General features: G+C 49.1%; 1 pseudogene; it reads left to right on the forward strand.

Moving 5' to 3' along the window:
- The first annotated feature begins 31290 nt into the window (after positions 1-31290).
- On the forward strand, positions 31291-89570 carry LOC147958958 (uncharacterized; annotated as a pseudogene).
- Positions 89571-144179: the final 54609 nt, after the last annotated feature.

Here is a 144179-nt window from a genome sequence, read left to right on the forward strand (position 1 = left end):
GTCAATAGGTATTGCACTAGCACTAGCACCCATATCACATAAGCCATGATAACAATGATCTCCTATTTTAACAGAAATAACAGGCATGCCTACCACAGGTCTAGGTTTATCTGTATCATGGGGTTTAGCAATTCTAGCAGTTTCATTACAGAAGTAAATAACATGCCCATCTATATTATCAGACAAGAGATCTTTAACAATAGCAATATTAGGTTCAACTTTAACTTGCTCAGGAGGTGTATATGTTTTAATATTGCTTTTACAAACCACAATTGAAGCTTTAGTAGGTGCAGCTGCTTTTACTTCTATGGGAGGATGATATTTAAACCACTTCTCCTTAGGGAGATCAACATAAGTAGCAAAATATTCACAGAAAGAGGCTACTATCTCAGAATCAAGTCCATATTTAGTGCTAAATTTACGGAAAATATCGGTATCCATAAAAGATTTAACACAATCAAACTTAGGTGTCATACCCGACTCCTTACCATTGTCGAGGTCCCAATCTTTAGAGTTGCGTTTAATTCTTTCCAATAAATCCCATTTGAATTCAATAGTCTTCATCATAAAAGAGCCAACACAAGAAGTATCAAGCATGGTGCGATTGTTACCAGAAAGCCGAGCATAAAATTTTTGAATAATCATTTCTCTTGAGAGCTCATGATTGGGGCATGAATATAACATTGACTTAAGCCTCCCCAAGCTTGAGTGATGCTTTCTCCTTCACGAGGCCAAAAATTATATATATAATTGCGATCACGATGAACAAGATGCATAGGATAAAACTTCTGATGAAATTCCAATTTCAATCGTTTGTAATTCCAAGACCTCATATCATCACATAGCCTATACCATGTCAATGCATCTCCCCTCAAAGATAAGGGGAAGACCTTCTTCTTAACAACATCTCCGGATACACCTGCAAGCTTAAATAATCCACAAACTTCATCCACATATATTAGATGTTCATCAGGATGTTTTGTTCCATCTCCTAAAAAAGGATTAGCTAGCAGTCTTTCTATTATACCCGAAGGAACTTCAAAGCAAGTATTTTCATCTTCATTTTCATTTTAAGTAGGTTCAGTAGGTTGAGGAGCAACTCTTTGCTCTACTGGTCGGGGTGAAGATACCCCGAACAAGCCCCTCAGAGGATTACTTTCCATAGTAACAAGTGACAGTAAATTTCAGCACACTATATAAATTTTTTCCTTACCAAATTCCACCTACCAAAGGCGCTTCACTCCCCGGCAACGGCGCCAGAAAAGATTCTTGATGACCCACAAGTATAGGGGATCTATCGTAGTCCTTTTGATAAGTAAGAGTGTTGACCCAACGAGGAGCAGAAGGAAATGATAAGCGGTTTTCAGCAAGGTATTCTCTACAAGTACTGAAATAAGTGGTAACAGATAGTTTTGTGATAAGATAATTTGTAACGAGCAACAAGTAACAAAAGTAAATAAAGTGCAGCAAGGTTGCCCAATCCTTTTTGTAGCAAAGGACAAGCCTGGACAAACTCTTATATAAGGAAAAGCGCTCCCGAGGACACATGGGAATATCGTCAAACTAGTTTTCATCACGTTCATATGATTCACGTTCGGTACTTTGATAATTTGATATGTGGGTGGACCGGTGCTTGGGTGCTGTTCTTACTTGAAAAAACATCCCACTTATGATTAACCTCTATTGCAAGCATCCGCAACTACAACAAAAGTATTAAGGTAAACCTAACCATAGCATGAAACATATGGATCCAAATCAGCCCCTTACGAAGCAACGCATAAACTAGGGTTTAAGCTTCTGTCACTCTAGCAACCCATCATCTACTTATTACTTCCCAATGCCTTCCTCTAGGCCCAAATAATGGTGAAGTGTTATGTAGTCGACGTTCACATAACACCATTAGAGGAGAGACAACATACATCTCATCAAAATATCGAATGAATACCAAATTCACATGACTACTAATAGCAAGACTTCTCCCTTGCCCTCAAGAACAAACGTAACGACTCACAAAGCATAAACATGTTCATAATCAGAGGGGTATTAATATGCATATAGGATCTGAACATATGATCTTCCACCAAATAAACCAACTAGCATCAACTACAAGGAGTAATCAACACTACTAGCAACCTACTAGCACCAATCCCGAACTTGGAGACAAGAATTGGATACAAGAGATGAACTAGGGTTTGGAGATGAGATGGTGCTGGTGAAGATGTTGATGGAGATTGCCCTCTCCCGATGAGAGGAGCGTTGGTGATGACGATGGCGACGATTTCCCCCTCCGGGAGGGAAGTTTCCCCGGCAAAACAGCTCTGCCGAAGCTCTAGCACTACAAAAAAAATACACTTCCGTGATGATACGTGTTTGTCACAGTAGGTCGCTTTTTTTGTCATGCACGTACATTCATGAAAAATTTATGACAGAATCAATATAGTCATACCTGTGCTGTCGTAGAAGTGTTCCATGACATTACCAAAATTATCATCACGGAAGTGTCCACTTCCATGACGATAAATCGCGCGTTACAGAAGTGCTTTTGTCAAGGGTGACTGACACGTGGCATCCACCGTAACAGAACGCCGTTAAGCTATCGGGTCAGGTTTTGGATCCAATAACCCGTTAACAGCCCCGACCAATGGGAAATTTCCACGTGCAAAATTCTTATTGGCCGGACGAAACACGTGTCAGCTTGTCAGTGGGTCAGATAGGCGCCTATGATACGTCGACACGTGGCACGACCCAACAGAGGCCCATTCCTGTGTAAAGGCCGGCCCGTTTGACTTGGTCAAAAGCTGGCGGGCTGGCCCATGGAAAGGCTGTTAACGGCCTGTTCGAATATAGCCCATTTACAGCCCGTTAACCCAAGGCCCGTTACACCCTATCTGAATTAGGCCCAGTAGCGTCATCTAGGCCATCCAATATGATTCCAGCCCGTTTTCACTTCTGGCCCATGTATGGCCCATGACGTCTTTCGGCCCATATGAGGCCCTATGTAACTCTTGGCCTATTAACGGCCCGTGGTGAAACTGTCCCGTAATGAACAGTGTATCACTTTACACCCGTTAACGGCCCGTGGTGAAACTGGCCCGTGATGAACAGTGTATCACTTTATACCCATTAACGTCCCGTTATACCGTTGTGCCGTTTCCAGCCCATGTTATCTTCCGGCCTTCTTCAGAGCCCATTTATTCTTGGGCTCATTTCCAGCATTCGTTTACTTACGGCCCGTTACTGTCATTTTCTGCTTGTGGGCCAAATTCAGCCCGTGGTTATAGTCGGCCCGTTTGTGGTCCGTTAATACGTTGGGCCATTTTCATAGCGTCATCAAATACGGCCTATTAACGATGGCCCGTTATGGTCGGCCCATGAACGAACGATTCCAACTCTAGCCCATTTACGGCCAGAATGCGGTCTGTTCGGCCCATGTTTGGCCAATCGATCATACGACCCGTATAAGGCCCATTGATGATACGGCCCGTAGAAAGCCCATTGATGATACGGCCCATAGAAGGCCCATTGTTTCTACGGCCCGTAGGAGGCCCAGTGTCACTACAGTAAATATTAGCCCATGGTTATTGTGGCCTAGTTTTATAAAATAGGTTATTGCAGCCACTAGCAAACCGCAGAAAAAGAACTGCACTGACTACAAGCAAACAAATAAACAATACAACAAGGAAATAAATAAGCAAGCAACTTACACTAGGCTATCACGGCTATTACACATATTACATCCACTGGCATCAAAGTTCGCCACCAGTGCAAATATAGGGAACACGGCAGCATATAAACGCCGCAGCAAAACAAGTCCAGAACTGAAACCACTTCAGAAGAGCTGAAGAAACAATATCCTGGGTACTCATAATGCTGGCAAGATGCTTAGCAAGATTATTAACTTTCTCTTGTTTGGCGCTTAAGTCCTCCAGCGCTTGCTGTTGCACCACAAAGTATGCATCTGAATTCTGCAGGGTCTTCCTCAGTCCTTCGGCTTCCTGTCGCATAACATCTGATCGATGTCTTTCAACTTGAAGTTGAGACTCAAGAAGCCGAACTGATTCAGGCAACGAGTTCGAAGAGCTGGTGCCAGCAGTGGTAGCCAGTAACTCGAACACTACATCAAGACATGACTTTGGGGTTGTCTCAGTGTCTTCAATATAGTTTTTATCAGCTTTCTTGGAGACCAACAGGGATGTCTCACTATCTTGAACCTTATCTGCATTACTTCCTTTACCATTGCATAACAGCGTACTCTTCTCCAATATTTTATCCGCGTTCTAAAAGAGAAACAAACAAACACATCTCAGGTTTACCAGTTCAGTAGTAAGGTGGACAGGATAACAACATGAAACAAACATATATCTATGTAGTATGGTCATTGTATGGTCTATATCATTCTAGTTTATGTTGCCAAATCAAGATAGATACAGTTCGAATCATATCTATTTAAGACAAAGCAGCATAGACAGAATATAAGTGTGGGAAACTAGACAGCAATAACAACACTTGTAATGTGCATGGCATGAGAACATAACTGTTTATTCAATTGAAACTAAAATCAACATAGAGCAAGTTACAACAGCAAACAGCCAAACACGTTGTAACGCCCTCGATGCGGCTATATCTCACACGTGTCGAAGCACGACTTAGAGGCATAACCGCATTGGAAGCAATGTCGCAAGTGAGGTAATCTTCACACAACCCATGTAATACATAAGGGAAAGAGATACATAGTTGGCTTACAATCGCCACTTCACACAATTACATGAATAAATCATTACATCATCCAGATACAATCAAGGTCCGACTACGGAACCAAAATAAAAGAAGACTACCCCAAATGCTACACAGATCCCCGATCGACCCGACTGGGCTCCACTACTGATCAACTAGAATGAAACAACACAAAGGACAAAATCTTCATCGAGCTCCTCCTTGAGCTTGGTTGCGTCACCTGCTCGGTAACATCGGCACCTGCAAACTGGTTTTGGAAGTATCTGTGAGTCACGGGGACTCAGCAATCTCACACCCTCGCGATCAAGACTATTTAAGCTTATGGGTAAGGTAATGTATGATGTGGAGCTGCAGCAAGCGACTAGCATATATGGTGACCAACATATTCGCAAAAGGAGAGCGAGAAGAGAAGGCAAAAGCACGGTCGATGAACTATGATCAAGAAGTGATCCTAAAACAACCTACGTCAAGCATAACTCCAACACCGTGTTCACTTCCCGGACTCCGCCGGAAAGAGACCATCATGGTTACACACGCGGTTGATGCATTTTAATTAAGATCAACTTCAGGTTTTCTACAACCGGACATTAACAAATTCCCATCTGCCCATAACCATGGGCACGGCTTTCGAAAGTTCAATCCCTGCAGGGGTGTCCCAACTTAGCCCATCACAAGCTCTCACGGTCAACGAAGGATATTCCTTCTAGCGGGAAGACCCGATCAGACTCGAAATCCCGGTTACAAGACATCCTCGACAATGGTAAAACAAGTCCAGCAAGACCGCCCGATGCGCCGACATCCTGAAAGGAGCTGCACATATCTCGTTCTCAGGGCAACACCGAATGAGACATCCTACGAGTAAAACCAGCCCTCAAGTTTCCCCGAGGTGGCCCCGCAGTCTACTCAGTTCGGACCAACACTTCGACAAGAACTAGCCCGAGGGGGGGGGGGTTAAAATAAAGATGACCCTTGGGCTGGCCTAACCCAAGGGAAAAAGAGGCTAGGTGGCGAATGGTAAAACCAAGGTTGGGCCTTGCTGGAGGAGTTTTATTCAAAGCGAACTATCAAGGGGTTCCCATTATAACCTAACCGCATAAGGAACGCAAAATCCGGGAACATAACACCGATATGACGGAAACTAGGGCGGCAAGAGTGGAACAAAACACCAGGCATAAGGCCGAGCCTTCCACCCTTTACCAAGTATATAGATGCATTATTTAAATAATAGATATTGTGATATCCCAACAAGTAAACATGTTCCAACAAGGAACAACATCTTCATGTCCCAACAAGGAACAAACTTCAATCTTCACCTGCAACTAACAACGCTATAAGAGGGGCTGAGCAAAGCGGTAACATGGCCAAACAACGGTTTGCTAGGACAAGGTGGGTTAGAGGCTTGGTTCAACAATATGGGAGGCGTGGTAAGCAAGTGGTAGGTATCGCAGCATAGGCATAGCAAAAGAGCGAGCAACTAGCAAGCAAAGATAGAAGTGATTTCGAGGGTATGGTCATATTGCCTGAAATCCCGCAAGGAAGAAGAACGAGTCCATGAAGAAGACAAACGGACGAAGTTGAACGAATCCTCACAACACGACGTTACCGGATTACCGAGACGAAGTACACCGGAAATAAAGCAAACAACATAGTAAACAACCAACACACGAACATGGTATGATATGCGGGATGCGGTATGTGATGCATATGCATGACTTGGACATGAATGATTGAACCTGGCCTCAACTTGGAAATCCAAGAGTGCCACTGGAAAATTGAGGTGATTTTGGTTGAAATCGATATAAAGATCACCGGAATCGGATGCACGGTTTGGAAATGGCAAGCAAAACAAATATGGCTCCGGTCTACGATAATCAGCAAGTGACCATCTAAATGCATCAAAATAAATATGCTACAGCACTCAAACATGACAACAAAATACATGGCAGGGATCCACTCAAGATTCTTGACAAAAGATGAACACTAAGCTACGGCTAATTCATCCATTAACAGGTTCAAACAAGCATGGGAAAAGTGCAAATGATAACAGGTTTCAGACTTAGTGAAATTAACACAAGTCTGGGATTTATTATCAGGAAGCATACTTTAGAGCAAGAAAACTACATGCTACGGGAACTTAACATGTCAAGGCAAGGCATGGCATGAAGCTACTCAAAGCACTTAACAAAAGTCCCTTAGTGACCTTGAGCCAAAAGGGATCAGAAAATACAATTACAAGCATGTGAACATGGCAAAAACATAAACAGATCTCAGACTTAGTGAAAAACTGGAGCATGCAAAACAGTTAACGAGTAGGCATGTTTGCGATCTCGATGCACTCACTACAGAGCATGACATGACAAACTACGCATACACCCATCAAGAATACATGGCATAGGAGCTAGACATGGCAAGAACAACAACATAGCATCGCTAACAAGTCAACAATCTGCCAGGATTTACGAAATAGCAAAAGTAGAGCTCGATTGACTCAAGCTAGGGTGCTCCATAAATGCAAACAAAGACATGGATGGATAGAGCACCACAATGTTAACAAAACATCCTTACTGATCATCCTCAAAAGAGGCACGGATCACTAGAAAACAACATGAACATATGGCATAACGACAAAATCAGGACAAGGACTTAGAGAAATTCTAAGTCCCTGAAATCAGCATTACCGATTACGCTACTTTGCAAGCTTGTGCTAGTCACCACACATATCACAAAAATACATGGTAAGCACCACTGTAAAGATGGCATGACATATAACAAAACACATGTAGAGCTCAGGATCATAGCATGCACACATTAATCATGGCAAAAATGACAAAATGCCATTTGCTGAAACAGATCTGACAAAATACTCACACAGCCCTCTTCCAACAGCATTTCGGGCATCAAGATGAGCTCAAAAGAAAATGATGCAATGATATGAAATGATGTACTCGTCGGGGTGAACATTTTTATATGCTACACGCATGAATCGGAGCTACGGATGCAGAGTTATGATGCGTTGAATATGGACATATGAATCTGGAAACTTCGGGGACTTAGTGGAATTTTACCTCCGCGAAAAGTCAACGCAGGATGAGGATATCCGGGACGTGGGGAAGGAGCCGTTTGGTTGGAGGGATGGGTGGATCTGATCCACCATCACCAGATCTGGCCGGAGTTGACTCCAGTGAGGGCGAGGATGAACTCCGGCGAGGAATGCGGAACCCGAGGCGGCGGTGCACGGCACCCGAGGCAGCGGCGCGCGGCGAGCGAGGCGGCGGGGCACGGCGAGCGAGGTGGCGAACAAGACGACGGGCGGCGACGAGCGCGGCGCACGGCGCGCGGCGGCGCAGCTCGCCAGGCGGCGGCGCGGGAGACATGGCGGCGGCCGGCGGCGGTGATGCGCGGGTGGCGCGGCGAGCGAGAAGGGCGGCGGTGGTCGCGGGAGCACGGGAGGCGAGGAGCGGAGGCGCGGCTTGGGCCCGGAGGGCCGGATCCGGGTCCGCGGGCCTGGCGCGGTGGGAGGGGAGCCGACGGGCCAGGTATCGCGCCGTGAGTGGCTCAGGGCGGCGGCGCAGGTGACGTGGCGAGCGTTGATTGGTTGGAGCGACGTGGCGACGTCGGCGGACACGTCCAGCGGCGGGACGGACATGTCCGGTGGCGCGAGGAGGAAGACGCTAGGGTTAGACTGCGCGGAAATTTTGGAGGAGACCACATATATATAGGTAGAGGGAGCTGGGAGAGTCCAAATGAGGTGCGGTTTTCGGCCACGCGATCGTGATCGAACCACCGAGATGAAGGAGGGGGTTTAGGTCGGTTTTTGGGCCACTTTGGAAGGGTGTTGGGCTGCAACACTCACGAGGCCTTTTCGGTCCCTCGGTTAACCGTTGGAGTATCAAACGAAGTCCAAATGGCACGAAGCTTGACAGGCGGTCTACCGGTAGTAAACCAAGGCCGCATGACAAGTCTCGGTCCAATCCGAAAACTTTTAACACCCGCACACGAAAAGAGGTAAAAGGGAACACCGGGTGACATAGGAGCGCAAGATTGCAAAACGGACAACGGGGAAAATGCTCGGATGCATGAGACGAACATGTATGCAAATGAAATGCACATGATGACATGATATGCAAATGCATGACACACAAACAATGACAAGGCAACAACAGCGAATAACTGGAGGACACCTGGCACATCGGTCTCGGGGCGTCACACATGTTGAAGAAACAGGTTTAAAACATACCTGTTGCACCATTGGAGTTTCAATTGCATCCTTCAAATTTGAAATTAGTTTGTATCAATAAATACAGTGATGCAAGAGCAAAGTAGTATGAACCATAGCTACAGAACCAGACCTGAGAACAATTCTTCTTCTACTTTAAGCGTTGACTTCGGGTTGGAGTGGTGGTCCTCGTGATTTGGGCACTGCAGTTGCCTTACTAACTGCTCGTGTTTGGGTGCTCTGTGGTGGAGATGGTGTTGTGTCAACGGGAACTGGGTGTCTATCTGCTGGGGTTGGGGTTAGAAGGGGTGTAGCTGGTTCTCTGTCCAACTGGGTAGGGGTACAATCTGCATGAGTGTGGGTTATGTGTGGTGGGGCTGGTTCTTGGGCAAGTACAACCGTGGTTCTACCTGCATCGACAGGTAGCATGATCTTTTCTGTAGACCGTGTTTTTACTCCCACAGATACTGCCATCACTCCCTCCAATTAAAATGGCTGATAAATAAGAAAAGTAATTGAATGTACAGACATTGTAAGATAGACAGGTGCAATGGATAGTAGGGAAGAAAACATGGCATGAAATAATTCACATTTATGTTGTCTAAGCAAACAGAATAGCAGGACATAATTTCACATATATGATGGCTAATTAAACAGGATAGCATGACACAATTTCACATGTATGATGGCTAACTAAACATGATAGAATGACATACTTCAAAATATGATGACTATGTAAACAAGATGACATGATATAACTATACGATGTGTCTATTAAAGTGGTTGGCATGCCATAAATCACAAACATGCCGTCGATGGAAACATGATGCATGATATAATTCACGGATAGAATGACATAATTTAAATATGATGACTATGTAAACAGGATGAGATGATATAACTATATTATGTCTTTAGAAAATGGGTTGGCATGCCATAATTCAGATACATGCTGTCTATGTAAACATCATAGCATGACATAATTCAAATATATGATTTATATACTAAGGAAGTGAGCAGAGGGCAATCGCATATATGATGTGTCAACTAAGGAGATGGCATTCAGTATTGTGTATATGATGTAAAAAGCATTGCAATACAACATATGCATTATATGAGTAATATAACCCTGCCAAGTTTGAGCATACACCTCAGGGGGATAATAGGACTGGTCATCTGCCTCTGAATCCTCCTCTGAAGAGCTATCTGTAACCAGCAAGATATCTGCTTCAGCAGGTAGCATTGTCTGCTCTGAAGACCTTGTTTTCACTCCAGATTTCTCCATCACCAATTCAAATGGCTCATGCACAGGAAGAGCAGTTGAATATACAAACATTGTCGACGAAAGAAATGAGAAATACAAAAAAAGGATGGCATGATATAATTCACATATATGACGCTTGCCTAAACAGCATGGCATTGCATAATTCACATACATAATGCCTTGCAACAAGATAACATTGCATAATTCACATATATAATGTCTTGCAACAAGATGGCATTGCATAATTCACATATATGGTAATTAGACACTAAACATGTGGCATTCACACAAAGCATGTCTAAACTAAGCAAATGACATAGCAATGCAAGATACCATACACACAATATGAGCAACATAACCCTGCCAAGTTAGGGCATGCACCTCGGGGGGGGGGGGATATGACTGGTCATCTGTCTCTGAATCCTCCTCTGAGGAGCTATCGGTAACCAGCAAGACATGCGCTTCGTCAGATAGCATTGTCTGCTCTGAAGACCTTGTTTCCACTCCAGATTTTTCCATGACCGTGCCAAATGGCTGATGCACAGGAAGAGTAATTGAGTGTACTAAAATTATTGAAAAATTTAACACGTAATAATAAATGATGGCATGATATAATTCACATATAAGATGACTGGCTAACCAGGGTGGCATTGCAAAATTCACATATATGATGCCTGGCTAGACAAGATGGCATTGCATGATTCACATATACGATAAAGAAACTAAACAGATGGCATTGACACAAAGCATGTCTAAACTAAGCAGATGACATCTTTAATGTATACAGTAAGCAATGCAAGGCACCATATGCATGATATTACCAACATCAGCATGCCAAGTTAGAGCGAAGACCTCATGGGGTAAATAGGAGTGGTCTTCTCCTTCTGAATCCCCCTCATAACAGTTATCTTCCTCTTGATTACGATCCGAAATGGGTGGAGGGGGGGGGGCTGCCTTTGCGCCCACCATGGAACGACGTCTGCATGAAATTTTATTGCCACGCAAGGCTCGTCTCTTTTGCTCTACATGATCAGTTCCATTGTGTACAATAACTGGCATGCATAGGAATAAAACATAGTGAGATTATGTAAGGAGTGCATGCAAAAATCCAGAGTGATGGTAGCAAACTGTGGATAGACCCAAAACCAATGATAGCAGGCAGATAATAGCTTTAGTTAAAAAATACAGATAATGGCTCCTTTAATGTTTGTTTGCACCCAACATGAAACTCATAGTAGACACCAGAGATTAACCAGATAGTAGACAGATAGTACTGATTGATGCCCCAATATGTACCCCACAACCATTTAAAAACTCAAGTTTCAGCATTAGTTTGGAACTAACTCAGAGTCTAATAGGTGAACACGACGATAATGTAGCATGTCATCATATTAAGCGACGCATAACGTAAGCAGACACGGAAGAGTGCGACCTCTCTTGCAGACCCGTGTAGTCCTCAAGGTCATCTGCTCAGTTGATGATGGTAATGCAGTTGCCATGGCTGCCGACGGCGGGGAAGAAGATCTGAGGCGGCGAAAGACAGTCTGGAGAGCGGATCCCTGCTGTGGTGAACCCTTCTGTCATTGGAGTAGCTGAGCTGGGGTGGAACACAGCGCCGCAGGAGCAGGACAAACCACATAAGGTTTTCTTTGACACATATCTGTAACAGAAGTAATTGAGTAAGGGCTTGTTTGAATTTGAGGATTCTAACAATGCAGGGATAGGAAATAGACAGGAATAGGATAGGAATGCACGTGCAAAACAGAGAATTTAAAAACACAGGATTTCTGCCAATCTGGGTGTTTGATTCACAACAATTGGAAGATCACAGGATGCAAAAAAGCATGGTGAGATTAAGTCAAACCACAAGAAAATGTACGGTTATAATGCTATTATGCTACTATCTCTTAGTCTTGTGCTTGATGAATAGGAATATGAAAAGGAGGAGAAGTGGAAATTAGAATTCCTATGGTTTTTCTTTCAAGGAGACACTAAAGGAACAAATCCTACAGTTTTCCTTTGCTCCATTCCTTTGCACCAAATTCATGAAAAGTAGTACCATAGGAAACTTTCCAATTCTGATATTTTTCATTCACTTTTACTTTCAAGCACTGGCGATTCTAGTAGGCAGGCTTGAGCAAGGAAAATCCTACACTAAAAAAATGTTTTTGTGCTACTTCTATTACTTTGGACCCAGGCCACTGCCATACTAGCTCAACTCCCAGGCCCATCGACAAATGCATAGCTGAAACACGCAGAGATAAATAATGATGGCGTTCAAGAGAGTCCATCACTGATAGCTAACTTGCCTGGTACCTCACTGCTTGTCATATAGTAGGATAAAATAATCGTATTTCCCGTTACTACGAGTGCTCAATGGACAATATATATAATATGTAGAGTAAAAAAGAGATGCAACAAGTGTAGAACCTCTTTGGCGAAGCCATGTCGATCTCAGCGTGATTGGGTTAGCCGGTGAGGATGCTCCGGCTGACTTGGCTGTCAGAGGAGGGGAAGAAGATCTTAGGCGTCTGGAGATGGAGCCCGAGGTACTGCTCCGCTGTGATGGAGGGTTTCATCGTTGGAGCAGCTCCGGTGAGTTGTACGGCGCCGAGGCTGAAGCAGGACAAGAGAGACAACAAACAACGTTAACCTGAGTGGAATTCTAATAGCATCTCCAATACATGACGTAAAATACATAACCACAAAGTGCTAGATGTAAAATACATCAGCCGCTCATCTCTGAACTTAACTGTCGAAACTGAACTTAACTATCGAAACTGAATTTTGCTGTCGAAACTGAATTTTGCTGTCGAAACTGAACGCACTAGCAAGGTGAGGCTACACGCCGGTCGACTGACTTTTTCATCTCTGGTCAGTCGATTTTGTAGCCGTTGGATACAAAATCAAGGGCCTGCGGTTCATCTTCAACCTCCCCCCGAGCTGGCCAAACAGCAGCCCCCCGCCGCCCGCGGCCGGCGGTGCGCCGCCCCGCCCGCCCCGAAAACACTCCCCACCGCCGGTCCACCGCCGCCCCGGCCATCCCTCTAGGCCACCCCGTGCCGAGCTTTTTCGCTGGCGATCCCCACGCCACCGCCCCGCCAACACCCCGCCACCGCCGGCGACCACTGCCCCCATCCTGAACCCTAAGATAGATAGTGGGATATCTCTCCGACGAGCCCCCCTCCCCGCCGCGGCTGGTTCTTCCTTCACCCCGGCGAGCCCCCCCACCACCCGAAAATCGACTGACCCAAAAGTCGATTTAGTCGACTGAAGTGTAGCTAAATTGGAGCAGCATCGCAAGCAAGAGCAAGAGCGAGAGCAGCAGCGCGAGCAAGAGCAATAGCAAGAGCAGACCAGGCAGGGGACCGAGAGCAAGAGCAGAGTATCAGTGCGAGCGAGAGCTAAAGCAGCAGCAGGTCCTACTGATGTGGACGTCACCGCCGAGGGAGCGACACCATGGAGGAAGTGGCCGGCGACGCTGCCATGGATGGAGCCGCGCCGTGTCGGCTCGGGACCGAGCGCCGGCAGCACCGTGAGATCGAATCAAGAAGAAAATGCGGCGATTAGTGTACAACCTCTTTGGTGGCGCCAATTAGGCCGCAGCTTCATCCAAGGAAACGGTGATGATGATGCTCTTCCAGTGGTGCAGGTGAAGACGGCGGTGTGGGAATGGAGGTGGCGTGAAAGACGAGGGGAACGTCGGGGCAGCTCCTTGGAGGTGGAGGACGGGGTGGCTGAACCGGCGGGACGATGAGATCGACGACGGATCCTCATCCGGTACGGTGGATGAGGGACGTCGAGGTGTTGCTGTGGACGACGTCGTCGGGGAAGAGGCTCTGGTTGGGTGGCGGACGGAGCAGGGTGTTGGTTTTCGCGGCCTCGGTGTACGAATGGGTGGGCGGATGGGATGGCAGTGGGGAACCATGGCTTAGAGACGCGCTTGTCCGAAATGTGGGGTAAGTTACGAAAGTACCCCCACCGATTTGAGGCGGTTCTTTCGGTTCAGGGGTACCACGGGCATTTCGCGTGTCTGGATTTCACAGGAGTGGGAGTTTTTGCGCGCGTTGTAATTTCGGAATAGCAAGGCACGGGTTGACATGGAGGGAGTTGTCGGAGCACAACGAGACAAAGATATATCTTAATTATTTCGGGCTAACAAGGCATGGGTTGAAGAGGCGGGAGTTTCGCAGCACGATAGACAAAGACGCTAGCTTGAATTTTCGGCATAACAAGGTGCCGCTTGAAATTTCGGAAGAACAAGCTTAACGTGTACCCAAAAAAAGACAATTTGCACCTCAACACGCACAACACACACACAAACACCATTTAGACTAGAGTAAGGTACACGTGCATTGCACTCATGAGATTTGGCAACCAAATTATGAATAAATACCACATTATAGCATGCAAGCTTTGAGTCATATATGCATGATGTAGATGTTTGTTTAATTCTTATAGTTCATTTCATTCAAAATCATCTAGTTTTTATAAGAAAGCTAATCTATTTTAAGATTCATGGAATTGTGCGTCGTAAGACATAAAGTAAAAACAAACAATGGCAAATCATGTAGAAAAACATTTGGGCAATTCTGATACGGAAGATTCTAGAACAAATAAGAAGTGCTTGTGTTTTGATGTTTGTGCATTATGCTTAAGTTCAACCGTGGAGTCTTCTAGATTATGTGGCGAAATCTGGTGGAATCTAGATGATATCCAACGACCAGTAGTGCTCAAATTTGCCATCTTTGGACCATCCGATTCGCCTCATCCAACGACCATCTTTCAAAGTTAAAGTTACCCGCACACAATATAAAAAAATATAATATATATAGGGGTATAGATATAGATATGTGATGCAAAAGCCGCCCATCATCTCCAATTAGAATAGTGTGTCCATGCACGGATGCGACGTGGCCAAATGATGTGTGCCATCGGTATCTCAAATTCAAATCAGTCTGACCTTGTTCAATGTGTATACATTACAACATGCTCGTTTCCAAACCACACCGCGCAGATCTCCGTTATATTCATGCATGCATGGGTTTCAAACATCAGGATCTCTTATTCAAATATTTGAATTCAACTTTACGTTGATTGTGACCTCACCTATTTAGCTATTCTTTTACACCCACACAATAGTCTTCTCTTTATAATTGTACCACTAACTTTCTCTCGTGCATGCATGCACACACACTACCAGTCGGTATTATCCATCGCACGCATGCAATCTTTTTCTTCAGGTCGGTCTCCCATGAAGGCACACACCAACACACATCCCCCTCTCCATCATATCGGGCATTCTTTATCTCTCACGCGTGCATGCGCAATGATCGATGTTCCTCTATGTACGTGTGTATATAGCTAGGTCTTTCATAGTTTTCCACACAAATCGATCAATCGATATATCCAGTGAGGTCTCACCCTCTTTCCCACGTCCACATCGATCAATCTATATCTCTCTATATAGGATCAACATATATAGCTAATACAGCCACATTAATTATGTATCCAACATCCCCCTCTCATCATCCATGCCTTCCGCTTCATCTCTCAGACGCGTGCACAATGGCGAAGACAGGGGGCAGTAAGGGCCCTGCCCCCTCCCCCCTAACATCACTATATATCAAGGCTAATATGAATGTGATCATTAGACAATTGCTGCTAAAAATGGTTTAAGTTCATGAATTGACCCTCCTCGTAAAGGATTAGCAATTGTTGGACCCCTAGCTCATTTATTTTTCATGGCTCCGCCACTGCGCGCATCAGCGCACGTGTTCACCCCCTCTCTCTAAATATCGATCTCCACTTGTGCATTCCTTCATAGTATCCCTCCACTCGGCCCCTCGCACCATCTTCTAGCCCACCCATCGGATTTTTCCACATGTACAATCTAGCAGAATCCATGGTTGAACTTAAGCATAATGCACAAACCTCAAAACAACAGTGGTTCTCTTTTGTTCTAGATTCTTCCGTATCATAACTGCCCAAACTTTTTTTCTAATTGAATTGCCATTATTTGTTTTTACTTTATGCTTTACAACACACAATTCCATGAATCATAAAATATATTAAGGGCTTCTTTGATTCAAAGGATTCTCAAAGGAATTTTGGAGGATTCTAATCATTAGGAATTTTTCCTATCTTGGTTGTTTGATTCGTAGGATTGTAAACCATAGGAATTTTTCCATATGATTCATTTGCACTAGATTTCATAGGAAACATCCCATCCACTCAAACCTCTTTGAAAGAATTCTGTGTTTTTTCTATGCACAATCAAACACTCGTACAATCCTGTAGGATTCAAGACGACATTCCACTATAATCCCATGTTTTTCCTATTCCCGCGTTCTTATCTTTTTTATAAAAACTAACTTATTTTGAATGAGATGAACTATAAGAATTAAACGAAGGGCTACATCAGGAATATATGACTCAGAGCTTACATGCTATAGTGTGGTATTTATTCATAATTTGGTTGCAAAATCTGATGCGTGCAATGCACGTGTACCTTACTAGTATTTTGAGTTTGTGCAAAACACGTAAACTAGAATACCAATGGCACGCTACACAGTGTCTCTCTTACAGTTCATGAAGCCACGTGGCACATGTGTAGGCGTTGTCACGACCTCCTTGCGTGGATTGATCACAGTGACGTGCTGCTGGTTCCAGAAGAATGTACTCGTCCTCCCTGAGCCATACTGGCGGTACATGCACGAAGCGAAGATGTGCACGCACGCCATGCACACACTCATTCCTCGCACGCACACGCGGGTACACGGGCGGACGCAATTTTGTACCAAGATCCACCCCATGTGATAATTTGACGCGTGTAAAGTCGTTCACTTCATTGATGGTCGATTAATACAGCGCATGAAAATTGAGTGGACGTGAGGGCGGAAGAAAGACATTATTACTCCACTGCGCGCATGCGAGTAGTTAAATCGTGGGTTTCTAGTAGTACTTCCATTGGTCTCCTTCGTATTTTGTGCCAATTTTTGACAGTAACATACTACTCAATATTTACGCATTTGAGCAGTGTAGTACTTGAAATTTATGTTCCGCTAAACTCATCGGGAGCCATTTCAGGCCTCGAAACCAAAACCATCAATTAATATTTACCTTGTTCCCATCACATTCGAAAGCCTGCTCACACCTACTAGTAGTACGTACCAAACCTGAACGTGTTCCCACTATGCAGGTATTAGTACTAGTGCTAGTACTTAGGTTATAAAAAGGGGAACTACCTAACCGAAAATCACTCTACCTTTCCTCCTCATAAGTTCTTCTTATTCGTCCGTCATTGCCATGGCCGGTGAGCGGAGCTCTAGGTCGAGAACTACTCGTAACAAGGGAGCGGCAACCAAGGCTGCGGAAAAAAAGAGAGGGCTCGCCGCCACGCAGAGACCTCGAAAGATCTCTCACGGGCAGGCGATGGCTCCCAGGAGCGCCCTAGCCGCGGAGGCAAACATGCCGAGCCGGCAGAGCTGGAGTCGTTATCCCTCGATGGCATGCCCGATCAGCTCAATAAGCAGAAGGAGTTCATCCATGAAAGTGCGTTATATCGACTAGAGGGGGGTGAATAGGCGATTTTTATGAAATTCTTCACTGAGGAATTTGCCGGTGAGGAAATTCCTTAGCGAAGAACTACTAGCAGCGGAACAAGTAATCAAAAGTAAACACAACAGAATACAAGCATAGTCATCATGATGAAATGAAGACAGGCACAGAGTACAGGAAGCGTAATCATAGGATAACACAGGATGAAGACAAACAGACTGAAGAAATTGAACTGAGGAAATTGAGAAAGTCTTCAGTCAAAGTCTTCAAACACAGATATGAACAAACATACAGCACAATTATGAGGAAATGAAAGAGTTGAGGAAATAGAACCAGTAAGCTCGGTGAAGACAATGATTTGGTAGACCAGTTCCAACTGCTGTCTCAGTTGTACGTCTGGTTGGAGCGGCTGAGTATTTAAACTCGAGGACACACAGTCCCGGACACCCAGTCAAGGACACTTAGTCCAAGACACCCAGTCCTCACCGTATTCTCCTTGAACTAAGGTCACAAAGACCTCGTCCAATCACTCGTGGTAAGTCTTCAGGCGACTTCCAAACCTTCACAAACTTGGTCACTCGGCAATCCACAATTCCTCTTGGATGCTCTAGACCATGACGCCTAACCGTCTGGAAGAAGCACAGTCTTCAAAGGTAACAAGCGTCGGATCCACTCAGGATCAAACTCTTCAGTGATGCTCAATCACTTGGGGTTTGTAGGTGTTTGGGTTTTGGGTTTTTGGTTTTTCCTCACTTGATGATTTTTGCTCAAAGTCCTCGGAGGATGGGTTGCTCTCAAATGACAAGTGTTAGTTTCTCTCGGAGCAGCCAACCAGCTAGTGGTTGTAGGGGGCGGCTATTTATAGCCTGGGAGCAACCCGACATGATAAGACATAAGTGCCCTTCAATGACATGACCGTTAGGTGGATAGATATTTTGGGACAGCTAACGCATAGCACAGCAACGGTCGGAATTTTGAGTAGCAAAATCCTCAGGGCTATCATGTTCCTCACTGTGTAGGCAATCCGCACTGGCGAATTCCTAACTCCCCAGTCAGGACAAATTCCTCAGAGACCAGAAGAACTTCGTCTCTATCACTGAAGAAATTGACTGAACTGTATGAGATTTCCAATGGCTTCACTCGAAGGGATTGGTAGGTGTAGGATTTTGAGTTGAGCATCACATGGAAATTTTTCCTTAGTATTTCCTCGACCCCCTTTAACAGTACGGTGTTTCCTATGACTCAAGAAAGAGAAAATGAAACTACGAAAACAAAAGTCTTCACGCTTCATGTTCCTCGAATGAATACCAAGTCTTCACGGCCACACCAATTTCTTCACTTTCAAAGTCTTCATGAAAGTCTTCAGAAATACCGAAATCTTCAGTCGAAGATATTCATTTTTAGGGGTCGACTTTTCCTGTAATTATCAAACTCCTCATAGACTTATAGACCTGTGTACACTCACACATGCATTAGTCCCTTAACCTATAAGTCTTCAATACACCAAAATCACTAAGGGGCACTAGATGCACTTACAATCTCCCCCTTTTTGGTGATTGATGACAATATAGGTTAAGTTTTCAATGGGGATAAACATATGAAGTGTAAATACTGATATTGAGGAATTTGATTGCAAGATATAGAAGAACTCCCCCTGAAGATGTGCACATTGAGGAATTTGCTTTTGAAGCAATGCACACTTGAAGAGTTGAATCATGGAGATCTCCCCCTATATCTTGTAATTCATACACGCATTTAACATATAATATGAAGAATTTGAAATGCATGATGAAATATGGTGCCTGATGAAATTCAGCATGCGTGCAATAATATTAACGAGGAATAAGCATGCAGAATAGTGCATCAAGAGTATCAGAGCACAGTGCATCAAAGTACCAGAGCACCATCGGGTTTAAGATTACAACTCGATCCAATAAAGTTTCAGAAGAACGAGAGTTGTAACTTAGGAAAAAAAACGCCCATATAGTAGACCCGCTTGAAGACTAACTCATATTTCTCCCCCTTTGTCATCGAATGACCAAAAGGATCAAAAATGAGGACTAACGCCCCTGAAGATAATCATGTTGATGAAGGAGCGCCAGCGTTGTTGGGGTCGTTGGTTGATGTAGGGCCTGCCGCAGTGTCGTCCAAATCTTCATGTTCATCAGTGTCACGCGATGAAGAATATGAGCTGGCCACGAGAGAAGGAACCTTGACATTCTTGAATTTCTTCGGTGGAGGTGCAGACCAGTCAAAATCTTCATTAAGACCCATGTTCTTCAGATCTTCTTCACCATACAGATGTGACAGGATTGCCCAGGTGCGACCGAAGACTTGATGGAGGTAGTAGTGGTTTTTCTTCACTGCATTGTGTGTGGCAGTCATGTTGTGAAGAGGTGAACCAAACTGACGCTTAACCCATTTGTGATTTCGATCCACCTTCTGGTGAAGACTAAGCAGAAGTTCACGGTCTGTCATCACGCGCGGAGCAGTGGCTTGAGGAGTGGACTTGGGTGCATTGGCAGAGTCATGTGTGGTAGAGTCATCATTGATGGAATAAGATGCAGCTTTGCAAAACTGACCATCCAATGGACGAATGCCTTCATCAATTACAGCTGGTGCCTTGCCCTTTCCATCAACTGAGGAATATGTCTGCTTGAGGACTTCAATTGGGGGCAAGTAGCTGAGATGATTCTGGAAATCAGCTTTGTAGTTGAGTGAAGATCTTGTCCTGAGGAATCTCATGATCCAAGGTGCGTAAGGCTTCAGCTCAAACGGAGACAATGCAACATTGGCCATAGTCCTCATGAAGAAATCGTGATAATTGACAGGAATGCCATGAACGATGTTGAATACCAAATTCTTCATGATGCCAACAATTTCCTCATCAGATGAGTCGTGGCCTTTGATGGGACTGATTGTCCTCGTAAGGATACGATAGACAGTTCTGGGCACGTACAGCAATTCCTTCATGAGGAATTTGGTTCGTGGTGCCTGACCTGGTTTCAAAGGCTTCATCAGCACCTGCATGTAATGATGTGTGAGCTCAGGTTCACTGTAGATGCAGCGAGCTTCTTCAAGGGGAGGACTGAGTGGTAGAGCACGAAGCAATTCAGAGGCTGGTGCAGTGTAGTGAGTGTTTTCAGACATCTAGTCCAACACCCATGAATTCACATCTTCAGCATCGCCAGTGATGTGCAGCGTTGCATAAAATTGAAGAATCAGTTCTTCATTCCAATCGCAGATGTCAGAGCAAAAGTTTAGCAGTCCAGCGTCGTGAAGAACACTGAGGACTGGTGCGAAGCACGATAGAGATTCCATATCCACGTGAGGAATATGCTCATGGTAGAAAATCTTCTCCTTGTTGAACATCACTGAGGAATAGAAATTGGCTTGACTAGCAGTCCAGAAATGCCTCTTCCTAATGCGAGCAGAGTCATATGGGTTGTAATCTTCGAAGAATACGTGCTCGCCGAAGAAATCATCAGCCTTGAACTTTTGCTTGGGTGAGAATGGATCCTTTGGCTTCGGCAGAGGAGTGTCAGTGAGTTGCATCACGACCTCAGGAATCTCAATCGCAGGTTCTTCAGGCTGAGGAATTTCTGGTTCCTCCTCAGTGGCAGTCTGCGTAGTTGGTTGTTCAGCAACAGTAGTTTCATCAGCGCTAGTGGCTGGAATTTCCTCATGGACAGATGCAGTGGGATGAGTTTCTTCAGAGCCCATGTGAACAGTTTGTGTGGGGGACTGAGGAATTTGCTGTAGAGGGGTGAACATTGGAGAGTTTGGATGCTGACTTTCCCAGAATTCATCACTGATTACGGGTGTGGAGCAGCCAATGTCCACATCATCATCTTCCATTTCTTCAACGCCAGCCTCTTCAGTTGTGAACTAAGGCACATGCGAGGAGATGATAGGTGTTGAAGGGATCGCATCCACTTCAATTTCTTCATCCAATGGTTCAGACGAAGCAGCAGAATGAGTTTCTTCATCAGATCCGCTGGGGATCACATATTCTTCATCAAAAGGAACAAGGTCCTTTGATGGCCTGGTTGAGATGGGAACAGCATCAATCGGATGTGCAAATGAACTTGTCATAGGCTTCATTTTCTTCGGAGCTGAAGAATCTGAAGCAGCTGATGCTTTCCTTTTCTTCACTGCAGCACGCTCTACAGCCTTGGTCTTCTTCACATCTGATGCAGATGGAAGGATCGGATTTGAAGTTGGTGCAGGAGCAGCTAAGGAATCTGGTTGATTTTCTTCAAGCACAACTGATGTAGTTGCCCTGAGTTCTTCAGTTTCTTCAGGTGGACCACTAGTGGGTGCCCTGGCATTTTCTTCAGTGGCTGGAATGCAGTCATCAGCCCTGGAACTCACATTTTCTTCAGGAGCCTGATTTTCATCAGTGGTGCTGGCATGTTCTTCAGTCGGTTGAGCAGATGCTTCAGCCTGAGGAATTTCCTGTTGTGTTGGGGCAGCAACATTTGAAGTGAACTGTTCAGTTATCTTTACAAATCTAACTTAGGATCCTTGCCAATCAGCATATTATGCTTTGAAGTCATCACTGAGGGTTTTGATTTCAGATTGGATTTTTACAAGTTCATCAGTTGTCATAGTGACAACGTTGTTCTTCAGAAATTTCTCCTTCTTGTACTGCGCTTTCTTGATCTGCCTGGACTTCTCAAATTTCCACTTTTCTTCTTGAATGAAGTGGCTCAGCATGTGAATTTGGCCAGGAGTCAGCTTGAAGTCAGGCAAGGGAGTGTTGGGGTCCTTGTGCCAATCATCAATGTAGTCGAGGATCAGCTTGGGATCCAAAAGCAGTGGCACCTCTGATCCTTTGGCTCTAGCGGCCCTGACTTGCCTGTCTCTGATGAGTTCTGCAAGTTCATCATCATCAGCTTCGTCTTCATCAGACGGCACTTGGAAAGCGACTTGCTTCTTTTGAGGACTTGTGCGTGGACCTCGTCTAGGAGTGGCCTTTGTCTTCAGCAGTGAGGGCCCAGCTAAGGAACTTGGTGCAGCTGAGGAACTAGCTGAGACACCTGAGGCAATGGAGATGCCGGCAGTCCTTTGGCATGAAGTGAGATGCACATGTGCTGAGGATTTGGTCGGAACAGCTGAAGGCTTTGGCGGAGGAGCTGAGGACTTTGGAGGAACAGGAGCAGCATGAGGAATTGGCCGTGAGGGCTTTGATGATTCTGGCCGTGAGGGCATTGCTGATTCTGGCCGTGAGGGTATTGCTGAGGAAGCACTTGGCTTGCGCGTAGGCTTCTTTGACATAGCCTTCTTTGGCTTGACAACAAGGACCTCAGCAGAGGCAGCAGCAGCAGCAGAGTCTTCATTGAATTTCCTCACTACTTCTTTGGCTTGCTTAGCCAACTTGCCTTGGCGCTTGGCCCATTCACCAGGATAGTCCTCACCACGCTTGAGGCTGGTGGGATCAGCAATTTGGCCAGGTGCCAGTGGTGCTCTTGGGCATGGAGGATTGAGTGCGAATTTCTTCATATACTTAGGAGTGACATATATGTACTCCCTCCATTCTCTTGCCCATCTCCCCTCTATCTTCTGAATGCGCACTTTGCACTCATTCTTGGTTTCCTCAGTAGGTGTGCAGTACCCAACACATATGTCATCAAGGATTTCAAACATTGTATTTACCTCAGGCCTCTTTCCTCCCTTCTGTGGCCTTTTACCATCAGCCATTTTCTTCAGTTGAGGAATTTGAACAATTGAATTCTCTGAAGAAGTATGCAACTTTTCTTCGAGGAACGCTGCAAATGAGTTAAGTTGATGAGAACCTAGTGATTCAGCAGCTGACATGTGTACCTGTGAACAGAGTATAGTTGCGAGGAATTTGGAGAGGTCATATGCACTCTCAGAAGGTTTTTCAAAAAGAACAAGTTTGAGGAATTTGACCAGATGAGTCTTGAAGATTTTCACTAAGCGTTCTTTGTCTTAGGTTCCAGAGTTGTATAGATCGAAGATCCACACAATTGAGGAATCTTGAAGAAAAATGATGCTTAGAGAAACGAATCAAGAACATATGACTTTGTGAGGTGTCCAGTGTGTGAAGATATGAAGAAAAACACTTTTGAAGATTTTGTAGATAATCATTCGAATCAACAAGGGCAGTAAAAGTAACTTTTATTTACCCTGGACGAAGAACACGACGAACTGGAGTGAGGAGATGTGAAGTTCGTCTGTGCAGATCTTCCACGCCCTAACTTGGCGGAGGAAGACGGCTACGGCGGCGGCGGAGTGAAGATGTCCGCGGTCGGCGCGAGTATGTCGGCAATGAGGTCGAGGCAGTGAAGCTCTTCCTCACCGGCGGCAATGAAGTAGCAGCGGCGCTAGGGTTTGAGAAGCTCGAGCTGGAGAGAGAGGTCGAGCGGAGTAAAAGAAGTGAGGAAGGGAAGGAGGGGTATTTATATCCACGGTGAAAAACTGCTCGCCTGAAGAAATTGGACGAACGTGCCCCTGACCCTTCTCATTTGCATGACATGTGTCACCCACGTAGTGAGAGGTGGAGATCGTGTTAGATCGTGGGTGAGTGGATAAGTGTATCGTGGGATGTGGAGCGGTTTGAGCGGCAAGACCGAAAATTTCGATAAGATAGATTTTAAAGTTCTGTTCGCAATTTCTTCAGCTGACAAGGACACAGTGAAGATTTTGAACGAGTTTCAAATAGAACGCACAAGAAGAATTTGTGAACATATTGGGTTGAGTATAGCATAGAGGGGGAAGGGTCCGATCACATTCACTTAGAAGAAAACCAACTTGAAGAAATAGCAATAAGTGAATGCTGTAGAGGACATAAACTCATATATATATAGCCAATGAAGAAAAACGACGGAACCAGTGAAGACAATGCAAAGTTGAAGAACATGAATAATTTGAGGAATTTCAACTTTTGGTGGTGGCGTGACCCACCGTATAAGAATGATGATTTCAGACACCGCGTACAATTATCGTAGGGTTCTGATAATCAAATTCTTCGTTAATTTCTTCACACTAAGAGTGTTATTCTTCATTGATTGAACTAAAACGTTTCTTCATGTGTTGCACATCTAAGTCATCAATTTTGCATAAGTGTTAGGATGAGTGTCCTTTTCACAGAACATTCGAAGATTCTAGGATATTTAGCTCACACCGCAACTTGCTAAATCTCTTCTCATCCAAGGGCTTTGTGAAGATATCGGCTAGCTATTCTTCAGTCTTCACATGCTCAATAGAAATGTCGCCCTTCAACACATGATCATGAAGAAAATGATGACAAATCTGAATGTGCTTTGTCTTCGAGTGCTGAACTGGGTTGTGAGCAATCTTGATGGCACTCTCATTGTCACAGAAGAGAGGTACATTCTTCATGTTGACGCCGTAGTCCTTGAGAGTTTGCTTCATCCATAGCAATTGGGCACAGCAAGAACCAGCGGCAATGTACTCAGCTTCAACAGTAGATAGTGATACGCAGTTCTGTTTCTTCGAGGACCAACAGACCAAAGATCGTCCGAGGAAATGACATGTACCAGATGTTGACTTGCGATCCACACGATCACCAGCATAGTTAGAGTCAGAATATCCAACAAGATCAAAAGCCGAGCCCTTGGGGTACCATAATCCAAGTGTTGGTGTGTGAGCTAGATATCGAAGAATATGCTTCACAGCCTTATGGTGTGATTCCTTCGGTGCAGCTTGAAATCGGGCACACATGCAAACACTAAGCATTATATCTGGCCTAGATGCACATAAGTATAATAAGGAACCTATCATGGAGAGGTATACCTTATGATCGAAGTCAATACCATTTTCATCAGTGCACAGATGGCCATTTGTGGGCATAGGAATTTTGACGCCTTTGCAATCTTGCATGCTGAATTTCCTTAGTACATCCTTGAGGTATTTCTCCTGAGATATGAATATGCCATTGTGTTGTTGACGAATTTGAAGACCTAAGAAGAATTTCAACTTTCCCATACTAGACATTTGATATTCTTCACTCATCATATAGGCAAATTCATCACTATAACGTTGGTCAGTACAGCCAAAGATAATATCATCAACATATACTTAGCACACAAACAATTCACCATCATAAGATTTAGTGAAAAGATTAGGGTCGAGTGAACCGGGTTTGAAGCCTTTCTTCATGAAGAGTTCCTTCAAAGTATCATACCAAGCCCGTGGGGCCTGCTTGAGGCCATAGAGGGCCTTGTTGAGTTTGAAGACTTTGTCAGGATTCTTTGGATCTTCAAAACCTGGGGGTTGAGCAACATATACTTCTTCCTCAAGATTACCGTTGAGGAATGCACTTTTCACATCCATTTGATATAGAGTGATATCATGATGGTTAGCATAAGCAAGTAATATGCGAATAGCCTCAAGTCTAGCAACAGGTGCAAAAGTTTCATCGAAATCAATTCCTTCAACCTGTGTGTAGCCTTGAGCTACAAGCCGTGCCTTATTCCTCACAACAAGGCCATTTTCATCTTGCTTGTTGCGGTAGATCCACTTTGTGCCGATGATATTGTGCTTGCGGGGATCTGGACGTTTGACCAGTTCCCAGACATTGTTGAGCTCGAACTGATGTAATTCTTCTTGCATGGCCTGAATCCACTTAGGCTCCAGAAATGCTTCATCTACCTTAGTGGGCTCTGTAACAGAGACAAAAGCATACAACCCACAAAAGTTAGACAAATGTGAAGCTTTTGAGCGTGTGAGAGGACCTGGTTCTTTGATTTCATTGATGATCTTTTCAATTTGCACTTCTTTTGCAATGCGAGGATGAGCTGGTTGTCGTTGAAGAATTTGATCAGCGTTTTCTTCAGCACCATTTTCTTCAGCATTTTCTTCAGGTGCATTAGCTCGACGTTCTTCATGTTCTGGAATGAATTCTTCAGCAGATTCTTCAGTAGGAATGACATCCTCAGTAGCCTTGAACTTGATAGTTTCCTCAGGTGCTGGTTCATCTATCACAGTATGTAGGTGCTCTCTTTGCGAGCCATTAGTTTCATCGAACCGCACATCTACAGTTTCAACAACTTTGTGAAGAACGTTGTTGAAGACTCTGTAGGTGTGCGAGTCCTTTCCGTAACCAAGCATAAAACCTTCATGTGCTTTCGGTGCAAATTTTGAGTTGAGATGAGGATCTCTAATCCAACATTTAGCACCGAAGACTTTGAAATAACTTACATTGGGTTTCTTATCAGTGAGGAGTTCATAGGCTGTCTTTTTGAAGAATTTGTGAAGATATACTGTGTTGATGATGTGGCATGCAGTATCAATTGCCTCAGTCTAGAAACGACGAGGCATTTTGTATTCATCAAGCATAGTGTGAGCCATCTCAGCAAGAGTCCTGTTCTTGCGCTCCACGACGCCATTCTGCTGAGGAGTGTAAGGAGCAGATAACTCATGAGTAATACCAAGTTCATCAAGATAGTCATCGAGACCAGAATTCTTGAACTCAGTGCCATTGTCACTTCTGATGTGCTTGATCTTCACACCAAAGTTGGTTGAAGCCCTCAAGGAAAATCATTTGAAGACTTCCTACACTTCATGTTTGTAAGTAACAAGGTGTACCCATGTGTAACGAGAATAATCATCAACAATAACGAAGCCATATTGAGATGCTTCATTTGAGATAGCAGAATAATGAGTAGGACCAAAGAGATCCATGTGAAGCAATTCAAATGGGCGAGTGGTGGTCATGATAGTCTTCGCTGGATGCTTGGCCTTGGTCATCTTCCCAGCATCACAGGCTCCGCATAGGTGATCCTTGAGGAATTTGACATTCTCGATGCCAATGACATGCTTTTTCTTTGCAAGCCGGTGCAAATTCCTCATGCCTGCATGACCAAGTCGTCGATGCCAGAGCCAGCCTTCTGAAGCTTTTGCAAGTATGCACATGGCTGGTTGTGGTCCTGTAGAGAAATCAACAATATACAGGCCTCCTCTCCTAAAGCCTTTGAAGACTTTGGAATTGTCAGCTTCCATAACCACAACACAACGGTACTTGCCAAAGACAACAACCATATCAAGATCACAAAGCATTGAGACAGACATAAGGTTGTAGCCTAAGGACTCAACAAGCGTGACTTTGTCCATGTGTCGATCCTTTGTAATCGCAACCTTACCTAGACCCAATACCTGACTTTTTGTCGGGGGCTGGGTGCGACATATGCCAAAGGATGGCTTATCATGGTGGGGGCGAGTAGAACATCGCCGGTGCCTGGAAACGGAATAAGGCGAAGACATGCACGCCGACAAACCTTACCCAGCTTCAGGGCTCTCCGAGGAGATAATACCCCTACTGCTGCTCTACGGGGTCTCCGCATGATCACTATGGTAAAGTGTTTACATAGTTGCTCCTTGAGCTATTTCCTGGAGGTAGGAGAAGGCAAGGCTAGCTCTCTCCTTCCTATATGATCTGGTCTAGTGCTAATGGATTCCAACCCTTTGCATGGATGCCCTGGGGGTTTATATGGGCCTACCCCCCAGGGGTACAATGGTAATCCGGCTGGGCGCGGGCCCAACCGTCAGTCCCTCTGGCCGCCATCTTATCCGCCGACTCCTGGGGCCCGCCGACTGGTGGGCCCCGCCGACTGGCTTGGTGTGGGGCCGACGGGCCACGTCCGCCGCGGGCGGGTCTTTGTCGGCTGCAGATTATTGTAGCCGTGCCTCTAATGACGCAGGCTCGGTCATGAGGTCGTGGTGACAGCCCAGCCGTCTGGCGGGCGATCACTGTGGCCACTACTTGTCGTGTCTGATTAATGGCGCGTGGGGCCCGTGGGAGGGGCCGGCCGACTTCTAGTGGCCGACTCCCATCCGGGCCGACTGGTGGTGCTTTCGCCGTCTTTCGTATGCTCATCGACTGGTGGGACCCATCATCCCTGGGTCGTACCAGCAGGCCGTCGTGGGCACAGGGCTCCGCCCCCTAGGGCTGATGTCAGGGCCGGCACGACAATAGTGTCGCGCCGCGCGGAGATCTTTGCGGGTACGGCGTACTGTAGCCACGCCTGCCCTTGGAAAAAGGGGCGGGAGTGGTCCTCACTGTGGCCACTCCCCGTCCCGTCCCTCTTTATGAGGGCATGGGGGTTGTTGGCGTCGCGGGCCGACTCCCCAAGGCTGGCTTCTCTGGAAGTCGCCGTTCAGGAGTCGGCTTATCCTGAAGTCGTCCCTGGGACTCGGTCGCCAGTGAGCAGCCGGCCGCCTCGCCGCCGACTCTCAGAAGGCGGCTCTTCATCCTGGGGCCTCGAGGGGCGCAGTCTGCCCCGATGTCTTGAAAGTTTCTGGGCCTGGGTTGGCCTACCCGTGGCCCATTACTCCGACAGTAGTCCCCGAAGCTGGTGAGGCTCTGAGGGCGACATGTCAGGGAGCCTCATCAGTTTCTTCTTTTCGGCGGTCGGATCTGGGCTTTGCTAGCCGTCTTCTGTCAAGCCGACTAGTCGGAGTCATACGTGCTCAAGGTCGACTTGCCCCCAAAAAAGTTTGAACACTGCGGCGGAGTTCAGGTGGCGTGCCTGATAAGCTTTTTGGCCGCCACCTGTGGTTGACCTGTCGCGAGGCGCCATGTGGTGGAGCTAGTCTGATCGCCCACGCGCGTGACAGGACATGCCTATAGGCGGGGCCCGCCACTATCGTGCCTCGGCATGCGAACGGATTCGTTGCGGCCGCGCGGACGGTTGGGGTTCCCGCGCGGTTATTGCGCGTGGTAACTTCGTGTGGTAAATCATGGGGGTTGTGGGGTCCCGGGCGCAGTTAATCCCACGTCCGCCCCTCGAGTTCTCAACCCACGAGCCTACAAGTAGGCGGGGGGAGGGGGGCGGCGAAGCGCGCGCGCCCATTCTCCCCACTTCCTTTCGCTCCTTCTTGCTTCTTCTTCTTCTTGCCGTTGCTGCTCCGAACCATGCCGTGCCCGCAGCGATGAGCTCCTCCTCCGCCGCCTCGCCTCCTGCTGTTCGCTCCAGAGTGTGGGACGGCTCCGAGGTTGACGACGATGACATCGAGATCCTCCGCCAGACACGGCGGCTGCCTGGCAGGGACTTAGTGCGGGTCCGCCTCGCGCCGGAGGGAGAGATATCGCCGGCGCCGGAGGAGGGCGAGCGGGTCATATTCCGCTCGCACCTCATGCGCGGCCTGGGACTGCCGGCGAGCGGATTCTTCCGCTCCTTCTTGGAGTTCCACGGGCTTCAGCCGCACCACCTTACTCCGAACACGGTGGTGCTGCTGGCTGCCTTCGCCACCCTGTGCGAAGGCTTCCTCGGTGTTCTCCCCAGCATCGAGCTCTGGGGGGAGTTCTTCCAATCCAAGCTTGGCACACACGTTGCCGGCGTGCCGGCCTAGTGCGGTGCATTCATTGCGATGCGGAGATCAGTGGCCGACAATCCATTTCCCACCATCGTACTGATTAAGTCGGTGAAGATGTGGCAGCGGTCATATTTTTATATGAAGAACGTCGCCCCAGAAGGCGACTGGGTCAGCTTGCCGGCTTACGAAGCCAGAGCGCCGGCTGGAAGGCTCCCCAGCTGGTCACACCGAGCCAGGACGCTGTCTCCCGCTGGTGCCACTGCCGTCACGCGACTCCGAGTGCTGACGCAGTCGGAGGGCCTGACCGGAGCCGACTTGCTGGCCGCCTTCGTGGCGCGCCGAGTCCTCCCACTCCAAGGACGACCTCACCTGATCTGCCAGATGAGCGGTCATCGGGACCCGAGTCGGATGTGCTCCAAGGACATTCCTCACGCGGAGGTGGTGAACACGGTGAACTACATTGCGAACTGCGGTCTCTCCGTGGACTGGCGGTTCGGCAAGGAGCCGTATTCGCGCGCCAACCCCCCGCCTCTTGTAAGTCGTCTTCTTCTTCTATTTCTTTTGCTGCCGAGTTCGACTTGTCAAGTCTGACCGTTTTGTTTTGAATCAGAATCCTCTCGTCCCTCCCTCGGCCGGCACCGCGGGGCCGGCTCGTCAGTTTGTCCCCGATCGGGCGGAGAGCAACGTCGATGATCCCGACTTGGGGGCGGCAGCCATGGAAGCCGACGCCGAGGGAGGAGGAGAGGCAGGCGGCTCCAGGCCTTCGGCCACTTTCGTCGACTGGCCTGACGACGAGGCCGAGGGAGAAGTCGCCCCGCGTTGCCAGCCAAAGGCCGGCCAACCAAGCGCGAGTTCCTCCGCCGGCTTGGACGCTCAAGGCGGTGCGAAGAAGCGCCGGGCCGGGCCGAGTACGCTTGGTGGCCGGTCAAAGAAGTTCAAGGGAGCGGCTGCCGCGACCAAGCGGGAAGAGGCGGCCGCGAAAGCCAACCGCTTCCGCAAGGAGGTGAAGAAGCCGCCGCTGGTCTCTGCGGAAGCGCCTTCGTCCCTTATCTTTATTTTCTCTTTGTTAATCTTGTCTAAGTTTTTCATATGCTTTTCTCGCCTCAGGGCTCCCCTCATTCTTGAGAGAGTTGCCGCCGCCTCCGTCATGGGGTCGGTGGAGACGTCTGCCACCACTCGGCGGATTGACCCCGCCGCCGACCTTCGGGAGGCGATGGAGCGGAATGCGCGGGAGAAGCGCGAGGAGGACGAGGCCGCCCGCCGGGAGAAAGCGGAGGCTGAGAAGGCGGAGGCCTCTGCCCTGAAGAAGCTGGAGGCGGCCGAGGCCGCCGTTGCGGCAAAGCAGCCGGCTAAGGAAGTCGCGCCCCGGCGGTCGGTGGTGTTTGTCACCCCTTTGAACTCCGCGCCGCCGCCCCCGGAGTTCACGGGGCAGTCGGGGGAAGCCGGCGGCGAGTTCCCGATCATGGAGAGAGGCGGCGGCGACGCCCCCGTGCCGGACGTGGTCGCGCCGCCACAGCCGCCCCTGCCGCAGTCTAGAAGCGCGCCAGGCAAACAGCTGGCGGATCCTCCCTTGCCGCCGACTGAAGACGAGGTCGTGGCGAGGCTACTCCTTCATGTCGGCTCGCCAACGCACCGCCGTCTTGGGAAGGCGACTTCGGCGCCACGCCCCTTGGAGACCGGCACCGCCAGCTCGACGATTCCAGATGCCGAGGCGACAAGTGCGGCACCCATTGGGTGGGTGTGAGGAGGCGGCACGGGCTCGCTGAACCAGGCACTTCTGGATGTCCAGACGAAGCTGCGAGCCGAGAGCGACGCCATCCAGAACTGCACCAAGGAGCACCTGGCGTCGCGGGCAGCCATCCGGGTATGCTTTCTCCTTTGTCCCTGTGTTCTTGTTTCTCTCTGTGGGGGCGCACCAGCGCACCCACTGGGTGTAGTCCCCGAGTTCTGGGCCGGCTGCAGAGCAGGTGGCCCGGAACTCCAATTGGTAAGTTCCGGGTACTAACCTTTGTTCTGAAATACTTGTTGCAGGACTATCACAACCTCCGTGTCACCGCCTCCAACCGCAACGTTGAAGAGCTGGGCAAGCGGACTTCCGACTTGTCGGAGAGCCGGAGTAAGTCCTTTTTCTTCTTTGCGGGGGCGCGCTGGCGCACCCGCGGGCTGTAGTCCCCGAGATTCGGGCCGACTGCTGAGCAGTCGGGCCGGATCTCCCCGGCGACCTTCTTCGTTGATGACTTAGCGCCTTCTTTCTTCTTTCTCTTCAGAGGCCAACGCCGCTCTTCAACAGCAGTTGAGCGAAGCCAACTCCGCGTTGCGCGCCAAGGGGGAGGAGTGCAGCAAGCTCGCCGCCGAGCGTGATCTGCTGGCCGCACAATTGGCAGAGCGGAAGGAGTTGCTTACGAAGACGCAGAAGGAGGCGGAAGAGGCGGAAGCCGCCCTCCTGGCCGAGTTCGCGAGCGAGCGCTCCTCCTGGACCGACAAGGAGGCAATGCTGGTCTCTGGCTTCCACGAGATCGAGGACCTTGTCGACGGTGAGCTTCTTTGCTTTCCTTCTTCGAGCCGCTGCCTATAGGTCGAGCCGACTCCTGGTTTTTTGACTTGTTCTTCATTCTTTCCGTCTTGGCAGACTTCTTCCCCGGCCACTCGCAGGCCGCCATTCAAGCTATTGAGGCCGACCGCGAGGAGCGGAGGGCGGGTGGCACGGAGATCGCCGCTGATGCCCCTTGGACTCTTGACGAGCATATTCTGAGCATTGGGGCTCGCCTGCGGCCGGCCCACCAGATGTTGCGCCGGCTTCAACGTGTCGGCGCCCAAGCCATCGCCGCCCTATGGCCAGACATGCAGGCTCCACGCACCCCCAGTCGGACTGCCGACTGGCTGGAGGTCGTGTCTGGCCGTCTTGAGGCCTGGAAGGGTTCCTCGGCCCGGGCCGGAGCGTGCCGAGCCTTGGAATTCGTCAAGGCGTGGTACCCGGGGCTAGACCTGGACCGGCTGGCCACACTCCGGTTAGAGGCCCAGCCAGAGCTGGTAGCCGCGGAAGATGCCCTTGTCAAGCGTGCGGCGGCGATCACCGAGTACACCGACACCAGCATCTTTGTCCCCGAGCGGGCTGAAGACGGCGAGGAGGTGCCGCCGAAGTGGTTTGGGCTGAACCCCGACTACGGCGAGGACACGGCAGAGGTGATCGACTCCAGCATCGAGGAGGAAGACGAGGCGGAGGACGGGAGCGAGACGGAGGCACCGGAAGACGGAGCGGACGGCCAGCCTCAGCTCGACCGCGCCTCGAGCAACGAGCCGTGCCAGCCAGAGCCGACTACTGCCGGAGGTGATCAAGCCGAGACCGTCCAGCCGGCCTCCCCAACGTCCAACACCGCCGTCTCCTCCGATCCTCCAAACCCGTCTGCCGCCCCCTAGGCTGCCACCTTGTCTTTGTTTTATCTGTTCTAATAGTTTTTGAAGAACTTGTTAATTTGCACAATTCGACCCATGGGGTGTATTTTGAAACTCTGCTCGAAGATTCGGCCAAGGGCCTTTGTTATGTAAATATTCATCCGACTTCTATCCTTCTTGCTCATTGTTCTTTTGGCTTTTTCCTTTGCCGCCTTCCCTCAGTTGCCGTCTTTGTCAGTCAGACAGCCGCTCCACGGACTGCTGCTGGATCAAATTCTTGGTCACTTTGGGAAGGCAAGTACTTAGCCGTTTTTAGGGTTGTTTTAACAAGTCGGATAGAAGGCGGCAAGCCGACTATTCAAGAGTCGGTTTGCAAAAAAAGGCTGGAAGCCGGCCTTAAGCTATGTTTGTGCTTTGAGTCCTTAGCCATTTTTTCATGTGGACGCCCATTATTCCTTACTCCTGCCCACCAGACAGTCTCTCTGCGAGCTGTGGCTTCTGGCAGGAGACGGTTTAGACGCCACACACTACTCGTCCGGCTGTAGGAAGCATTTCATAGCGCAGGTCGGCAAGTCCCCGGGCCGACTAGTCGAACCCGGTGCCAAACGACATAACAAAGAGTAATATACTCGAAGGCGTATTTCTTATCATATAGATAAAAGAGGGCAGTCCCCAAGCTCTTCTCGGGGCCCCCGAAGTCTTGGTACTTTTAATACAAAAGGTAGCGTGATACATACTGCGTTTAACTGTAAAATTTTTGGAGGAGATTTGCATTCCATGGCCGCTCTGTCTCTTTGCCGGAGTCATCCATCTTGCGTGCTCGGGGCTTCTGAGCGTCGATCAGGTAGTAGGAGTCATTGCCCAGCACTTTGCTGATGATGAAGGGGCCTTCCCAAGGTGCCGACAGCTTGTGCTGGCTGGCTGTTCGCTGGATTAATCGGAGCACGAGGTCGCCCTCCTGGAAAGATCTCGGCCTGACCTTCCTGTTGTAGTATCTGCGCAGGCTCTGCTGGTAGATGCTGGACTGGCTGAGTGCCAACAGCCGGCCCTCTTCCAGAAGGTCGACGCCATCTTGTCGTGCTTCTTCTGCTTCTTCCTCGGTGTACATGGTGACTCGCGGGGAATCGAACTCTATGTCCGTTGGGATGACGGCTTCAGCACCGTAGACGAGGAAGAAAGGCGTGAAGCCGGTTGACTTGTTTGGAGTCGTGCGCAGACTCCAGAGGACGGCTGGCAACTAGTCGAGCCAGCAGCTAGCCGAGCGCTCCAGAGGTTCGATTAGTCGGGGCTTGATGCCGGACAGGATGAGGCCGTTTGCTTGCTCCACCTGGCCGTTTGACTGTGGATGGGCGACGGATGCTAGGTCCAGTCGGATGCCCTATGTCGCATAGAAACGGGCCAAGGTGCCTTTGGCAAAATTCGTGCCGTTGTCGGTGATGATGCTGTGTGGTATGCCGTACCGAATTGTGATGTCGGAGATGAAAGTCACGGCAGTCGGACCGTTCAGTTTCTTGATTGGCTTCGCTTCTATCCACTTGGTGAACTTGTCCACCGCGACAAGTAAGTGAGTTAAGCCGCCTCGTGCCGTCTTGAATGGTCCCACCATGTCTAGACCCCAAACTGTGAAAGGCCAGGCAATGGGGATGGTCTTGAGTGCAGAAGCCGGCTGATGCGGCTTGGAGCGGAACTTCTGGCACCCATTGCATTTTTGGACCAATTCCTTGGCCTCTTCTAAGGCCGTTGGCCAAAAGAAACCGTGTCGCAAAGCTTTGGCGACGAGTGCTCTTGAAGCCGCATGGTGGCCGCACTCGCCTTGATGGATGTCTTTGAGAATTGCTTGGCCTTGCTCTGGCTCTACGCAGCGCTGGTAGACACCAGTGACGCTGCGCCTGACTAGCTCTCTGTTGACTATGGTGTAGGCTGCCGCTCGGCATTGTACTTGCCGAGCTAAGGTCTCATCAGTCGGCAGCTCTTTGCTCACCAGAAATTTGAGGATGGGCTGAGCCCATGAGGGTGCTGCTATTTCTTCGACTGCCAGAACTGTGATTTGGACGAGGGTGGCTGGGCTGGGAGGCGGCGGGTTGGAGTCAACAACCGCTTGCTGGATTAATGAAGTCCCCGGGCCGACTGGCGCGGCTCTTGGGCTGAGTTCTGGAGTCTTCGGGCCGGCCTCCGCAGTCCCCGGGCCAGGTTCTGCAGTCCCTGGGCCGGCCTCGACTGTGGCGGCTTTGGAGCCATCTGCCAAAATCCCCGTACCGCCTGCCGGGGCTCTGGAGTCGGATCCGACTTCTTCGGGAGGAGCCGACACGAAGATGGAGTCTGATTCTGGTGAAGGCTTGACAGACAGCTTGAGGAGGCATTGAAGGGCGACGCCGGATGGTATTGCTTGGCGGGTAGAGCCGATTCATGCCAAGGCGTCTGCTTGGTCGTTGTCGTTTCTTGGCACATGGAGGAACTCGCACCCCTCGAAATACCCACTGAGTTGCTGCACGAGGAAACGGTAACTCGCCATGTTTGCATCTTTGGCGTCCCAGTCGCCAGATGACTGCTAGACTACTAAGTCCGAGTCGCCATAACACAGGATCCGGCGAATGCCAAGTTCTTTGGCAAGCCGAAGCCCATGAATGAGCGCCTCATACTCGGCGACGTTGTTGGAGGCGACAAAATGGATTTGCAACGCGTATTTGAGCTTGTCGCCTTTAGGAAAAGTGAGGACAATGCCGGCTCCCAAGCCGGTGCGCATCTTGGAGCCGTCGAAATGCATCCGCCAATGGGTGGAGTCGGGCGCTGGAGGTAGGTACTGGGTCTCGGCCCAGTCGACGAGAAAGTCGGCCAGTGCTTGTGACTTGATGGTGGTGCGGGGCTGGTAGTGGATGGTGTAGGGAGCCAGCTCTATGGCCCACTTGGCCACTCGGCCAGAAGCATCTCGGCTTCCGATGATCTCGGCAAGTGGGGCCGTGCAGACCACAGTGATTGGATGCTCTTGGAAGTAAGGCTTCAATTTCTTGGCGGCAAAGTGCACGCCATAGCACATCTTCTGGTAGTGGGGGTAGTTCTTCTTGGAGGCCGACAGTACTTTGCTCAGGTAATATACCGGTCTCTGGACAGGTAGTGCCTTGCCTTCCTCCTTGCGTTCCACTACAATGACTGTGCTGACTACCCGACTGGTGGCGGCGATGTACAGGAGCATAGGTTCCTTAGGAGTCGGAGCCGCCAGAACGGGTGGAGTAGTCAGCATCTTCTTTAACTGGAGAAAAGCTTCTTCCGCCTTGTGGTTCCACTCGAAAAAAGTGGTCTTCTTCATGAGCTGGTATAAGGGGAGAGCTTTCTCGCCCAGCCGACTGATGAATCGGCTGATGGACGCCAAGCAGCCGGTGAACTTTTGCACGTCCAGCAGTCGGCTGGGTACCTCCATCTTCTCAATGGCCTTGATCTTTACAGGGTTGCACTCTATGCCGCGTTCAGAGACCGGGAAGCGAAGGAGTTGGCTGGCTGGTACTCCGAAGACGCACTTCTCAGGGTTGAGCCTGATCTAGAATCGGCACAGGTTCTCAAAGGTCTCCTTGAGGTCTTCCAGCAGTGTTCCACGCTTTTCCGTCTTCACCACCACATCGTCCACGTAGATGTGGGCGTTTCTGCCGAGTTGCTTGAGGAGGCACTTCTGCATGCAATGCTGGAAGGTGGCGCCGGCATTCCTTAAGCCGAACGTCATGGTGAGGTAGCAGAAGGCTCCAAACGGCGCGATGAAGGCGGTCTTCAGTCTGTCGGCCGGGTTCAGCTTGATCTGGTGATATCCTGAATATGCGTCCAAAAAGCTCAACAGCTCGCATCCGGCAGTGGAGTCTATCACCTGATCAATTCTTGGTAGGGCAAACGGGTCCTTGGGGCAGGCCTTGTTGAGGCTTGTGTAGTCAATACACATTCGCCACTGCTTGTTCTTCTTCAGTACCAGGACCGGGTTGGCTAGCCATTCTGGAAAGAATACTTCCATAATGAAGCCGGCTGCTAGGAGTCGGGCTATCTCTTCTCCGACAACTCTTCTCTTTTCTTCTGATAGGCGGCGCAAGGGCTGCCTGACCGGCTTTGCATCATATCGGACATGTAACTTGTGCTTAGCGAATTCCGTCGGTACACCTGGCATGTCTTTGGGGGACCATGCGAAGATGTCCCGATTCTCACAGAGGAAATCGACGAGCTCGCCTTCCTATTTGCTGTCGAGGTTTGTGCCTACGACAGTGTACCTCTCTGGGTGCTCCGGATCCAAGGGTATCTTCTTTGTCTCCTTGGCCGGCTTGAACGAACCCTCAGCCTCCGACTCCTTTGGGTTAGGCGACACCTCTAGCTGCTTGCCGGCCATCGCCACAACCCGGTCAAGGAGCCGCTTCTCGGCCGCGATCACCAGGGACTCGGCCAGCCGACTACTCTCAGCCGCACAGGTAGACGACTTCCGGTAGTCGCCGGCTACGGTCAGGATCCCCCTGGAACTGGGCATCTTCATTTTGAGGTAGGCGTAGTGGGGGACCGCCATGAACTTGGCCAGGGCGGGTTGGCCAAGTAGTGCATGGTATGGGCTCTTGAGGTCCACCACCTGGAACCAAACTGACTCTCGGCGGAAGTGATCTTTGTCTCCAAACAGGACGTCCATCAGGATCTTGCCGATTGGTGAGCAGGAAAGCCTAGGAACAATGCCGTGGAACACAGTCCGGCTGTTCTGAAGCTGTCTTTGCTTGATTCCTAATTTCTCCATGGTGTCCTTGTACAGGATGTTGATGCTGCTGCCTCCGTCTATCAGAACTCATGAGAAACGAGCAGCTCGTCTATCCGTGGCAAAGGTGGCATCCAAGACCAAGGCATAAGAGCCCGGACTCGGCATCACCTCTGGGTGATCAGCCCTGCTCCAGCTGATAGGCTTCTCGGACCAGTGCATGAACTCTGGCATCTCTGATGCTACAGCATATACCTCTTGTCGTTGCAGCCGCTTGCTACGTCGATCATCAGCCATGCTAGTAAATATTACGTAGGCTCCATGCTCTTCGGGGTACTCGTCTTGTACTGCGCCGATTGGCCTGATAGTCGGCTGCTGGGGCGGGGGCGGAGGCTGCTGCCCAGCAGGCGGAGGAGGTAGGAGGCCGTCTCCTTTGGCGATCCTGGTGAGCAAGTGGCACTTCCGGGTGGTGTGATTCGACGGCTTCGCGCCGCTATGGAACTTGCAAGGTCCATCCAGAGTCTGCTCGTATGAGAAAGCCGGCAACCAGTTGGGCTTGCCACCTTTCTGTCGCTTGGGTGGAGGCTGCCCATCCGGCTGCTGGCCTTCAACTGTCGCGACCTGCCGGCTGCTAGAAGCCGGCTGCAGGGCCTTGCGCTTGTGGTCATTCTGCTGTTGCCGCCGACTGGCGTCTCCTGCCGGAGTTCTTGGAGCCTGAGGGGCCACTTTGCCAGTTGCGCTAACTTGAATCTCCACCTTCATGGAGGAGTTGGCCGTGGCATACTTGTCTGCTATGATCAACAGCTCGTCGAGGGTTTTTGGCTCGTCGCAGAGGAGTTTATGCTTGAGGAGGGTGCCTTCTCTGCACCCGACGGTGAAATATTCGATAGCCTGCACCTCGTGCACGCCCTCGCAGGAGTTCCGAAGCTCGGCCCAACGCGTGAGGTAGTCGCGGATCGACTCGTTGGGGCCTTGCATGCACAAGGAAAGCTGGTGAGGCTTGGGAGGACGCTTGTACGTGCTTGTGAAGTTGCGGACGAATGCTTCGGTGAAGTCGACCCAACTGTTGATGCTACGGGGCTTCAGGCTGTTCAGCCATGTCCGGGTCGTGCCCTGGAGCATGAGTGGAACGTATTTTACGGCGACACGCTTGTTGCCGTTCGCTATGTTGACAGCCGTGGAGTAGTCAACCAGCCAGTCCTCCGGCTTCACGGAGCCGGTGTACTTGGGCGTGTCTCTTGGGAGCGTGAACCCTTTGGGAAAGGGCTCGTCTCGAATGCGGGGCCCGAAACAAGGCGGACCCAACTCGTCTTCTTCTTCCAGCACGAGGGATCGGTGAAGTTGATCGATTCGGTGGCGGGCGTCATTTTCCCCGACTCCCTCTCGGCGGCCAAGGCGGTCGCCGAGAGTCGGATGGTCAACAGGCGGCGGGGAGACTCGCCTTTCCTTGCGAGGAGGAGGAGGCGGACAGTCGTCCCGTCGTTCTACTGCTCTCGGGCGGCCGTCTTGGTCGCGCTCTATGGTAATGTGAGTGCGACTGTGGCTGACAGTCAGATCCTTGTCTTTCCTTCCTCGGGCGCCGCCAGTCGGCGTCCGAGACGTCGCGCCTTGATCTCGGCGAATGTCGTCGTTTTGCCGCTGCGGCGCCTCCGTGTGGCAGCCGGCCTCGTTCTGCGCGGCAGCCGCGTCGAGGAGCCGCTGGACTCGCCCCATCATCAAGCGGCGCTCCTCGCCCTCGAAGTTGTCCAGCTCGTCCGCCGCCGCCTGGGCGACTCGAATGTTCTCCGCAGGCGTGGCGTACACAGGGCGACTTGCCCCGAATAGGTTGGCGATGGCCACGCCGCGCTGCTGGACCGTGCCAAGGCGGCTGGGCCTGGCTGGGGCCGGCGAGCCACCAACAGCGCGATCTATCTCACGCTGGTAGGCTTCTAACAAGCGTCTCATGCTAGCCAGTTTCTTCGCGCCTTCGACGAGCTACAGGCGGCGCGCCTCCAACGTCTCCGCGTCAGCGTCTTCCGGAATGGGCGCAGTCAGGTCTTGTAGTGCCGCGCCAAGTGGGTCATGCGCTCCTCCGCCGGGAGGCTCATCATGACCGATGACGAGCACCTCGGTGACGGTGCTTCCATCGCTCTCCGCGCGAGGGAGAGGCTCGTCGTAGACCACCACGTTGGTGGGGAACGCGTCGAGCGACCCGGTGTCGGAGTCGACCAGCATCGGGTCGGTGGAACCTACAGACTCCAAGTCCACGGCAGGCTCGCCGGCGACGTGGAGTTGGTCAAGGAGGCCCGCGAGGAGGCTCTCGGGGCCGCCCGTGCCTGCGTTGGACGCAGGTTCGTCGGAGAGGCGAACCTCGCCGACAAGTTCGGCGAGGCAGCTGGCTGTGCAGGCACTCTCAACGCCGTGCAGCGCGTCAGCGCAAACTCAGTATGGTGTGCCTGGGTGGCTGTGCTCGCCAGGGAGGAAAAGGGTTCCTGTCCAGAGCAGGTCTCCGGACGATGGTGCACCATGCCCCACGGTGGGCGCCAAATGTCGGGGGTTGGGTGCGACATATGCCAAAGGATGGCTTATCATGGTGGGGGCGAGTAGAACGTCGCCGGTGCCTGGAAACAGAATAAGGCGAAGACATGCGTGCGGACGAATCTTACCCAGCTTCAGGGCTCTCCGGGGAGATAATACCCCTACTGCTGCTCTACGGGGTCTCCGCATGATCACTATGGTAAAGTGTTTACACAGTTGCTCCTTGAGCTATTTCCTGGAGGTAGGAGAAGGCAAGGCTAGCTCTCTCCTTCCTATATGATCTGGTCTAGTGCTAATGGATTCCAACCCTTTGCATGGATGCCCTGGGGGTTTATATAGGCCTACCCCCCAGGGGTACAATGGTAATCCGGCTGGGCGCAGGTCCAGCCGTCAGTCCCTCTAGCCGCCATCTTATCCGCCGACTCCCGGGGCCCGCCGACTGGCTTGGTGTGGGGCCGACAGGCCGCGTCCGCCGCGGGCGGGTCTTTGCCGGCTGCAGATTACTGTAGCCGTGCCTCTAATGACGCAGGCTCGGTCATGAGGTCGTGGCGACAGCCCCGCCGTCTGGCGGGCGATCACTGTGGCCACTACTTGTCGTGTCTGATTAATGGCTCGTGGGGCCCGTGGGAGGGGCCGGCCGACTACTGGTGGCCGACTCCCATCCGGGCCGACTGGTGGTGCTTTCGCCGTCTTTCATATGCCCGCCGACTGGTGGGACCCATCATCCCTGGGTCGTACCAGCAGGCCGTCGTGGGCACAGGGCTCCGCCCCCTAGGGCTGATGTCAGGGCCGGCACGGCAATAGTGTCGCGCCGCGCAGAGATCTTCGCGGGTACGGCGTACTGTAGCCACGCCTGCCCTTGGAAAAAGGGGCGGGAGTGGTCCTCACTGTGGCCACTCCCCGTCCCGTCCCTCTTTATGAGGGCATGGGGGTTGTTGGCGTCGCAGGCCGACTCCCCAAGGCTGGCTTCTCTCAAAGTCGCCGGTCAGGAGTCGGCTTATCCTGAAGTCGTCCCTGGGACTCGGTCGCGAGTGAGCAGCCGGCCGCCTCGCCGCCGACTCTCAGAAGGCGGCTCTTCGTCCCGGGGCCTCGAGGGGTGTAGTCTGCCCCGATGTCTTGAAAGGTTCTGGGCCTAGGTTGGCCTACCCGTGGCCCATTACTCCGACACTTTTGCCTTTGTCAGCAAAGATGATATGCTTCAGATGCGACGGAGATAATGGAGCATCCATCAATAGATTTTTGTCACTAGTCATGTGGTTTGTACATCCACTATCGAGGACCCACTCAGTGGCTTTGGGTTGATCATCCTGCAGATGAATTAGTGCAGCTTACAAACTCATATACTTCATCAGTGAAGAATATGACATCAATTCATCAGATCAATTTCATCAAGTAAAAGAACTGATAAAGCAATATGAGGACGTGAGAAATGAAAGTTCATTTCTTCATGATTAGCCTGCGTCCTATCAGGCATGCTCAGGTGTCCAACAAATTCTTCAGACGATTATGTGCGTCTGGAGACCTGACCCTGCAGAAGAGATTAGTTCTTTTTCTTCACCACCCACATCTGAAGGGGTGGCAAAGAGTTCATCATTCCGCGAGCTCCATACGAGAAGGATGGCATAGAAGCCAATCCATTTCGTTTCACATAAGATGGGTTAGAGTAAGCATATGAGTAAGCAGAGAAATTCTTCGAGGACTTATGGACATAATGATTTGAAGAATAATGCACATATCCATAATCCTTAGATCTTCCTTGTGAAACAGACGGGTTAGCATGATGATGTTCATATGAGGACTTTGATCCATATGAGGAATTTGGTCCGCATGAGGAATTTGATCTGGGTTCCTATTCTTCACAGGTGGCATCATGATGACATTCACCTGAAGATTTTCAAGGCATCTTTTGGGAACCCAGATTTTCTTCATGAGGGAGCCGTTCCTGCAGTTAGTGCCAACATATCTAGCAAATACTTCACCATTCTGATTTTTGAATAGCTTATAGTTGGAGTCAATTGACTCATCATCAGAATGAGGAGATTCACATGCAAATCCAGATAAGTTAGATGGATCAACTGGAGGTCCCTTTGCAGCAACCCATGTAGTTTTGGGGTACTGCTTAGGCTTCCAATATGTACCATCAGCATTGAGTTTCCTCTCAAAGGCGATACCCTCTTTCCTAGGGTTCCTGTTGAGGATCTGCTTTTTAAGCACATCACAAAGAGCCTGATGCCCTTTGAGGCTTTTGTACATGCCTTTCGTGTACAATTCCTTCAGCCCTGCATCGTTAGTGATACTAGCAATGTCCTCAGATGAGGAATTAGTGATAGCAGAGGCATGTGAAGAATTTGAAACATTAGTAGCATTTGAACATTCAGGTGAAGAATTAGCAGATTCATGTTCAATGCACTTCAAGCATGGAGGAACAAATTCTTCCTGAGATGCGCTGATTTGTTGAGCAAGTAATGAATCGCACTCCTTCTGAAGATCTTCATAACTCACTCTTAGCTTCTCAAGGTCTTGCTTTCTTTGAAGAAATTCATAAGAAAGCTTCTCATGATCCGATAAGAGAGTGTTATGTTGATCTTGAAGGGTGTCATACTTAGTATGAAGTCTCTGAAGACTTTCAGCCAAAGCTTTTGACCGATCCATTTCTTCACCCAACATATCATCGCTCTTGTTTAGCATATAGTGAGATTTTTCCAAAGCTCTTTGTTGTTTAGTAGCAAGGGAAGCAAGTTTGACATAGCTGGGTCCAAATTCATCACCAGATTCATCATCACTGGACTCGGATAGGTAGCATTCAGTTACCTCAGCATCTTTTGCCATAAGGCATGATGCATAAGATGATGATTCTGGTTCGAATGTCATCGTTTTGAGAGATTCCTTGAAGTCCTCAAACCAAGGATCATGACAGGTTCGATGACCTTCATAGACCTCAGAGAGACGGTCCCAGATGAGCTTCGCATGATCGAGATGCATGATACTCCTGAACTGATTTTGTGACAGACTGGAGCAGATGACATCCTTCGCCGTGAGGTTGAGAAGAGTATATTTGCGAATGTCATCAGCATCCGCCATCTTGCATAGATCAGTCAGGCCAATCTCAGTGACGGTCCACAACTCGATGTTCATCGCCATGAGGCGTTTCTTCATCATGGCCTTCCACTTGGGATACTTGTGACCGTCAAAGATGGGGCATGTCACCTTCGTCATACCTGCGGTCGACATAACTAAAACTCCAGGCGGTTAAACCAAAATCACACAGAACAAGGGAGTACCTTGCTCTGATACCAATTGAAAGTGCGTTATATCGACTAGAGGGGGGGGGGGTGAATAGGCGATTTTTATGAAATTCTTCACTGAGGAATTTGCCGGTGAGGAAATTCCTTAGCGAAGAACTACTAGCAGCGGAACAAGTACTCAAAAGTAAACACAACAGAATACAAGCATAGTCATCATGATGAAATGAAGACAGGCACAGAGTACAGGAAGCGTAATCGCAGGATAACACAGGATGAAGACAAACAGACTGAAGAAATTGAACTGAGGAAATTGAGAAAGTCTTCAGTCAAAGTCTTCAAACACAGATATGAACAAACATACAACACAGTTATGAGGAAATGAAAGAGTTGAGGAAATAGAACCAGTAAGCTCGGTGAAGACAATGATTTGGTAGACCAGTTCCAACTGCTGTCTCAGTTGTACGTCTGGTTGGAGCGGCTGAGTATTTAAACTCGAGGACACACAGTCCCGGACACCCAGTCAAGGACACCAAGTCCAAGACACCCAGTCCTCACCGTATTCTCCTTGAACTAAGGTCACACAGACCTCGTCCAATCACTCATGGTAAGTCTTCAGGCGACTTCCAAACCTTAACAAACTTGGTCACTCGGCGATCCACAATTCCTCTTGGATGCTCTAGACCATGACGCCTAACCGTCTGGAAGAAGCACAGTCTTCAAAGGTAACAAGCGTCGGATCCACTCAGGATCAATCTCTTCAGTGATGCTCAATCACTTGGGGTTTGTAGGTGTTTGGGTTTTGGGTTTTTGGTTTTTCCTCACTTGATGATTTTTGCTCAAAGTCCTCGGAGGATGGGTTGCTCTCAAATGACAAGTGTCAGTTTCTCTCGGAGCAGCCAACCAGCTAGTGGTTGTAGGGGGCGGCTATTTATAGCCTAGGGAGCAACCCGACATGATAAGACATAAGTGCCCTTCAATGAGATGACCGTTAGGTGGATAGATATTTTGGGACAGCTGGCGCATAGCACAGCAACGGTCGGAATTTTGAGTAGCAAAATCCTCAGGGCTATCATGTTCCTCACTGTGTAGGCAATCCGCACTGGCGAATTCCTAACTCCTCAGTCAGGACAAATTTCTCAGAGACCAGAAGAACTTCGTCTCTGTCACTGAAGAAATTGACTGAACTGTATGAGATTTCCAATGGCTTCATTCGAAGGGATTGGTAGGTGTAGGATTTTGAGTTGAGCATCACATGGAAATTTTTCCTTAGTATTTCCTCGACCCCCTTTAACAGTACGATGTTTCCTATGACTCAAGAAAGAGAAAATGAAACTACGAAAACAAAAGTCTTCATGCTTCGTGTTCCTCGAATGAATACCAAGTCTTCACGGTCACACCAATTTCTTCACTTTCAAAGTCTTCATGAAAGTCTTCAGAAATACTGAAATCTTTAGTCGAAGATATTCATTTTTAGGGGTCGACTTTTCCTGTAATTATCAAACTCCTCATAGACTTATAGACCTGTGTACACTCACACACCCATTAGTCCCTTAACCTATAAGTCTTCAATACACCAAAATCACTAAGGGGCACTAGATGCACTTACAATCCAAGGCTTGATGGAGTTGCTGAAGGAGAGCCTCGACGACATGCCCGCTGAGCTCAATCAGCAGGGGGAGTTGACCGCCGGCTTGGTGATGCTGCCGAAGAAGAGTATTACCTCGGAGAAGAAGGCGACCGGCGAAATCCTGCGACTTCGGGAGGACAATGCGAAGCTCTGCCACGAGATCGACCTGTTGAAGGAGAAGAACGCCGGCTGGAAGAAGCTGCATGAGAATAGTAGTTCCTCGATGAAGATGCTGCAGGTCCTCGCCATGGAACAGAAGGAAGAGTTGGCGAAGCTCCGCATCGAGCACCTGGCTGCTGTCAAGGTACGTAATATGGCCGTGGAACAGATGATGAAGGCTCACGTCGAGAAATGCCGCGTCATGGACACAATGATGAAGATTGCGGAGGAGACGCGCAAGGAGATGGAGGTCGTGCAGGCGATGAAGAAGCAGTTACGACTCCGCGGCGAATTAGATCATTTGGGGTGATAATCTTCCTTCCTCTTTTGCTCCTGTGTTTCATCTTTTGCTTTGGGTGTTTCGCCGCACGTGTCACGTTCTCTGCGAGGCATGAATAGAACAATGTTTTTTTGAGGGAATGAATAGAACAATGCTAACAATGAGATGACTAGCAAATCAGATCATTTTTTATCTCCATATGGCATTGGGCTGCCGTGTTTCGTGCTCCTCCTTCGCAGTACTACTCCGGTGGAAAACTTGAGTATACTGCATGATTCTTTGCTCCTCCTCGATCAGGTCGTCAGCGCATTTATACGAGCAGTAAAATCACAAGGCCCTGCCTTCCAGCAGTAATGAGCCGTCAAATCACGAAGGCCCTCGCCTCTCGTGAAACCGACCAAGCTAGACTGCCCCGCCCTCTAGCCTTTAAAAAAATGTATACTTTTGTACAGCAGTAGTATCGATGGATTGCGCCATGGAGCAAAACTTGAAATTAAAAAAAGGTGGTACATATAGAGAGCGCTCGTCGCCAAATTATGCATATAGTACTATTAAAAAGGCTAGTCACAATAATGGTGTCCAGCACAACCCACCCCTCAAATAAAACTAACAGGGTGCTTGGATATGTTTTAGTCCCATGACTAAAAGTAGTGGGACTAAAACATGCTAGCCTCACGCATGCTTCGATCCAAATACTAAAAAGGCTAAAATCAAGTTAATGAGCATTTATTATCCTCTAAACCCTCCAATCCAGAACTCACCTGTGTTAAAGGAGAGGAGTTAAATGAGTAGAGAGAGGACTAATCCACATTTTAGTAGGGGTACCCCTGTCTAGAAAAAATTAGTCTCAAGACTAGTTTTAGCCCCTCTTTAGTCAGGGGTGCTTGGAACTTTAGCCTCTTAAAGAGACTATTTTTAGTCAGACTAAAATAAGTCCCTTGGATCCAAGCACCCTCTAAGTATCCTGGAATTCTTTGACAAAACTAAGCACCCTGAAATTCTTTGACAACTAAACTGCTGGCTATATGATGTTGGCCATATATATTGTACGTATATAATGTGAAGAAATGAGTGGTAGTACTATAACAACTAAAAGATGAAATGTAAGAAATACTAGTATGTACGTACTGAAGAGTTAAAGTAACGAGAAGAAACACAACATAGTTCTGCTGGGGGCTTAGCACAACACACCCCTCAAATTAAATTAAGCACACCTGAAATTAAACTTTGCAACTGTTCCGGTAGACACTGCATTAGAACCACCATGAGCAACGACACTGCCACCTTACTTGGAGTCCTCGTCCACGTCCTCGACTTCGTCCTTGTCCCTCTTCCTCTTGGCCGATACTTCTTTGCTTGAACCGCACACTTGGCTGTTGCTCTTCATCCAACCCTTGTAGATATTGAAGCAAAGGTAGCCATCCATTGCAGCGTACTGGATGTGGTCTATATCTAGTACATTCCGCTGCCATGCATGACGATGAAACATGTATGGAGGTTTCACCAGTTTACCGTACGAAGGATGAACCATGGCTCCTGCCAGGGTCAGCATTGAAGGCTGACGAGAGGGCACCAGCCGATTCTTTTGGAGGTCGAAGGGGTTGCCTACAACGAGGCCTATCCGACCCAGGATTTCTTTGTCGTTACCAAAGTCTACAGTAACGAATTTGACTAGGTTGCTCCCGAGGAAGTCCTTAAAATCCCGGCACTCAACGTCGGCATGGCATATGTGGTAGACCAAGCATAAGTCATGCACGCAAACCTGGATCACGGCGGGCTTCTTCCTCTCTTCGTCCTTTAGATCCTTCTCTCGTCCCAGGACAGTGGTGTACTCAACATCTAGCCCAGCGACCCACTCATCATCTGAGTTTTCAAACATGCGTCTGAAGCGAGAAAGGCATCCTTTCACCATCGCGGAAGAACGGGTGTAGATGATGTCAAACTCATCGTCGGTGATGGTTCTAACCTTGTACTCACCGCCGATCATGGAGATTTGGGACGCCATGGATTTGGGAGGAGGGTTAGGATTAGTGGAACTACCGTAATGTGAATGGACGGGACGACTAGGAGCGAACCACCGTAGTATTGAAGGACGTGCGGGGACAAGTAGGAGCGAACTGCCAGCGTGCGAATGGCAGGGTAGTGGCTTTCCATTCTCCCATGATACGGGCTTCCGAGAGCCCTTGGATCTGTGATCGAACGGTTGCATGGCGTGATTCTAGACCTATGGGTGAATATCCTATCCTGGAGGGTTATTCTGCAAATTTTCAGCAACTTAGCATGCGACCTCTTGATCTCAGATCCAAGGGCTGCCAGCAGACCGTATCATGGTCGCGCCTACCACGACCGTCGCGTCGCTCACGCCCTTGGAGATTTAACATGGTGCGTTAGGCTATCTGATGTTGGCATGTCATACATAGTCATCACTTAGTCACTCATACTACAACAAGGTTGGCTATAAGTGTATTTTTTGTTACTCCTCTCTATCTCTTTCTTCGTACTCAAGGAAGAAACGGTGCTAGTAAGCGCGTGTATTTATTGCATTTGCCAAGGAGTGACCTCTTCCAATGAAATGGTGTTGCTAAGTTTGCTTCATTTAATTAGCTATAGACTCAAAATTGTCTTTTCACCTAGGTACACGCTTAGCACCGTTTCTTCCTTCGGTCACCAAACTAGTCTCTCTCTTCTTGATTAACTTGCCACATCAGACTTTATGCCTATGTGGCAAGCTTAAGCACCTGTAGGAGCAAGTAAAAGTAAGTACAATAGTGCGCTTTACATGGCATTTTTGCATATGTGGAGGAAAGAGAGGCAAGGAAAAAGTGGAGAAGTGGGCTCTCATGCAAGAGCCAGCCTCTACTACATAGTGGGGCATTGGGAGAGGCACCTGTATGGAGGTGGTCAGGAATCTGGGAGACTCATGCCGGTCGTAGCGCTGCAGTTAAAATGATAATGGCTCAAATCATGGGGCCCCACCTGTCCAGCAGTAACTCGCTGTCAAATCACACAGCCCTGCGTTTGCAGCAGCCTACTCCCTCATCTTCTCGCGTCTCTGTCGAACCGACTAGGCGGAACTGCCCCGCCGCCTACCGCATAGGAAAAGCCCTGCCCTCGACTTTTAAATAGTATACAGTATACTAATTTTGTATCCATGGATTGCGCCCGTGCCATGGAGCAAAGCGTCTAGAAAACGGAGGAGACACGGTGGTCTTACAATAGAGAAGAGGGAGAGGCGAGACGGTGGTTTTGGAATGGAGATGATGGAGAGGAGAGGAGGTGGTTTTGCAATGGAGAAGAGGCAGAGGAGCGTGCGACAGCGATTTAGGATTGGACGAGAGGGCCGGTGCGCTATGACTGGATCAAAATAAAAATCAATTTACCCTTCAATTAAGAAAGCGACCCCACATTAACTAGTCTCCCTTTTATTCTGGGTCATAATTGACCATGATTTTCGCACATAAAATATATTTTATACGTTGTATACAAGGCCACTATCAAAATTACAATTTTCAACTATACAAGGCCACTAACATTAATCGAGGCAAAATTGATGGCGTTTGCCTCGTACTAGCACCCGAGGTCATTAATATCCCTTGTGTGCATGCGGGAGTGAGAAGGTTAGCTTGCATTCCCAACATTAATCAACCAATGAGGAGTAAGAGGGTTGGCTTGTTGTGCTTGGGAGAGAAAAACCACATTAATTAACACGACAATCAAGGTAACAACCTAGCTAGCAACATTGACTTAAACATAGCATTGATTTTTACCTTGGTACCTATAATATGAGTTTGTGGCCTTGTATAAAAAAATGGAGGGAGTATAATTTGAAAGTACATTCAGATACGAACCAAACGGTACAATTTTTGGTGACATGCATTCACATTTTGCTTGTCAAATACAGTACGTGGTCAAACTTTGACCCAAAATACGCGAAACAACAAAAAATACTTCGAAGACCAGCGCTGCTCTTCCGCTCTTCTCCTCTTAAACCACCGCCGCTCCTCTCCTGTTCCAATCTAAATGCAGTGCCGCTCCTCTCCTCTTCCATTTCAAAACCACCGCCCCTCCTCTCCTGTTCCAGTCCAAAACCAGCGTCGCTCCTCTCCCATTCTAATCCAAAACCAGCGCTGCTCCTCTCCTCTTCCATTCAAAAACCACCGCCGGTGAGTGAAGGTGCTATGGAGAATTAGATCGATGGAGGAGTACAACCGATACGTGAGGATCGCAGACGGCGACCCTGTGAAGCTAGCTAGGATGTTGGAGATACAGTCTTGGTTTGACAACAAGGACCAACTAGCAGCGACGGTGACATCCATGGCCAAATATCTGCAGCAGAGCGAAAAGGCGGCGATACTCCCGGAGGGAGTCGCGCCGGAGTACATAGAGCTGCCTCTCTGGTCCATGGAGCAAACAGATTCACCGAATCCGATCGTGAGGGAGCGGTGGTGGGAGTATCGATCCTAGATGGAGCATCCACCAGAGATTAAAGGATCGAGCATCTACAGGGTGCCGTTTGTGAGGGTGTCCTGCTAGAGCGAGCCGGTGGAGTCTTCGGTTGACCGAACCCAACTGCAAGAGGAGAAAAGCAGTTGGCCCAACGACGCTTCCCCGCCATCGTCTCCCTCGCCGTTCACATCGTCTCACGGGGCGGCTGTCTGCCGCCAAGGAATTGGAGGGGGCTGCCCCCAGCCCAATAGTCGGGCAGGTTGTGAATTGTCAGGAGGAGCTTAGGGTTGTCAGTATTTGCAGGTTGTGAATTGTGTTTTGTGTTGTGTATTTTGAGAGTACTTTCAGATATGAATGTCTTTTGAATTTCAGATTTGCAGTATTGAGCATATGAAGTATTTTATGAATTCTAGAGATCTATTTTAGCACTTAAAAATGTAGTTTCATAGGAGTATAAAAGTGCAGACAATGTGATTCTCAGAGAAGAAACTGCAAGTTTTAGTTTCATATAAGAAACTGCAACTTTCAGAGGTAGAGCATTTATATTAACACGGCCTTTTCAAACAGGGTTAACATCATGTTGGAAGTTTTATTCATGGTTGAAAATGGAACTACCAGCCAGTTAACATCATGCTGATCAACATTCATGCATAGCACATCTTCATATGATGCATAGTCAAAATGCCCACACAATGTCGAGTGTGTGAAACACAGAGAAAACGAGGGACGAAGTTTTGGCAAGTGTTGGACGTGGTTTTGGGCTGCCCCGTCTAGGCTTTCATTTTTAACATGCGTAGCCCACGACCTCGGATGGGAGGTCCATAGGCCTGTTTGTATTTTCTTAGGGCCGTCATGTATCGACCGGCCTATGGACCTCCCATCCAAGGTTTTATTTTTGGCAGCCCAATTTATGTATTTTTTTGAAGAAAACGCAGAGGTATGTTCTATTTTTTCTATATAAGAATATGAACGCCAGGTCCAACTTATGTTTCCCTTCTAACTATATTATATATATTTAAATTATCTTATATGTTGACTGTTTAGTTCACATACTCCCTCCTTTTCGGTTTATAGGGCTTATCTCAAAATTTTAGTTTTTCAATTTTATAAGGCTCAATTTGGTTGTTTTCCATCACATGTTCAGATGGTGCATTAAATCATTGCATGCAAGTATTAAGAGAAAATTGACCAATGCATGTACTTTATGCATGCATGCATTGCAATTTATGCATTGATAAACATAATTTTTTGAGGAAAACAAGTGCATTAATAAGGTGCTTTTGCAAACTACAAAAAGTATTCCACCATTCATCATCTACCTTGGTTAGTGAGATTTTTGAATTGAGCCCTATAAACCGAAAAGGATGGAGTAATTAGCAAATAGATCTCGCCGCCACCCCCCGCCTCCTGACTCCGGGCGTGCCTACCCCCTCAGCAAGTCCGCTCGCGCGCCCCATGGAGTTGCCGGCCATATCCACGGGGGAATGGCTGGAAGACAGGCAAATGTAGAAGATGCATCTCCCACATGTCTACAAAGCCTTCCCGCGGATGCTCCAGCCGCTCGACTCCATCGCGCCGGCGGTGCTGCGGGAGACTTGAGGGAGGAGATGGAGGGAGCGGGCGATGCGGATCCACGATGACGCTCTCTCCTGGACCCAGTGCACGCGCGAATGGAGGGAAGCAGAGGAGGAAGCTGCGAGGGAGGAAGCCGAGGAGGGACCGAAGCCGTTCTCTCACTCGCGTAGGTATTATCGGATGTGCAAGGATCATGTGGATTGGGAGCTGCTGAATCTAGCCCTACGGATCTACTTCGAAGGAGATTTCTCGGAGAAGCACAGGATGCCCCACCCCAGTGAGCCGCCGATTGCGTTCGTTCGATGGGCGAAAGGAGAAGTGAATTCAGGAGATCCTCGCCGTGCTGCGAGATGGGAATGCTTGACTGGACTCCTGCCCACCAACACGCCACCGGAGCCGGAGTAGGTGGATCCCCTACCTTACCTCTCCCCCAAACCTGCAGAAGATTGAAATTAGGCTTGCAATCTGCTTCAATTGAGCTGTCTGGTGGTTATTTCTACTTCCTGAGAGACAACATCTGGCTGGAGGATGAGCAGGAACCAGGAACTCCGATGAATTTCCCCTATCACAATGGGGGGGGGAGCGCCGCTTGGGCAGTGGTACGGCCCACCTCCGCCCCAAATGGGGGCACAATCTGGGCAGGCTCCTGTAATTGCCCAAGATCAATCTGCTGGTGGTTCTGACTCTCAGATCAGTGGGAAATCTCAAGGCAAGAATCAGCAAAAGAAGAGATAGGACATCCAGAAAACTGCTCTTGCCCCTGCTTCGGGCCTTATGGCATACTCTGAGGTGATCTGCTACAACTGTGGGGAACCAGGGCATCATTTGGATAAATGTGTCAAGCCCAAGAGTTGTTTTATCTGAAAATGATTACCCATAAAGTTGAGAATTGGCCTGTCAGAAGGAAAACCCACAGTTCTGCTAGACATGTTGGAAGTGATAGAAATACTGCTTACTTACATGCAGTAGCTAACCAGAGGAGGAGGAAAACCCTCATTCACTCCCTTGATGGCCCTAATGGCCCTGTTACTGAGGTAGATGAGATGCTGAAAGTGGCTAGTGACTTCTACAAAGACCTGTTTAAGAAAGAAAACCCTTCTGGGTTCTCTCTACAAAACAATTTTTTCTCTGCTTCTGAAAAAGTCTCTCCTGCTGAAAATGAGCTGCTAGAAGCCCCTTTTTCAGAGACAGAGGTGAAGGAAGCCATTTTTAGCTCTTATCCTGATGGGGCTCCTGGTCCTAATGTGATTCCCTTCTTGTTTTACCAGCATTTTTGGGACTTGGTGAAAAATGATCTCTTAGATCTTTTCCAAGCCTTTCATAGAGGAGTGTTGGATCCAGCAACTTACTCATGGGGGGTCTGTTGGGGTCAAGTTAAATAACTGTGAAAGTGATTTTTTCCTTGCTGGTAAAGGCCTTAGGCAAGGTGACCCCATATCCCCGCTTTTGTTTAATTTAGTAGTGGATGTTCTTACTAAAATGCTGAGCAAAGCTGCTGATCATAGTCTGATTGCAGGGCTCTGTCCTGAGGTCTGCCCTGGTGGCATCATCTGCCTTCAATATGCAGATGATACCATCCTTTTCTTAGACAATGACTTCACACATGCTAGCAATCTGAAAACTGTTCTAACCTGGTTTGAACAAGTCTCAGGCATGAGAATCAACTACTCTAAAAGTGAACTCATCCCTATCAACATGGATGATCAGGAGTTAGCTGACTTCCTCTCTATTCTAGTCTGTAATAAACGTAACTTCCCCATTAAGTACCTAGGTATCCCTCTCCACTATGATAAACTGAGGAGAGAGGATATCCAACCCCTCCTGGATAAAATCATTAAAAGGATTGCTGGGTGGAGGGGAAAACTTCTCTCTTACAGAGGTAGATTGATCCGCATACAAGCTTGTTTGGCTAGCATTCCAGTGTATCTCCTCTCCTTCTTCAAGTTCCCTAAATGGGCAGTGAACCTCATCAATTCTCAGATGTCTCATTGCTTGTGGAATGATTTTGAGGGAAATAGGAAGCTACACCTTGCTAATTGAGCCCTAGTCTCTATGAAAAAAGATTTTGGAGGCCTAGGCATACCTAACCTCCAAGGAATTAACATCTGTCTTCTAGGGTCTTGGATTAAAAGATTCTATGAGGAAGACCTGAAACCCTGGAAGCTTCTTATTGCCCATAAATACCTAGGAAATAAACCTAATATTTTTGTCCCTTCCTCCAACCCTAAGACCTCTAGATTCTGGAAATGATTAAAATCTATTATGCATGCTGTGAAATTTGGCTACAGATGGAACATATGGGATGGGAGCAGAACCAGGTTCTGGGAAGATAGTTGGTTTGGCACATCCCCCCTAGCAGTCCAATTTTGGCCTATTTACTCTATACGCAATGAGCTTAACAAAAGTGTCAATGAAGTTTGGGACGGTCAATGCCTAAAACTCTCTTTAACAAAAGCATTACCTTTACTGCCGAGCCGGATGCCCTGATTTGGCAGCTGGACAATAAGGGAAAGTATTCCTCCAGCACCCTCTATCATGTTATCAACTTTAGAGGGGTTCAACCCATGTTTATCCCTGCTGTCTGGAAATTGAGAGTTCCCCCTAAAATTAATGTATTTCTCTGGCTTCTCTCCAAAAACAAATTGATGACTAGGGATAACCTTAGGAAGAGACACATCATCAAACCCCTTGATTGTGTTTACTGCTTGGAACAAGAGTCTTGTTCTCACCTATTTTTTGAATGTATAGTTGCTAAACATCTCTGGGCCCACATTGAGGAATATTTCTCTAGTCAGATTGGCTCATCCTTCGAATCTGTCGCCAGATTCTGGATTGCTACCAAAAAGTGCTCAGTTTTAAACACTGTTAGCTCAGCTGTCCATTGGTGCCTCTGGAAATATAGAAATGCTATGATTTTCAGTAACACCTCCTGGATTTCCATTCTGCAGGTCTTGAGGTTGATCAGGAACATGGTGAGGAACTGGGCGATTCTCTCCTCTGGATCGGACAAGGACAAGTTGTTGAGCTTCGTGGAAACCCTAACAAGATCCCTCCAGAAACTGTTGGCGATCACTTGTGGCTGAACAAGGCTCGACCTGCTCTGGGGCTGGACCCGTGGGCTCGTTTCAAGATCTCTGATGAAGATGATGGGCACCTGGCGCCGAAAAAGAGGGACATCCACCATGCTACGCCTTCTAGCCCGGTCTCTCCGCTTGCTTACTGGTCGCCGCAGGCTGACATGGCCCCTCGGCTGAAGACCATGAAGGCTTCGCTGGACCCTCCTTGTGTCATTTGAGTGCTCTATCCGCTCTGCCTTTGGCACCGCTCGGGTGATTTGTGTTATTCAGAGAACTTGTTCATCCACCCCCTAGTTTGTAGCTTTTCTACCTTTGCTTTTGAACTGCTCTTTGAGCTGCTGTATCAGAATATGTTGTGGTTTCGTTCTCAGCAATGGAACCAGGGAGATGCTCCCTGTTTTTCTAAAAAAATTATTCATATGTTATTATATATTATTTTTATTGTCATCATATATTTAACAGATACTTACATATGTAAGAAAACAATATCCCACATCTTATTAACTTATAAAAATAATTTCTTAACAAATAAAATCCTGGATTGTTTTGGCATGAAAATCCTAGTGATTGTGTACATAAGCTTGGTAAGATTTAAGGACGAATGTAATAATATCACTTATTATTTAAATATATTTATAACAAAATGCTCAGCCCCCTTTTATTTTTTGATAACATTGCTGGCCCAACCCAACATTATAATTAGAATCAGCCCAGCAAAATCATGTATCTCGAGAAAGTGCAAATGGCCTGTAATTTTTTAGGAAATAAAATAAACGGGCCGCATGGACGCTACATTATTTGTTCACCCAGCCTAGCTAATGGCTGTAATTCAAAAAAAGAAGATCAAATTGACTGTAAATTCTACTGCGCAAAAAAAAGATTGTAAATTCTGAAAAAATGGGTTGAATATGTGCCACATTTTTGGAGGTTGAAATGTGGGCCAATAGGTCGAAGCCAATGCAAGTCGTTGTCAATTTAGTCAACAAATGATTCTGACATGTTAGCCGTTGGATTTACATCCAACGACAGGCATCCATCTTCAATCTCTCGTCTTCTTCCTCCAGCGCCGCCGGGACCACCTCCCGCCTCCTGCTGCTAGCAGCTCTGCTTAGCACGCTTCGCTATGAAGCGGTTCTCCACCATTGGCCAGGCCATCCCTCCACCCCTCCACACCTCCTGTTCTTCTCCACCGACTGCCAAACCACACCGCACTAGAACCAGTTAACCCTCGTACACCTCTCCGTCTGCGACTCTACTCCCGCGTCTTCCCATCTCCGGCTCGTTGCTGTCCGAGGCCTCGCCGTCGTCCACCACCTTGGATGCGCTCGGTGTGGCATGGTCAACGTGGTCAACGAACGACACCATCGGAAGTAGACTATGCATGGAGAGGCTGACAGCTGGGTCCATGGCCGCACACAAGGAAATGCCTCCTTATTACACGCAAAATAATGATTCCTCCACCTGACATCTGGGACCCACCGGAAGGGCCTCTGTATTTCACGAAATAAAGTGTCCCCCGCTGACATGTCGGACTCACCAGCTATCTTCGCACGCAAGGAAGTGCCTCCTTATAACGCACAAAAAAATGAATATCCCCCCTGCCAGCTGGAACCCAACATAGTGGGAGGCTGACTTGTGGGCCTACCAAGTTGATGGGGACGGAGGGCTTTGTCAACTTAGTCAATATGAATGATTCTAGCTCCTGTTACCGTACGATGTTCATCCAACGGCCGTAGTGCTTCTTCAACCTCTGGTCTTCTTGCTCCAGCCGCCCAAACCAGCGCCGGTCGTGCCGCGTGCTCCTGCCTCCCGTGGCCGGCTGTGATGCCGCGGAGGCCTCACCGCCCCTACTACTCCCACCGCTGGCCAGGCCATCCCTCTACTCACCCACACCCCCTATTAATCTGCGGCGACAACAGCCTCACACCGCAGCCGAACCAGTGAACCCTCGTACTCCTCTTCGCATGGGCATCCACTGCTGCGTCTTCCCCGGCTCCGAGTCGTCCCCTTCCTAGTCCTCGCTGTCGTCCACCGCCCTGGTGCTCTTGACGCGGCGTGGTCAACGACCGACTTCCATCGGAAGAGTACTGTACGTGCAGAGGCTGACAGCTGGGTCCACGGCAGCCGCAAGGAAGTGCCTCCTTAATACGCGGAAAATAATTATTCCTCCACCTGACAGCAGGGACCCACCGGACGGGCCACCGGTGTTTTGCGAAAAAAATCGTTTCCCCCTGACTGCTGGGACCCACCGGATGGGCCACCGTATTTCGTGAAAAAAACAGTCCCCCGCTGTCAGCTCGGACCCACCGGAAGTGCCTCCTTATTACGCACAAAAAAAATGAATACTCCCTCGGCTAGCTGGGACCCACCTTGCTGGGAGGCTGACTTGTGGGCCTACTAAGTTGACGGGGACGAAGGGCTTTGTCAACTTAGTCAATATAAACAATTCTAGCTCCAGTGACCGTACGATGTCCATCCAACGGCCGTAGTGCTTCTTCAACCTCTGGTCTTCTTGCTCCAGCCGCCCAAAGCAGCGCTAGTCGTGCCGCATGCTCCTGCCTCCCCTGGCCGGCTGTGCTGCCGCAGAGGCCTCACCGCCCCCTACTATTCCCACCGCTGGCCAGGCCCTGCGGCGACGGCAGCCTCACACCATAGCCGAACTAGTGAACCCTCGTAGTCCTCTCCGCGCGGGCTTCCACTGCCGCATCGTCCCCTTCCTAGGCCTCGCCGTCGTCCACTTCCGTAGTGCTCTCCACGCGGCGTGGTCAAAGTGGTCAAGGAACGACTTCCATCAGAAGAGTACTATACGTGGAGGGGCTGACAGCTGGGTCCACGACCACAGCCTAGTTTTTTTGTGATTTGCCAAGTAAGTCGCTTTGTCAGGCCTGTTGGGCTACAAATCTTTCAAGATGAGGAGAGCTTTCATTCGGCTGGCCGAGAAAATGGCCCATCAGTAATGAGAAATGGGTTGTACATTTTTAAAACACATCAAACCGGCAATTAGTTTCAAATATCTTTTTTTTCATTTCAGATTCTAAATTACATTAATTTTTATGCGTGGAGAATTTGTTGGATTTTATATTGATATACATTTATTTTTAAAATCAGTTTGAATGTGAGTCAAAATTTCGGGATAAAAACAGTTCGGACCGCACTGAAATATGCAAAATTTCGTATAATTTTTTAACCGTTGCCACAATATGGGCTGCAATGCTAACAAAAAGAATATGGGCTCAAAAAAAACCTTAAGAATTAGCAAATGGGTTGTATATTATTAGAAATAATGGCAGATGGGTTGTATGCTGTTTTCCATAGATTTGAGGCTTTCCTAAAAAAAGGTTGACGCACAAGCACTGACTGTTGGATGTCCATCCAACGGCCGTCGTGCTTCTTCAATCTCTGCTCTTCCTGCTACAGCCGCTCAAACAAGCACCGGCGGGACTGCCTGCTCCCTCCTCCTCGCGGCCGGCTATGCTGCCGCGCAGGCCTCACCGCCCGACCGTACTCCCATGGCTGGCCTAGCCATCCCTCTACTCACCCACACCTGCTGTTATTCTCCGGCGACGACAGACGAACCAACAAACCCTCGTACAGTCGTACTCCCCTCCGCGTGGGAAACAACTGCCGAGTCTTCCCTGCCTCCGTGTCGTCCCCTTCCTAGGCCTTGCCGTTGTCCACTGCCCTGGTGCTCTCGGCGCAGCGTGGTCAACGTGGTCAAGGAACGACTTCCATCGGACGTGGACTGTATGTGGAGAGGCTGATAGCTGGGTCCACGGCGGCAGCAAGGAAGTGCCTCCTTATTACGCGGAAAATAACGATTCCTCCACCTGACAGCAGGGACCCACCGAACGGGCCACCGTATTTCGCGAAAAAAACGTTTCCCCCCTGACTGCTGGGACCCACCAGCTACACCTTCACACGCAAGGAAGTGCGTTCGGGCAAAAAAAAAACGATTCGCCCCCCTGACTGTTGGGACCCACCAGCTACATCTTCGCACGCAAGGAAGTGCGTACGGGCAAAAAAACCCAAAACGATTCGCCCCCTGACTGCTGGGACCCATCAGCTACATCTTCGCATGCAAGGTAGTGCGTCCGGGCAAAAAAAAATGATTCGCCCCCTGACTGCTGGGACCCACCAGCTACATCTTCGCAGGCAAGGAAGTGCCTGACAGTCGGGACCCACCTGGTCGAAGCGTACGTGGCGTTGTCATTCTGGTCGCGAACGTGTACGTACATATATACTGGTGGATGTAGAGGCGCGCACGTGTCGTAGTAGAGGCAGCCAGGGTGCAAGAAAGAAAATACGGCCACGTATGTGTACATATAGGTGGGGTCTCGAACGCCTACTCGCGCATACGTATGGCGAGGGCTCGTGTACATGGCTGGGTCGGAATGGAGAAACATCATCGTCGTCGTGTTCATGGGGAGGCAACGGAATGCGTCGTGTTCATCGGGAGGCAACGCGGCTGGGTCGGAATGGAATGCGTGGTCGTGTTCATCGGGAGGGCTTGGACGGAAGAGGCAATGGAAATGAGGCCTGGCGTACCGCACAACGGAGGAAACGGACCTCCTACAGTCGAAACGGGGGTCCTGTTGATCGGAGGGGTGTGGCGTACCGCAAAACGGAGGAAACGGACCTCCTACAGTCGAAACGGGGGTCCTATTGATCGGGAGGGGTGTGGCGTACCACAAAACGGAGGAAACGGACTTGTGTTGGAGCGCTACGGTCGAAACGGGGGTCCTGTTCATCGGGAGGGGTGTGGCGTACCGCAAAACGGGACTCCACAGGATACTGTTCATCTCTACCGTCGACCCCTCCAGCCTCCACGAGCTACTGTTCAACCACCGTCGACCTCCTCCAGCCTCCATGGGCTCCTGTTCATCCAGCCTCCACCGCGCGCTACTCCACCAGCTACTGTTCAACCACCCCTCCACCGTCTACTGTTCATCCAGCCCTCCACACCACGGGGTCCTGTTCAACCACCGCTCCACGGCACCCCTCCACCGTCTACTGTTCATCCTGCCCTCCACACCACGGGGTCCTGTTCATCCACCCCTCCACGGGCACCCCTCCACCGTCTACTGTTCATCCAGCCCTCCACCACACCACAGGGTCCTGTTCATCCAGAGGCAACACCACCGCTCACTGTTCATCCAAACCCCCCGCAACGCCCACTGTTCATCCCATCGATCGGCTTCACTTAGCAGCAGTAGCCAAGGAATCGCTCGATCGGGTTTAGTTAACAGCCATCGATCGATCGCTCGGGTGCAGTAACACGTAGCCTGTAGTGCAATCGCTCGGGTTCAGTTAGAGCCCAACACCTCGCTCGGGTTCAGTTAGAGCAAACGCCTCGCACACACGCGCGTACGTGTACGAGAGAAACGCGCATCGCTCGGCCCCCAACCTCCCACCATAACCGGGAACTCCCCGAAATTTTCCTCCCCCTCGCTTCTACCATGGTTTTTTCCGTCATGGACAGCCCAAAGAATGTCATGCAGCTGCGTCTCTGGCCCGCCCAGGACAAAAAACCCATTTTTTGTCATAGAAGTAGGAGCCCACCACATCTACGATGATACCGGGTTTTGTCACAATTATCGTCATAGAAGTGTCATATGTATGACAGAATTTTTTTTTGTTCAGCCCAAAATGTCACGGATGTGTCTTTTTTTGTAGTGTAGATTGGATCCGCCAAGGTTCCGCCTCATGGCGGCGGAGTTTCGTCCCGAAAGGTTCCTTCTTATTTTTTCTCGACGAAAGACTTCATATAGGAGAAGATGGTCATCGGAGAGCCACCAGGGGGCCCACGAGGTAGGGGGCGTGCCCTAGGGGGCGCCCCCCACCCTCGTGAGCAGGGTGTGGGCCCCCTGGTCTTCATCTTGGGCGATGAATTTTTATTATTTATTGTAAGGTGTTCCGTGGAGTTTTAGGACTTTTGGAGTGGTGCAGAATAGGTCTCTAATATTTGCTCCTTTTCCAGCCCAGAATTTCAGCTGCCAGCATTCTCCCTCCTTATGTAAACCTTGTAAAATAAGAGAGAATAGCCATAAGTATTGTGACATAATGTGAAATAACAGCCCATAATGCAATAAATATCGATATAAAAGCATGATGCAAAATGGACGTATCAGATCTCCTTGTGGATGGAACCCAAATAGGCGATAAACCTGGACTAGAGACTTGTGTGGTTAGTCAGGTTGTGGCCGACTCCCTCGCCAGGATTCCGCTTGAAGGTTGCCGAGATACACGACATGTACATGGTGGTAAGTGGCGGGAGCGTGTGTGAAGAAGCACACCCCTGCAGGGTTATAAATGATCTATTCGAATAGCCGCGTCCGCGGTAAAGCACTTTTGGGTTTCCTATACAGTTCATAGACAAGTGAAAGTGGATACTCTAAAACACGCAAGATAAGCATGAGTGCTATGGATGGCGTTCTCGTAGGGAGACGGGAGCGGATCCATAGTAGTGTATTGATATGGTGAATATGTGGACTCATGTGCGCCACCTCAAAAGAGTTACTTGCAGTCGTAGTTCAGGGTAGCCACAGCCAAAGCTGGCTTGATGCAGTTAAACTCCACCACCCCCTTTGTTGATACTGATGCATATGTAGCTAGTTCTGATGTAAGTATTGCTGGGTACATTTGTACTCATGTTTGCTTAATTCATGTTTTTGCAGAGAGACTTCAGTCTCACTTGTAGTTCCGCGTGGACTTCGACGTTCATCTTGTTACCTTAGCTATGATCTTGTACCCTTAGGAGGGTCCTATAGATAGTCAGGCTTCTCACCCTTTTTTTCCTGTAGTTGTCTGTACTCAGACATGTTTATGCTTCCGCCTGTGTTGTTGCTTGTATGACTTGAATGCTGGGTCATCAGACCCATGTTTGTAATATCTGGTTCCTCGGAGCCTAATGAATAAATACTTTGAGTCATAGAGTTTTGTTGTGATGCCATGTTGTATTTGCACATATCAAGCATATTGTTGTATGTTATTGAAATGCTTGGTATGTATGGGATCCGACAACCTAGTTGTTTATTCTTGGTAGCCTCTCTTACCGGGAAATGTCTCCTAGTGCTTCCACTGAGCCATGGTAGCTTGCTACTGCTCCGGAACACTTAGGCTGACTGGCATGTGTCCTTCTTCGTTCCTGTGTCTGTCCCTACAGGGAAATGTCACGCAGTGTCTACTGGAGTCCTGTTAGCTTGCTACAGCACGGATTCACTCGTTGATGACCGACACGTTCGTTGCTGGGTCATGTATGCCTGTCCCTGTAAGTTAGTGCCACTTTGGATTCACGACTAGTCATGTCGGCCCGGGTTCTCTGTCATATAGATGCTAGCGACACTATCATATACGTGAGCCAAAAAGCGCAAACGGTCCTGGGCCAGGTAAGGTGGCACCCATGGGAATACCGTGCATGAGGCCGCAAAGTGATATGATGTGTTACATGCAAGATCAGCGTGGCTTAGGATCGGGGTCCTGACATCCTTCTTTATATAGATGTGGGTCATCCCAAAAGTAATTTCTTAAATCATAGAAGAATTGTTTCTTTTGTTGGTATGTGAAACTAGGTAGTAAATATTTAGCAACAATGTAATTAGCATAGTCAGCATACCAAGGTGTGTTATTGGAAACATTTATTGCAGCTAGTTGCTCATTAGGAAAGCTATCATTAATAGGTTGTGGGTCATCAAGAATATTTTCAAGCCTAGACAAGTTATCAGCCACGGGGTTCTCTGCTCCTTTTCTATCAGTGATATGAAAATCAAATTCTTGTAGCAAGAGAACCCATTGAATAAGCCTAGGTTTGGCATCTTTCTTTTCCATAAGACACCTTATTGCAGCATGATCAGTGTGAACAATTACTTTTGAATCTACAATATAATATCTAACTTTATCACAAGCAAACACCACTGCTAGAAATTCTTTTTCAGTAGTAGCATAATTTCATTGAGCACTGCCTAGAGTTTTACTAGCATAACGAATAACATTCAGTATCTTATCAACACTTTGTCCTAGAACAACACCAACAGCATAATCACTAGCATCACACATAATTTCAAAAGGCAAGTTCCAGTCAGGTGGTTGAACAATAGGTGCAGAAATTAAGGCTTTCTTGAGTGTTTCGAAGGCTTCTAAACAATCATCATCAAAAACAAAAGTATTATCCTTTTGCAATAGATTTGTAAGCGGCCTAGAAATTTTAGAAAAGTCTTTGATAAATCTCCTATAGAAACCAGCATGACCAAGGAAACTACGAATACCTTTGATATCTTTAGGACATGGCATTTTCTCAATTGCATCAACCTTAGCTTTGTCCACCTCAATACCTCTTTCAGAATTTTTATGGCCCAAAACAATTCCTTTGTTAACCATAAAGTGGCACTTCTCCCAATTCCAGACAAGATTTGTTTGCTCGCATCTCTGCAAAACTCGATCAAGATTGCTTAAACAATCATCAAAAGACTTCCCATAAACAGAAAAGTCATCCATGAAAACCTCAACAATCTTTTCGCAAAAGTCAGACAATATAGCAGTCATATATCTTTGAAAGGTAGCAGGTGCATTGCATAAACCAAAAGGCATACATCTATAAGCATAAGTTCCAAAAGGACAAGTAAAAGTGGTCTTTTCTTGATCAGGTTGAGAAACAGGTATTTGCGAAAAAACAGAATATCCATCAAGGAAGCAAAAATGTGTGTGCTTAGATAATCTTTCTAGCATTTGATCAATAAAAGGTAGGGGGTAATGATCTTTTCTAGTTGCTTTGTTTAATTTCCTAAAATCAATTACCATTCTATAGCGTGTGACAATTCTTTGTGGAATAAGTTCATTCTTATCATTCGGAACAACAGTAATACCTCCTTTCTTAGGGACACAATGAACATGACTTACCCATATACTATCAGCTATAGGATAGATTATACCTTCTTCTAGAAGTTTTAATATTTCCATTCTTACCACTTCTTTCATCTTCGGATTTAACCGACGTTGGTGATCAACAACGGGTTTAGCATCAGGTTCCATATTAATCTTGTGCTGTCATAGAGTGGGACTAATTCCCTTAAGATCATCAAGAGTATATCCAATAGCAGCTCGGTGCTTCCTTAGAACTTTCAATAATCTTTCTTCTTCATGTGATGAAAGGTTAGCACTAATAATAACAAGATATATCTTCTTCTAATCAAGATAAGCATATTTCAGAGTGTCTGGCAATTGTTTTAATTCAAACACATGATCACCTTTAGGTGGAGGAGGACCTCCTAGAGTTTGAATAGGAAAATTGTGTTTAAGTAGAGGACGTTGTTCAAAGAAAATCTTATATATTTCATTTCTTTCATGCATATGCAAATCATTTTCATGGTCTAGCAAATATTGTTCTAAAGGATCAGTAGGGGGTACAACAATAGAAGCAAGACCAATAATTTCATCCTTACTAGGCAATTATTTTTTATGAGGTTTGCTACTAAACATGGAAAAATTAAACTCATGAGAGTCATCACCAAAGCTAACACCGACAGTTTGTTTCTCACAATCTATTTTAGCATTGACGATGTTCAAGAAAGGTCTACCAAAGATAATGGGACAAAAGTCATCTTGTGGGGAACCAAGAACAAGAAAATCAGTAGGGTATTTTATTTTCCCACATAAGACTTCAACATCTCTAAGAATCCCAAGTGGTGTGATGGTGTCTCTATTAGCAAGTTCAATGGTAACATCTATGTCTTCTATTTCAGCGGGTGCTATGTCATACATAATTTATTGATATAAGGTAAAGGGAATAGCACTCATGCTAGAACCTAAGTCACATAAACCATGATAACAGTGATCTCCTATCTTAACTAAGACAACAAACATGCCAACAATGGGTTTATGTTTATCTTTTTCATTGGGTTTGCCAATTCTAGCACCTTCATCACAGAAGTAAATAACATGCCCATCTATATTATCGACCAGGAGATCCTTAACCATATCAACACTAGATTCTACCTTAATTTGTTCAGCTGGTTTAGGTGTTCTAATATAACTTTTGTTGACCACAGTTGAAACTTTAGCATGTTCTTTCATCCTAACAGGGAAAGGTGGTTTTTCAATATAAGCAGTAGGAACAACTGGATCAACATTATAAATAATAGTTTCATCTTTATCTATTACCAGTTCTTTAATTTCTTCTTTAATAGGAGGGTGATATTTAAACCACTTCTCCTTAGGGAGATCAACATGAGTAGAAAAAGATTCACAAAAGGAGGTTACTATCTCAGAGTCAACTCCATATTTAGTGCTAAACTTTTTAAAAGCATCGGTATTCATAAAAGATTTAACATATCGAACTTAAGCCTAATATCTGACTCTTTAACTTCATCGAGTTCCCAATCTTCAGAGTTGCGTTTAATCCTTTCCAAAAGATCCCACTGGAATTCAATAGTCTTATTCATAAAGGAACCAGTACAAGAAGTATCGAGCATGGATCGATCATCATGAGAAAGCCGAGCATAAAAATTATGAATGATAATTTCTCTTGAGAGCTCATGGTTGGGGCATGAATATAACATTGACTTAAGCCTCCCCCAAGCTAGAGTGATACTTTCCCCTTCACGAGGCCAAAAATTATATATATAATTCTGATCACGATGAACTAGATGCATAGGATATTTTTTGGTGAAACTCCAATTTCAATCGATTCCAATTCCAAGATCCAATATCATCGCATAGGCTATACCATGCCAATTCTTTTACCTTCAAAGATAAAGGGAAAACCTTCTTCTTAGCTTTATCTCCGGGTAAACATGCAAGCTTAAATAATCCACAAATTTCTTCCGCATATATCAAGTGCATATCAGGATGTTCGGTTCCATCTCCTGCATAAGGATTAGCTAGCAGTTGTTCTATCATACCCGAAGGAATTTCATATTCAATATTTTCAATAGGTGCAGTAGGTTGAGGGTGACTAATTGTGGTTCCGGTCGAGGTGAAGATACCCTGAACAAACCCCTCAAAGGATTGTTCTCTATAGTAACAAGTGACAATAAATTTCAGCACGTAGTAATAATTTTTCCTAACCAATTTCCACTTACCAAGAGCGCTTCACTCCCTAGCAACGGTGCCAGAAAAGAGCCTTGATGACCCACAAGTATATGGGATCAATTATAGTCTTTTTAATAAGTAAGAGTGTCAGACCCAACGCGGAGCAGAAAAATGACAAGTGGTTTTCAGCAAGGTAATGTCTGCAAGCGCTGAAATTGTAAGTAACAGAGTAGTTTGATAGCAAGATAATTTATAACGAGCAAATAACGATAATAGTAAAAAAGTGCAGCAAGGTAGCCCAACCCTTTTGAGACAAAGGACATGCCAAAACGGTTTCTTATAATAAGAAAAGCGTTCTTGAGAGTACACGGGAATTTCATCTAGTCACTTTCATCATGTTGGTTTGATTTGTGTTCGCTAATTTGATAATCTGATATGTGGGTGGACCGGTGCTTAGGTGCTGTTCTTACTTGAAAAAACCTCATACTTATGATTAACCCCCTCGCAAGCATCCACAACTACGAGAAAAGTATTAAGAATAAGTTCTAACCATAGCATTAAAATTTTGGATCCTATCGGTCCCTTACGGAATAGCACATAAACTATGGTTTAAGCTTCTGTCACTCTCGCAACCCATCATCTAATAACTAATCCACAATGCATTCCCTTAGTCCCAAATATGGTGAAGTGTCATGTAGTCGACATTCACATGACACCACTAAGGGAATCACAACATACATACTATCAAAATATTGAACACATATCAAGTTCACATGATTACTTGCAACATGATTTCTCCTGTGACCTCAAGAACAAAAGTAACTACTCGCAAGCGATAAACATGCTCAAGATCAGATGAGTATTAAATAGCATAATGGATCTGAACATACAATCTTCCACCAAATAAACCATATAGTAATCAACTACAAGATGTAATCAACACTACTAGTCACCCACAAGCACCAATCTATAGTTCCGGTACAAAGATTGAACACAGGAGATGAACTAGGGTTTGAGAGGAGATGGTGCTATTGAAGATGTTGATGGAGATTGCCCTCCCCAAGACGGGAGAGTTGTTGGTGATGATGATGATGATTTCCCCCTCTGAGAGGGAAGTCCCCCCGGCGGAATCGCTCCAACGGAGGGAAAAAGTGCTCCTGCCCAAGTTTCGCCTCGAGACGGTGGTGCTCCATCCCGAAAGTCCTCTCCATATTTTTTCTAGGTTAAAATGACTTATATACCAGAAGATGGGCACCGGAGGTGGGCCGATGTCGTTGTCAAAACCGGCGGATCTCGGGTAGGGGGTCCCGAACTGTGCGTCTAGGCGGATGGTAACAGGAGGCAGGGGACACAAAGTTTTACCCAGGTTCAGGCCCTCTTGATGGAGGTAAAACCCTACGTCCTGCTTGATTAATATTGATGATATGGGTAGTACAAGAGTAGATCTACCACGATATCAGAGAGGCTAAACCCTAGAAGCTAGCCTATGGTATGATTGTCTGTTGTCCTACGGACTAAACCCTCCGGTTTATATAGACACCATAGGGGGATAGGGTTACACAAAGTTGGTTACAAGGGAGGAGATCTATATATCCGTATTACCAAGCTTGACTTCCACGCCAAGGAGAGTCCCATCCGGACACAGGATGAAGTCTTCAATCTTGTATCTTCACAGTCCAACAGTCCGGCCAAAGGATATAGTCCGGCTGTCCAGAGACCCCCTAATCCAGGACTCCCTCAGTAGCCCCTGAACCAGGCTTCAATGACGATGAGTCCGGCGCGCAGTGTTGTCTTCGGCATTGCAAGGCGGGTTCCTCCTCCGAATACATCATGAAAGAATTTGAACATAAGGATAGTGTCCGACCCTACAAAATAAGTTCCACATACCACCGTAGAGAGAATAATATTTCCACAAATCTAATCTGCTGACACGTTTCGGCAACACGATATTATGCCATGGCCCGGTAATTATTCGAACCGTTTTTCTTCAACCAGCTCCACACATAACGCGAGGCGGTTTCTTGACACGTCTTGTCAAAGCAGAGACCGTGTTCCCCTATTACGGGATTCTCATCAATACGGTCGTGGGTAACCCAACCGTATCTAGGACTCCTAGATTATAGGCAAGTCCCAAACGGCTACAGAGAGGACGCTTGATATTCACCCTGTTTATAAAGGGACAAGGCTTTTACTTTTTCCCTCCCGTGCCCCATCGAATCCTTCCCTCGCCTCGAGTTCTAACACCCAAAGCCCAGGTCAGGTGCTTCATACCTCCAATCATGTCCGGATCTAGCCTTCAAGGCCGGTGGATGCCCTTCTCCATTACGGAAGAAGATATCAAGAAGTTGAGGGAGGCCAGATACCTGACCGCCGAGGTTTCGCATCGGCTGCCCGCCCGAGGGCAGGTCGTCCCTACTCCTGAACCCAACGAAGACGTCGTGTTCATCTCCCAATTCCTCCGAGGTCTAGGCCTCACTCTGGATCCCTTCATTAGGGGGCTGATGTTTTATTACGGGCTAGATTTCCACTATCTAGCCCGGGACTCCTTTCTCCACATCTCAGCATTTATTGTTGTATGTGAGGCTTTCCTCCACATTACCCCTCACTTCGGCCTGTGGCTCAAGACCTTTGACGTGAAGCCAAAGATGGTCGAGGGACAGCATGTAGCGTGCGGAGGCGCATTAATAAGCAAGATCGCTGGAGCTCCATGGACAAAGGGTTCTATTCTAGAAGTGTCTGAATTATGGCAACGGGAGTGGTTTTACATCACAGCTCCCAGAAGTGCCAAGTGGGCGGCTGCCCCTGCTTTCCGCTCAGGCCCTCCACCACAACTGATGTCATGGATTAGCAGAGGGCTGAGCTGGCGTCCAGCCAAGGACGTGCCCGTACTGCAGAGCCGCATTCAAGATCTCTTCGAAGGAGATTTTAGTTTGATTATGGTGATGCAAGTAATGCTGGTTCGACGAATCCAGCCATGCAAACGCCGACCCCTTCGCATGTGGGAGTTCAACCCAGAAGGACCGCGTGCTATTCAGAATTTCCTCGGCCTGACGCACGAGGAGATGTATAGATCATTCTTCGGACCCCAGATAGAGTGTCCGGATACTACCGAGGATGTGGGCTTGAGCAGCAACCGCACCGCCGACCAAGTAATCTATCCTCTAGCCGAACACATCGTCTTTCATTTATCATGACGTTATTCTGAGAAATCGTTCTTTGACCAGGACTGGATAACAAAGGCGAAGATGATCTGGTGTTCGGCCCCCCTTCCGGAAGGCTTGGAGAATCCGGTACTGGAAAAGATGCTCGAGCTAGCACCTTGCCCGGAGCCCTCACATGAAGATAAAGGGGGGAATAAAGGAGGAGAAAGCGGGCCTCCACCGCTACCCATTCCGACCGAGGGAACGGGCGCCTCCGTGAGGGAGGATAACCAAGGGGAGGAATCTAACATTCTCTCACCCCGGGGAAGGAAGAGGACTACCCCTGAAGATCCGGAAACCAAGGTTTCCAAACGGGAGAAGAAGTCTCCACCAGAGGGTCCTACCTTGGAGGGTGCCCTTGCCGCACAAAGTACGCGCGGGGATCTGCCTTCTAACGAGCCGTAAGTAATCAAAAAGTGCTTTAATAGCAAGGATATACTTACTTTACCTCTGAGGAAAATAACCGAAGCGTTTATCTTGCAGTTCAGATCTTAGCCCTTCTCAGCAGAGCTCGCCTTCGGGTGATCTTCTTCCGGAGATGATGGAGAGCGAAACGCCTCCCTCGGACTCCCCCGCTCAAGAAGCGGGCGACCTTGAAGTGTCGTCACGGAGGGCCTCTCCGGATCCGGTGAGGCCAGAAGATAATCCTTTAGTCACTCGAAGTCCTCAGCATCCGGCTCTTGAAGAGAGCAAGCAAAAGAGTCCGACACCGTTTGGTATGCGGTCGAACGTACTGAGGGAGCTGTTGGAGCGAGCGGCCATCTCAGAAGAACACCGTACGTTAATGGGTACGGTGATGGAAAGAATTTCATCCTCCGAAAGCGGATTGCATGAAGCCTTTATGAGTCTACTGACAGGCTTTGAGGTACGTGATGCTTTTTGATAGTACCGCACATTTTTAGGTGTGCCCTGTGTAGATAGTAGCCCCTGAGACTCTGGTTGTCATCGAGAACGGCGGCGAACAGAGGATCGTAGTCCCAGGTAGTAACCAAACCGCCTTTATGTGCAGGTGGTGGAAACTCCGGTGGCTAGCCGGACTAATGAGTTTGCCGAACTAAAGCGGCAACTGGATGCGGCAGATGCCGACATCGAGCTTGTTAACAAGCGGCTTGACGAGGCACGGGGTAAGTAATGCTTTCTGGTGATTGTCACATAGTAAGAGTAGCATGATGCCAGTATCTTTAATATGTTGTGACTGCAGATGGAGTTGCCACCATGGAGACCCTTCGGGCGGAACTTGCCCGAGCCAAAGAACAAGCAAGGAGGAGTAATGCGGCTGCTTTGAAGGCGGCCGAAGAGTTGAGGGCCGAGAAGGACGCGCATTGCGATAGCAAAGATAAAATGGCCAAGATGGCTGTAAAGTTAAAAGACACTGCCGACCTTTGCCAGTTCCTTGAAGAAGAAAACCGAGTGAAGGCGACGGACCTTGAAAAGGCCACGATGACGACCAAAGACACCCGCTCTGCTATGAGAGCGAAAAAGGAGGAGCTTCGTGAAGCCGGGGATATTTCGGCTGGGAAGCCCTTCATGCTGCGGAGGAAGTTCAGAGATCCACGGTATGCTCCTCTGGATCGGCTATGGAGTTCGACAGATGCATATATGGACTTGGCGGCGAGCGCTGTCGATGCGGCCAAATACTTCCAAGATCAAACAGATCGTGAAGTGGACAAGCTGTTCTGGTCGCAATTGAACGTTCCAGAGCGTCCGCTTCCATTGACTGATCAGCTAGCCGAATGGGCCGAACTCAATAGGTTGTCCGGACTCGCCATGAGGTCTGTCGTGGATCAGCTATGGCCGGAGAAGCCGAAGCCGAACAACTATTTCAGCTTAGTGCAGCAGTTCCTTGGTGCAGTGCCGCGCAACAATGCGATGAAGAGGTCGGCGTGCATAGAAGGCTCACGGATGGCCCTTGCCCGTGTTAAAGCATACTGGGCGGAGATGGATGCTACCACTGTTGCGACGCAGGGTTCAGCCATAGGCCGAGTGGATGCCGAGCACTATTTCGGAGAGGTTCTCGAGGGTGATCGTTTGATAGAGGCCTAGTGCTCGAAGAATATTATGTTTGAGTGACATGTATTCCCATTCTAAATACAATGTTTTTATGAAATTTATTAAGGCTGTGTTCATACTTTTTTCTAAAAGTAATATGATGCCTCCTGTGCGGCCGTTTATGTATACATGTTTATAACCTGAAAGATTGGAGTTGTCGGCTTCAGCCCCCATGCATATAATGCGGAGGTGTTCGCAGAAGACGCGTGTTCACACTTAACCCAACGGCTTGGCCCTATTAAGGAGGTGATAGCGCAGCAAACGCGGCAATTTGACTATAATGCTTTAACACTTTCACTTAGCCATAGGAGTTTGACGGTGGGGCTACAATATAGCCCCTGGTGGCTCCGCACTCTCCCAAATTCGGGGTGCGTACATGCCTGGCCGGGAAACGGCCCTTCGTTAAGGTGGAGGAATTCTAACATTCCGATAGGTCATCGAGTGGTTGACCAGTCTCACGCTATATCATGACAGTCAGTTTTCGGCTTTCTCTACTGAGGCGCTCGTCCGGATGACCCGGGGCACAATCGCAGTAGTTCTCCTAGTGCTACCTTAGCCGATATCGCGGAACGTAAGGTACCAAAACATAGGAGCCGGGCAAACCCAACATTTTACCAAAGACATGATTCGGAGCTGATGCATATAAGGCCAAACTCGCGATGCTGAACACTCCCTAAGGTATTCGGTCTTTATGGTATAAACCAGGCCTAAACAGTGCCCTTTGTAAGAAGCCCCTGGTGTCCAGGTACCTGCATTATTCTGACATGGCCACATGCCAAGACGCCAGCATCCTTCTCAATTATACTGAGAATCCGAGGGATGTGTATCAACAAGAGACAGTAAAAAAGGTTGACGCAGGGTCTTAATCTAAAAAGAATCCTTGGGACGGGTCCCTGCTGCACGTCTGCGCCCGTGTCCCCGTTGTGCCGTATCCTGGACGGGTGTAGCACGGTGGTCATCTATAAAAGAGAGGAACTTAGGTGAAAAGTTGTCGTGCAAAAAGGTAGGTTTTAAAGAAACCATGTAAATTTCAAGATGAGTAAAAATTGCCACTTGTCTACGCGCGTTGAGCCCTTGTATTTGTGATAGGGGTGTGGCCGTCAATCCTGTACGAATTACATATAGCTGCGCCGGACTCGTCTAACCGATTCCGTGGTCTTGACGACCTATAGAATACTTTAGTTGGTGAGGCTGTTTTAGTGTGCGGCTGCCTCACCCTCCTCGGCGCGCAGGGATCGCTAAATATTTCCATTTACTGTAATGATGCCACGTGGGCCGTGCATCTTAAGCGTGATGGAAGCATAATGCGGTATTGCATTAAAGCGAGCGAAAGCTTCATGTCCAAGTAGTGCTTGATAGCCACTTTGGAACGGAGTAATGTGGAAGGTTAAATTTTCGCTACGGAAGTTATCGGGGAAGCCGAATATAACTTCTAGTAGCAGGGAGCCCATGCAATGAGCCCCTGGGCCTGGCGTTACTCCTTTAACGGTAGTATCGCTGAGGCAAATTTTCGTTGGGTCTATCCCCATTTTGCGGATTGTGTCCTAATATATCAGGTTTAGACTGCTACCACCGTCCATCAGGACTCGTGTGAAGTGGTATCCATCAAGTATTGGGTCTAATACCAACGGAGCCCGTCCTGCACGCCGGATACTTGCTGAGTAATCTCGATGGTCAAAGGTGATCGGTTGAGATGACCAGTGGCAGGACTCCGCGGTGATAGGCCCTTGGGCATTTTTCTCTGGGAGTGCCGCTTTGTTTCTCCCCTTGATCACGTGTAACACGTTTACTGTTTTGACTTCTGGTGGAAATTTCTTTTGTTCACCAGTGTCTTGCTTGAGAGGCTCATCCTCGTCTTTGCTTGGTGTATCCTGCCCCTTGTGTACGGTGTTGAGCTTGCCGGACTGCTTGAAAACCCAACATTCTCCGTGGGTGTGATTAGCGGGTTTACCAGGGGTGCTATGGATCTGACATATTTGGTCTAGTATTTTATTTAAGCTGGACAGTTTGTCTCTGGCGCCTTTAGAGGGCGGCTTTTGCTGACCTGGCCGAGAGCTTCTGAATCTGGCGTTTACCGTGCTGCTCTTCGGGCTGTCTTCTTTATTCCGGTGCTTATTATTTTTGCTGCGTCGTGATTTCCCATTTTCATTTCTAACTTCGGATGTACTTGGGTCACTGGTGCTGCATCTGGCTAGCCAGCTGTCCTCACCCATGCAAAAGCGGGTCATGAGGCTTGTTAATGCTGCCATTGTTCTCGGCTTTTCTTGGCCGAGGTGTCTGGCAAGCCATTCGTCGCGGACGCTATGCTTAAAAGCTGCCAAGGCTTCGGCGTCCAGACAGTTGACTATTTGGTTCTTTTTAGTAAGAAACCTGTTCCAAAGCTTTCGGGCTGACTCTCTGGGCTGTTGAGTTATATGACTCAAATCGTCCGCATCCGGAGGTCGGACATAAGTCCCTTGAAAATTTGCCCGAAAAGCGTCTTCGAGCTCTTCCCAGCTTCCAATGGAGTTTTCCGGGAGGCTTTTAAGCCAGTGCCGAGCTGGCCCTTTGAGCTTGAGGGGTAAGTACTTGATGGCGTGGAGATCATCTCCTCGAGCCATATGGATATGGAGGATATAGTCCTCAATCCAGACCCCAGGGTCTGTTGTTCCGTCGTATGCCTCTATGTTTACGGGTTTGAATCCCTCTGGAAATTCATGGTCCAGCACCTCATCGGTGAAACATAGGGGGTGTGCGGCACCCCTGTATCTAGGTGTACTGCGTTGTTCGGATGTTTGTTGTGTTGCATTGTATGCTGGAGCGCGCTTGTGTGGTCCATAGATGGATCTGGTTGTGCCGTCCTTTTGATGCGAGCCCTCGCGTGGATCACGTATTGGCTTATGTGCGGCGTTGTTTGCCGCTCTATATTGGCCGTGAGGTCATCTATCCGGCCAGGTGGCCGTTTTAATTTTTTGTTGCCGGGGATCTAAGGCCTCCTCATCGAATTCAGGTAGCAACTTCCGCTTCGGGTAGCTCTTGGTGGGGCAATTATCGCCGTACTTCGCTGCTGTGTTGAGTACTTTACTCCATCTGATTTTAACTGTGTCTTGCGTAGCCTTGAGCCTTTGCTTCTGCTTTTTTAGACTCCTCGCGGTGGCAACGAGCCTTTGACGGGCATTCTGTTGCTCCGGGTGTCTGTCCGGTGTGATGTCGTCCGGACTATTATCTTTGACAGAATCGGGTTGTTCGGTTTGATTCTCCGTGTTGCCGTGGTCCAGCGATGGTTTACCCTGCTCTAACGCTGGGTCTGTATGATCGTTGTTTCTGCCGCGGCGGGATTTGGAGCGGCACTTATGCCTCCGCTTTGACTGCTTCTCAAGGGGACAACCCTTCGTTGCGTCCTTCTGTTCCTCGTCGTCCTTTTCTTTTGGTGTGTCCACCATGTATACGTCATGTGATGAAGTGGGCGTCCAGTGCCCTATGGGTAGTGGTTCCTGTTCGTCTCCTGCATCATCGTCCATACCGTCGATGTCTTCAAAGTCGAAGTCGAGCATGTCGGTTAGGTCATCGATAGTGGCTACTAAGTGGGTGGTGGGTGGGCGGTGAATTTTGACGCCATCCGCATCCCAATCCTGCCGGACATAGTTCGACCAGGATTCTCCTGACAAGGAGAGAGACCTAAATGAGTTCAGTATGTCGCCAAGGGGCGAGTGCTGAAAAATATCCGTGGAGGTAAACTCCATGATCGGTGCCCAATCGGATTCGCTAGGAACGGGCACAGGCGGTTCGGAGTCCGTGGCCGGAGATGAATCCGGTAGTTTAGCAACACGGCTCTCGTGCTGGGTAAGGTCGATGTTCGGCTCGATCGTCGATGAGGGTAAGGCCTTCGTGGCGGGGTCCATTCACCCGTCCATGGACGGCGCAACTAGCTCCGAATTGAGGGTCGGAGCGGCTGCCGGTGCGATTTCCTGAACACTGTCTGATGGTAGAGCTAAATTGTGCTCATCATGACCGCGTGATGCACAAGGCAGAGGCTCGAATCCTTCGAAGATTAAGTCTCCGCGGATATCGGCCATGTAGTTTAAGCTTCCAAACCTGACCTGATTGCCAGGGGCGTAGCTTTCAATCTGCTCCGGATGGCCAAGCGATTTGGTTCGCAGTGTAAAGCCGCCGAATACAAAAATCTGTCCGGGGAGAAAAGTCTCACCCTGGACTGCATCGCTAACGATGATTGAAGGAGCCATCAAGCCTGATGGCGACGACACAGAGGAACTCTCAATGAAAGCACCAATGTCGGTGTCAAAACCGGCGGATCTCGGGTAGGGGGTCCCAAACTATGCGTCTAGGCGGATGGTAACAGGAGGCAGGGGACACGAAGTTTTACCCAGGTTCGGGCCCTCTTGATGGAGGTAAAACCCTACATCCTGCTTGATTAATATTGATGATATGGTTAGTACAAGAGTAGATCTACCACGAGATCAGGGAGGCTAAACCCTAGAAGCTAGCCTATGGTATGATTGTGTGTTGTCCTACGGACTAAAACCCTCCGGTTTATATAGACACCGAAGGGGACTAGGGTTACACGAGGTCGGTTACAAAGGAGGAGATATACATATCCGTATTGCCTAGCTTGCCTTCCACGCCAAGTAGAGTCCCATCCGGACACGAGACAAAGTCTTCAATCTTGTATCTGCATAGTCTAATAGTCCGGCTGTCCGGAGACCCCCTAATCCAGGACTCCCTCAGCCAAGGAGGGCACAACCCACCGGGGTGCGCTTGGGCTCCCCGGCGCGCCCAGGTGGGTTGTGCCCACCTGGTGGGCCCCCTTTGGTACTTATTGGCTCCAGTAATTCTCTTTTATTCCATAAAAATACTTCCTGAAGTTTTAGCTCATTTGGAGTTGTGTAGAATAGGTAGCTTGACGTAGCTTTTTCAAGTCCAGATTTCCTGCTGCTGGAATTCTCCCTCTTTGTGTGAACCTTGCATATTATGATAGAAAAGGCATTAGAATTACTCCAAAAAGCATTATTATGCATAAAAACATCATAAATAATAGTGCAAAAACATGATGCAAAATGGACGTATCAAACCCTAACCCCTCCTCCGAGGAATTTGTTGGAGACTCAACATTGATGGAACTTACTGGAGTCCCGAGCAATACCCTCGAATGAGTTGGGTTCTTGCTAAAAGGAAAATATTCAAACCTGCAATTTTGCCAGGATATGATTCTTCCATTTCTGCCATTTTTGATGAGTTTGATGAGTCGAGTTACAAATTCTTCAAACAACAGAATGGTAAGGTTTTCTCTTGATATGTTGGGACTAACTGCAGGTCTAGTTCACCTAAGAAGCAAATCTAGGTGAAGAAGTGCATTGTTGCAAATCTATCTGTCACTGCTAACTTGAATATGCAGAGTAATTATATTTGAGACAATGCTTATCATTCGCAGAATGGCGTAGGAAAATTCTCAGTTGGGTATCAATCAAACCTTCGACAGAAGGAGTACATGCGCACCTCCTCAAATCATTATACTCATATCTCTGGAAATAACTTCAATGCATATATATTCATATGATTACTCTCGAGGTGCACATGTGTTTTACAGATCCTTACGAAAGAATGTTCCTGCTCAGACGAAGAAAATGAGATCCTCGTTGCCCACACAAGTGTGGGTTGCGAAAAAGAACTAACCCTTTATTGTAGATGTTATCTCAGGGATTTTTCTCGTCCATCTATTATCCTGAGATCTATTGTTGGTGCTATTTCATTGTGTTTTCATTTGTCTCTTTGTTTTTCGTTGTGTTTGTGTTTTGTCCAAACATCAACGCACTCAGAGCTCCATGGTTTTTGTGTTCGTGTTTTCTCTCGTTTAGCTGCGTGTTTTGTTTCGGACCCTGTTATCCCTCTATTCTTCGTCATCCAATCCTTTCATGTCCATCATAAACATGCAATTTGATCTGAAGAAGATTTCAATCCGATGTCCTTGGTCGCGAATGAAATCAACTTCGAAATTTAATCTGTTTTGGCGCTTGCCCTTCTTAAAACCTTTCGGCATTCTGTTCAGTTTCCAAGATTTTTGCAGGAAACGTTTGACACATGCCCATGATCTCATAATCGTGATCTCATACATTGAATGTGGAACGTCCCGTGCTTTTCGGCCGTAGTTCTCGGAAGAGGTGGGTCCACCTATGGGTTATAAATACCCCTCCCCATCTCTTCTTCCTCAGTTCGTCCGCAAACCCTCCCCCGTTCTCCTCCCGAGCCCGAGCTCGAAGCAACACCATCGACGTGCCTTTCCGTGCAACTTTGGTGAAGCCTCACCGAGGCAGTCCTGGATTAGAGGGTCTCCGGACAGCCGGACTATATCCTTTGGCCGGATTGTTGGACTATGAAGATACAAGATTGAAGACTTCGTCCCGTGTCCGGATGGGACTCTCCTTGGCATGGAAGGCAAGCTTGGTAATACAGATATGTAGATCTCCTCCCTTGTAACCGACTTTGTGTAACCCTAGCCCCCTCCGTTGTCTATATAAACCGGAGGGTTTAGTCCGTAGGACAACAGACAATCATACCATAGGCTAGCTTCTAGGGTTTAGCCTCTACGATCTCGTGGTAGATCAACTCTTGTAATACTCATATCATCAAGATCAATCAAGCAAGACGTAGGGTATTACCTCCATCGGGAGGGCCCGAACCTGGGTAAACATCGTGTCCCCCGCCTCCTGTTACCATCCACCTTAGACGCACAGTTCGGGCCCCCCTACCCGAGATCCGCCGTTTTTGACACCGACATTGGTGCTTTCATTGAGAGTTCCACTGTGTCGTCATCATAAGGAGGGATGGCTCGTCCCGTTGTCAAGAACAACATCACCTCTGGGGGAGCCCTGGCTGCAGGCCAAACTCTCCGACTAGGTGGTTTCATCATGACCGCCCGCTCGGCCGCCGCGCCGACGATGACTTCTCGGGTCATCGAAAATAGCCTCCACATCGGCTTGAAATTCACCGAACAGATGGATCCAATGGAGCTCTCCTCTTTAAACGAGCTCTTCGATCGCATCGCCGCTCTGGGAGTCACTACGGACTACGATCGGATTGGGCTTAAACCCGACCAAAGGGAGATTAACTCTCTGCCGGTCACCCATCAGATAGCGGTGGTGGAGGAGCATTGCGGCGATTCTCCCTCTATCCTGAGGATGGACTATGTCCGGATTCCCAAGGTCTCCGAGCCGGATACCCACCCACGGGAGGACATCGCCCTAACCCTGAACGTAGAATGAGGCTGCATGCTGAACCTGCGGGGCAACATCCCGGAGCCCGAACTTCCAAGATCGGAAACTCCCCTGACCCGGGGTCTCAGATTGGGTCAAGGTCTGGACATAAATCCACCCACCCACCCAGATATAAACGATCTTTCCCACATTAGGTAAGAGCCCCAAGAGACAGTACATCACTATTGGGCCAGATTCCCCCTTGTAATGAACAAGGTCAAGGACTGTCGCGAGGAATACACAATTTCGTTCTTTTGCAACAATTTCACGGACAAGGGAATCCTCAACACCATAAGTCGCCGTGACATAGCACACTTCGCTGACTTGGCGGCCATAGTACGGAAGTACTGTGCGATGGAAAGCTCCTGGAAAACCCAAACAAAATTTTGGGATAATCCGGCTCTGACAAAACCCCCAGTTCAAACTAAATGGGTGCACTCTCATAAGTCGCCCGACTCAATTACAAAGAAGCAAAATCCCACTACAGGGCATGGAACCGTATTGGAGGGATGGCTTAACGGGCCCTGCAAAATTCATAGTACAGCGGATACCATGCCAACACACAGCCTTAGAGCATGTTGGGTACTTTGGCAGGTGGTCAAGAGCGGTGAGGATCTCCTCATCCAAAACACTGCAGAGCACCATCCCGTGGATAACAATATAGTATTGACAGTCTTCGAGACCTTCGCCTCAAAGAATAGGCGTAAGCGAGCACTCCGCAGCCTTCCCGAAGTCTGCCACATGGCAGTAATAAATCCATGGAGCGACACGGCTATCACCTTCAATGCTAGTGACGAACCTAAATTCCGAACAGCCCGAGCACCAGCCGCCTTGGTCATCAGTCCAATTGTGGACGACTTTTGGCTTACTAAAGTGCTCATGGACGGCGGTAGAGGATTAAACCTCATTTATGAGGAGACTCTTCAAAAAATGGAAATAGACAGAAACCGCATTGAGCAAAGCAGCACGACCTTCCGAGGAATCATCCCCAGTCAGGAGGCACGTTGCGCTGGGAAAATCACACTAGATGTGGTATTCGGCACTCCGGAGAATTACATGTCCGAAGAAATTACATTCCAAGTGGCCCCGTTCAGTAGCGGATACCGCACCCTTCTAGGGCAGGAGGCATTCACGATCTTCCAAGCCATACCCCATTACGGGTACATGAAGCTCAAAATGCTCGGGCCCAATGGAATCATCACTCTAGCTAGTGATCCGGACATAGCACTCCGCGCCGAGAACAAAACAGCCGCACTGGCCCTCGAGGCTTTATCCGAAGCCCTTGCGGCGGAGGAATTAACTGCGCTGCGCTCCACAGTGGACATAGACGACGTGATACTCGACAAAAGACCCAAGTCCACCTCTTTTAAACCAGCAGATGAAATAGTCAAATTCCAAGTCCATCCAACGGACCCCATAAAAATAGCATCCATTGGGGCACAGTTAAACCCCGCTGTAGACGCCGCACTATGGGAGTTCCTGCACGAGAATTGGGACTTATTCGCCTGGCATCCTTCAGACATGCCAGGAATCCCACGCAGTTTGGCTGAGCATAGCCTTAACATTCTAAAGGGATTCAAGCCGGTCAAGTAGACTCTTCGGTGTTTCTCCAAACCTAAGCGACAAGCCAAGGGAGAGGAGCTAGCCAAGTTACTGGAGGCCGGATTCATTAGAGAAATAAAACATCCGAACTGGCTAGCAAACCTGGTAATGGTACCAAAGAAGGACAAATCCTGGCGCCTATGCGTCGACTTCAAGGACCTTAACAAGGCTAGCCCAAAGGATCCCTTCCCCCTCCCTCGCATCGATCAAATTATCGACGCCACCGCGGGACACGATTCATTGTGCTTCCTCGACGCATACTCCGGCTACCACCAAATTAAGATGGCGGAGTTCAATCAAGCCTCTACGACATTTATCACTCCATACGGCCCCTTCTGTTTTTATACAATGCCCTTCGGGCTCAAAAACGCCGGCGCAACATATCAACGCATGATTCAGACATGTCTGGAAAAGCATATCGGCAAAACAGTGGAGGCTTACGTAGACGACGTGGTCGTTAAAACCCGACACGTCGATTCCTTAATAGACAACTTGAGGCTCACATTCGACAATCTCCGAACATACAACATTAAGCTCAATCCGGAAAAATGCGTTTTTGGTGTACCCACCAAAAATCTGCTTGGCTTCATCGTCTCCAGTAGAGGAATTGAAGCAAATCCGGCTAAAATCCGAGCTCTGTCGGAGTTGGCTATCCCAACTGACCTGAAGAAAATCTAGAAGTTAACTGGATGTGTGGCGGCCTTAAGCCGCTTTATCTCCCGATTAGGAGAAAAAGCACTCCCCCTTTATCGCCTTCTTCGGCGCACCGAACACTTCGAGTGGACGGACGCAGCCACAACCGGATTGGAAGAAATAAAAGCCATCCTGGCCACCAACCCAATCTTGGCCGCGCCAAATGTCGGCGAACCAATGCTGTTATATATAGCGGCAACTCACCAAGTTGTAAGCGCAGTGCTCGTCATCGAACGAGAGACGGACGGACATAAATTCCCACTTCAAAAGCCGGTATATTATGTATCCACTGTCCTCACTCCATGCAAATCACGGTACCCACATTATCAAAAGATAGCATATGCGGTATTCATGGCATCCCGAAAATTACGACACTACTTTCAAGAGTGTTCAATTACGGTGGCCTCAGAAGTACCACTCAACGACATAATAAACAACCGCAATGCCACGGGCCGGATTGCCAAATGGGCTATCGAGCTCCTCCCATTCGACATAACATATAAACCACGACGATCCATTAAGTCACAAGTACTAGTCGATTTCGTCACCGAGTGGACAGAAGCCGAACTCCCTAAAGAGTACGGCGCGTACTCCAATTGGATCATGCACTTTGACGGCTCTAAAATGCTGGCTGGTCTGGGGGCTGGCATCGTCCTGACGTCCCCCAATAGAGATACAGTCCAATACATACTCCAAATACTATACACAGGCTCCAACAACGCAGCCGAATACGAGGCCCTATTACATGGTCTCCGGATGGCAGTTTCCATGGGCATCCAACGCGTGGAGGTGCGTGGGGACTTGAACCTCGCAATATCAAATAAATGGAGACTTCGATGCCAAGGATCCGAAAATGGCGGCATATCGCAATGCCGTCCTCAAAATTTCAGCTCGATTCGAGGGGCTTGAATTCCACCATGTGGCTCGGGAACACAATCAGGCAGCGGATATGCTCGCCCGTATCGGTGCTAAGCGCGATCCTGTCCCACCTAACATCTTCTTGGAAAGGCTGTTTAAGCCATCCGTGGTATGGGAAGGGGACACCGGTAAACATAGTCCGGACCCGGCCACAACACCAGATACCGAACACTCTGACACAATCGGCGGCTTTGCCATCGAAATAACACCTTCAGCCCACGTGATAATGGCCTTCATCGCCCCGTGGACAAAACCATTCCTGGCCTACCTAACCAGGCAGGAACTACCTGAGGACCAAAATGAGGCACGCTGCATAGTGCGGCGATCTAAAGCCTACAAGGTCCACGAGGGAGAGCTTTATAAGAAAACCACTACCGGAGTCCTTCAAAGGTGCATCTCCGAAGAGGAAGGGCGGAAGCTTTTTGCAGAAATCCATGCTGGACTCGGCGGCCACCATGCCGCAGCACGGGCCCTTGTAAGCAAGGCCTTCCGTACAGGTTTCTATTGGCCGACGGCCCGAGCAGATGCACAGTATCTGGTCCAACATTGCGTCGGTTGCCAGCTTTTTGCAAAGCAAAGCCATATGCCGCCTATTGCTCTCCAAACAATCCCCATTACCTGGCCCTTTATGGTCTGGGGGCTCGATATGGCCGGACCCTTTAAAGGGGGAACACATAAGAAAAAGTACCTACTGGTCATGGTGGATAAATTCACCAAATGGATAGAAGCCAAACCCGTTAAAACGGCTGAATTTGGACCGGTGATAGACTTCATATCTGGGGTTGTACACCGTTATGGCATCCCCCACAGCATCATCACTGACAATGGCACGAACTTTACAGCCGATGAGGTAAAACTTTGGTGCAGCAACACGGGCATCAAGCTCGATTATGCTTCTGTCTATCACCCGCAAACTAATGGTCAAGTCGAGCGAGCAAATGGTCTTATCATGAGCGGCATCAAACCCAAATTAGCGCGGTCCTTAAAGGAATCAAACACACACTGGGTAGAGGAGCTCGACTCCGTACTATGGGGGCTGCGGACCACGCCGAATCGCACTACCGTATACACACCATTTTTATGGTGTACGGCGCAGAGGCGGTTCTGCCTTGCGACATAATTCATGACTCACCTCGAGTGCGCATGTACGAAGAGAAAGAGGCTGAGCTCGATCGGCAGGATAGTTTGGACGCCCTGGAGGAGGAGCACACGTGGCACAAGCCCGTTCCGCATTCTATCAGCAACATGCTCGAAGGTATCAAAGCAGAGAAGTACGGGCCTAAACCTATAACGTTGGCGAACTAGTTCTACGCCTGCCGGAGAAGAAAAAGAACAAGCTCAAGCCCAAATGGGAAGGTCCCTTCATTATTGACCCTGTTCTGACCGGTGGAGCGTACCGTCTGCGGGATGCATCGGACAATCGACTCGAGCCAAACCCATGGAATGCAGCCAGGCTCCGAAGATTCTACACCTTGTGCCGGACTCTATGTTCGTCTCCTTACCTCCGTCAATTTTTGGCATATCAATTATCTGTCTTTTCTCTCTTTCCCTCTTCTTTTTTCTTCTCCTCAAGGCCTTAAAAGGCTAACTTGTGTCTTGGTTACACAATCTTGATATGCTAACCACGCTCATTATACTTGGGGGCTTCTTATAAAGAAGCTTAATATAACTATTTTTCTGGGCTTTATGCCCCACACATGTGTCATTCTTCCACAAGTACCTTTTTCGCCATTATATGCATGGATATGACTTAAGTTTTGGCCAAGATGGGTTGCCTGGCTCTTGTATTTATGCCCTACGTTCCCGTTAATTCGGCTAGAGAATAAGGGGAGCACCTCTGTGATTGTTACTGCCAGGTCAGCCGGATGTGTACCTCAGACTGGGTGAAGCCAAAAGCTAGCGTTCTTAAGGGAATATTCGGTCGGTGAACAAAAGATGACTTTTATTTATTTTGATACATGCCCCCAGATGTTATAGCCTGCGTCTCCTTTCGCAGTTCGGACATGCACATTAGGGCATGCGCACCCAGGGAAAGGAACCCTTAACGGAACTATTCTCCCTGGAAGATGTTTCTTACTATCCATGTAATATAACATAGCTAGTTGGGTACTTGTCTGTTCAAGCACTTATGACCCCTACGCCTGGTTTCCACGCATACCCCGGTTTTTATATAACCGAGCGGGTATTCAGATACACTCCGGACTATCGGGTCCAGAGGTCGAAGCGAAAAGGTCCGCCATGACAAATGATTTACAATCCGGCTAGGGACATTATATATGTCACTTAAAGTACATAGTCACTTAGACTGATTAAATTCTTCTTCTATACCATCCAACATGCTGTCTAGCCTACAATCCTGTCGGGAATACTTTGCGGCTAATTCTACTTGGTCATACACCAAACCGACGGGGATCTCTTTCCCATCGGGCCCCATAGGTCCGACCTCGGCCATGTGGTTTTGGGTCAGCTTTGGTATATCGCGTCTTCACCATGGCCCAGGCTTCCCTTGCACCTTGTCGGCAGGCTGATATCTTCCATAATCGGAAGCGCCGCCGCGCTCCCTTGAGCTTCTCTATAAGCTCCCCCATGCCTCCTGGCGGGGAGGTGGATGGCCACAAGGCTTGGGCAATACCCTGCATCACCCGCCGAACTTGTTCGTGCAGTTGTGAGAGCTCTGGTGGAAGATCACCCGCAGACCCGGGCATCTCCTCCGTGGGACGACCCGTCAGCATACCTGCAGACGTAACTCTGTTAGCCGGCTTCTTCGCTGAACTCTTTCAAAAGTTCATTCAAGCACTTACTGAAAATGCCACGTCGAAGCCGCTTATTCTCCTTCACGAAGTCCGCCAGCTGGGCTCGGACATCTTTCAGTTCTACGCCCAGTTGGATATTGGCGTCCTGGAGATTATTTTTCTCCTGCTTCACCCGCGTAAGCACGTGCTCGCCAGCATTTAGCTGTCGATTAGCATGTTGCGCATCCACCGGCACGACCTCCGGATTCACTCCGGAGTCATCTGCAACATCTATTGTTATATTTGCATGCACATCGCATACTATCTGGTACCTATCATTCTTTGAAATGGAAACAAGTGTTACCAGAGGGGCCCTTCTCAGACTCCTTCAATGCAGCCACCGCGGCCCGTTGCTGGGCTTTGCACTCTTCCAGCTCTTGAGACAATTGGGTATTCTTCTTTGTAAGAACCTGCACAAATAATGATCCTTAAATCAGTTGTGTCAACTGTTTCAAGTCTCAGGGGCTACTGATGTATATAATCGTCAGATTTTCTTACCCGTATATCCTTTACATACTGGTCCATGGCTCTGGCAAGACCATCTTGAGCAGCACGGATGTACGCATCTCCTGAGTTGAGGGCATCGAACGCCTCTTGGGGGAAACAAGCGTCACGGAGTACGGCCCGGCGACGCCAGTGATTCATGGCGCTCTCCACTTCGGAATTTGTAGCGGATAGTCTATCCGCATCCTTTGTAGGAGGAGCATCCGGCGTTCGCCCCGTGTTAGCTTCCGCCTCTATGTTCGGCCCTGCAGCCCAACTAGTAGAGGCGTGATCGGCAACCTCTCCGGATATAGTCCGGCGAGCGTTTTTCCTACTAGGAAACAGGGACGTCATTATATTTTAAGAAAGACGACAACCACGGAGCGAGGTTTTGTATCATACCTCTGCGCCAGCGTCTCAGTCCTGACCACCTTCCTTTTTGGCCTATCGGGCTTCAGTGTCCCTTGTTGGCAAGTCACTGCGGGTTCGGCATGGCGTCCCAAGGGCCTTCCCTGTAAAACACCATATGTGCATGGTAGGTGAAGTGCATAAAAGGGGATCCTTCTCGGAAGTTGGGACTCCGGTTTTTCTTACATGCGATGCAGGGAGTAGCCCAGGATAGTCGGCTATGATGGCCACCATGGCATCATCGCAGCTCAATTGATAGAATGTCCTGTCGATCAGCTCCACAAATATGTCCGGATCCTCTTCGAGTCCGAGATCGAGGGCCCGGTCAGGGTCCTCCAGTTGTGGAGGTGGACTGTTGACCTCCCTTACAGCTTTTCGCAGTTCCTGCCATGAAACGGCAAGGTGAGTATTTACGACGAAGAATGCGGGAAGGTTGTGAGTAAAAAGTGACAGCTCACCCAGCTTGGAGGGTTGTACATGGAGAATCCATCCCGTGGCTTAATACGGATGAACTCCTCTTCCTCTCCCTTGAACAAAGCGGACAGAATTTTTGCTAGAGCAGCAGCTGAGTCCGGTCCCTTACGCCCGCAGCGGGTGGCATCATCTTCCCCGTTAAAGCGCCACATGGGGTGCCCTTGATATTGAAGTGGCTGCACCCCCCGCATTATACATATTGAGATAACCTCGATTATTGTCAATCCTGATTGAGCCAGTGCTTTTATCCGGCCCATCAGGTAAAGGACTTGTCCGTTATCTTCCTCCTGAGGGCTCCGTGGGCGCCAGCTTCGGCGTTTCTTCAAAGGGGCATTGTCGAACTCGGGAAGACCCATCTGAATAGGATCTGGAAGGGGGACGTCCTCCATGTAAAACCACTCCGAAGGCCAGTCTTCGGACGTCTTCTTCGGGGTACCGGACAGGTGTCCGGTCCCGGCGATGCGCCATATTTCGGCTCCGCCCACTTGATATATTGACCCCTCCTGTGTACGGGGCACAAGGCAGAATAGCCTCTTCCACATCTCAAAATGAGCTTCGCAGCCCAGAAATAGCTCACAAAGGGCAACATAACCAGCAATGTGTAATATCGAAGCGGGGGTGAAATTATGCAACTGGAGGCCGTAAAACTCCAAGAGCCTGTGGAGGAACGGATGGATTGGAAATCCAAGTCCCCTTAGTAGATAAGGGATAAGGCATACCCGCTCCCCCTTGGAGGGATTGGGGAAGCTCTCCACTTGCTCCCCGCCATTATAGGTGGCGAGCCCGGCTCGAACGGGGACCATATATGCTGGAGGGAGAAATCCCTAGGTCTGTAACTCTACTAATTGGTTGTGCGGGACGGAACATTTCTCCCAATCACCGGGCTTAGGGTTACGGGAGCGGGAGGAGGAGGAGGAGCTACGATGGCCGGCCATGTTGGAATGGACTTTTCCGAGCGCGCTCCGATGGATACTCGCCGTGGGAGGATGGTGTGGTTTGGATCTAAGAATCCTCGTATATTTAATAGACAGTTTACTTACATGGCTAGGGTGGCGAATGTAAAAATGCCCTGGCTCTTCGCATTCGCTCGACACGTGGAAGATAGCCCTTATTGGGCGCAGAAGCCAAGAAGTGCAACATTTATGGAGAGCCGGACACTACTCAGCAGATATTCAGAATTTGGAGAAGAACCCGCCTTGCAATGCCGAAGACAATCTGCGTGCCGGACTCATCGTCATTGAAGCCTGGTTCGGGGGCTACTGAGGGAGTCCTGGATTAGGGGGTCTCTGGACAGCCGGACTATATCCTTTGGCCGGACTGTTGGACTGTGAAGATACAAGATTGAAGATTTCATCCTGTGTCCGGATGGGACTCTCCTTGGCGTGGAAGTCAAGCTTGGTAATACAGATATATAGATCTCCTCCCTTGTAACCAACTTTGTGTAACCCTAGCCCCCTCTGGTGTCTATATAAACCGGAGGGTTTAATCCGTAGGACAACAGACAATCATACCATAGGCTAGCTTCTAGGGTTTAGCCTCTACGATCTCGTGGTAGATCAACTCTTGTAATACTCATATCATCAAGATCAATCAAGCAGGACGTAGGGTATTACCTCCATCGAGAGGGCCCGAACCTGGGTAAACATCATGTCCCCCGCTTCCTGTTACCATCCGCCTTAGGCGCACAGTTCGGGACCCCCTACACGAGATCCGCCGGTTTTGACACCGACACTCACCGTCATTGGTCATGCCAGTGTGGTACATCCTCTTCTCTGTATTGCCGTAGTTGATTTGTGCTTCCAAGTTAGGGCGCATAGATCTGGAACTAGCCCTGTCCACTCCTCTATTCTAGGCATGTTCTTATCGATGCCATTTTCCTTGTTTTATTCCCTCGCGGTAGATCTTTAGGGTTCTCTAAGTTGTGACCGATGCGGTTTGTAGCTTTGCCTTGTACTAGTTATCTTAGATCCAGGGTTCATGTGTATTATTTCGAAGGATTAGATAAGTTATTACTCTACCTTATGGTATGTTGCAATTCTATCGATGATATCTTCCAAGATATATGCCATGGATTCCTTTGATGCTTTCGAAAAACTAGCTATTTTCAGTCAAAATGCTTATGTGCATGTTTGTGACCCTATCCTGTTTTTCCCTTGCATCTATTCTTTTTCACAAGATTGGCCATGGCTCAATGTTCGGAAGAGCAGTCTAGGTCAGAAGGAGAAAGACCTCAGCTACTGCATGTGGCTGAACGTGTGAAGCTGACTGGTGAAAGAAAAACATCTAAGCAACCAAAGATACCGAAGAAGAAATCTGAGTCAGAATCAGATGAAGGAGATGATGATATTCCCTAGGCTCACAGCCAGCCTGAGGATGAACAGATCACCGATGCAAAGACTAGATTTTCTGATGGAAATCCCAAGAACGGTGGTCGTGGCACAGAGAGGAACACCACTGCAGAGATGTCTGAACCTGAAGGATATAAAACTCCACCTACAGTTGAAACTACAACCGAGGGAAATAACAGGCTGCAAAGGATTCGCCATCACTGGGAGAAGAAATGGTTCAATCATGAGAATGTCCAAAGGAAATATCAAATCTTGTTTGCATCCACTCCACTCTCAAATGACTGCATCACTGAGGGCTTCCTTGGTCCAGATGATGAAAAAGTCAGGCCGCCTCCAACTAAAGATGCCCATCCTGATGCCCTCAAGAAAATAGATTATTTTCCCGAAGAAGTGGAAAAGAGAGCAAAAGGCCAAGTCCAAGTGTGAAGCCAAGGCAGCAAAGAAGAATCAAGTGGAAGAGAGAAACGTCGAGCTAACCCAGCAAGACGTACAAAAGAAGAAAGAACGTGCCTCTACTTGGAAGGAAAGCAAAGCAAGGAAGTCCGTTTCCCCTCGAGCTTCCCGAAAGAAATTAGTTGCCAAAAAATCCAAGAAGGCAGCTTCTGCCTCGTCTGATGAGTCCTCCGATGAAGATGTTCCCGATGAAATACCAATGTATGATCAACGAGCTCTTCTTGACAAGCCATATCAAACTCCCCCACCAGCGAAAGTTTCACCTCTGTTGAGAATGTCACCAAGGATTGCATATGCCCCAGTTGCAGATAAACCATCGGGCTCTACTGCCCCGTCTGCGAAGAGAAAGCTGCTGCGCGAAGAAAGAGCTTCTACTTCTGTCAAGAAAGCCAAATCAAGTGTTCTTGCTCCCATAGAGGAACTAAAGTATGACTTTGATCTTATGATTGATCTTATTGAAAGTGCTGCATATGATGCAAAATCAGCTGATTTGAGCAATTTGGGTCTTCCTGATGATGTTACTAGGCTGGTAGCAAAACGTTGGCTAAGCTGGGAGAGATTACCAAGGAGCTAAACCAAGCTATCAAGGATAAGAAAACTCTCGAGCAAATGAGGAGAGATGCATGCACCGAATCTGAAAGAAAGAGTCCGAACAAGGAAATACTTGAGCTCACAAAAGCCCTCACTGTTATGAGGAATAATAATATTGAGTGGCATTCACGGCTAAAGATGGTTGTTTCTTAGCTGTGTGACCGAAGGAATGATGAGATTGAATGTTAAGCAGATCTTGCTCGGTGAAGAATAAAACAAGAGAAGCGTCAGAAATCAAAGGCAAGAGCCAACAAATCAAAGACAATCATAGATCCCCGTATTCAGAATGTTGCAAATGATGCGCCTATCGACTCAAGTGCCCCTCTACAATAGATACCATCGTCCCCTCATCACGAGGATGATCCCATGTAACAAGATGATCTTGCGGTAGTTATCATTCCTACCTTAGTTGCTCAGGAAACTGATGTGGTGGATATCTTTTCTGAACAAGACTGACGAGGAAATTCTCCTAACCGAGCAGCAAGCCCCAGAATAGAAAATTGATGAAGAGATTGAGGTTGAGAAGGTAGTTTCATCCCCTGTGAAGGAAATGCAAGTTGAGCCCTCCGGATCCAACATGGAGGATGACAAAGTTGAGGGGGAGCTAAATGCTTCTCGAGAGAATACCACCCCGGTCACCTCATCTGTTGCCCCTACCACTACAAAAAACACTTCCGTGATGATACGTGTTTGTCACAGTAGGTCACGTTTTCTGTCATGCATGTACATCCATGGAAATTATATGACAGAATCAAGATAGTCATACATGTGCCGTTGTAGAAGTGTTCCATGACATTACCAAAATTATCATCACGGAAGTGTCCACTTCCATGACGATAAATCGCGCGTCACAGAAGTGCTTTCGTCAAGGGTGACCGACACGTGGCATCCACCGTAACAGAACGCCATTAAGCTATCGTGTCCGGTTTTGGATCCGGTAACCCGTTAACAGCCCCGACCAATAGGGATTTTCCACATGTAAAATCATCATTGGCTGGAGGAAACACGTGTCGGCTCACCGTTGGGACAGATGTCATCCACTCATTAGACCCAAAGCGCCTATGATACGTCGACACGTGGCACGGCCCAATAGAGGCCCATTCTTGTGAAAAGGCCAGCCCATTTGACTTGGTCAAAAGGTGGCTGGCCGACCCACGACAAGCCTGTTAATGGCCTATTCACATATAGCCCATTTACAGCCCGCTAACCGAGGGCCCGTTTACGGCCTCTCCGAATTAGGCCCAGTAGCGCCATCTGGGCCGTCCAATATAATTCCAGCCCGTTTTAACTTCCGGCCCATGTATGGCCCATGACGTCTTTCGGCCCATATGAGGCCCTTAGTAACCCTCGGCCCATTAATGACCCATGGTAAAACTGGCCCGTAATGAACAGTGTATCACTTTATACCCATTAACGGCCCATTATTCCGTTGGGTCGTTTCCAGCCCATGTTATCTTTTGGCCTTCTCAGGGCCCATTTATTCTTGGGCTCATTTCCAGCATTCGTTTACTTTCGGCCCGTTACTGTCATTTTCTGCTTGTGGGCCAAATTCAGCCCGTGGTTACAGTCGGCCCGTTTGTGGCCCATTAATACATTGGGCCATTTTCATAGCGTCATCAAATACGACCGATTAACGACGGCCCATTATGGTCAGCCCATGATCGGACTATTTCAACTCTAGCCCATTTACGGCCATAATGTGGTCTGTTATTGGCCCATGTTTGGCCAACCGATCATACGGCCCGTAGAAGGCCCATTGATGATACGGCCCGTAGAAGGCCCATTGTGTCGATGACCCGTATAAGGACCATTGTTTCTACGCCCCGTAGAAGGCCCATTGTTTCTACGGCCCTTAGAAGGCCCATTGTTCCTACGGCCCATAGGAGGCCCATTGTTAACTACAGTAAATATGTAGCCCATGGTTAATGTGGCCTAGTTTTAAACAATAGGTTATTGCGGCCACTAGCAAACCGCGGAAAAAGAACTGCACTGACTACAAGAAAACAAATAAACAAGACAATAAGGAAATAAATGAGCAAGCAACTTACGCTAGGCTATCACGGCTATTACACATATTACATCCACTGGGCATCAAAGTTCGCCATGAGTGCAAATATAGGGAACAAAGCAGCATATAAACGCCGCAGCAAAACAAGTCCGGAACTGAAACCACTTCAGAAGAGCTCAAGAAACAATATCCTGGGTACCCATAATGCTGGCAACATGCTTAGCAAGATTATTAACTTTCTCTTGTTTGGCGCTTAAATCCTCCAGCACTTGCTGTTGCACCAGAAAGTATGCATCTGAATTCTGCAGGGACTTCCTCAGTCCTTCGGCTTCCTGTCGCATAACATCTGATCGATGTCTTTCAACTTGAAGTTGAGACTCAAGAAGCCGAACTAATTCAGGCGGCGAGTTCGAAGAGCTGGTGCCAACAGTAGTAGCCAGTAACTCGAACACTACATCAAGACATGACTTTGGGGTTGTCTCAGTGTGTTCAATATAGTTTTTATCAGCTTTCTTGGAGACCAACATGGATGTCTCACTATCTTGAACCATATCTGCATTACTTCCTTTACCATTGCATAACGGGGGTACTCTTCTCCAATATTTTATCCGTGTTCTAAAAGAGAAAGAAACAAACACATCACAGGTTTACAATGTAGTTTATGAAACTCATTTTGGTAAACTAGTTCAGTAGTAAGGTGGACATGATAACAGCATGAAACAAACATATATCTATGTAGTATGGTCATTGTATGGTCTATATCATTCTAGTTTATGTTGCCAAATCAAGATAGATACAGTTCGAATCATATATATTTAAGACAAAGCAGCATAGACAGAAATAAAAGTGTGGGAAACTACATAGCAATAACAAAACTTGTAATGTTCATGGCATGAGAACATAACTGTTTATTCAATTGAAACTGAAATCAACATAGAGCAAGTTACAACAGCAAACACGTTAAAGAAACAGGTTTAAAACATACCTGTTGCGCCATTGGAGTTTCAATTGCATCCTTCAAATTTGAAATTAGTTGGTATGAGTAAATACAGTGATGAAAGAGCAAAGTAGTATGAACCATAGCTGACCTGAGAACAATTCTTCTTCTGCTTTAAGCGTTGACTTGGGGTTTGGAGTGGTGGTCCTCGTGCTTTGGGCACTGCAGTTGCCTTACTTAGTGCTCGTGTTTGGGTGCTCTGTGGTGGAGACGGTGCTGTGTCAACGGGAACTGGGTTACTATCTGCTAGGGTTGGGGTTAGAAGGGGTGTAGCTGGTTCTCTGTCCAACTAGGTAGTGGTACAATCTATGTGAGTTTGGGTTATGTGCGGTGGGGCTGGTTCTTGGGCAAGTACAACCGTGGTTCTATCTCCATCGACAGGTAGCACGATCTTTTCTGATGACCGTGTTTTTACTCCCACAGATACTGCCATCACCCCCTCTAATTGAAATGGCTGATAAATAAGAAAAGTAATTGAATGTACAGACATTGTAAGATAGACATGTGCAATGGATAGTAGGGAAGAAAACAGGGCATGAAATAATTCACGTTTATGTTGTCTAACCAAACAGAATAGCAGGACATAATTTCACATATATGATGGCTAATTAAACAGGATAGCATGACACAATTTCACATGTATGATGGCTAACTAAACATGATAGAATGACATACTTCAAAATATGATGACTATGTAAACAAGATGACATGATATAACTATACGATGTGCCTATTAAAGTGGTTGGCATGCCATAAATCACAAACATGCCGTCGATGGAAACATGATGGCATGATATAATTCACAGATAGAATGACATAATTCAAATATATGATGACTATGTGAACAGGATGAGATGATATAACTATATTATGTATTTACAAAATGGGCTGGCATGCCATAATTCAGATACATGCTGTCTATGTAAACATCATGGCATGCTATAATTCAAATATATGATTTATATACTAAGGAAGTGAGCAGAGGGCAATCGCATATATGATGTGTCAACTAAGGAGATGGCATTCAATATCGTGTATATGATGTAAAAACTAAGCATTGCAATTCAACATATGCATGATATGAGTAATATAACCCTGCTAAGTTTGAGCATACACCTTAGGGGGATAATAGGACTGGTCATCTGCCTCTGAATCCTCCTCTGAAGAGCTATCTGTAACCAACAAGATATCTGCTTCAGCAGGTAGCATTGTCTGCTCTGAAGACCTTGTTTTCACTCCAGATTTCTCCATCACCAATTCAAATGGCTGATGCACAAGAAGAGCAGTTGAATGTACAAACATTGTCAACAAAATCAATGAGAAATACAAAAAAGGGACGACATGATATAATTCACATATATGACGCTTGGCTAAACAACATGGCATTGCATAATTCACATGTATAATGCCTTGCAACAAGATAACATTGCATAATTCACATATATAATGTCTTGCAACAAGATGGCATTGCATAATTCACATATATGGTAATTAGACACTAAACAGGTGGCATTCACACAAAGCATGTCTAAACTAAGCAAATGACATAGCAATGCAAGATACCATACACACGATTTGAGCAACATAACCCTGCCAAGTTAGAGCATGCACCTCGGGGGGGGGGGGATAGGACTGGTCATCTATCTCTGAATCCTCCCCGAGGAGCTATTTGTAACCAGCAAGACATGCGCTTCGTCAGATAGCATTGTCTACTCTAAAGACCTTGTTTCCACTACAGATTTTTCCATGACCATCTCGAATGGCTGATGCACAGTAAGAGTAATTCAATGTACTAAAATTGTTGACAAATTTAACACTTAATAAAAAATGATGTCATGATATAATTCACATATGAGATGACTGGCTAACCAGGGTGGCATTGCAAAATTCACATATATAATGCCTGGCTAAACAAGATGGCATTGCATGATTCACATATACGATAAAGAAACTAAACAGATGGCATTGACACAAAGCATGTCTAAACTAAGCAGATGACATCTTTGATGTATACAATAAGCAATGAAAGGCACCATATGCATGATATTACCAACATCAGCATGCCAAGTTAGAGCGAAGACCTCAAGGGGTAAATAGGACTGGTCTTCTGCTTCTGAATCCCCCTCAGAACAGTTATCTTCCTCTTGATTACGATCCGAAATTGGTGGAGGGGGATGCCTTTGCGCCCAACATGGAGCGACATCTGCATGAAATTTTATTGCCACACAAGGCTCGTCTCTTTTTCTCTACATGTTCAGTTCCATTGTGTACAATAACTGACATGCATAGGAATAAAACATAGTGGGATTATGTAAGGAGTGCATGCACAAATCCAGAGTGATGGTAGCAAATTGTGGATAGACCCAAAACCAATGATAGCAGGCAGATAATAGCTTTAGTTAAAAAATGCAGATAATGGCTCCTTTAATGTTTGTTTGCACCCAACATGAAACTCATAGTAGACACCCGAGATTAACCAGATAGTAGACATATAGTACTGATTGCTGCCCCAATATGTACCCCACAACCATTTAAAAACTCAAGTTTCAGCATAAGTTTGGACCTGACTCGGAGTCTAATAGGTGAACACGATGATAAAGTAGCATGTCATCATATTAAGCAATGCATAATGTAAGCAGACACGGAAGAGTGCGTCCTCTCTTGCGGACCCGTGTAGTCCTGATGTCTACTACACAACCTTCTTGTAGACGTTGTTGGGCCTCCAAGTGCAGAGGTTTGTAGGATAGTAGCAAATTTCCCTCAAGTGGATGACCTAAGGTTTATCAATCCGTAGGAGGCGTGGGATGAAGATGGTCTCTCTCAAGCAACCCTGCAACCAAATAACAAAGAGTCTCTTGTGTCCCCAACACACCCAATACATCGGTAAATTGTATAGGTGCACTAGTTCGGCGAAGAGATGGTGATACAAGTGGTATATGGATAGTAGACAACAGTTTTTGTAATCTGAAAATATAAAGACAGCAAGGTAACTAATGGTAAAAGTGAGCATAAACGGTATTGCAATGATAGGAAATAAGGCCTAGGGTTCATACTTTCGCTAGTGTAAGTTCCCTCAACAATGATAACATAATTGGATCACATAACTATCCCTCAACATGCAACAAAGAGTCACTCCAAAGTCACTAATAGCGGAGAATGGACGAAGAGATTATCGTAGGGTACGAAACCACCTCAAAGTTATTCTTTCCAATCAATCCGTTGGGCTATTCCTATAAGTGTCACAAACAACCCCAGAGTTCGTACTAGAATAACACCTTAAGACACGAATCAACCAAAACCCTAATGTCACCTAGATACTCCAATGTCACCTCAAGTATCCATGGGTATGATTATACGATATGCGTCACACAATCTCAGATTCATCTATTCAACCAACACATAGGACCTCAAAGAGTGCCCCAAAGTTTCTACCGGAGAATCACGACGAAAACGTGTGCCAACCCCTATGCATAGGTTCATGGGCGGAACCCGCAAGTTGATCACCAAAACATGCATCAAGTGAATCACGTGGTATCCCATTGTCACCACAGATACGCACGACAAGACATACATCAAGTGTTCTCAAATCTTTAAAGACTCAACCCGATAAGATAACTTCAAAGGGGAAACTCAATCCATTACAAGAGAGTAGAGGGGGGAAGAAACATCATGGGATCCAAATATAATAGCAAAGCTCGCGATACATCAAGATCATACCACTCAAGAACACGAGAGAGAGAGAGAGATCAAACACATAGCTACTGGTACATACCCTCAGCCCCGAGGGAGAACTACTCCCTCCTCGTCATGGAGAGCATCGGGATGATGAAGATGGCCACTGGAGAGGGATTTCCCCCTCCGACAGGGTGCCAGAACGGGTCTAGATTGGCTTTCGGTGGTTACAGAGGCTTCTAGCGGCGGAACTCCCTATCTATTGTGCTCCCCGGTAGTTTTAGGGTATATGGAGATATATAGGCGGAAGAAGTACGTTAGGGGCCCCACGAGGGGCCCATGAGGGTGGAGGGCGTGCCCTAGGGGGGTGGGCATGCCCCCTACCTCGTGGCATCCTCGAAGCTTCCCTTACGTGCACTTCAAGTCTTCTGGGCTTCTTTCCTTCCGAAAATGAGTTCCATAAAGTTTCAGGTCAATTGGACTCCGTTTGATTTTCCTTTTCTTCGAAACCCTAAAACAAGGTAAAAACTGAAACTGGCACTGGGCTCTGGGTTAATAGGTTAGCCCCAAAAATGATATGAAAGTGTATAATAAAGCCCATAAACATCCAAAACACTAGATAATATAGCATGGAGCAATCAAAAATTATAGATATGTTGGAGACGTATCAGCATCCCCAAGCTTAATTCCTGCTCGTCCTCGAGTAGGTAAATGGTAAAAATAGAATTTTTGATGCGGAGTGCTACTTGGCATAATTTCAATGTAATTTTTCTTAATTATGCCATGAATATTCAGATCCGAAAGATTCAAGATAAAAGTTCATATTGACATAAGAATAATAATACTTCAAGCATACCAACTAAGCAATTATGTCTTCTCAAAATAACATGGCCAAAGAAATTTATCCCTACAAAATCATATAGTCTGGCTATGATCCATCTTCACCACACAAAGTATTTAAATCATGCACAACCCCGATGGCAAGCCAAGCAATTGTTTCATACTTTTGATGTTCTCAAACTTTTTCAATCTTCACGCAATACATGAGCGTGAGCCATGGACATAGCACTATAGGTGGAATAGAATGGTGGTTGTGGAGAAGACAAAAATGAGAAGATAGTCTCACATCAACTAGGCGTATCAACGGGCTATGAAGATGCCCATCAATAGATATCAATGTGAGTGAGTAGGGATTGTCATGCAACGGATGCACTAGAGCTATAAGTGTATGAAAGCTCAAAAAGAAACTAAGTGGGTGTGCATCCAACTTGCTTGCTCATGAAGACCTAGGGAAATTTGAGGAAGCCCATCATTGGAATATACAAGCCAAGTTCTATAATGAAAGATTCCCACCAGTATATGAAAGTGATAACATGAGAGACTCTCTACTATGAAGATCATGGTGCAACTTTGAAGCACAAGTGTGGTAAAAGGATAGTAACACTGTCCCTTCTCTCTTTTTCTCTCATTTTTTTATTTGGGCCTTTTCTCCTTATTTTTATGGCCTCTGTTCTTTCTCTTTTTTGTATTTGGGCTTCTTTGGCCTCTTTTATTTATTTTTCATTCAGAGTCTCATCCCGACTTGTGGGGGAATCATAGTCTCCATCATCCTTTCCTCACTGGGACAATGCTCTAATAGTGATGATCATCACACTTTTATTTTTCTTACAACTCAACAATTACAACTCGATACTTAGAACAAAATATTACTCTATGTGAGTGCCTCCGGCGGTGTACCGGGATATGCAATGATGCATGAGTGACAAGTATGAAAGAATTATGAACGGTGACTTTGCCACAAATACTATGTCAACTACATGATCATGCAAAGCAATATGACAATGATGGAGCGTGTCATAATAAACGGAACGGTGGAAAGTTTCATGGCAATATATCTCGGAATGGCTATGGAAATGCCATGATAGGTAGGTATGGTGGCTGTTTTGAGGAAGGTATATGGTGGGTGTATGATACAGGCGAAAGGTGCATGGTATTAGAGATGCTAGCAATGGTGGAAGGGTGAGAGTGCGTATGATCCATGGACTGAATATTAGTCATAAAGAACTCATATACTTATTGCGAAAATCTACAAGTTAACAAAGCAAAGTATTACACGCATGCTCCTAGGGGAATAGATTGGTAGGAAAAGACCATCGCTCGTTCCCGACCGCCACTCATAAGGAAGACAATCAATAAATAAATCATGCTCCGTGAGGGAGTCCTGGATTAGGGGGTGTTCGGATAGCCAGACTATACCTTCGGCCGGACTCCTGGACTATGAAGATACAAGATTGAAGACTTCGTCCCGTGTCCGGAAGGGACTTTCCTTGGCGTGGAAGGCAAGCTTGGTGATACGGATATGTCGATCTCCTACCATTGTAACCGACTCTGTGTAACCATAGCCCTCTCCGTTGTCTATATAAACCGGAGGGTTCAGGTCCGTAGGACGAACAACAGTCATACCATAGGCTAGCTTTTAGGGTTTAGCCTCTCTGATCTCGTGGTAGATCTACTCTTGTACTACCCATATCATCAATATTAATCAAGCAGGACGTAGGGTTTTACCTCCATGAAGAGGGCCCGAACCTGGGTAAAACATCGTGTCCCCTGCCTCCTGTTACCATCCGGCCTAGACGCATAGTTCGGGACCCCCTACCCGAGATCCGCCGGTTTTGACACCGACATTGGTGCTTTCATTGAGAGTGCCTCTGTGTCGTCGCCAGCAGGAAGAATGCCTCATCCCGTCTTTAAAGAAGGCACCATTGCTAAAGGAGCTTTGGCTGTCGGCCAAACTCTCGGGCTAGGTGGTTTCCTTATGACCGCCTGTTCGGCTGCTGCGCCGACGATGACCTCTCGGGTCATCGAAAGCAATCTTCATGTCAGCTTGGAATTCGCCGAGCAGCTAGATCCAATGGAGCTCTCTTCCCTAAATGAGCTCTTGGATCGCATCGCCGCCCTGGGAGTCGCTACGGATTACGACCAGATTGGGCCTAAACCCGATCTGAGAGAGATTAACTCTCCCCAGGTCACCCATCACGTTGCCATGGTAGAGGGACAGTGCGGCGACCCTTCATCTATCTTAAGGACTAGCTATGTCCGGATTCCCGATCCCTCCATGCCGGATACCCGCGGATGGGAGGACATTACTCAAGACCTGAACTTAAAGTCAGGCGACGGGCTAAATTCATTGGACAGCATCCAAGAATCCAAACTTCTGAGTTCGGAAACTCCTTGGCCCCTGGGTCTCAGATTGGGTGAGGTTTCGGATTTGATTCCACCCACCCACCCGTACATAAGCGATCTATCCCAAATTAGGCAAGAGCCCGAAGAAACAGTACATCATTACTGGGCCAGATTCCTCCTGGTTATGAACAGGATAAAGGACTGCCGCGAGGAAGACGCAATTTCATTCTTCTGCAATAATTGCACGGACAAGGGAATCCTCAACGCCATAAGTCGCCGTAATCTTACACGCTTCGCTGACTTGGCGTCCATAGTACGAAAGTACTGTGCAATGGAAAGCTCCTGGAAAACCGAAATAAAATTTTGGGACAATCCGGCCTTGAATACAAACCCAGTCCGAAATAAAAGGGTGCATCATCGCCAGACACCCGGGTTCAATACCAAAAAGCAAAAGCCCTCTACAGGGCACGGAACCGTACTGGAAGGATGGCTTGATGGACCCTGTAAAATTCACAGTGCAGAGGGTGCCACACCAACTCACAGCCTTAGAGCATGTTGGATACTCCGGCAGGTGGCAAAAATTGGCGAAGATCTTCTAATCCCAGAAGCCACAGAAAGCCACCCCGGAGAAACCAGTACGGTATTAATAGTCTTCGAGACTTTTGCATCAAATAATATGCGAAAAAGAACACTCTGCGACCTTGCCGAAGTCTACCAAGTAGCAACAATAAATCCATGGAGTGACACGGCTATTACTTTTAACGCCAGTGATGAACCTAAATTCCGAATAGCCCGAGCACCAGCCGCATTGGTCCTCAGTCAAATAGTGGACGGCTTTCGTCTTACCAAGGTACTCATGGATGGAGGCAGTGGATTGAACCTCATTTATGAGGAAACCCTTCAAAAAATGGAAATAGACTAGAACCACATTGAGCGAAGCAGCACAACCTTTAGAGGAATAATCCCCAGTCGGGAAGCGCGCTGTACAGGAAAAATCACACTAGATGTGGTGTTCGGCATGCCGGATAATTACAGGTCCGAAGAGGTCACGTTCCAGGTGGCCCCATTCAGTAGTGGATATCACGCTCTGCTAGGGCGGGAAGCGTTTACAGTCTTCCAAGCAATACCCCATTACGGGTACATGAAGCTCAAGATGCCCGGGCCTAACGGAATCATCACTCTCGCTAGTGATCCGGACATAGCGCTCCGCACCGAAAACAAGACAGCCGCACTGGCCCTCGAGGCGCTATCCGAAGCCCTAGCGGCTGAGGAACTAACTGCGCCGCGCTCCACAGTGAATAGGGACGATGTGATACTCGATAAAATATCCAAGTCCACCTCCTTTAAACCGGCGGACGAAATAGTCAAATTCCAGGTCCACCCAACGGACCCCAATAAAACAGCTTCCATCGGGGCACAGTTAAACCCTGATATAGACGCCGCACTGCGAGAGTTCCTATGAGAGAACTGGGACATTTTCGCCTGGCACCCTTTAGACATGCCAGGAATCCCACGCAGGCTGGCCGAACATAGCTTAAATATCCTAAAAGGATTCAAGCCAGTCAAACAGGCTCTTCGGCGTTTTTTCGAACCTAAGAGACATGCCATGGGAGAGGAACTAGCCACGATATTGGAGGCCGGATTCATCAAAGATATAAAACACCCGGACTGGCTAGCAAACCTGGTGATGGTACCAAACAAGGAAAAATCCTAGCGCCTGTGCGTTGATTTCAAAGACCTTAACAAGGCTTGCCCAAAGGATCCCTTCCCTCTCCCCTGCATCGATCAAATTATCGACGCTACCGCAGGACACGATTCGTTGTGTTTCCTCAACGCATACTCCGGCTATCATCAAATAAAGATGGCAGAGTCAGACCAAGCCGCAACGGCATTCATCACACCATACGGCCCATTCTGCTTCAACACAATGCCCTTCGGGCTCAAAAACGCCGACGCAACATATCAGCGCATGATTCAGACATGTCTGGTAAACCAGATCGGCAAAACAGTGGAGGCATATGTAGATGATGTGGTCGTTAAAACAAGACATGTCAAATCTCTAGTAGACGACTTGAGGCTAACATTCGATAACCTCCGGACATACGACATCAAGCTCAACCCGGAAAAATGCGTTTTCGGCATTCCAGCCAGAAAGCTCTTAGGCTTCATTGTATCCGGTAGAGGAATTGAAGCAAATCCAGCCTGTCGGATTTCGCCTCCGACAGACCCTTGAGGTTCGAACACTGGGGCGCGCACGGAGATTTCGCCTCCTACCTACCTGCACCCCTCCGCCTCGCTAAGATCTAAGCTATAGAAGGAACAACACAAGAGACACAGGGTTTATACTGGTTCGGGCCACCGTTGTGGTGTAATACCCTACTCCAGTGTGTGGTGTGGTGGATTGCCTCTTGGGCTGATGATGATGAACAATACAAGGAAGAACAGCCTCGCGAGGGTCTGTTCTTGGCTGGGGGGACGAACTGCTGGGAGGAGTTAAGTCACCCTTCTCTCTCTCTCTTCTCGATTGTCCCTTCTCTAAACCCTAACATCTCAGCCCCCTTTGCTATCGTGGGTGGCTGGTCCTATTTATAGAGGCCCTGGTCCTCTTCCCAAATATCGAGCGGGAAGGGAGCCAACAATGGCGGGCTAATTTGAAAGGGGACAGCTAGTACCAGCTATCCTGACAAAAGTAGTCTTCGCCTGCACAAAGCTCTGGTGGTGACGCCGTCTTGGGCTCCACAATGACCTCCGTCTTGCAGTCCTCCTGGTCTTGGTCTTGTTGCACCGAAATGGCAACCTTTGCCTGATGCCTCGGTACTCAGCGGCTGCACTTGCCCCCTTTGCACCAAAGGGGAAAGGAGGACACTGCGTGGGCTGGCTCCCGCCTGGCGCCCTTGGTCGTCATCGCTTGCGTCACGGGCACCTCATGAGGTACCCCGCCTTGATCTCTCCGCCTCATCGCGAGCCAGCCTGATGAGGCCGTGCCCGAGGAAGCTCCACGTTGTCCGCCCCGCGAGGCTTGGCCCCTCGCGAGGGTCTTGGGTTTGTGTTGGTGAAGATGGGCCATGCTGGGCCCCCCTTTGAGCCGTGCCGCAGGCAGGCAAGTCTGGGGACCCCCGTTCCCAGAACACCGACAGTAGCCCCCGGGCCCAAGGCGCGCCCGGACTTGGCCGTGCAGGGAGGCGGAAGGGCAAGAGCGAAGCGCCGTGGGCCCTAACAGCCTGCGGCCTTGGGCACCGCGTGGCGGTTGATTGGACGTGGGCGCCTTAGCAACCGTGCGAGTTGATAAAGGAGCGGCATCCGCCTAGGCTTTGCTTCTGAGGCTTGACATCCGCATCTCTCGGATAGGCTAGCGCCCGCGGCAAAGAAGTTGAAGGGAGCTCCTGAGGTTCCATCCGTGGCAGCGCCTCTGCCCGCGAAGGAGGGTGACCGCGATGCAGAAGCTTCTCCTGCCCGGTCGTCCTCGCGAGGCCTGGCTGAGCCGGCTGCGGCGAGCTCAGCCCCCACGGCCCAAGTGACTCCCGAGGTGTCCTTGCCTGCCACCGCCACTACAGCCATTGGGGCGCGGCAGACCCCGCCTCAGGATGCTGTGGCCGCGCTGCCGCCTTCTCCTCCTACTCCACTAGCTGCTTCTCTCCGACTCCTTCTGCCGTGCTAGATCGTGCTGTTGCTGAGCTGGACCGACTGCGGCAGGATCTTCTTGGCGCCGACCCTCGCTTGGTGGCCGGGCGCTTGGAGCTGGCTTCAGGATGGGTTCACTCCGACGCTTCGATTCGGGCGGCGCTGGTCCAGGCCTCGACGGCTTGCGACGAGGAGAAGCAGGCCGTCCTTGAGGCGAAGGCTGCTCGTGGCGCAGCCCTGGGGGAGGTGGTCGACGTCCGTGGTCGTTGCAAGGCGCTGGAGGACGAGCTGCAAGGCCTGCGGGACCAGCTCGCGAAAGAGGTCCGCCTTCGCCAAGAGCACGAAGAAGGCGTGAAGGCTCGCGGGGCGGCCGTCAAGGAGAGGAAGGTCAAGCTCAGGAAACGCCGCGACCGCCTAGGCACGCTGGAGCAGGAGTTGGGGGCGAGGAAGGCCGAGCTGGACGACAAGGCCCTGGTTCTTGCCGAGGACCACGTGGCCTTCACGGAGATGGAGGCGAAGGCTCGCTCCTCGCTGAGGACGCTTTACGACAGCGGCCTGGAGAGCCCGCTGGCTGGCACCGAGGACGGCCCCGCCAAGCTGCTTCCCTTCCTGGTTCGCGCTCTTGAAGATGTCGCCCTTGGCCTTGGCCCCACGGCCGAGGCCGAGGCGTGTGTCCTGTCTTCTGCAGCACTGACGCAGGTCCTCACCCACATCTACCTTCGCGATCCCGGTGTCGACCTCGATAGCCTGCTGGAGCCAGTAAGCGGCGAGCGTGCCGCTGCCGCTGCCGAGGCCGTGAAGGGTCGCGCGGAGGCTCTGCTGGGGAAGTTCCGGGCCTTCAGCACCAAGCCGAAGCAAGGTGCTGCCAACCCCACTGCTCCATGAGGCGAACCCACTCCGCGCTGCTCCACCGCCGACAAGTGACTCCGTTGTGGCTCCTGTCCTTCCTTTAATTCCTGCACATGTATCATGCCTCAGGGAGGTGTTTAAACTTGCGTTTGGCATTGAGATAACAGTGTGGACTGTAATATTTGCTTTTGAATTCCTTCAAATTTGCGCTTTCCTTCCTACTTTCTTATGTTCTACATCGGCAGAGCCCGGCCCCGCGCATGCCTCACCCAGCATTGGTCTCGACCGGAAACCAGGACGGGGCCAAGGAGTGAGGGGCTACGTGACAAGTTAGGCTCCTGAGTCGCGATGCTCAGGTGTCCCCCTTGCCGCACGAACAGCAAGTAGGGAGGTGTGATGTGGGTGGATCTACCGTTCTACGTCTGCAGAGCCCGACCGCGCGCATACCTCAACCGTCGTTAGCCTTTCGGAACTAAGGAGTGAGGGGCTACGTGACCAGTTAGGCTCCTGAGTCGCGATGCTCAGGAGTCCCCCTTGACGCTCAAACGGCCTTCGTACCTTGGCTCCGCTCGGGGAGAGACGCGCGACGAACCAGGCCCGGGGGGACCTCGCTGGGTGGCGTGCGTCTGGGTGTGACCCAGGCGCAGCCATCGTGCCCAGCCCCCTCGCGCGGCACTCCCGAGGGGAGGCGTTACGATGAGGCTAGACACTGAGCTTTGGGCTCCCTGAGGTTGATGCATCCCGAGGGCCACCCTCAGTTGTTTATCACCAGCGTGGAGCATAGCGCTTTCGTATGTGTACGGGCATAGCCGCTCCTCGGTAGTGTCGTTAGCTAGCGTGGAGCATGGTGCTTCCACTGGTACGTGGGAGGGGCCCCCCCCTCCGGGAGGAGCCCCCGGGGCGTGTACAGCCCCGTCCTGACACGTGGCTGGCACGGTAGGGCCTGGCGAGGTGTATCTGGGCACCCGTGAGCCAGCGCGGGATTCACGGGGCCCTACCTCTAGGCGGGTTGCGCCTGGCGCTGGGCCTTATCTTGTGATGTGTCCCTGCAAATTTGGTTAGATGTCGGCACTCTACGTCCTCGGGTCCCGGCCCTCGAGCTGGTCTCAGTCGTCGCTGGTATGCCAGGTCGCGATGCCGTGGACAAGGCCAGAGGGTGAGGGCTGGAGAGCCAGTAAGAGCCCTGAGTCGCGATGCTCAGGTACCCCCCCTTTAACGTGCAAGTGGTCGGCATGGAGAAGAAGAGGTGCCGTGGACCAGCATCAAATAATCAAGCATGGTGGGTCTAACGCATAACCGGAAATAAACGGAAATGGGATACATGCCGCTGGGCCTGGCCCGAGCGACTTGGGGATCATGCAGCCCGAGGGGCGCCCCCAACAAGGTAAGCTAACAACATGAAATAAAAGGGATACACGCCGCAGGGACGGACCCACGCGGCCTGGGAATAATGCAGCCCTGGGGGGGGGGCGCTCCCAGCTGGCAATGAAACTTGAAAGATGTCACCTCATGATGTTGAGGACGAAGGAGTGTTGGTGTAGCAAACTCGATGGGCTGCGGAAGCCGATCCTCATGAGCCCCCAGGCCCAGGGGCCTCGGGAGGCTCCAGAGGCGCCGGCGGCTCCTCGCGGACCATCTCCATCCCCGCCAGGGCTGCGGAACGCCTGGCCTCTCGTGCCTCGGTGATGCCCCTCATGAGGCGCTGGTACGTGGCAGCCGCGTTCGGCAAGCCATAAGGCATGCGAACGTAGCTGTGGGGTGGACCTCCGCAGCGCCCCACTCGCGAGGGCCAGAGGCGCTCCAGATAGGCGACTCGGTTGAGCCCTGGTATGTCGATGCAGACGCGCAGCCCACCATCCTCGCCTGGATGGGGAGCCACTGCTGGTAGGCGGCGGCCGCCTTTCATGACTCTTGACTCCTGTAGCTCCTGAATGGCCTTTTTGACGAACTCCTGAGGGTCTGGCTCTCCTTGCCTTGCTCCTTCTTGAGGGAAACGTGCTTCGAAACACGCCTCCATGTGGTGCCCAAGCGCCTCCCACGTGACCCTAGCTAGGTCGGTGGCCCTCCAGGGGAGAGCCCCCGAGCCCTGCCTGAGGAGGGCGCCGGGCGCGCTTTCCTATGTGATGGAAGGAGGTTCCCCCTGGGCAGGCGCGGGCCCAGAGGGGCCTTCCTCCTGTGTGGCCGGGCAGGATGATGTCTTCTTCTTCTTGGGGGCGGTCTCGGGAGGCCTCCTGCTTCCGCGATCCGGGTCTTCCAGTGACGCGGCCTGAAAGGCTCGTTCCAGGGAACACACCGCGTCCTTCTCTTCACAGGGCACCATGATGACTCCGCCACTTCCTGGCATCTTGAGGACGTTGTAGCCGTGGTGAGTTACGGCCATGAACTTGGCCAGTGCTGGGTACCCAAGGATGGCGTTGTACGGCAGGCGAATGTGAGCGACGTCGAAGTCGATGAGCTCGGTGCGGTAGTTGTCGCGTGCCCCGAAGGTGACAGGGAGGCGGACCTGCCCAATCGGGACTGTGGAGCCGTCGGTGATTCCGGAGAAAGGCTTGGTTGGCTGAAGCTGGCTGTAGGGCACTTGGAGATTGTTGAATGTTTCCACGGACAGGACGTTGAGCCCTGCCCCGCCATCGATGAGGGTCCTGGTGACCACCACATTGCTGACGATTGGGGAACAAAGCATTGGGAGGACTCCGGCTGTAGCCGCGCACTTGAGCTGATCTGCTGAGCTAAACGTGATGGCGCACGCCGACCACCTGAGAGGGCGCGTGGCTTCGAGCCTGGGGAGGACTGCATTCACTTCGCAGGCGAACTACTTGAAGATGCGTTGAGAGGGTGGGGCTTGAGCCCCGCCCAGGATGCAGGCGATCGCGCGCGGCTCCTGGAAGCCCCCAGCCCCCTCGTCCTGGTGGCGGTCCTCGTTTCTCCTTGGCTGCGGCGACAGCGGAGGGAGGCCTGCGTTGCCTTGTGGGCGATCCTCGCGAGGCTGATCCCTCCAGTCTCCCTCGCGAGGCGGGTCTTGCCAGCGATCCTCGCAAGGTTGATTGCACCACCCTTGGTGTGGGCCACGGTCTTCCCAGTGTCCTGCGTTCCTTCCTCCTCCTCGACCGTAGCCCCGGTCACCGCGGTCAGGGCGACGGCCGATCCTTCCTTCTCGCACGGCTCGGAGCTCTTGACATTCGTTGGTGTTGTGGGTGTGGAGGTCGTGGTACACACAGTACCGGCTGCCCTTGGAAGGTTCGGGCTGATCTCTGCCCCGCTTGGTGTCTAGTTCTGCCGCGAGCACGGCAGCCCCCTTGCGCTTCACATCCTTGGCCTTGGGCTTCTTCTCTTCTGGGTCTGCGGCAGGCAGCTCGAGGAGGGAGAGACGCCCTTCCTCAGCCCTGGCACACTTGGTTGCCAAGTTGAACAGCTCCAAGGAAGTGCATAGGTCTTCATGCATCGCCAGCTCCTCCTTCATCTTGACATCACGCACGCCGTCGGAGAAGGCTGAGATGATGGCCTCCTCAGTCACCTTGGGAATCTTGAGGCGTGCGTTGTTGAAGCGCTGGATGTACTTCTGTAGGGTCTCCCCGGGTTGTTGCTTGATGCGGCGCATGTCGCTTACGGCGGGTGGCCGGTCGCGAGTACCTTGGAAGTTGGCGATGAAGCGGGTGCGCATCTCGTCCCAGGAGGAGATCATGCCTGGAGCTAGGTTCAGGAGCCAGGTGCGGGCCCCGTCCTTGAGCACCATGGGGAACCAGTTTGCCATGACCTTCTTGTCTCCGTTGGCAGGTTCGATGCCCAGCTCATAGAGCTGGAGGAACTCCGCAGGGTCAGCCGTGCCGTCGTAACGAGGAGGCAGGTCTGGCTTGAACTTGCCGGGCCACGCGACGCTGCGTAGCTCGGTGGTGAAGGCGCGGCAGCCTGCTGTGGCCACGGGAGGCCTTGGGTGACGTAGAGCTTGGTCTTGCATGTCCCCACGCGCTGCAGCTGGGAGCAGCACAGGGTCTTGATGCGCAGGAGCAGGAGCATGGTCGCGACGTGCTGGAGCAGGGAGCGCCCGCGCAGCTTCTTGCGGGCGTGGGACTTCTTGGCAGCTCTGCTCTCGCTGCGCTGGCACCTGATGGAGCGGGTTCCACCCAGCGGCCACGCGCCTTGGAGCCATGGCGCCTTCCCGAGGAGGGGGAGGCTGGGGCGCCGCCGGAGCTTCGTCGCCCGCGCGGGGCGGGGTGCGGTGCAGCGGAGCGGATGGCGCATGAGAGCCCCCTGCGGCGCGGACGAGCTCGGCGACGCGGTCGAGCCATTCTTCGTAGACGTCGTCGACGGGACGGTAGCGCAGGAGCTCGTTTGCCACGATGAGCGCAGCTCGAGCCTCCATGTGCGCGCGGAGCGCGCGGGACGAAGAACCAGCTGGGGTGAGCGAGGGAGTTGTGGTGCGGCCGTCTTGCCGCACGGACGGATGCTGAGACGATGCTTGCTGCTCGTCCCCCGCCAGGCTGGTGGCGGCGTTGACGGCAGGTGACGGGGAACGGCGAGGACGCCCGCCGACAGGGGCCGTCTGGGTGACGCGGGAAGCGAGAGCGGCCCAGCACTCGGCGCGGGCCCGACGAGCGTCAGACATGGGCGCGATGGTCGGAGGAGAACGGGGTAGTGGAAGACGAATTCTGGCTCACCCCTACCTGGCGCGCCAAATGTTGGATTTCGGGTTCCGGCAGACCCTGGAGGTTCGAACACTGGGGTGCGCGCGGAGATTTCGCCTCCTACCTACCTGCACCCCTCCGCCTCGCTAAGATCTAAGCTATAGAAGGAACAACACAAGAGACACAGGGTTTATACTGGTTCGGGCCACCGTTGTGGTGTAATACCCTACTCCAGTGTGTGGTGTGGTGGATTGCCTCTTGGGCTGATGATGATGAACAATACAAGGAAGAACAGCCTCATGAGGGTCTGTTCTTGGCTGGGGGGATGAACTGCTGGGAGGAGTTCAGTCACCCTTCTCTCTCTCTCTCTCTCTCTCTCTCTCTTCTCGATTGTCCCTTCTCTAAACCCTAACCTCTCAGCCCCCTTTGCTCTCGTGGGTGGCTGGTCCTATTTATAGAGGCCCTGGTCCTCATCCCAAATATCGAGCGGGAAGGGAGCCAACAATGGCGGGCTAATTTGAAAGGGGACAGCTAGTACCAGCTATCCTGACAAAAGTAGTCTTCGCCTGCACAAAGCTCTGGTGGTGACGCCGTCTTGGGCTCCACAATGACCCCCGTCTTGCAGTCCTCCTGGTCTTGGTCTTGTTGCACCGAAATGGCAACCTTTGCCTGATGCCTCGGTACTCCGCGGCTGCGCTTGCCCCCTTTGCACCAAAGGGGAAAGGAGGACACTGCGTGGGCTGGCACCCGCCTGGCGCCCTTGGTCGTCATGGCTTGCGTCACGGGCACCTCGTGAGGTACCCCGCCTTGATCTCTCCGCCTCCTCGCGAGCCAGCCTGATGAGGCCGTGCCTGAGGAAGCTCTGCGTCATCCGCCCTGCGAGGCTTGGCCCCTCGCGAGGGTCTTGGGTTTGTGTTGGTGAAGATGGGCCGTGCTGGGCCCCCCTTTGAGCCGCGCCGCAGGCCGCAGGCAGGTAAGTCTGGGGACCCCCGTTCCCAGAACGCTGACACAGCCAAGATCCGAGCTCTGTCACAATTGGATATCCCGAAGGACCTCAAACAAATACAAAAATTAACCGGATGTGTGGCGGCTCTAAGCCGCTTTATCTCCCGCTTAGGAGAAAAGGCCCTACCCCTTTACCGCCTCCTTTGGCGCACCGAACAGTTTGAGTGGACGGATGCAGCCACGACCGGACTCGACGAAATAAAAGCCATCTTGGCAACAAACCCAGTCCTGGCCGCGCCAAACATTGGCGAACCAATGCTATTATACATTGCAGCAACCCATCAGGTCGTAAGCGCAGTGTTCGTCGTCGAACGAGAAACGGACGGACACAAATTCCCCCTTCAAAAGTCGGTCTACTACGTGTCCACTGTCCTTACTCCGTGCAAGTCACGGTACCCGCATTATCAAAAGATTGCATACGCGGTATTTATGGCATCCCGGAAGCTGCGACACTACTTTTAAGAGTGTTCAATAACAGTAGCCTCGGAAGTGCCACTTAACGATATTATAAACAACCGCGACGCGACGTGCCGGATTGCAAAATGCGCCATTGAGCTCCTCCCGTTCGACATAACTTACAAGCCACGACGGGCTATCATGTCGCAAGTTTTGGCCGACTTCGTCGCAGAATGGATGGAGGCCGAACTCCCTAAAGAGTACGGCACATATTCAAACTGGGTCATGCACTTCGACGGCTCCAAAATGTTGGCCGGTCTAGGGGCTGACGTCGTTTTGACGTCCCCAACAGGAGACACAGTTCAATACATACTCCAGATAATGTACACAGACTCCAACAACGCAGCCGAATATGAGGCCCTTTTACATGGCCTCCGGATGGCAGTATCCATGAGGATTCAACGCCTAGAGGTGCGCGGGGACTCGAACCTCGCAATATCCCAAATAAATGGAGACTTTGATGCCAAGGATCCAAAAATGGCGGCTTTTCGCAACGCCGTCCTAAAAATGTCAGCTCGGTTCGAAGGGCTCGAATTTCACCATATAGCCTGGGAAAATAATCAGGCGGCAGATGTCCTGGCACGCATCGGCGCAAAACGCGATGTAGTCCCCCCCAACATCTTCTTGGAAAGGCTGTTCAAGCTGTCCATAGTATGGGAAGGGGAACCTGGCAATAACAGCCCGGACCCAACCGCACTGCCCACACCGAACACTCTGACATAATTGGAGGCTCTGCCAACGAAATAACACCTTCACCCATGTAATAATGGCCATCATCGCCCCGTGGACAGAACCATTCCTCGGCTACCTTACCAGGCAGGAACTCCCTGAGGACCAAAATGAGGCACGCTGCATAGTGCAACGATCTAAAGCCTATAAAGTCCATGAGGGAGATCTTTATAAGAAAAGCACTACCGGAGTCCTTCAAAGGTGCATCTCCGAAGAGGAAGGGCGGAACCTCCTGGCTGAAATTCATGCCGGACTCGGCGGTCATCACGCTGCAGCCCGGTCCCTTGTATGCAAGGCCTTCCGTACAGGCTCTTATTGGCCGACGGCCCGGGCAGACGCCCAGGACTTAGTCCAACGATGCGAACCAAAGCCATATGCCACCCACCGCCCTCCAAACTATCCCCATCACTTGGCCCTTCAAGGTCTGAGGGCTTGACATGGTTGGACCCCTTAAAGGCAGAACCCACAAGAAAAAAAATACTTACTGGTCATGGTGGATAAGTTCACCAAATGGATAGAAGCCAAGCCTGTTAAGACGGCCGAATCCGGACCGGTGATAGACTTTATATCCGGGGTTGTACACCGTTACGACGTCCCTCACATCAACATCACTGATAACGACACGAACTTTACGGCCGATGAGGTAAAACTTTGGTGCAAAAACATGGGCATCAAGCTCGATTATGCTTCCGTCTATCACCCACAAACTAACGGCCAGGTCGAACGTGCAAATGGTCTTATCATGAGCGGGATCAAACCCGGATTAGTGCGGTCCCTTAAGGAATCTAATACGCACTGGGTAGAGGAGCTCTACTCCGTACTCTAGGGGCTGCGGACCACGCCGAATCGCACCACCGGATACACACCATTCTTCATGGTGTACGACGCAGAGGCAGTTTTGTCGTGCGACATAATTCATGACTCACCTCGAGTGCGCATGTACGAAGAAAGAGAAGCCGAGCTCGATCGGCAGGACAGTTTGGATGCCTTGGAGGAAGAACGAGATGTGGCAAAAGCCCGTTCCGCATTCTATCAACAGCAGGCTCGAAGATACCAAAGCATAGAAGTACGGGCCAAAAATTACAACGTTGGCGAACTAGTTCTACGCCTGCCGGACAAGAAAAAGGACAAACTCAAGCCCAAGTGGGAAGGTCCCTTCATAATTGACCAAGTCCTGACTGGTGGAGCGTACCGCCTGCGAGATGCATCGGATAACCGACTCTAGCCGAACCCATGGAACGCAGCCTGTCTCCGAAGATTCTATGCCTAGCGCCGGACTCTGTGTTCGTCTCCTTCCTATGTCCATTTTTTATATACTTTCTGTCTTACATTTCTCTCCTTCTCCTCTCTTTGTCTTATAGCCTTCAAAGGCTCATAAAGTGACGCGCTATCCGCGCTCATTAAACCTGGGGGCTTCTTTAAACAGAAGCTTATTTATACTGGGTTCATGCCCAACACATGTGTCACACTTCCGCGTGTACCTTTTATTCACCATTATATGCATCGATATGACTTAAGTTTTGGCCAAGCTGGGTTGCCTGGCTCCTGTGCTTACCCCTACATTCCCGATTGTTCGGCTAGGTGGTAAAGGGAGCACCTCTGCGATTGTTACTGCCGGGTCAGCCGGATCTGTACCTCACACTTGGTGAAGCCGAAATCTAGCGTTCTTAAGGGAATATTCGGTCGGTGAACTAAAGATGATCTCTTTTCACTTATTTATCTATACGCCCCCAGATGTTTTTCCTACGTCTCTTTTCGCAGAATGGACATGCTCTTTAGGGCATGCCTCCCAGGGAAAGGAACCCCCAATGGAACTATTCTCCCAGGAAGATGTTTCTTACTAACCATGTAATATAACATAACTAGTTGGGCACTTGTGTGTTTAAGCACTAATGACCCCTACACCTGGTCTCCATGCATACCACGGTTCTTATATAATCGCGAGGGTATTCGGACACTCTCCGGACCGTCAGGTCCCGAGGTTGAAGCGAAAAGGTCGGCCATGACAAAAAATCTACAATCCGGCTAGAAGGCATTACACATGTCAATTATAATTACATAGTCAATCTGACTGATTTTATTCCTCTTCAATACCATCTAACATGCTGTCTAGTTTACAGTCCTGTTGGGAATACTTTGCGGCCAATTCTACTTGGCCGTATACTAAGCTCACAGGGATCTCCTTCCCATCGGGCCCCACGGGTCCGACCTCGGCCATGTGGTTTGGGTCAGCCTTCATGTACCGCGTCTTCACCATGGCCCAGGCCTCCCTGGCGCCTTGACGGCAGGCCGACATCTTCCACAATCGGGAGCGCCTCCGCGCTCCCTTCAGCTTCTCTACAAGCTCTCCAAGGCCTTCGGGCATGGAGACGGATGGCCACAAGGCCTGGGCGACGCTTTGCATCACCCCCCGAACTCGCTCGTGCAGTTGTGAGACCTCGGGAAGAAGGTAACCCGTAGAACCGGGCATTTCCTCTGCAGGACGACCTGTTAGCATACCTATAGACATCCCTCTGTTAGTCGACTTCCTCACCGAACTCTTTTTTCAAAGTTCGTTTAAGAACTTACTATATATGCCGTGTCAAAGCCGCTGATTCTCCTTCACGGAGTCCACAAGCTGAGCATGAACATCCTTCAGTTCAACGCCCAGCTTGGTGTTGGCATCTTGGAGATCGTTCTTCTCTCGCCTCACCTTTGTCAGCACGCTCTCACCATCCTTCAGCTGGCGTCGGAGTTGTTGCTGTTCCGGATTTAATCCGGCGCCATTTGCAATTTCATTTGTCAGATTTGCACCCACGCTGCACTTCGCAAAATACTTATCTTTCGAAGCGTATATTACCAGAGGGGGTCTCCTTGGGCTCCCCTGCCGTGGCTAGTGCGGCCTCAAGTTGGGCTTTGCACTCTTCCAGCTCCTGGGACAGTAGGGTATTTTTTTCTGTAAGAACCTACATAACAGATGATCCTTAAATCAGTTATTCTAACTGTTTCAAGTCTCGGGGGCTACTGGTATATATATAATTACCAAAATTTTCTTACCCTTATGTCTTTTACATATTGCTCCGTGGCTCTGGCTAGACCATTTTGAGCGGCATGGAGGTACACATCTCCCGAATTGAAGGCATCCAATGCCTCTTGGGAGAAACAAGCATCACCAAGAACTGTCCGGCAACGCTTGTGGTTCATGGCAGTCTCCACCTCGGAATTGGTGGCTGATAGCCTGTCCGCATCCTCTGTCGGAGGAGCGTCCGGTGCGCGCCTCATGTTCGCCTCCGCTTCCGGACCAGGCTTTGGAGCCTAGCTGGTGGAGGCGCGATTGGCAGCCTCTCCGGATATAGTCCGGCGAGGTCTCTTCGCCCTGAAGAGAGCGCGAGCGTTAGTATGCCTTGAAAGAATAACACCTGGGAATAAGATGGCGCGCTATACCTTTGCATCGGCGTCTCAGTCCGGACCATAGTTCTTTTCAGCCCTCGGGGCCTTGCCGCCCCTTGTTGGCTAGTCGCCGCAGGCTCGGCCTCCCGTCTCAGGGACCTCCCCTGCAAAACAAGGTTATCATACGACAATCAAAAACACGCGAGGATAGATCCCTTTTCAAAGTGCTGGGACTTCGGTCTCAGTTACCTGCGAGGCTGGGAGTAGCCCTGGGTAATCAGCCGTAATGGCCACCAAGGCGTTGTCCTTGCTCAATTGATGAAACACCCCATCAATCAGCTCCACAGATAAGTCCGGATCCTCTTGAGAGGCCGGGTCGAGGGACCTTCCCGGATCCTCGGGTTGTGGAGGGGGGCTGTTTATTTCTTTAACAGCCTGGTGCAGTTCCTGCGTTGAAGTCGTTAGACTGAATATTTAATGATGGGAATATAAAACGGATGGGCAAGTAAAAGTGTCCACTTACCCAACTTTGGGGATTGTACATAGAAAATCCACCCTGTGGGTTGATGCGGAGAAATTCCTCCTCTTCTCCCTTGTACAAAGCGGACAAGGTCTTTATTAGAGCGGCAGCAGAATCCGGCCCCTTACAGCCGTGGCGGGTGGCGTCGTCCTCCCCGTTGAAGTCCCACATGGGGCGGCCTCTATACTGAAGCGGCTGCACCCCTCGCATGATGCATGCGGCCATGACCCCGATCATGGTCAGTCCGGAATGAGCTAACAATCTTATCCGGCCCATCAGGTAAAGAACGTCCCTGTAACTTTCCCTCTGAGGGCTCTGTGGACACCAGCTTAGGCGCTTCTTTAGGGGAGCACTGTCGAACTCAGGAAGGCCGATCCATACAGGATCCGGCAGCGGGACGTCCTCTATATAAAACCATTCCGAGGCCAGTCTTTGGATGCCTTCTTTGGGGTTCCGGAAAGATATCCGGTCCCCGCGATGCGCCACACTTCGGCTCCGCCCACTTGATATATTGACCCCTTATTAGAAGGGGGCACGAGGCAGAATAGCCTTTTCCACAGCGCGAAATGAGCCTCGCAGCCCAAAAAACAGCTCGCAAAGGGCTACGAAGCCCGCGATAGCAATATGGAGGCAGGCGTGAGGTTATGTAGCTGGAGGCCGTAGAACTCCAGGAGCCCCCGAAGAAAAGGATGAATTGGAAATCCGAGCCCTCTTATTAAGTAAGGGACAAGGCATACCCGCTCTCCTTTGGAGGGATTGGGGGCGCTCTCCGCTTGCTCTCCGCCATTATAGGTGACAATTCCGGCTCGAACCGGGACCATATAGGCCGGGGGGAGAAATCCCTTGGCCTGGAGCGTCACTAGCTCGCTGTGCGGGATGGAGCACCTCTTCCAATCTCCAGGCCGAGGGCTGGAAGGGTGAGAGGAGGAGCTGCGGCAGCTGGCCATGATGGAATGGATCTCCGCCGGATACGCTCTGATGAATACTCACGGAGGGGAGAAGGTGTGGTTTGGATCTAAATCCTCGTCCCCTTAAATAGGCGGCTCATTCACGCGGCTAGGGGTGTAAATATAAAAAAACACCCTAACTTTTCGTATTCGTTTGACACGTGGAAGACGGCCATTATTGGGCGTAGAAGCCAAGGAGCACTACATTTACAAGAAACCGGACACTATTCAACAGGTACACGGAATTTGGAGGAGAACCCGCCTTGCAATGCCGAAGACAATTTGCACGCCAGACTCGTCGTCATTGAAGCCTAGTTCGGGGGCTACTGAGGGAGTCCTGGATTAGGGGGTGTCCGGATAGCAGGACTATACCTTCGGCCGGACTCCTGGACTATGAAGATACAAGATTGAAGACTTTGTCCCGTGTCCGGAAGGGACTTTCCTTGGCGTGGAAGGCAAGCTTGGCGATACGGATATGTAGATCTCCTACCATTGTAACTGACTCTGTGTAACCCTAGCCCTCTACAGTGTCTATAGAAACCGGAGGGTTTAGGTCCGTAGGACGAACAACAATCATACCATAGGCTAGCTTCTAGGGTTTAGCCTCTCTGATCTCGTGGTAGATCTACTCTTGTACTACCCATATCATCAATATTAATCAAGCAGGACGTAGGGTTTTACCTCCATCAAGAGGGCCCGAACCTGGGTAAAACATCGTGTCCCCTGCCTCCTGTTACCATCCGGCCTAGACACATAGTTCGGGGCCCCCTACCCGAGATCCGCCGGTTTTGACACCGACACTCCGACTTCATCACATAAAGGTTCACCATACGTGCATGCTATGGGAATCACAAGATTTAACACAAGTATTTCTCAAATTCACAACTACTCAACTAGCATGATTCTAATACCACCATCTCCATATCTCGAAACAATAATCAAGCATCAAACTTCTCTTAGTATTCAATGCACTTCATATGAAAGTTTTTATTATATCCCTCTTGGATGCCCATCATATTAGGACTAAACTCATAACCAAAGAAAATTACTATGCTGTTTAGGACTCTCAAAATAATATAATTGAAGCATGAGAGTTCATCTATCTATTTCTATAAAATAAAACCACCACCGTGCTCTAAAAAGATAAAAGTGAAGCACTAGAGCAAATGACAAACTACTCCAAAAGATATAAGTGAAGATCAATGAGTAGTTGAATAATTATGCAACTATATGAAGACTCTCCAACATTTAAGAATTTCAGATCTTGGAATTTTATTCAAACAGCAAGCAAAACTAACAAAATAAATTGACGCTCCAAGCAAAACACATATCATGTGGTAAATAAAAATATAGCTCCAAGTAAAGTTACTGATGAACGAAGACGAAAGAGGGGATGCCTTCCGGGGCATCCCCAAGCTTAGGCTCTTGGTTGTCCTTGAATATTACCTTGGGGTGCCTTGGGCATCCCAAGCTTAGTATCTTTCCACTCCTTATTCCATAGTCCATCGAATCCTTACCCAAAACTTGAAAACTTCACAGGACAAAACTTAACAGAAAACTCGTATCCTCCGTTAGTATAAGAAAATAAATCACCACTTCAAGGTACTGTAATGAACTCATTATTTATTTATATTGGTGTTAAACCTACTGTATTAAAACTTCTCTATGGTTTATAAACTATTTTACTAGCCATAGATTCATCAAAATAAGTAAACAACACATGAAAAACAGAATCTGTCAAAAACAGAAAAGTCTGTAGTAATCTGGATCAAACGTATACTTCTGGAACTCATAAAATTCTCAAATAAATTTCTGGACCTGAGGAACTTATATATTAATCATCTGAAAAAATAATTAACTAAATAGAACTCTCCAAATAAAAATGGTAGCAATTGTCGTGAGCGCTAAAGTTTCTGTTTTTTAAAGCATGATCAACAAGACTTTCCCCAAGTCTTCCCAAAGGTTCTACTTGGAACAAACACTAATTAAACACAAAAACACAACAAAAACAGAGGTTAGAAAATTTATTGATTACTAAACAGGAGAAAAAATCTAGGAATAGAAATAGAATTGGGTTGCCTCCCAACAAGCGCTATCGTTTAACGCCCCTAGCTAGGCATGATGATTTCAATGATGCTCACATAAATGATAAGAATTGGAACATAAAGAGAGCATCATGAAGAATATGACTAACACATTTAAGTCTAACCCACTTCCTATGCATAGGGATTTTGTGAGCAAACAATTTATGGGAACAAGAATCAACTTGCCTAGGAAGGTAAAGCAAGCATAACTTCAAAATTTTAAGCACATAGAGAGGAAACTTGATATTATTGCAATTCCTACAAGCATCATGTATAATTTTCAGTAGCATCATGAATGAATTCAACAATATAACCAGTACCTAAAGCATTATTTTCATGATCTACAAGCATAGAAAATTTATTACTCTCCACATAAGCAAAATTCTTCTCATTCGGAATAGTGGGAGTATCATAGGAAACTCGAATACTATAAATTGTTTCCACATTAAAGAGTAATGTTTACAGAAGGGGTTATCATAATCATGACAAGTTTTATAAATATAATCACTACTTTTTATAGCATAAGTATCATCACAATAATCATCATAAGTAGGAGGCATGCTATCATCATTATAAACTTGCATATCAAAACTTGGGAGACTAAAAATATCATCTTCATTAATCATAGCTTCCCTAAGATTGGGACAAACATTAATTGTAGCAAATATATTCTCAAAATTAACATCTTCATCAAACATAGAATCCCCAAGCTTGGGCCTTTTCATATCATAAGCATAATCACTGTCATCATTAATAGTATGGATAGCACCAATAGTATAGCAATTATCATATTTTTCCAAGGAAGTGCCAAAAAGATTTTCAAGATCATAAGAAGTATCATTATCTTCCACAATTATATTTTCATGAGGCACAATAGTAATAGGAGCACCATTATTTGGGAGGGGTACCTTTTTACCTCTCTTCCTTTTTCTTTTCTTCTTCTTCACCACATCATGTGTGGGTTCAATCCTCTTTTTGGAGCACCTTATTAATGAGATTGGTTGAATAGGAGGCTCCTCCTCATTACCTGATTCATCATAAGAAATAATAGGAGGATATTGGGAAGTCTCTTCCCTTTCATTAGTATTCTCTTCATCTTCTATTTCTTTTCTTTTCTTTATGTAGTTGGCAATATAAGGATTTTCAATAAAATTCACCGCACAATACATATAAATTTCCTCTAGATCAAAATGAAGAACTCTATCAAGGGAAAATTTTGGAATATCGTTAGTTATACGTTTCATTTCTTCATAACCCAAGAGAAAACTAAGTTTGTCGTGGTTCTAAGTCTGACAGTAGAATGGGGGGGGGTAGGGATTTAGAGGCAAGATCCTAGCTTTGGAGGAGTTTAACACGCAAGTTTTACGAGTTCAGGCCCTTCTCGGAGGAAGTAACAACCCTACGTCTCGGAGCCCGGAGGCGGTCAACTGTATTATATGCGTGTGAGTTACAGGGGGTGCAAACCCTTGTGCCTGTGGAGGGGGTGGCTTATATAGAGTGCGCCAGGACCCCAGCCAGCCCACATCACAGAGGGTTTAAGGTACATTGAAGAGAGAACGTTACTGGTAACACCCACACTAAAGTGCTATAAATGACAATTAAGCCTATAAGTAAATGCCCGACCGTTATTCATGCAGAGTGGCTTTAGCTCTTCTGCCCGTCGAGTGACTTCTGCGACGGTCGAGTGACATTGATTCTTCCGAGTGGAACGTCTCTGTTCGAGTGGATGATGGTACCGTTTGAATGATCCTAGCTTTAGGGTGACGTCCTAGGGGAGGATGTCTAGGTCAGGTCTATGACCCTACCATAGGTACATAGCTTCATCATTAGCCCCCGAATGGTTCGGGGTCCGAGTGGAGAAGGAGTTGATAATCCCTCTGATTCAGCTTTTGTGCTTTGAGAATGTCTCGCCCAGAGGTCGAATGAACATTCATGATGGCTTCAACTGCTTGTTCAGTCGCCTTGATCCATTCTTGGTTTTGTCGAGTGAACTTTCGTTGTTAAGTTTCGAGTGTTGATATGGAAATAATTCTTCCGTGTGACGGGTTGTTTTGTCATCTACGGATTTCATAGGATTTGAATTTTGGGAAGCGCACAGGGCAGGGGAGGCCGCAATAATCGAGACGGATTAGGCAGGCCGCCTCGATCTCTGCGCCACCTTTTTTGCCACGTATCGCGTGCGCGACTGTTGCGGGATTTGATAAGATCGTCCGGGCCTACAAGTCAGTCACTCAAAAGTGACCTTATATAAGGCGCCTGACCGGGGCTTTTGAATAGTGCGCCTCCATTCTTCTTCCTCCTCCTCAGATTTCTCCGCAGCGCCTGCTTCTGCTCTCGGCGTCGTCGTCCTGCTTGAGCTCAATTCGCTGCCATGGGGAAGGAGAAGACAGTGGCATTGGAGCGTGCGAAGAAGGCGACGGCGAAGGCAAAAGGGAAGAAGACCAGCCGGGGCGGATCTTCGTCGAGGTCCGGCCTGCCGCCTGGCTGGATCCAGGGCGACTGGATCCGCTCGACAATCAGTCAAGATGACATCGACGACCTGGTTGAGGGGGGACTGATCCCCCACGAATCAGCGAGGCTCCTGGGGAACGAGACTGAGCCGCAGCCGCAGGAGGGTGAGTGTGTTCTCCTTGCCACCCATGTCGACCGCGGGTTTTCTTTGCCTCCCCACCCTTTCTTTCGTGGTTTCTTGAACTTCTTTGGGGCTCAACTCCACCATTTTCTCCAAAAACCATCATGTACCTTGCCACTTTCGTGTCCATGTGCGAGAACTTCTTGGGTTGTCGACCACACTGGGGTCTCTTCAAGCACATATTCACATGTCGCTCTCAGATGGTCAAGAAGGCCAACCCGAGTGACGAGAGGACTCACGTGATACAGATGTGCGGGGGTCTTGGAATTCAAATGAGGAACAAAAGCACTTTCCCAACTATGATCCTTCCCGACTCGGTCCGGGGTTGGTAGTCGACCTGGTTCTACTGCAAGGACCAGCCGACCCCGGGCCAGTCGACTGGACTTCCCCCCTTTCCATGGCTCCAGTGGAGAAGCCCTCCACCTTAAGAGTGATCCCAGAGGAGAAGGTGTAGGTGAAGGTGTTGGTCGAGCGGGTTGTCCAACTTGTCCGTGGCGGAGTGCCTGGTATGGACCTGCTGGAGGTCTTCGTCAGTTGACGCATCCAACCACTCCAAGCACGTGACCATCCGATGTGGATGTACTCGGGACTCGAGGATTCCACTCGGATCCACCCGGAGGATGTTAGTGAGGACACGATGGAGCAGTGGCTGAGAGGTATTACCGGCACCAAGGATAATCCCCGGGGGTCCAGGAGGGTGGTTCCATTCGACCATTCACGCCAGTCGGAACAGGTACGATTCTGCATTGTCGAGTGTCTTCTTGTTTTACTATGTAGCATCTTGTTGATGGTCGACTGTCTTTCTTTTGTTCACTGTCTTTCAGGCTCTTGTTGATATGTACTCAATGCCCAATGGTGTGTAGGAGCAAAATGTCAAGGGAGAGGCGAGCGGGGGCGAGAGTGGCGAGTGGCACTCGGATGCAGAGGAGGACAAGGAGAGCGATGACCCGAGTGACTAAGAAGAGGTCGACTCGCCTCCTCGCAGAGAAAGGAGGTCCAAGCACGCTCACGACCCAGCAAGCACCCCTGACCTGGTGGCCGCACCAACTGGGCAGTCTTCAGAGCACCCTCGGACGTCTTCTCCGGTGCCGACCGAGAAGGTATCGAAACAGCTCAAGACTGCGCCGCCTCCAGCGCCGAAACCATTGAAGGCCGCATCCTCCAAACCGCCGAAGGCTTTGCCAAGAATCAAAGTGACCATTCCCACCATCTCTGGGTAACCATCTGACCTGATCCTTTGGTCGACTCGAGCAACAGAACGTAACCGACTGAATGTTGACATTTCCAGTGCCGCTACCTCTGGAACTTCCTCCCGCCAATACCGAGACGAGGAAATGGAAGACGCAGTTACCTCCAACCCAGGTACAATTCTCGTGATCTTGTTCTTGACTATTTGGTTGATTAAATTCTAGCGATTCACTTGGGGTCGACTAATTTATTTGCAGCTCCACTCAACATTATCGAGCTTCCGGATGATGATGAAGATGTGGTCCCGAAGCCCAGAAGGAACAAAAAAGTAGCTGCTGGCAAGACATCTCAGCCGAGACTGACGATAGAACCAACCGTCCAACAACCTGAAGATGAAGGTGGGACCTCTGTAACTTTTGCTGTCCCATTGTCGAGTGAGCGCCTCGCACCGTCGATTGTACCAGTGTTTCTCAGCCGTCCAACCTCATGCCTCGGAGCTCCAAGCTGTCGCATCTGGGCCGTCTGCTCCCTTCTTCACCAACTATCATGTTCCGGGAAGCCAGTCGGATGCCGCTGCGGACGCCATCCGTCAGGCTAGCATGATGATGGAGCGGATGAAGACGGTGCACGACAACAGCCAGGCTGCTTACGATGCCAGCGCGGCTCTTCGGGCCAATGTCTAGGTAAGTTGACTTTCGACTGACCTTGTTCTATTAGGATATGCAACCTGAAATATTTTCTTTCATACAATCTCTTATTGTTTGCGTCGAATCTGTACACCCACTGGGTGTTTTGTTGTCTTTAGTATTTGCACTCTTCCACTCGGTCTGGTCGAGTGGGATCTAAACCGGTGGGGGCACGCTAAGCGCACCCACTGGGTGTAGTCCCCGAGACCGCAGTCGACTGCGAGCAGTCGGCTGGGGCCTGAGTACTTCTTTTCACTTTCCTTTCTTCCACTCGATCCGGGCAGACCAGCCGAGTGGGATCTGAACCAGTGGGGGCATGTCAAGTGCACCCACTGGGTGTAGTCCCCGAGACCGCGGTCGACTCCTGGCAGTCGGCTGGGGTCTGAATAGTTATTCTCCTTTTTTTGACTCGACCCGGGCGGACCGGCCGAGTGGATTCTGAATTAGTGGGGGCCCGCCAAGTCCACCCGCTGGGTGTAGTCCCCGAGACCGCGGTCGAATACGGGCAGTCGGCTGGTGTCTGAGCAAACTTTGAGGTTTCATTCATTCGGAAGTAAATGATCTCTGATCTTGTCGATTGATATGTCTTTTACCCTCTGCAGAAATCTTGTACTCTCATTTGTAAGTTTGCCGAATTTGAGGAGAAGCAGAGGCAACTCAACCTTGACTTGGAGCTGGCCCAACAAAAATTGAAGAAAGCTCAAGATGAAGTTGCTGGTATGGAAGGTAATTGCCTGTCGACTGCTCATGTCGATCGTCCTTTAAAATATTTCTTTGACCTCTTGTTTGATCCGATTGCTTATTTTGCAGTGAAAATGAGGTTGGCTCTGGAGAAGGACTTGGACCTTGCAGCTGCGCAGAAGGAAGCTCAAGATAAGACTGCCCTTGCTAGCCAGAAGCTGGCTTCAGTCGGAGCGCTGGAAGAAGAAGTAAGCAAGCTGAAATCCTCTCTCACTGAATCCAACCGAGAGGCAACTCGTCTGAAGAAGGATAAGGTGGCTCTGAATGAGAAGCTGGAATCCATGGCTCATAAGAGAAATGACGTGGAAGCTTATCTAAGAACTCTCGCCAAGAAGCTCTTTCTATGCTGGAAGGTACTCCTTTTAATCTGACTGCTTTACTGCTTGCAAGTTAGTCCTGTCCAGTCGACTCACTAACTCCTTGACTGCAGAATTCTGCCAAAACTTTGACGAGGAGACTGGACAGATCGAGACGGGTTTGGGCCCTATTGTTTCTCCAGTCAGCGATGAGGCTGCCATGAATGTGCTTCGACTGGAATCCCGTGTCGCCAGTGTTACAAGTTACCTCGCTCGTCTGAAGGTGGCAGTTTCACGGATCGACTCATCACTCTGGCCAAGGGCGATGCTTCAAAATGACCTCGAGTCTTTGATGGTTCGACTCAACGAGGTTCCTGGTCGAGTGCAAGAATGGAAGAAGTCCTCTGCCCGGTGTGGTGCTGATGTGGCGTTGTCCATGGCCGGAGTCCACTGCAAGGAAGCCCGCGAAGATAAGCTGGCGGTGATCAAGGTCGCCAACACCAAAAGACATGATTTCCAGTCCTTTATGGAGACTTTCATCGCTGCTGCCACTCGGATTGCAGATGGAATGGACTTGGACGAATTCGTCGAACCTGCCAGCCCTCCTCCTGCCGAATGAACAAACTTTGAGATTTAAACCTGCCTTAAATTTTCCTCGGAATGCCGAGTGGTTGCTGTAACCGTTAAACTCCTTTGGGCTTGATGCTTGAATACTTTTGATCCATCGTCCGGAACTTTCGGATTTATCTAAACTTGGTTTATTTCTGAATATGCTTGTATTTGCCTTCGAGTGGAATTTGCTCTTTACTCTGAATAATCTTTCTACCTGCATCTCGTTGTCCTTGCGGACAAGGATGGAGCGCACATTGTATTTGTGGCGCAGCTCCGAAGGAGAAGATTGCAGTCGACCTGCACCTCGTCGTCCTTGCGGATGGGGATGGAACACATGTTTTATTTGTGGCGTAGCTCCGAAGGAGAAGGTTGCAGTCGACCTGTACCTCGTCGTCCTTGCGGATAGGGATGGAGCGTACGTTGTACTTGTGGCGCAGCTCCTAAGGAGAAGGTTGTACTCGACCTGCACCTCGTCTTCCTTGTGGATAGGGATGGAGCGTACGTTGTACTTGTGGCACAACTCCAAAGGAGAAGGTTGCAGTCGACCTGCACCTCGCCGTCCTTGCGGATGGGGATGGAGCACACATTGTATTTCTGGCGCAGCCCCGAAGGAGAAGGTTGCAGTCGACCTGTACCTCGTCGTCCTTGTGGATAGGGATGGAGCATACGTTGTACTTGTGGCGCAGCTCCTAAGGAGAAGGTTGTAGTCGACCTGCACCTCGTCGTCCTTGCACATGGGGATGGACTTTAAACCTTAGGCGAGCACTGGACTGCAGCTAAGCCCCTGAGTGAGAGGGTCGCCCACCACTCGGTAGGATTTTTTAAACTTAGGCGAGTACTGAACTGCAGCTAAGCCTCCGAGTGGGAGGGTTGCTCACCACTCGGTAGGATTTTCTTTTAAGCTTAGGCGAAACAGATTCGCAGCTAAGTCACCCACTGGGGGATTTCAGACGCAAATAAAAGCAACAACAATCATTTAAGAGGACTGTAAAGCTCTTGTCTTTGATAAGCAAATTACAAAGGTACTTCTTATTACATTTTATTCGAATGAGTAATTAAGTGTAAAATGGGCGGAGCAACTCCGCATTCCAAGCTCGTGGCTCGTCCTTCTTATGCTCGACATTGTAAAGGTGGTATGCTCCGTTGTGGAGCACTCTCGTGACAATGAAGGGGCCTTCCCAAGCAGGAGCGAGCTTGTGTGGTTTCTGCTGATCCACTCGAAGAACCAAGTCTCCCTCTTGAAAGGCTCGACCTTTCACATTTCTGGCGTGGAATCGACGCAAGTCTTGCTGATAAATGGTCGACCGGATCAAGGCCATCTCTCTTTCCTCCTATAGGAGGTCGACTGCGTCCTGCCGAGCTTGCTCTGCTTCATCTTCAGAGAAGAGCTCGACTCGTGGTGCATTATGAAGCAAGTCACTCGGTAGAACAACTTCAGCTTCATAGACCAAGAAGAATGAAGTTCGGCCAGTCTACCGATTGGGAGTTGTCCTCAATCCCCAAAGAACTGATGGAAGTTCATCAACCCAGGTGTAACGCCCGCGACCGTTGCGCCAGGTGTCTCCTAGTTGTTTGCCGTCGTTGCCATTTCATTCGCTTGCGTGTTGCATCTTGTCATGTCATCATCTGCATTGCATCATCATGTTTTAAAAACTTGCATCCGTCCAGGTCTCCCCGTTCTCTCCGTTGTTCGTTCTGAGCCCAACCACACTTGCATGCGCCCGTTTGATGCCCCAACGTATAACTATAGCGGCACCGCTGCCGGTCTAACGTCGGACGTTTTCGGTCTCCGAAAACTGCTGTCGGGCCCTCTCTCTCTTCTCTCCTCTCAGCCTCTCCACAGCCCACCCAGTCCATCCTCCTACCCCTCTTCGCGTCGGGAGCCGTCCGATGCGATCGCACGGTCCGAGAACCCCTCTTTGCACAGTGCACCGACCCCTCACGTGTGCGTCCGAAACTTCCCCGGACCCGACCCGGGCAGTCATCACCGTTGTGTCTGGATCATCCCCAAACGTTTACAAAACATCTCCTTTTTGTTAATTGGACTTCCTAACCTATATTTTCTCTCGACCGTACGATTTTAATCGGATGATCCAATTACCCCTTCCTTTCCCTATATAAAAACCCCTAGTCTAATTCAAGATAAAACCCTAAAACCTAGGGGATGTGTGTAACGCCCCGAGACCGATGTGCCAGGTGTCCTCCAGTTATTCGCCGTTGTTGCCTTGTCATTGCTTGCATGTCATGAATTGCATATCATGTCATCATGTGCATTTCATTTGCATACGTGTTTGTCTCATGCATCCGAGCATTTTCCCCATTGTCCGTTTTGCATTCCGCCACTCCGTTCTCCTCCGGTGGTCATTTCTACCTTCATCTCATGTGTGGGGATTAAACAGTTCCAGATTGGACCGAGATTTGTCAAGCGGCCTTGGTTTACTACCGGTAGACCGCCTGTCAAGTTTCGTACCACTTGGACTTCGTTTGATGCTCCAACAGTTAACCGAGGGACCGAAAAGGCCTCGTGTGTGTTGCAGCCCAACACCCTTCCAAAGTGGCCCAAAACCCACTTAAACCTCCTCCATCATCTCGGCCGTTCGATCACGATCGCGTGGCCAAAAACCGCACCTCATTTGGACTCTCCTAGCTCCCTCTACCTATATATGTGCTCCCCTCCCGAAAATTCGCGGATGAACCCTAACTTCGTCCTCCTCGCGCCACCGGACGCGTCCACCCCGCGTGCCGGACATGTCCGCCGCCGCCCTCCTCCAATCGCGGCGCGCCACATCGCCTCCACCGAGTCCCACCGCCGCGGCCCGCCGCAGCCCACGGCCGGACCGCCCGCGCGGGCGCCTGGGCCGAGCCGTGCCCCGCCTGCCGTTCGACCCCGCCGCCACGGCGCGCTTTGCCGCCGCCTTCAACCACCTCCCGCCGGCGACGAACTCTGCCGGAGCCGCTCCCGCCATTTTGCCTGAACGCCGCGGCCATGCCCTCGCCGCGCCGCCGTCGGGGCCATCCGGAGCCGCCCTGCCTCGCCTCCGTCCGGTCTGGGCCAGCGCCGCCCAGATCCGGCGAGTTCCTCCTCTGCCCGGAGCTCCCGCCGCCACCCCTGCCTTCTCCGGCGCGGATCCGGTGAGATCCGCCGCCGCCTCGGTTCGCGCGCTGCCAAACCCTAGATCTGTTTTCAGAGGGTATATTTTTCCTGAGTCCCCGAAATTTCCAGATCCATGTGCCCATATTCATCGCATCATAATTCATCATCTGTAGCTCCGTTTTGGGCATATAGCATATCAAAATGTTCGCCTCAGAGAGTACATCATTTCATCTCATTGCATCATTTTCATTTGAGTTCTTCTTGACGCCCGAAATGCTGTTGGAAGAGTGCTATTTGAGATTATTGTCAGATCTGCTGCACCATATAGCTATTTGTCTTTTTTGCCATGATTATTGTGTGCATGATATGCCCATGACCTCTACATATGTTTTGTTAAGGGTTTTGCCATCTTTCCAGAGGTGCAACCCATGTATTTTTGTGATGTGTGTGGTGACTAGCACGAGCTTGCAAAGTGAGACTCTTGGTAATGCTGATTTCAGGGACTTAGCATTTCCACCAAGTCCTTGATCTGTTTATCTCATGTTGCCATATGTTCATGTTGTTTCCTAGTGATCCGTGCCTCTTTTGAGGATGATCATTAAGGATATTTTGTTAGTCTTGTAGTGCTCTATCCATCCATGTCTTTGTTTGCAATTATGGAGCACCCTAGCTTGGGTCAATCGAGCTCTACTTTTGCTACTTCGTGAATCTGGGCAGATTGTCTACTTTTTAGCAATTTTGCCGAGGATGTTGTAGTTGATCCGTGCATGCCATGTTATTGTTCTTGCCATGTATAGCTTGTATAATGTGTATTCTTGATGGGTGTATGCTTAGTTTGTCATGCCTTGCTCTGTAGTGAGTGCATCGAGCTCGTAAACATGCCTACTTGATATCTGTTTCAGCATGCTCCAGTTTTCACTAAGTCTGAAAACTGATTATGTTTTTGCCATGTTCACATGCTTGCAAATGTGTTTTCTGATCCCTTTTGGCTCAAGGTCAGTAAGGGACTTTTGTTAAGCTCTTTGAGTAGCTCCATGCCATGTTTTACTTTGCCATGTTCAGGTCCTGTTGCATGTAGTTTTGTTGCTCCAACGAGTGCTACCTGATCTGAGATTCCAGACAAGTGTTAATTTCACTAAGTCTGAAATCTGTTTACCATATGCATTTTTGCCATGATTGTTTGAACCTGTTAATGGATGAATTGGCTATAGCTCAGTGCTAGACTTTTGTTAAGCATCTTGAATGCATCCCTGCCATGTATTTTGTTGTCATGTTTGGATGCTGTAGCATGTTCCTCTTGTTGCTTTTAGATGACTAATTGCTGTAAATCGCAGACCGGTGTCATATTTGAATTGCTTGCCATTTCCAAACCGTAACTCCGATTCCGGTGATCTTTATATCGTTTTCAAGCGATTTCATCTCACCTTTCCAGTGGTACACTTGGATTTCCAAGTTGAGGCGAGGTTCATGCATTCCTTGTTCAATCATGGATATGCATCGCATCCCGCATCTCGCATATCATACCATGTTCATGTGTTGGTTATTTACTATGTTGTGTGCTTTCTTTTCCGGTTTTTGCTTCTTCGGGTTGGTTCCGATTATGTTGTGTTTGTGAGGATCCGTTCGTCTACGTCCGTTTGTCTTCTTCATGGACTCGTTCTTCTTGCTTGCGGGATTTCAGGCAAGATGATCATACCCTCGAAATCACTTCTATCTTTGCCTCCCATATTATTGAACCAAGCCTCTAACCCACCTTGTCCTAGCAAACCGTTGTTTGGCTATGTTACCGCTTTGCTCAGCCCCTCTTATAGCGTTGTTAGTTGCAGGTGAAGATTGGAGTTTGTTCCTTGTTGGAACATGGAGATGTTGTTCCTTGTTGGAACATGGAGATGTTGTTCCTTGTTGGAACATGTTTACTTGTTGGGATATCACAATATAGCTTACTTAATTAATGCATCTATATACTTGGTAAAGGGTGGAAGGCTCGGCCTTATGCCTGGTGTTTTGTTCCACTCTTGCCGCCCTAGTTTCCGTCATATCGGTGTTATGTTCTGGGATTTTGCGTTCCTTACGCGGTTGGGTAATAATGGGAACCCCTTGACGGTTCGCCTTAAGTAAAGCTCCTCCAGCAATGCCCAACCTTGGTTTTACCATTTGCCTCACCACCACCTACTTTTCCCTTGGGAGTCGCTCTCTCGAGGGTCATCATTATTTTAACCCCCCCTGGGCCAGTGCTCCTCTGAGTGTTGGTCCGACCGAGTAGACTGCGGGGCCACCTCGGGGCAACTTGAGGGTTGGTTTTACTCGTAGGATGTCTCATCTGAGTGTGCCCCGAGAAAGAGATATGTGCAGCTCCTATCGGGATTTGTCGGCACATTCGGGCGGTGTTGCTGGTTTAGTTTTACCCTGTCGAAATGTCTTGTAGAACCGGGATACCGAGTCTGATCGGAATGTCTCGGGAGGAGGTCTATTCCTTCGTTGACCGTGAGAGCTTGTGATGGGCTAAGTTGGGACACCCCTGCAGGGATTTGAACTTTCGAAAGCCGTGCCCGCGGTTATGGGCAGATGGGAATTTGTTAATGTCCGGTTGTAGAAAACCTGAAGTTGACCTTAATTAAAATGCATCAACCGCGTGTGTAACCGTGATGGTCTCTTTCCAGCGGAGTCCGGGAAGTGAACACGGTGTTGGAGTTATGCTTGACGTAGGTTGTTTTAGGATCACTTCTTGATCATACTTTTATCGATCGTGCTTTGCCTTCTCTTCTCACTCTCATTTGCGTATGTTAGCCACCATATATGCTAGTCACTTGCTACAGCTCCACCTCATACCTTTTACCTTACCCATAAGCTTAAATAGTCTTGATCGCGAGGGTGCGAGATTTTTGAGTCCCTGTGGCTCACAGATTACTATTACACCAGATGCAGGGCCTGATGATTCCGCTCCAGGTGACGCGCTTGAGCTCAAGTGGGAGTTCGACGAGGACTCTCAACGATACTATGTTTCCTTTCCTGATGATCAGTAGTGGTGCCCAGTTGGGGGTGATCGGGACCGTGTCGCATGTTGGGTTATCTTTTATTTTGGCGCCGTAGTCGGGCCATGAGTGTTTGAATGATGTAATGTTATTTATGTACTTGATTGACGTGGCGAGTGTAAGCCAACTATGTTATCTCCCCTTTTATAATCTATATATTACATGGGATGTTGTGAAGATTGCCTAACTTGCGACATATGCCTTCAATGCGATTATGCCTCTAAGTCGTGCCTCGACACGTGGGAGATATAGTCGCATCGAGGGTGTTACAATCTGTCCCATCCATTCCGTGTCTGCCGCCGCCACCAACTCACCAGCTACCTCGGGATCTTCCCCGATCCCCTTCTCCTTGTTTTCCTCCTCCACCCAATCCCGAAGGCGCTCACTGCCTCCTCCCGCATCCCTCTGCTCGCTCGTCCCCGAGCAAGTCACTCGACCGGCCGGCCACCGGAGCACTACCACCACTGACCAGCAGCCGCCCCAGGCCTCTCCCGCATCCCTCTGGTTACCCTTCTCTACGCTTTCCATCTCTCTCCCTCTTACCCCCTGCTCTTCCTCTCTTGTCCTGGACAGGAACAACGACGCCATGGCGCCAGAAGCTTGAGTTCCTCCGGCACCACTGCCCAGAACCATCTCCCGGGACCGGATTCGCGCCCTGTCATCCATCCCAGCCGTCCACGTGTCCTCGGAGGTCACCCCGAGCGCCAAGTTCGCCACCGCCACTCCCCTGCATCTCGCCTCCGCCTCCCCTATTTCTGCGAGCACTCGAGGATGAGACGCGCCCCGACCCTGCCGTCGCCTTCCTCTGCCGCCCTGGCCCGTTCCCGACCGGTTCCCGCCGGTGACACCCCGCACCTGGACCCGCTCGTCTCTGCTGCCGCTGCAGCTCTGAACCTCGCGCCCCGCTGCAGTGTTTGTTCTTCAGAGACGAGAATAGAGCCGCCTCGTCCCGCTCGCGTTGACCGAGCCTCGACCCTCTGCTTCGCTAGCCGGAACCCTCAATGCCGCCATGCCTGCTGCTTGCTTCATCGACCCGGCCGCCAAGTCCCATGCCGCCACTGCTCTTCTTCCTATCGAGAAGAGGAGGACGACACCCCTGCCTCTGCTCGTTCGATTCATCCGTGTTGACCGCAGCCGCGCGCTAAGGCCCAGCCGCTGGCCAGATCCGGCCCAGCGAGGTGAGGACGCGCCCAGCCTCCCCTGTGCACTGTTGGGCCAGCCCGCAGATTCGGCCAAGTGTAGTTTTTTTCAGATCTGTGATTTTCTCTATTTTCCAGGGTTTTGCAGTTTAAAAAAAACCTTGAACTTCATGCATATAATAACTCATTAACCGAGCATCGTATTAAAATGTTTCATATATGAAAAACGGTTAGAATCTTGTCTAGTTTCATAATATGCAATTTTCACCCATGTTTAAAAATTTTAAATTGTTGTTTGCTTAAATTTGCTCCTATGTCATGTTAAAATGCTTTAATTCATAACTAAATAACCGTAGCTCCAAACTTAATAAACTTTATATGTATTTGGGGTAGAAAAATGCCTAGTTTAACATGGTGTATTTACTTTGCATGTTTAATAACTCTAAAATTGTGTTTAGGGCAGAACAGTACCAAACCTAAAAATATGCACATGAGGAGCTTCCGGACTTGTTGTTTGTTGTTCCGGCCTCATTTAAACTTGCCTAGATGTGTAGTTTACTTATGCTTCACCTCTTGCCATGCTAACCAACATTGAATATTGTTGGGTAAATAAACAAGAGTGAACTAAACAAGTCATGTGGTGTTTTCGGCAATATGCTACTCGTTGCATATTGGGCTCCACTTAACTTGTAGTTTTGTTTGTGCACTTTGCCATGCCATGCATATTTAAACCGGACATGCATCATACTTGGTTGTGCATCATGCCATGTTTATGTGATGGTTGTTTACTATGTTGTTTGCTTCTTTCTGGGTTGCTTCCCTCATTAGCTTTGGTTCCGTTCTGGAGTTGTGAGGATTCGTTCGACTACGTCCGTGTGTCTTCTTCTTGGACTCGTTCTTCTTCCTTGCGGGATCTCAGGCAAGATGACCATACCCTCGAAATCACTTATATTTTGCTTGCTAGTTGTTCGCTCTTTTGCTATGCTACGATACCTACCACTTGCTATATCATGCCTCCCATGTTGCCATGTCCAGCCTCTAAACCACCTTGTCCTAGCAAACCGTTGTTTGGCTATGTTATCGCTTTGGTCAGCCCCTCTTATAGCGTTGCTAGTTGTAGGTGAAGATGGAGTTCGTTCCATGTTGGAACATGGATTTTGTTTGGGATATCACAATATCTCTTATTTAATTAATGCATCTATATACTTGGTAAAGGGTGGAAGGCTTGGCCTTATGCCTGGTGTTTTGTTCCATCATGCCGCCCTAGTTTCCATAATACCGGTGTTATGTTCCTTGATTTTGCATTTCTTATGCGGTTGGGTTATAATGGGAGCCCCTTGACAGTTCGCTTTGAATAAAACTCCTCCAGCAAGGCCCAACCTTGGTTTTACCATTTGCCACCTAAGCCTTTTTCCCTTGGGTTCTGCAGACTCAAGGGTCATCTTTATTTAAACCCTCGGGCCAGTGCTCCTCTGAGTCTTGGTCCAAACTAGAGCACCGTGCAGGGCCATCCCTTGGAAACTTGGGTTATGTCGGCTCCTGTACGCTTAGCTTATCCGGTGTGCCTTGAGAATGAGATATGTGCAGCTCCTATCGGGATTTGTCGGCACAGCAGGTGGTCTTACTGGTCTTGTTTTACCATTGTCGAAATGTCTTGTAACCAGGATTTCCGAGTCTGATCGGGTCGTCCTGGGAGAAGGAATAGCCTTCATTGACCGTGAGAGCTTGTGATGGGCTAAGTTGGTACACCCCTGCAGGGTTTTGATTTTTCGAAAGTCGTGTCCGCGGTTATGGGCAGATGGGAATTTGTTAATGTCCGGTTGTAGAGAACTTGACACTTAACTTAATTGAAATGCATCAACCGCATGTGTAGCCGTGATGATCTCTTTCCGGCGGTGTACGGGAAGTGAACACGGTTCTTGTGTTATGCTTGAACGTAAGTAGTTTCAGGATCACTTCTTGATCGCTTCTAGTTCGCGACCATGCTTTGCTTCTCTTCTCGCTCTCTTTTGCGTAAGTTAGCCACCATATATGCTAGTGCTTGCTGCAGCTCCACCTCACTACCTTTTCCTACCCATAAGCTTAAATAGTCTTGATCTCGCGGGTGTGAGATTGTTGAGTCCTCATGACTCTCAGATACTTCCAAACAGTTGCAGGTGCCGATGATACCAGTGCAGGTGACGCAACTGAGCTCAAGGAGGAGCTCGATGAAGTTCGTGTTCGTTGTGTTGTTTCATTTCCAGTTGATCAGTAATGGAGTCCACTCGGGGCGATCGGGGATCTATCGCATTAGGGGTTGTCTTTCTTTATTTGGTTTCATAGTAGGACCTTGATTGTATTCTGGATGATGTAATGCTATGTTTATGTATTGTGTGAAGTGGCGATTGTAAGCCAGCTCTTTATCCCTTTCTTATTCAATACATGGGATGTGTAAATATTACCCCTCTTGCGACATGCCTACTATGCGGCTATGCCTCTAAGTCATGCTCCGACACGTGGGAGATATAGCCGCATCGTGGGTGTTACACCAGGCACCCGCTACATGCTTGAGGTCTCGCATCAGTTGGGGTTTCAATCCTTTGAGAATCAGGTCATTTGCTCTCTCTGCTTGTTCATTCGACTGGGGATGGGCGACCTAAGCATAGTCGACTCGTGTGCCTTGGGAGGCGTAGAAGGTTCTAACTCGTCTGAATCGAAGTTCGATCCATTGTCAGTGATGATGCTGTGTGGAACTCCGTATCTGAATGTCAATTCTCTGATGAAGCTGACGGCAGTACTAGCTTCCAGATTCTTGATAGGCTTGGCTTCAATGCACTTGGTAAACTTGTCGACTGCTACAAGCACGTGAGTGAAGCCGCTCCTACCAGTCCTTGGCGGTCCAACCATATCTAATCCCCAAACAGCAAAGGGCCAGACGAGTGGAATGGTCTTTAGGGCTGACGCGGGTTTCTGGGACATATTAGAGTAAAACTGGCAGCCTTCACATCTGTCGACTATATCTTTCGCCATTTTATTTGCTCGTGGCCAATAAAATCTAGCTCGGTATGCTTTAGCCACAATGGTCCTAGAGGACGCATGGTGGCCACAGGTCCCCGAGTGGATGTCGTTGAGGATCGCCAGTCCTTCTTTCGGGGTTATGCATTTCTGGCTGACTCCGGTTACACTTTCCCTGAACAGTTGTCCTCTTATCACAGTAAAGGCTTTGGATCGACGGACGATCTGTCAAGCCTCTTCTTCATCCTCTGGGAGTTCCTTCCTAAGGATATAGGCAATGTACGGCACTGTCCAGTCGGGAGCAATAACCAAAATATCCATGATTAGGTCGACCACGGCTGGAATCTCTACTTCCGTTGGATCGGTGGCACTCTTTGGCTGTGGGGGCTCTTCAGTGAAGTGATCTTCTTGAACTGAAGGTGCATGAATATGCTCCAGGAACACATTACTGGGAATGGCTTCTCTCTTGGAGCCTATCTTTGCTAAATCATCAGCTGCTTGATTTTTCAGTCGGGGTATATGATGGAGCTCTAACCCCTCAAACTTCTTTTCCAACTTCCTGACCGCATTACAGTAGCCAGTCATGGCTGGGCTTCTGACGTCCCACTCCTTCATCACTTGATTGACTACCAAATCTGAGTCACCATAGACCATGAGGCGACGGACGCTGAGTGAGATGGCCATACGTAACCCATACAAGAGTGCTTTATATTCTGCTTCGTTATTGGAGGAATCAAAGTGAATCTGGTGGACATATCTGAGCTTGTCTCCTCGGGGGGATACCAGTACCACCCCAGCACCGGAACCATTCAACATCTTGGAACCATCAAAGAACATGGTCCAGTGCTCCGAGTGAACATGAGTCGGCAGTTGCTGTTCGATCCACTCGGCGAGGAAATCCGCTATTGCTTGGGACTTGATAGCTTTCTTTGCCTCGAACTTTATATCCAAGGGAAGGAGTTCAATCGCCCATTTTGTCACTCGACCAGTTGCATCTCTATTGTTCAGAATCTCTGATAATGGAGCGTCGCTGACGACTGTAATGGAGTGGTCAGAGAAGTAATGTGCAACCTTCTTCGTGGTCATATAAATCCCATAAACAAGCTTCTGATAATGTGGATATCTTTGCTTTGATGGAGTCAAAACACCAGAGACATAGTATACTGGGCGTTGAACTTTGTAAGCTTTTCCTTCTTCTTCCCACTTGGCTGTAAGTACTGTACTAACGACTTGTCCAGTGGCTGCAATGTAAAGCAGTAAAGGCTCTTTGCTGATTGGAGCAGCACGCACCCGCTGGGTGGAAAGCTGGGCTTTAAGCTCTGCAAATGCTGCATCAGCTTCAGGAGTCCACTCGAACTTATCTGACTTCTTCATCAGTCGGTAAAGAGGCAGTACCTTTTTACCGAGGCGAGAAATGAATCGACTTAGTGCGGCCAAACAACCAGTAAGCTTCTGGACATCATGCACACGCACAGGGCGTTTCATCCGGAGTATGGCACCCACTTTCTCTGGGTTAGCATCGATCCCTCGTTCGGAAACAAGAAAACCGAGTAATTTTCCACCCGGAACTCCAAACATGCACTTTGATGGATTAAGCTTGATATCATACCTTCTGAGGTTGGCAAAGGTTTCAGCAAGGTCAGCCAGTAGGTCGGAACCTTTACGTGACTTGACCACAATGTCATCCATGTATGCTTCCACATTCCAACTGATCTGAGTGAGTAAACACTTCTGAATCATCCGCATGAATGTGGCTCTAGCGTTCTTCAAGCCGAATGGCATAGTGACATAACAGAAGCACCCAAATGGGGTGATGAAAGCTGTTTTATCTCATCGGGTCCATACAGACGGATCTGATGATACCCGGAATAAGCGTCCAAAAAGGACAAGCACACACACCCCGCAGTCGAGTCGACTATTTGGTCGATGCGAGGGAGAGGAAAGTGATCTTTCAGGCAGGACCGATTGATATATTTGAAGTCAATGCACATGCGAAGTGAGTCTTCCTTCTTCGGGACCATGAAAACATTAGCTAACCACTCAGAGTGATAAATCTCTCGGATAAATTCAGCTGCTAGAAGCCGGGCCACCTCTTCACTGATTGCCTTTCTCTTCTTGACGGTGGACCATCGAAGATGTTCTTTAACTAGTTTCACTTTTGGGTCGACTCGCAAACGATGCTCAGCTAGTCCCCTGGGAACACCTAGCATGTCAGAAGGTTTCCATGCAAAGATGTCCCAGTTCTCATGGAGGAACTGGATGAGCGCTTCTTCCTATTTGGAGTCGAGTGTTGTAGAAATGTGATTCGGAGCAGCACTGGGATCCGTTGGGTGAATATGAATCGGCTTCGTTTCACCAGACGACTGGAATGCTAAATCTATGGCAGGCTTCTTAGCTCGCAACAAATCACTCGGATCTGCATTTTTTTGATATTCCTGCAAATCCACTACTGCCATCTATGCATCGACGATCTTTGAGCCCTTCTGGAAGCACTCTTCTGCCTTCTTTCCATTGCCGGTGATAGTGATCACCCCTTTAGGACTAGGCATCTTCAATTTGAGGTACACGTAACATGGCCGAGCCATAAAACGTGCATAAGCTGGCCTGCCCAGAATAGCATGATAAGCACTCTAGAAATACACAACTTCAAGTGTCAACTTTTCTTTGCGGTAATTCTTGGAATCACCAAAAACTACATTAAGGGCGATCTGGCCGAGTGACGCAGCCTTCTTGCCAGCAATAACTCCATGGAAACTCATATTGCTTTCACTGAGTCTGGACATCGGAATGCCCATTCCTTTCAACGTCTCTACATATAGTATATTCACACCACTACCACCATCCATCAGAACCTTAGTCAATCGAGTGCCTTCGACTACTGGGTCGACCACCAGCGCTTGCCTCCCAAGGGTGGCTATGTGCGCTGGTGATCGGACTGGTCGAATGTAATGGCAGTCTAAGACCAGTTCAAATAACTGGGTGTCACCGGAGCAACCATGCTCACTTCTCTGTTGATGACTTTCAGTCGACTCTTACTCTCAACATCAGCGAAAATCATCAGAGTGGAATTGACGTGGGGGTAACCATCATCGTTTTCTTCCTCATCCTCAACTTTGTCCGCTTCCTTCTCCTTTTCCTTGGGCTATTTCTCTCGGAATTGCTGGACTAGGAGTCGACACTGTCGAGTGGTATGCTTTGGGTAAATGAAATTTCCCTCTTCATCTTTCTTGGTGTGAATGTGACATGATAAATCTAGCACATCATTTCCATCTTGATCTTTTACTTTCTTGGGGTTCCACGGTCCTATGGGTTTCCCTTTGAACTTTCCTTGAGTCACGACTAAGGCTTCTCCAGGAGCAGCTGGCTCGGCTTTGCGCTTCTGCTTCCAACTGGAGTTCCCTCCTCCGGTTTCATGGGCGACTGTTTTGTGCTTGCCACTCCGGAGTCGGTCTTCTTCTTCACCATTGGCATATTTGGTGGCAATCTCCATCATCCGAGTCAGAGTCATATCTCCTGTCCGACCAAATTTCAGATTCAATTCCTGATACTTAACGCCTTATTTGAAGGCACAAATTGCTTGGTGATCTGATACATTCTCCACTATTTGGTGTAATGTGATCCATCTCTGGATATAATCTTTCGGAGTTTCATTCGGTTTCTGAACGCAACACTGTAATTCTGTCAGCCCTACTGGCCGTTTGCAAGTACCTTCAAATGTTCTGATAAATACTCGGGCAAGATCTTCCCAAGTATAAATACTAGCAGGCGCTAACTGATTTAGCCACGCTCTGGCCGAGCCCTCTAACATCAAAGGGAGATGCTACATGGAAACTTCATCATTGCCACCACCAATCTGTACAACCACTCGGTAATCCTCAAGCCAAGTGTTAGGCTTGGACTCACCAGTGAACTTACTGACTCCAGTCGCCAACCTGAAGTTGGGAGGAATCACCGCATCCTTGATGGCTTTGCCGAAGCACTCTGGACCTGAGACATGCACTCTGCTGCTGGTTGGAAAATCTCTGTCGTGACCTTCTCTGTGAGCTCTGTTTCTGTCGAGTAGACCCTAAACGAGAATAGATCTCACATCAAAGCCCGGTTTCCTGGGGTCGACTAGAATCCTTCGCCCACCACTGTGAGGACGTTTGTCATCATGCTACCGAGGCACATATGACCCACTCCTTGGGGGAGGCGTGGGCACTCGACGACGATCATCGTGATCGAGTCGGTGATCATACTTGTCGGTGTCAAAACCGGCAGATCTCAGGTAGGGGGTCCCGAACTGCGTGTCTAAGGCGGATGGTAATAGGAGGCAGGGGACACAATGTTTTACCCAAGTTCGGGCCCTCTTGATGGAGGTAAAACCCTACGTCCTGCTTGATTAATATTGATGATATGGGTAGTACAAGAGTAGATCTACCACGAGATCGGAGAGGCTAAACCCTAGAATCTAGCCTATGGTATGATTGTATGTTGTCCTACGGACTAAAACTCTTCGGTTTATATAGACACCGGAGAGGTTAGGGTTACACAAGGTCGGTTACAAAGGAGGAGATACACATATCCGTATTGCCTAGCTTGCCTTCCACGCCAAGTAGAGTCCCATCCGGACACAAGATGAAGTCTTCAATCCTGTATCTTCATAGTCTAACAGTCCGGCCAATGGATATAGTCCGGCTGTCCGGAGACCCCCTAATCCAGGACACCCATAGTAGCCCCTGAACCAGGCTTTCAATGACGATGAGTCCGGCGCGCAGTATTGTCTTCGGCATTGCAAGGCGGGTTCCTCCTCCGAATATACCACGGAAGAATTTGAATATAAGGATAGTGTCCGACCCTGCAAGATAAGTTCCACATACAACCGTAGAGAGAATAATATTTCCACAAATCCAATTTGCTGACTTATTTTCGCAACACGACATCATGTCACGGCCCGGTGATTATTCGAACTGTTTCCTTTAACTAGCCGCACATAACGCGAGGCAGTTTTTTGACACGTCTTGTCAAAGCAGAGATCGTGTCCCCTTATCACGGGATTCTCATCAATACGGGTGTGGGTAAGCCAACCGCGCCATCGATTACGGTGCTTGGGGGACAAGAGAGTTTTACCAGGCTAGTGGGGACGCATAGTTTCGTCCGCCCGTATAAAGGGATAAGGATTTACCTTTTCATCCATGCCTTCTTCCTCCTTTGTTCATCCACCTTCGCACACTTGAGCTCCAGCGCCCAAGTTCGCATTTCCCACCTCGACCTTCTCCAACCATGTCTGGAGCGGGAGGCAGGTGGATGGTCTCCTCCGTCACGGAGGGACACGTCAAGAAGCTGAGGAGAGCCGGATACATGCCCGACGACATCGCGCACCGGCTCCCAGAGGAGGGCCAGCTCATCCCCACCCCCAGGCCCCATGAGAGGGTAGTGTTCCTCACCCATTTCCTCCGTGGACTGGGATTTCCTCTCCACCCATTTTTCCGGGGGCTCATGTTCTACTACGGCCTGGATTTCCACGATCTGGCCCCGAACTTCATCCTCAACATCTCGGCGTTTATCGTCGTGTGCGAGGCTTTCCTCCGCATCAAGCCCCACTTCGGCTTATGGCTGAAGACTTTCAATGCCACGCCGAAGGTAGTGAGAGGCCACCAGGCGGAGTGCGGAGGCGCGATGGTGGGCAAGATGCCCAACGTCACATGGCTCGAGGGCTCCTTCGTGGAGACCATATAGGGGTGGCAATCGGGGTGGTTCTACATCACCGAGCCGCGTGACCCTTCATGGGTAGCGGCCCCCGAGTTCCGATCAGGCTTCCCCACACGGCTCACCTCCTGGCAAGAGAAGGGCCTGTCCTGGGGTAATTCGGGAGAGCTGACCGGACTCCAAACATGTATTCAAAACATGGTGAGCAAGAAGCTCAAACTCATCAATGTAGTCCAGGTCATGCTCCACCGCCGGATCCTCCCGTGCCAACAACGGGCCTTTAACTTGTGGGAGTTCGACCCGGCGCAGCACCGAACTCTGAACAGGCTCTTCGACACAACTGACGAAGATGCCTGGAGGGTGCTGTTCAAGAGCGCCAAGGTGCCCCCTCCCATTACTGAGGATCGCGGATTCAGCGCGAAGCGCCAAGCCAGCGCGGTAAGCTGCTTTACCTCTTAGAGGATACTTTTTTTTCATAGATTGACTCCATGCATGATCTAAACTCCCGTACCTTTGACAGGACTGGCAGGAGATGGCCGGACATATCGACTATCCGGCTCCTTTGCCCGAAGGACCAGCAAATGCTCTTCTGGCGAAGATGCTGACCCCGGCTCCTTATACGGTGCCGGAGAGGACCAAGAAGGCCAAGGGAACCCGAAAGAGTTCCCGACGCCAGGCGTCATCGGACTCACCGTCCGAGGACTCTACGGCGCAATCCTCCCCCGAAGACGAGGAGGCAGAAGAAGATGCTCCCCCTCGAGACGGGGGAGACAAGAAAAGGAAGGCCGCCCCAACTAGGGAGGCCGAAGGGTCCAAGAAGGGGAGGACTCTCCTTCCGGACAGCTCTACCACCGCCGCCGACGGTGAAGACGAGTGGCTGCCCAGGGCCAAGATCCTGGGGAAGTCGTAAGTATTCGGATACCAGAGTAACTCATAGTATTCCTTTGTCGCACTACTTCACCTAACGCCGAAATATGTTTATGCAGGCCGCCCTGAGCCCGTATCAATGTATCATCGGACGGCTCCCTGGGCTCGTCGGATATGGATAGCGATCCAGTCCCGACCGCCACCTCCCCTCATCCTACGGACGACGCCGAGGTGCTGTCTCATGAGTCACCGGGTCGAGGGGAGATAGTCTCGGAGGTGCCTCAAGGCGGCCTCCCGGACTCCGGGAGCCGAGGGGACAAGGCCCCTGAGAGCTCCGACTTCGGCCCTCAGCCGAACACCGCGCCGGAACCTCAAGTGGTTCCGGACTCGGGCAGGCGGTCTCCTTCAAAGAGGGGCGAGACGCCTGTACTAGCGACCTCTGTCCATCCAGAGGCGCCGGACAATCTGCTGGAAGCGCTTCGCAGCGCTTCCGCCGATGAGGAGCACTTCACTATCATGAGTGCGGTGATCTAGAAGGTTTAGTCCGCTAAGAGCGGATTGACTGAAGCCTATGCCAGCCTTCTAACAGGCTTTGAGGTAAGTGTATAGGAAAATATTACCGCATAGACAGTAGCCCCTGATGCTCTGTTCAGCGTTCACAAAGAAAAGCCGAACAGAGGATCAAACAATATCGCAGGAGTCTAATATGAGTATGTCGATATGCATATACAGGACTTCACTGCTGGCGTCCGCCGCACTGACTGCGGAGGTCGCCGTGATGAAGTAGGACCTTCAAGGGTCCCAGGACGAGCTCGGCCTTAGCAAGAGGCAGCTCGAGGAGAACAAAGGTAAGTAGTACCTAGTCCGTGGATATGTATAAAAAGAGTGCGATTGCAAAATGACAGGATCATCATGAATTTGCCAGGGCCATGACCGAAGTGGCGACCCTAAAGCAAGTGTTGTCCGAGGCCGAAGATAAAGCGGCCAAGGAGTGCACCGAGCGAGAAAAGCAAGAGGCTCGGGTGGGCGAGGTGCAGCAAGAGCTCCAGGCTCTCGTGACGAAGCACGAGGCGTTGGAGCTTGACTCGAAGACGCGAGAGTCTGAGCTTGCCGCGGCCCTCGAGAGCGCAAAAAGTGCCAAGGCCGAAGCCCAAAAGGCCCTCCAGGAGATCGACACAATGAAGAAGAATGCGGTGGGTAAGGTATTCTATATGCAGAGCAAGCATGTAAAAGTAAATTACCGATTACTTACCCGAATTCGGAGCTCTCCAGGAGCATTCGCAGATTTTCCCCGCAGCGTGTCAGATGCCGCACAGTTTTACCAGGCTGAGGAGGGAAGCTCAATGGAGAAACTGTTCTGGTCTCAGTATACTGGGACCGAACACCCGATGCCTCTGAGCGACCAGCTAAAGCAGCTGGTCGAGCTGCACAAGGCGGCCGAACAGCTACTTCAACCTGGTGAGGCGGCTTGTGGATGCCTGCCCACGGCTGGAGGTCGTCAAGCGGTCCGTCTGCATCGAAGGTGCACACCGGGCTTTCACCCGTGTGAAGGTGCAGTGGGCCAAGCTAGACGCCGTGAAGCTGATCAAGGAAGGGCCGCCACAGGGCAAGGAGCATCGCACCCCCGAAATTTATTATGAGGGTGTCCTGAAGGGTGCCCGTCTTGTAGCGGACGAATGTTCAAAGGATGTAATATTTGAGTAAACTTGCCCGTGTGATCCTATATGATGAAAACTTGTTTCATATGCGCTATGCAACGCTTGTGTGAATTTAAAATATTACCTTCTGTTTGGCTGTTTATCCAATCTGAGAGATGGCTAGTCCTCGGCTTCTGCCCCCATGCCACGAGTGCTGGGGTGTTCGGGATAAACCTGAGCACTCTTGTTCCCATGTTTGGGTCCTTCGAGGGAGGTGCTGAGCACAACGAACAAGGCAACCGAACTAATAATGCTTTATCACTCTCACTTAGCCATAGAATTCTATAATTTTAAATTTCGACGAAGCCCCTGGTATTCGGAAGGCCAAATTCGGGGCGCGATACATGCCTTTAAGCCGGGTAGGACCGGCCTATCGCTCTAAGCGGCATAAGTCTTTAGGGACTCGAAAACCTCACCGAACAGCGACTAGTCTCTCGCCTTATCATGACAGTCAGTTTTAGCTTTCTCTACTGAGGTGCATAGCCCAGCAGAACCGGGGCACAATCGCAGTAGTTCTCCTAGCGCTACCTCAGCCGATAGAGCGGAACGTAAGGTACCAAGACATAGGAGCCGGGCAAACCCAACATTTGACCAAAGACATGATTCGGAGTTGATGCATATAATGCTATAAGTTCGGGGTGCCGCACTTGTGAAAGTGTTCGGACTTTTCACACCATATTGTGGGGTACGTAAGCCCCTGGTGTATTGGCCGTACCAAAGTGTACGGTTGCAAGGCGTCATTAATGAACACACACACACATATATGTATAGTGTTACTATTCATCACCCAGGGTGCAGAATAAGTTATTCTTCATCCGAGGTAATCTTACGATAATTTCATAATTAAATTACGTTTGCAATTTAAATAGTTACATTCCTATTGATTCATTACGTAAAATTTGGCATAAGAAAATAAAAATATAGGTCATAAGACAAGAAAATTTGCAGTTTATGTGTATTTTACACTATGTTTTTATGTTTGTAATTTTACATAACATAAAATATTTTTAACAACGATTATATATTTTCTTACGGTGTCTTTTTACGTCGGAAATAAGAGAAAAGTTACGGAATGTAAAATTACGGGGCATTGATGGTAAAATAGAGGGGGTGAAGAATAACTATTCCTCACCAAGGGTGACCAATAGCGCGACCCTATATATATATAAATATAAAAACAAGAATGCAATAATAGTCATAATGTTATGCATTGTTTATTCAAAAAGGTGCGTTAAAGCAGAATGATACAGATGGTGCGATAAGCAAAGAGTAGGACTATGTCCCTTCCAAGGGCAAGCTGAGGAATAGTATTAAATCAAATATTTCGCTCGTTATTATAATCCACCTGGGAATTCCGTGGCGTGACGTAGCTTTCTGCCTCCATGGTTGCTGCATCATGTGTTCGGCAATAGTGCTGCCGGACAGGGTTTCCAGAGATTAAGGCCCTGAAAAAGAGAAAAATAACCAAACGAGAAGCCCCTAGTGCGGTTTAAGCTGTGTCTTGGGGCGTGCCGCTGTTGTGCCCCCTCCCCACCTATGCCCATAGTATTTATAATGCGTAATTATGTACGCGTGGCACGAGTATCGCCGTTTGGCTGGGACTGGGTGGGGGCCGCATTGCTACACGAGCTCAGATCGCGCCCGGCGGTCTAGTTGCCGATTGTTCCGAGCGCGCTTCAAGGTATCCGGGTCTTGAAATGCCGAACTGGTGGATTGCCTCGAGAGGTTGCTTTGCGCTTCTGCTGCGGGGGCCGCGGTGTGCTCCTCCGTTCGGAGAGAGCGCTCTGTGTTTTCATTGACTGTAATAACCCCGCGAGGTCCTGGCATCTTGAGCTTGAGGTATGCATAATGCGGTACCGCATTGAATCTCACAAATACGGTTCGCCCGAGCAGTGCATGATAACCACTGCGGAACAGGACTATATCGAAGATTAACTCTTCGCTTTGGAAGTTATCCAGGGATCCGAAGACCACTTCCAGTGTAATTGAGCCTGTGCAATGGGCCTCTACGCCTGCAATGACGCCTTTAAAGGTCATTTTTGTGGGTTTGATCCTTAAGGGGTCTATACC

Source organism: Triticum urartu, chromosome 7A, assembly GCF_056163025.1.
Source record: "Triticum urartu cultivar PI428250 chromosome 7A, HENAU_Tu73, whole genome shotgun sequence".
Classification (NCBI taxonomy): domain Eukaryota; kingdom Viridiplantae; phylum Streptophyta; class Magnoliopsida; order Poales; family Poaceae; genus Triticum; species Triticum urartu.